The sequence below is a fragment of the Castor canadensis genome, chromosome 2 (genome assembly GCF_047511655.1).
Source record: "Castor canadensis chromosome 2, mCasCan1.hap1v2, whole genome shotgun sequence".
In the NCBI taxonomy this organism is placed as follows: domain Eukaryota; kingdom Metazoa; phylum Chordata; class Mammalia; order Rodentia; family Castoridae; genus Castor; species Castor canadensis.
The window spans coordinates 16,051,633-16,157,854 of NC_133387.1; the positions used below are offsets into that span (position 1 = coordinate 16,051,633).

Here is a 106,222-nt window from a genome sequence, read left to right on the forward strand (position 1 = left end):
ATAGCCACTTTAATGAAGATCACTTCTGCTTTTTATAAACTCCTTTTTCACAGAGAGCATTTGGTCAGAAAAAGCATGCCAAGTGTTACATGTCAAGGTTGCATTAGTACAAGGAAGCACAGTTAAAACTAACTCTGTTATGTCTCTTTAAAACGGGAACAGAGAAACAGGAGAAGCACATGTTCAGCATAACCTTCTTATTTACATCTGAAAGACACGAAGCCATCTGGGGAAACTTGAGCACTGTTATTTTTCGGGACGTCTGGTTCTGAGACTTTTGCCTCAGTTCCTTGGAGTTTTCTCACAAGGCCAGATACCAAATCACACAGGCACGGTCCCACTGCTGGCTCCGACATACACCCACTGACCTAAGGGCTTCCCACTAGCCGTCCCCCTGCTCTAAAGGTCCACACCATCCTCTGGGGACCCCAACACACACATCTTTGAGTGACAAAGATCTGATTTGCTCATAGTCAAATCAGACCATGAGCAATAATGGAATGACTATAATTCTACTTCCTCCTCCTCTTTACCTAAGTTTAATTGACTGTATTACTTTCTTAGGTCCAATCTTTTTACTTCTACAGTTGATACTTAGAGTTTATCTCTTTTGAGGCCTGGCTGTAAAAGATGAAGCAAGCATACTTATAGCACCTGACACCTTTCCCCCTTCCCATCACAGTAGTCATATCATTTCCCACATCCCCAAAGATGAAGACTTTCCATATTGTTCTGTAACCATAATCTTCACACTTGAAGAAAGCCTTCAATTATATAGACACAATGCAGACCTTGGGATGTCACTCAGTGGCAGAAGCCCTTGCTTAATATATGCAAGGTCCTGGGTTTGATCCCCACACTGCAAAAAAAAAAAAGGAGTAATTAAAAAGTAAAATAAGTCTGGTCACCAATGGCTCACACCTGTAGTCCTGGCTACTCAGGAGGCAGAGATCAGGAGGATCACTGTTTGGGCAAATAGTTCATGAGACCCTATCTTGAAAAATTCTATCACAAAAAAAGAGGCTGGTGGAGTGGCTCAAGGTGTAGGCCCTGAGTTGAAGACCCAGTACTGTATAAATTAATAAATTAATAAATAAATAAATAATAGATGTGATGCTTGATTACAGTTTTTTTCTATATTTTCTCTATTTTTGGCTAGCTGAAGCTCCTTCTCAGGTAATTTATTCAAGAAGAGCAGATAAAAAATTACACTCTGAGTTTGCATGTAATTTGTGTATCTATGTATTTTTTTTTTCTCTCTCTCTCTCCTTTCCTCTCCTTCTCCTGCTTCCTTCTCTCACTCTTTCGTGCTGGGGATGGGACCCTGGGCCTTGCACATGCCAGGGAAGCATGACCCTGAGCTAAATCCCTAGTACCAAAAATTCATGGGTTACACGTTTTTCCTTCAGGAATTTGAAGTCATCATATGACTACCTTCAAGCATTTAAGATTCCTGTGTTAAAGACCGAGGCCAGTCCAGTTATCTTTTCACTTAAAGTGGGTATTCTGTCTGGATGCCTTCTCCATGAAGTGTGCTAAACTTATTGGAATATATTTTGGTGTTCATTTTTTCCTTGGGACTTGATATATACCTATGATATTAATCTTACTTTAATTTTAGTTAATTAATCTTAGATGGGGAGAGGTCTCACTATACTGCTCAGCTGATCTCAAACTCCTAGGCTCAAGGGATCCTCCTGCCTTAGCCTCCTGCATAGCTGGGGTTTGAACTCTGGGCCTCACACTTGCTAGGCAGGCACTCTACCACTTGAGCCACTCCATCAATCTTATATTTTAGTTTTCATCAACAGTTTCTGGCTCCTTTTTCTTCTCAAGATGAGATACAGAGACTAGAATTTCTCTTCCTCAAAGTGAGTCACAGAAACTAATCTCCACCTGTCTTTGTAGCTTACCATAAAGAAAGTCTCTGGCCTACACAAGCTTGTCTGAGTAGACCACAAGACCTCATTTCAGATGGGAGCCTGCTCCATACACAGGAGGAAGAAATGCAGCAGAGAGGTCAAGAAGAATCTGTTAGCATTAGATCATACCCTTTTCATCCAATCACATTTTGTTCTGATCATACCTATGTAATGCACTCTTCATTAAAACCCCAAGTGATGGGGATTGGAGAGCTTCTTCAGATCTAAACAAATGAAGACTCCTGGAGGGTGGCATGCCTGGGGAGGGCACAGAAGCCTGCATTCCTTCTCCCCCTTCTCTTTTGTAATATCTGTTATAATAAGCTGGAAATGTATGTTTCTCTGAGTTCTCTGAGCCACACTCACCATTTAATGAAAGTAACCCAAGGAAGGGGTTGTGGGAACCCCATTTTGTCAGCATAGGTAAAATAACCTAAGAATTGTGCCTGGGATCTGAAGTTGGGGGCAGTCATGGGGACAGAGCCTCAACTTGTGGGGTGTGGTGTTACCTCCAGGTAGATGGTTTCAGAGCTGAGTTGGATTAGCAGTCAGCAAGCTGGCATCCACTGTGGAACTGCTTGCTTACCTGCTGGTGGGGAGAAGACCCAACATGTGCCTTTGAGGTCAGACTTCTGTGTTCATTGTGATGTGAGAGTTCTCACTCACTGCTCTCCCTGAGGATAACTGGTAGTCAGAATTCTAGCACCATTGATTACCCTTGGCCATTATTGTTTTTTGTTTTTGTTTTGTTTTGGGTGGGACTTGGGTTTGAACTTCAGCCTTTGAGTTTGCAAATCAGGCGTTCAACCACTTGGACCACTCTTCCAGTCCATTTTTTTTTTTTTTTGGCGGTACTCGGGTTTGAACCCAGGGTTTCACACTTTCTAGGCAGGAGCTCTACCACTTGAGCCACTCTGCCAGTTCTTTGTGTGTGTGTGTGTGTGTGTGTGTGTGTGTGTGTGTGTGTGTGTTATTTTCAAGAAAGAGTCTCTCAAACTATTTGTCCCGACTGGCTTCAAACCTTGATCCTCTTGATCTCTACCTCCTGAGTAGGATTGTAGGCATGTTGCTCTGGTGATTTTTGAGATGAGGTCTCGAACTATTTGTGTAGGATGGCTTTGAATTGCGATCCTTCCTATCTCAGCCTCCCAAGTAGCTAGGATTACAGGCAAGAGTCACTGGCACCCAGCTGCCTTGCCGACTCTATTTTTTGGTGGTATTGGGGTCTCATCCTTAAAGACAATATAAATGGAATCAGAATTCTTTTGTGCTTGGCTTTGTTCAACACATTTTTAGGATTCTTCCTTCATGTTGCATGTATCTAGTTCCTTCTTTTTTCTGAATTATATTTCATTATATGAATGCCACCATTTATTAATCCATTTTACTGTTGGCAGACATTTAGGTTCTTTTCAGTTTGGTTATTCTGAATAATGGTGTAATGAACATGTCTTTTTTTTGTTTTTTCACGGTACTGGGGCTTGAATTCAGGGTCTACACCTTGAACCACTCCACCAGCCCTTTTTTCTGATGGGTTTTTTTCAAGATAGGGTCCCACAAACTATTTGCCCATGCTGGCTTTGAACTGCAATCCTCCTGATTTCTGCCTCCTGAGTTGCTAGGATTACAGGTGTGTGAGCCACCAGCGCCTGGCACGAACATGTCTTTTGGTGATCAAATTTATGAATTTTTGGCATGTGTGTATATAGGGTCCATGTGGGTTAGGTTAAATTTCATAAAAGTCCTAAGCCATTTTCCAGCATAGTGCCAGTGTGCACTCCCATGAGCAGTACATGAGCCTATCAGCCCACATCCCTGGTGACTCTTGCTAATTCTCTTTTTCGTTTTTGCTATTCTGGTGCATGTGGTGTGATTGCATTGTGAGGAACATTTCCCTGATGACTAGGGAAGTTGCTTTTTACACCTTTTTTTCACCAGAGTTGAGTGTTTCATTAAGGGCTATGACCTCATTGCTGTGTTTGGTAAGATTTTTCATTGCTTTTCCGGCAGCATTTTCCTATTGGCAGGTACTTTCTTTGCATTTGCTTTTCCCATTCCTTTTCTTTTTTGGTTGGAGTATCTGCACACATCCTGTGCTGACTCTTTTCCAATTATTTATGTATTTACTTATTTTTTCAGTGCTGGGGATTGAACCCAGAGCCTTATATATACTCTACCACTGAACTATACCCTCAGCCTCCCGTTATTATTCATCTTTGGATAAAGCAATTCAAGACCACCTATATGTGAGAAGCTCCTAGAAAGGACCTGGGCCACACTGCAGGTAGCAGATCTTGTTAAGATGGTTTGTGGGAATGAAGTTTGTTGTTTTTCACTTCTCCGTTGTCATGAGTCCATGAGATGCTGGCTCAGTATGTGCCAACCTCACTGACAGATTGCTTCCTGCGCATGACACTTGTCTATGTGACTCCTGTCTCATTCAGTCTCATCACCTCTGCTCATCCCAGCTGCTGACCTGGGACCAAGCAAGCCCCCACCTGAACGTCCAGTAGCGTTTTATTCCCTGGGATGTGATGCTGATTTGGAGACCTGTGCTCCACTGGCTTCCTCTAAAGATCTGCAGCTGCCTTTCCACTGTGCTTTAATGTTCCTGTCATTTGGCATCCTTCCCTCATGCTTCTGTGGTTGACCAGATGTCTGCTTGTTTCATTTGTGCTAAAATTTAAATTTCTGCTTTGTGTTCTCCTTGCTGCTTGTGGGTAGGTTTGGGAGAAGCAGCAGCAAGAGCTACATTATCGTGGCATCTCTGAACTGGAAGTCCTCTACTGTGTGCATCAACTTGTCCAGAATCAGTTCAGATATTAGCCACCAAGCAACACTCCTAAAACAAGAGAAGTCTAGACATGTCACGTATCTTTAGAAACCATCTGCACAGCTGATGGCTTTTCATGTGTTTTCAGTTCACAGACGGCTAGATCAGTCTATTATAAAGATAGCAGCATTACCAACGAACCTGCTCAGAATGTTCCCTCTCAAAATACTGAAGTCCTAACTCTAAGTACCTATAATGTGACCTTATTTGGAAACAAGGTATTTGCATAGGATCAAGTTAAAATGAGGTCATTTGAGTTGGCTCCAAATATAACTGGTGTCCTTACAAAAGGAAGAAATATGGAATATTCGTAGTAAGTCTGCATTTTTTTATTCTAATTTTTTTATTAGGATATATTAGTTGTGTGTGGGGGGACTCGTAGTGACAATTCCGATTAGTCTTATATTGTACATTATTTACATTGCCCCCTCATAGTAAGTCTTAAGGGCAGGTGGATCAGGCAACTCTGCACAATGGCCTCCTCACAGATGTCATTTCTCACTTCACAGGGTCTTGCAGATATCTTTTATTCCCTGTTAAGTTCTGACCAGCAGCGGGTAACTTCGACTTTGCAGAGAGGCAAGCCAGAACTCTGAAGGTGCTTTCTCACTGTGTAAGTGAGGCTGTGCGCTATGATGGTGTGTTTCTGAACACCTTAGGGGGAAAGAGGCACCAAATAGCAATGCTTGGCAATTTGAGCTAGGAAGACCAGCTCAAGCAGAGAAGGGAAATGATTAAAGAAACTCTACTTCTCTTCATGTTTGTTGTTCTCCTGTCTATTGTAGCATGCAAGCTCTCAACTTACATGTGCTCAATTCAAGAGAACAGCCAATCCAAGCTGGAAACTTCCAGTCACAAGGAGGGACTTTGTTCTGAAGTAGGTTCAAATGCACACCTCTGGACCACTGAACTGTGGCCAGGAGTGAGGTCACATTGTAATTAAAATGGGAGAAGGGTGTGTGAAAAGGAAAGTTAGGTAAAGAGTTGACCAGGCAGGCAGTAGGAGTCTTCCATGTTTGCATTCCCCTCCCTATTCTACAGAGGAGACTCAAAGAAGACAAAGAAATTGCAGCAGCTGGAAAAAAAGAAAAGAAAAATAATTTGCAGCAGGTACAGTGCTTAGACCTATAATCTTAGGTACTTGGAAAGCAAGAGATCCGGGAGGTTCACCTCTCAACCAATAAAAAATTGGGGGTGGTGGTGTGTGTCTATCATCCCAGACATGCAGGAAGCATGTAATCAGGAAGATCACAGGTCCAGGCTGGCACATGCATAAATGAAGGACCCTTTTTGAAAAATAACTAAAGCAAAAGGGCTGGGGGTATGGCTCAAATGAGAGAGCACCTGCCTAGAAAGCACAAAGCCCCGAGTTCAAAATCCAATACTGACCCCCTCAAAAACAAAAATTTATGGAGAATAGGGGTTGAGTGTAGAGCCTGCAAAAGATGTGATAGATATGTCACTGAAAAAATGTACACAAATCAAATAAACACTGCAAAAATGGTGAGTGGATACAGTGTGGTACAGCCTTTACAATGGCTTCTACTCTGACACTAAACAAAGAACTGATCCTGTACTGTTACACAATACAGGATCAGTTTCCTAGGTACCATGTTTAAGGAAGGAGGCTGACACAGAAGTTCATACAGACAACTCCATTTAGGTGGTATTTTACAAAAGACAAAATTAGCTCAAGAAAGGAGAGATCTGTGTTGCTGGGGGCCCAGAATCTGAGAGGATTGGGAAGGAAAAACTTGTGGGGAAAAAAGTAGCCAGGGACCAGCCGCTCAACATGTAATCCTAGTACTCACAAGGCAGAGGAGGAAGATCGTAGTTTGAAGCCAGCCCAGGCAAACGATTTGAGGCTTTGTCTTGAAAATACTCAACACAAAAATCAGGGTTGGGGGAGTGGCTCAAGTGGCAGAGTGTCTGACCAGCAAGTGTGAGGCCCTGAGTTCAAACCTCAGTATGACCCAAAAGAAAAAAAAAGTAGTAGCCATTATCATTTTTAGGCATCTTTATCAGAATTTACTTCTGAATAAACTCAGAAGAGCTGCATGGCCTAGACTTAGAACTGGATTCAACCTCATCATGACACCATGTAGTTTTTTGAGTTTAAACCTCAGCAACCTCATCTAAGAAACTGGGGATGGTAACATATCCAGCTCAGATGTTGCTGGGATAAATAGGGATGATGTGGAAAGTTCCTTAGTGCTAGGACAGTTTTATTACTTGGTCTGGTTTCAGTGTTTGACTGCCCACAGTCAAACAGTCAGGTTTAGGGTTCCCACTGGGTCTATCATCCCCCAAATGTTAGCTCCTGACCCCCATGTTAAGCTACCCTAACACACCCCTATAGTACATCTATGCTCCCAAATACATTTTTTTCTTTTTTTGAGATACTGGGGCCTGAACTCAGGGCCTTCACCTTGAGCCACTCCACTAGCCCTATTTTTGTGAAGGGTTCTTTGAGATAAGGTCTCACAGAACTATTGCCCATGCTGACTTTGAACCGCAATTCTCCTGATCTCTTTCTCCTGAATAGCTCCTGGCCCAAATACATTTCTGATGGTGACTTGTGGATTCTCTCGTAGAACAGAATGTTCTACAACAATGGTCAGCAAACGAGAATATCTGGCAGCCAGGTGCTGGTGGCCCACACCTGTTTCTTATCTTTTTTTCCTGCAATACTGGGGCTTGAACTCAGGGCCTCACACTTGCTGGGTAGGCACTCTACAACTTGACCCACACTACCAGTCCTTGCCTGTAATCCTAGCCACTTGTGTGGCTGAGAACAGTTTGTGAGACCGTATCTCCAAATAACCAGAGCAGCAGGTGCTAGTACACCCAGCCAAGGGCAGAAAGGCAGCTGATGCTTAACAGCTATATGAAGGACCACTGGCCCTACTATTTGGGGTGGGGGACAGAGAATCAACTGTGATAAATTGGTTCTGTATTAACGTGGGCAAAGGGTGGGAGATCCTCGGCCACCTCAGAACTCTGAGAAAGGCAAAGCGGGAACCCTGAACACTCAGAGTCCTAAGGAGCCCACATCTTGTAAATACCTTGGAGCTTCTTGTGGCTTTCTTATTTCAACTCAGGAGCTTTTAACTCACTTCAAAGTCCTTCAGTTTCTCCAGACTTTTTGGGTCCAAGTACCACTGCCTTGGGGTTCGTTGGCCTTGGAATCCTTTGCAATCACCTGTGGATGTTAAGATGTACAGGACCAGAATCTTAATGAGATGAGTGATTAAGTGGTATATGTGGAAAAGGCCTGGGAATTTTTAGCTTCATTTAGAGGAAGTGGAGGAACAGAGGGAACTTCTGGCCCACCATTCTAGGAAGCCACTACTCTCTAAAGTTGGCCAACCAAGAAACAACAGTATAAAAATATTTAGAAATATGAAGACAACTGACTACTGGGGGACAGCAAAAAGAACTTAACATGGTTGCCTGGAAACTGAAACAGAAGTCAGAAGGGTTACTTTGGGTAAAAAGGAGTGTTTATTATTGGGAAGGAACACCACCAGGGAACATTTCAGGTCATGGGAAATGGTGTCTCCACCTTGGCCTGGGCAGGAAGTGGGCTACACAAGTACATCTCATCAAGCTGCACCCTCAAAGACTATGTACTTGGTTGCACACAAAACCTTCTTAAAAAATTTTCAGCTGCTGCTTCTGAGAAGTAGGAATGAGGTTACAGGAGACTGATTTGAACACTCTTTAGTCTGACAAACTTAAAATCGTATTATTTTAAAAACTACCCATATTTGTGGACCACTTTGATATAAATAGAAACTAGTTTTTAAGAAATTTGTCCACAAGATTCTGGTGTGCAGCCTGGTTGAGAACTGACTTTAGACATGATTCCTGTGATAAGATCTTTCTCTGAGGTAAATTCTTACAAAGTTTAGCCACTCCTTCCACTCCTTCAGAGTGTTCCTTTTCTAGAACACAGAAGTTGGAAGTGACACAGCAGGTTCATCTGCACAGAATCCCTCTAACTTTTCCAGGCTCTTCCCACCATACCCTGCCAGCTGCTATTGTTTGAAATTCACCAGCCCTGGCTAATGTACCTAGCTGTGAAAACTGGCCTCAGACTCAGTCTAGCCTGAAGCTCTTAACAAGCCCCAGAGGACCAGCTCTGGACATCTGGTTTGAGAGTCACCTGGCTTGTGCAAGTCACCTAGGTTAAGCAATGGAGCTCACTCTACTCCAATTCCTGAATCTGACTGAGTTGGTCAGGGATGAGACAGGGGCTCCCAAATTGGATTCCTATCATCTCTCCTGGTGGCTCTGATGCTGTTGGCTTTTTTCTTTTTTTGGGGGGGGGTGAGGGGGCAATGCTGGGGACAGAACCCAGTCTCTGTCATGCTAGGCAATATCTCTACCACTGAACCACATCACAAACTTCAGAAACACATTTTTGAGAATTCTGCCTAAAAGAGACCATACTGCCACTAGGAAGGGAGGGAAAAAGGCTACCTGTATTTTAAATCAACTTTGAGATACAAGGGTGATTACTTAAAGTAACTTGCTTATCTCAGTGTCTAAATCCTAGAAGTATCCAAGCAACATAACTGTTCTGAAGGGATTTTTAAAATGAGATCATTTGTGTGAAGAACCATGTACTGTGACACTGCTCAGTTTTGAGCGTCCTTTTCTAGCGTACAGAACAATCTGGTACTGCTTAGAGTAGTGGTTTCCTATTCTCTCACATCAAATTTGTTAGTTAGAAACCAAAGAAAGAATACTTTGAGACAGGTCTCACTATGTAGCCCAGGCTGGCCTAGAACTTGTGATCCTATTGCCTCAACCTCCCGAGTGTTGGGATTATTAGCATAAGCCACCACGCCCAGCTAAGAAATAGTTCTTGAAAGGTAAATGTGGTTGATTATACCCTCTAATTTCACTACTTAATAGAGTTTTGCTCATTAGGTTTTGTAAAATTTTAAGTGACACCTGTCAACTACTATATTTATAGTGTATGTAGTCTATATAGCAGCTCTTTAATGCAGAACTGTTGGCTTCACTATATTGGTTACATAGTTTTTATTCATGCTTGTTGAATAAAGAGTACAAAAGAAATCCCCAACTTCTTCAGGTCCAATCCTCTACAGTGGCTGTTAAAGACAGCCCTGAAGTAGTGGAGTATAGTCAGCAAGGGACCCAGGTGGAGCAGCAGTCCACCTGGAATCTGAGAGTATGTATTTACTTCTTTTGGTGCCTTACACTGTAAGGCACTGTTAAGAATGCGACAGAATCGAGGAAATACCCACAACAGATAGTTTAAGTGGCAATTTACTAGACAAGGTACAGTTTAATAATGGTGGTGGTGATTGTTTCTTTCATTTTATTATTATTTTTTTTTACAATAAAGGTGTAGTCTTTATACTCCACACACACAAAATAAAACAAGTGCTTATTATGAAAGAGTCCCTACCCGCTCCCCCCATCAGAACATCCTGAACATAGCAGTTTAATGGAACAGAAAAATCAAGACAGGTCTGATTTTAAAATTTCAATAAAAAAAAAAGCAAAAGTATGTAATACAACAGCTGTTCAACTTCCAAATCTAAATGGGCACCATCAAACAAACAAAACTCCCTGTATTTTGTTTCTCCAGCACACATCCCAGTATAAATGTTCTGAATTATAATCAACTAGTAATTAATAATGGGAATAGAACCTTAGAACAGAAATAATATTGCTTCCCTACCCCTCCCCCCTTTCTCTTACAGTTGAAGGGTGCAGGTATTAGGGGATACAAAAGTCAGAGGAAGAATTAAAAAGAATTCCCAAAGCCACTGCTGTTTGGAGAAGAAAGGAAGACAGCATTTTACAAATGTCCAAAAATCCCAAGGCAAGTAACACAATTCATTCACTATCACTTCTACTTGAAAGAATAAAGAGATCAGCATGTTATTATATAAACTGTACTTTCAGAACTGTATTACAGGCTCACCAGAAACTATGGATGTAGTTTTAGGCTTCACCAAGGAAAACGGGTTCAGTTCAGATCAAGTTAGACACTGCACACCTAGCCTGGCTGGAACGGTGTCTGGAACTGCTCACTGTCACCCTCAACAGCTGTAAACTAAACAAAGCATGTAACTCCATAGGAAGTTTAGGATTGAAGATATATACACAGCTAATTAGATCTCCCCTGCTTCCCGCTCTTCAGAGCTCCTCCTGTCTTCTGATCTGCCATTAGCACTCTCATAGGACCGCTTCTTATCTTTTCGATCTCGGTCACGAGGTGATCTGTCTCTTGAACTCCTGTCTCTGTCACGTGATGCTAAGTCTTGGTCTCTGAATCTTTCTTTTGAGGATCTGAAAAATATTAATTTGAGGAGCAAAATATGTTGGGAAACCCAAAATCCAATGAAAGAATAGGATAAATATTAAGCTATTGATAGCTAAAGAAATATACTAGAATACACCCAAGAGTCAGTTTTCTGACAGAAAAAAAGCACTACCATACTTGATAAGGGCAGTAAAACAAGATGGTGGCAACAAATAGCTAAGGCTCAAAAAGCAGAAGCTAAAATAATGACCTACTAGGTATTTTAAGTATCTCAGAGACAACCATAAAGCTTCTCTAATTCATAAAAAGGTCTTTAATATAAAAATAATATATAGATAATGGCTTTTAAAAGTGAAAGGTATTATCAGATTTTCAAAAAAATGTGTATGAGAATGTAAGATTCCAAATTGGATGGAAATCAATGAACTGGAACAGGGAGGGTTCAGCAAATCCTTTCTAGGTGCTATATGGCCAGACAATAAATATCTGAGGTTTTGCAGGTCACACATTTAGTCTCTGTGGTAGAATTATTCTTCCTTTTCTTTTTATCAACTTTTAAGAATGTAAAACCATCCATAGCTTGCTGGCTGTACAAAAACAGGCTATAGGCCACATTTGGCCTGGAGGCAACAGTTTGCCAACACCTGACTTACATAAAAGAACTACTCAATATTATGGCTTTAAACAACCATTTGTAATGTAAAAATCTGCTTTACTCCTCCTGAGTTAATTCATTCAAACCAGAGTGGAAGACAGAAAAAGATGATCATACTATAATCAATCTGATTCTACCTTCTCCATTCCAATACCAGCTTCACTAAGAAAGGTACATAATAAAACAAGTTCATATCAGAAACTCAATCACAGGAAAAACCAAAGACATGGGATTAGAATATAGAACCTTCTATACCTTCCACATCTGAAATGAGTAACAAATATTACATTTATTTGGTTTTTTACAAGTGATACAGAGCTTTTACATCATTATTTCACTTAACCCACATTCAGAATTAGGATCTGAGGCACTGCCAAAACCTGAATACTTAAAAAAAACCCAAAAACTTTTCGTGCTGGCATTTACAGAGCCTCACATATGCTAAGCATTGCTCTACCACTGAGCTAGAAACTCAGCCCTGAATTAATTAATTAATTAATGCTTTCAGAAAACCATAAGGCAGGAAATAAATACTGTTATACCCAGCTTTAGACATTGTTTAATGAGGGGTTATGGTTTGGATACAAAATGGCACCAAAGGCTCATGTGTTGAAGGCCTGGTCTCCAGCTGGTGGCTCATGATTAATAAACCCAGGAATGAGTTCACAACTGACTGGGCTGCTGTAGGTGGGCCTGGTGGAAGGAAGTAGGTCTTTTAAGGATAAAATTTGTCCCTGGCCCCTATCTGCTCTCTCTCACTGCTGCCTCCTGCCTGCCATGAGGTAGCCCCTTGGCTCCACCACACGTTCCCTGCCATGACACTCTGTCTTACCATGCACAGGTCCAGAGAGCATCAATGACCCTGAACTGAAATCTCTGAAACTTTTAAGAATAAATCCTTCCTCTCATCAACTGTTTGCTCAAGGATTTTGTCACAGTGACAAAAAAGAATGAAAGAGTGAAACAAAAAGTCTGTAAGATTAATGCCATGGGGGGTGGGGGGCTTGAACTCAGAGCCTTGTGCTTGTTAGGCAGGCACTAAACCACCTGAGCTATGTATCCCGTCCCACCACCTTTTGCTTTAATTAATTTTCAGATAGTTCCTGTTGTTTTTGCCCAGGGCCAGCCTTGGACTGTGATCCTTAAACCTATGCCCCACTGGGATTATAAGCATGTACCACCACCCCGGGCTACTTGTTTAGATGGGGTCTTGCTAACTTTTTGCCAGGACTGGTTTGCAATCGGTATGAGTCACCATGCCCAACGATTTATGCCAATTTTGAGCATTCTATTTCAGGTTTTAAGAATATGTTAAGGAAAAAAAAAATCACATAGTACATCATTAGTCTTTGTAGGAATGAGATATGAAAAGAGATGACAGAAATAACTAAAAATAAGGACATAAGATGCTGGCAAGTCCCAGAGGTACCAGTGATAATAACTGAAAATCACAAGAAACAAACATCAGCTCGTCATCTTTTGTGAGATATTACAATGTTCTACACATAGGCATTCTCCTATGGTTTACACTACTGTTGGCCTAATAAAGGAAATACTCTTACCATCTCTATTGAAGCGATGGGGAAAGACAGTGGAGTAATTACATTATTTAGTCAAGGCCACTGGACCCCAGTAGTCTGCTGAAGACTAAACTATATGCATTACAACAGCTGCAAAGGGTCCTCAGTGACAGGGGAACTGCCAAGAAAAGGTCACAAATGCAATCTACTTACAACAGAGACCAGTACTTCACAGCAAGGGCAAGAAAACAGCAAAACATCAAGAACTTTTAATGGAAACTTTCACCTTGAAAAATTTAATCCACATGTAGCAAGCACTTGATGCTATAGGTAACAACAAGCAGGTTTTAAGACCAATTATTTGCTAATTTTTTGGTAAAAACAATGTTTTAACACAGTAATTTGAATTCAAAGATGAGGAGTACTCGAGAAAAGCAAAACATTTTAATAGTTTTACAAAAATATGGCTCTTTAGGAGCATGCTAAGGACCTCAGATGGGAGAGGCGCTATGGAGTGTGGAGAGAAAGTTTCTGTACAACTCCACAGTGCAGGAAGCATCAGGAACGAAGATGATACAATCTCAAAGGACAAGACTTGGAACTCGACACCCATCCCCCCACCTCCACCACCAATAAATACATGTAAGAGTTCACAAACACTGAAACAATGATAGCTGGGTATGTCAACACAAGAATCATCTAGATGTTTTATCACCTAGATGCATGATTCTCAAATTTCGTATGCAAGACTCACAGAGAACTTTTTTGTTTTTTTTAAATTCTGTTTCTGGACCTGCACTGAGGGTGGCCTCCAAAATCCAGTTTAAGAATGAGAGAAGTGGCCTAGGAGTTTCTTTCCTACTTGTTTAAATTACATCTGCTCAATCCATGCTTGATCAATTGCCTGAAGCCATTTCTAAATACTCTGGTATTTACTCACCTAAACTTGACCATCACTTACCCTATGATATCCAGTTCAGTACTTCATAATCTATGGTCAACTGTGCTTTAACTCACACAGCAAAGTTGTTAGAACAACCCGAGTAAGGGTACTCCACAATATTATGTTTCTTTGTGTTTTTGTTTGTTTGTTTTCCTAAGCCTTGTATGGTATAAAGTATACAATTCTTAATACCAGGTGTGGTGGTACATGCCTGTAATCCCAGCATTCAGGAGGATGAGGCAGGAGGATCTCAAGTTCAAGACCAGCCTGAGCTACACAGTAAGATCCTACCCAAAAAAAACACATTAAAGTATATAGTTTCTTATTACATGTCATCTTTTGGACTACTTAATTGAAGCCAGAAATATAATAAATGAAATATTTATTGGGAGCCTCTTGGGTGCTAGTGACTCATTGCCTGTAATCCCAGCTACTCAGGAGCCAGAGAACAGGAGGATTGCGGTTGGAAGCCAGCCCAGGCAAATAGTTCGAGAGACCCTACCTCGAAAAAAACCCATCACAAAAAAGGGATGGTGAAGCGGCTAAAGGTGTGGAACCCTGAGTTCAAGCCCCCGTACCGCCAAAAAAAAAAAAAAAAGAAGAAAAGAAAGTAGCTGAGAGCCTAACTCCTGTGATTTCAGAGAATGGGCAGCTGAGAGTACAAAAAAAAAAAAGGGAAGATTTTACCAGGTTTCTGTGTACTCTATTATGAACTTTATGTGCAATAACCAATAGAAAATTTAAAACTAGTAAGCAGGCACTCAAAAAATGTTTACCAATACATACTTAAAAATAGCTGTCAAGAAAAGAAAGCAATTTAAGTATGGTTTACGGTCCATAGAAATTCCTGATTTGGGGGCTATTCTGTGACCTGAGAAGTTTGGGGAACTTAAAGTCCTCTACTCAGTTCTAATCCCTAGTCTGCTCTTGCTGGATATTCAGGTCCTTAACTATACACCTTACAGTGTCTGCCCTCATTGCACCTTTTGAGTTTTCTCATTATGCCAAGAAATGTTGTAGCTTCCTTAAAATTGAATCTGCCCAACAAGCTAACAGTGTACACACAATGCATTACCTATAGTGTGGATTAAACAAGGATTTACTAGAATGTGTCCACTCCTAAGTAGTTTACCAGCTCAAATAAATTGGAAAACAATCAAAGCTAAACAGCTCTTTTAATGAAAGAACTTCTCAGAGACTCTAATTTTAATACATATAGAAAAAACTCAAGAGTATTAGTGGCTAAAATTATTTGCCTGAAAAATACTGTTTTCCAAGGCATACTAAGTAGAGAAAGCAATAACCTCTGCACATCAGTTCCAATTTCTTACTCTGGCTCCTATGTAATTCTTTACGAACTACCATATAATCAAGGAGAAATGTATACACCCACACAAAACACATACACATCACCAAGTGTAAGTTTCTAGCCAATATTCTAAACTCTAAACATAAGTAAAGTAAGTAAACAAAGGCTAAACATAAAAGTAGCTGCATATCCTCTGATCGGCACATCAGTACCTCCTCTTGGATCGCTCTCTGCTCCTATCTCTAGAACTATGCCGACTTCTCTGGTGGCTGCGGCTGCGGCTGCGGCTGCTGGAGCGGGACCTGTGGCGATGGCGTTTCTCCCGAGACTTGGATCGAGTCCTCCTCTTGCGTTCTCGTGACACGGAGCGAGACCGATGTCTGCGATGCTCTCTAGACCTGGATCTAAACAAGATGACAAGACTTACATTTGTTCTTATCTTTGTCAGTGCTACATCTTTCTTTAAAGATGAACTATTTTAGTTGACTTATTTGATGCCAATTGCATACCAAATCAACTAAACTTGCATTAAAATAGGTTGCTGACTTATGTTACTAACTACATACAACAGGGTTTCCAATTAAAAGTAATTCTCAGGGGTCACTCAGGACTTTATGAATTTGCATCTGTGGGCTGGGGTGTAGCTTAGTGGTAGAGCGTATGGTTGGCACAACCAAGGCCCTGGGTACAATCTCTAGGCCCACCAAGAAAAAAAAATTTTCTTTCATATTAAGAATATAAAAGAGGCAGGCACTGGTGGCTCACACCTGTAATCCTAGCTACTCGGGAGGAAGAGATCAAGAGCATCGTGGTTGAAGCCAGCCTGGGAATAGCTCAAGAGACCTGACCTTGAAAGACAGCCAACACAAAACAGGGCTTGCAGAGTGGCTCAAGTGGTAGGGTACCTGCCTTGCAAGTGTGAGGCCCTAAATTCAAACCCCATCACTGCCAACAAATTAATTAATTAATTTTAAAAAGTGAAGGTAACAGTCTACCAGTTTATGCCAGGAACTGTATTAACAAAATGCTTTATGAATTTAAAATAATTTAAATTTGTTTATAGCATACTTTAGAAATTAAGTATATAACTGACCCACATAGACTGAAGAATGGAGAGGCATTTATCCTAAATTGCTGTTCCTCTGAATTAGAAAGGTTATTACTATAGGTAAGTTATTTCATTAATATTTTTGGGGGTACTGAAGTTTGAACTCAGGACCTTACGCTTGTTAGGTAGTCACTCTACCACTTGAGCCATGCTGCCAGCTCTGAAGTCCTGAATGAAATCAAAACAGAGCATCCAACAATTTGGGAGAAAATAAACATGCAAAAATCATTTCAGAGGGGCCAGGCATGGTGGTGTACGCCTATAATCCCAGCTACATGAGCTATGTGGTAGGCATAGAAGAATAGATTTTAAAGAAATACTTAAGAATATTTTAACTCCCCACTATAATTCGGAGTTCTAATTTTACTGATGAAACTAAGTTGTGGTTCACGAGTGTCCTCTGAGCAATGCTCAAAACTGAACTACCAACGAAATAATAAGTTTATTAATTCTCATTAATTTTTCAAAGATACACGATCTATAAAAACCACCTTTGAAGAACACAACATCACTTATACCTATCTTCCATAATACCTACCTTTTGGGATTCTTGCTATGTGATCGGGACCTAAAAAAAAATACCCACTTTTAGAAAAGTTGACTACAAATAAAAAACGCTATGCTGTTTAATTGCTTTCTTCCTGATTTCTAGGTTTTATATTAATTCTATAAAAATAAAATATGTACTTATGCACCTTATTTTCCAAAATGCACCATAAACTCTACATATCACCACCTTGCTATATGGGCTTCTTTAACCAAAAAGACATGTTGCTCTTAAAAATGTGCTCCTGAAAAAAATTTGGAGGCTTCTTAAAAATCTAAACATTGATCTACCATTTGATCCAGCAATACCACTCTTGGGGATATACCCAAAAGAATGTGACACAGGTTACTCCAGTGGCATCTGCATACCCATGTTTATTGCAGCACTATTCACAACAGACAAGTTATGGAAACAGCCAAGATGCCCCACTACTGATGTTTGGATTAAGAAAATGTGGTATTTATATACAATAGAATTTTATGCAGCCACGAAGAAGAACGAAATGTTATCATTCGCTGGTAAATGGATGAAACTGGAGAACATCATTCTGAGTGAAGTTAGCCTGGCCCAAAAGACCAAAAATCATATGTTCTCCCTCATATGCGGACATTAGATCAAGAGCAAACACAACAAGGGGACTGAACTTTGCTCACGTGATAAAGCGAGAGCACACAAGGAAGGTATGAGGATAGGTAAGACACCCAAAAAACTAGATAGCATTTGTTGCCCTCAACGCAGAGAAACTAAAGCAGATACTTTAAAGCCACTGAGGCCAATAGGAGAAGGGGACCAGGAACTAGAAAAAAGGTTAGTTCGAGAAGAATTGACTTAGAAGGTAACACACATGTACAGGAAAGCAATGCGAGTCAACTCCCTGTATAACTATCCTTATCACAACTAGCAAAAACCCTTGGTCCTTCCTATTATTGCTTATACTCTCTCTTCAACAAAACTAGAGATAAGCGCAAAATAGTTTCTGCCTGGTAGTGAGGGGGTTACGGTGGGGAAGGGAGGGGTGGGGTAAGGAAGGGGGAATGGGGAATGGGGGAGAAATGACCCAACAAACATTGTATGTATATATGAATAAAAAAAATGAATGCAAGTCCAAGTTAGAATTGTATTTTTAATCTATTTCAAAATTTTTAAGAGTAACTTTTACTAATAAAAACCATATTAAGCAAAAAACAAAAAAAGTGCTCCTGAAAGACTAAAACTTGATATTTCTTTAATTTTCCAGAAAACACTTTCTAGCCTAGAAAAAAAATTGTTACCTACAGCTCTTTTATCTTTTTTCCCCTTCTAGGAACAGTGTGGAAAGTCTATGATATGAAATGTATACATTTTGGGCCCATAAATTCATACTGTGATCCCTCAAACACCTAATTCAGTCTTAAAACATCTGTCTCTTCACCTGAAATGAGATACTCATAGATAATTCACTCTTCACATTCCCCAGCACACTACTAATGCACAATAAATTGTAGTAGTCAATGCTACATAGTTGTTTTTTGTTTGGTTTTTTTTGTGGATGATATGTAACATGGCTGAAAGCATGGCTTTGGATTCAGACAGATAAGGAAGGGTTTTAACTCTCTAGCTCTACCACTGACCATCTGTGCAACCTGCATAAATTAGAGATCCTCTCTCAGCTTAGTCTGCCTTTGGCAAAATATACACTTCACTAGGCAGGGGGTTAAGGATTATATTGTGGTGGGGATTAAGATTCATGTTTGAAGACTAGGTCCAGCTGGTGGATCTAATCATTAGCAAGGTGATTAGGTCATGAGGGCCCTGACCTAACCACTCACAGATTCATTATTTGGAAGGGTGCAAAGTAGGAAGTAGGTCACTATGGGCGTGCTTTTGAAGCCCCTTCCTGTTAGTCTTTCTCCTTCCCCTTGGCTGCAATGAAGCAAGCAGCTCTCCTCCTAGAAGTCCTTCCACACACTCCTGCAGCAATGATGTTCTGTCTCACCACACACCCACAGCAACAGAGCCAGCCAACTGTGGACTGAAACCCCTAAAACCATGAGCCAGAAGAAATCATCCTTCCTTTAAGTTGTTTTTCTTAGGTATTTTGTCACAGCAACAAAAATCTGACTACTACAGATTAGATAAATTAATTTAGGCAAATTTCTTAGTACTGAGGCTGGCATATAGTAAACACCAAGGATAGGGACACCCCCCCCATGTCTTTTTCGGCACTATAGCTAGAAATCACATCTTGTATAATTTTATACTATTTACAAAGTTATCTTTCATTCTTAGTTACAGTATTTCAAATTCAGATATTTAAAAGAAAAAACATTTCTAAACATTTCTGAAACAATGTTACATTCTGCAATCACTGCCAAAGGAAACAGGAGTAAGAAAGTGAAAAGAGTTAAGAAGTAATGTACTTTTCTCATCTACAAAGTGTAGTCCTACAAACAAATTTATGCTTATCTGACCATTATCTCGATTGATTCAAATAGAGAATTCCATGGTTGTATAAAATACCATTGATACTATCTTAAATATTATAATACTGGGCAATATATCCATTAAGAAATTGGAACAGACTCACATGCAGTGGTGAAAGCCCATAATCTTAGTACTCGGGAGGTTGAGGAAGGAGGATTTTAAATTCCAGAATAGCCTAAGCAAACAAGACCCTGTTTCAAAACAAAAACCACCACCCCCCACAAAAAAAAGCCCTACAAAATACAAAGTATTCAACAAGAACAGGAGATAAAAGTCCTGAGGCTTTGTTAAATGTGAAAGAGAGACAGATAGGCAGAGACAAGAGAAATGGAGGACAGACGGTACTTCTTAAAAGAGACAATATCCACATAGCATTGTTTCATTTTGTCTTTGCAGTGCAAAAGATTGCCAGTCAAAAGTCATGTAACAGGAAGGAAATTCACTTAAACAACTTGAAGTATAATATGCTCAAAGCTAGTAAGAAGCTGGGCATGGGTGACTCACACCTATAATCCCAGCTACTTAGGAGGTAGAGAAGATCAGGAAGATCGCAGTTCAAAACCAGCCTGGGCACACAGTTTGTGAGACTCTATCTTGAAAAAGCCCATCACAAGAAAGGGCTGGTGGAATGACTCAAGCAGTAAGAGCATCTGCCTAGCAAACGCTGAGGCCTGGAATTCAAACGTCAGTACCCCCCCTCCCCCCAAAAAAACCTGTAAGAAGTTGGCATGCCCTACTCACATTCTATTAATTTAGGCATATCTGCGACCTCCAAGAAAAGGTATTTTAACTTTCAAAGATATGTAATATGATTAAAGGAACACTACAGATAAAACAGTTAACTCCTTTGTGGTCCTTCTAAACTTGTGAACATGAGTTACAAAGAATGTTGCCACATTGATGCTATTCAATTTTAGTTATCAATGGGTAAAAACATGGTTTAGAAAAGTGTTTAAACAATCTAATTATGCAGAATTACAGGATTTATCAATTAATGCTAATATAAGAACTATGTACACTTATTTACTATGAATGAAATTTTTATGATTAATGGCTCTTAGAATTAAGAAAAGAACTAAAGTTTAAAAAAATAATCAATGAAACAAAACCCCTCAAACCTTCTAGCAAATATAAAATACACAGAGTATAGCTCTAGGTCACACAGGTACAAATCTAGCCCAATATGAGAAAAAAAAAATCAAAGGGCTAGAAAGGTGGTGTGTCATAAATTTTACAAGACTTCTAAAGATGTGAAGCAAGCAGAGGATGTAGTACACTTCCACAATCCCAGTACTCAGGAGGCAGAGGCAAGAGGATCCAGATAGTTCAAGGCTAGTCAAGGACATAGTAATACCTTGTCTCAAAAAAACAAAGGGCTAAGGATGTAGCTCAGTGATGGAATGCTAACCCAGCATCGTGTAATCATGTACAAGGTCCTGGATTCAATCCCTAGCTCGCATGAATGCACACACACACAAAAACATACAAAGCATTCTTTTTTTTTTGGCAGTACTGGGGTTTGAACTCAGGGCTTCAATGATTGCTAGGCATGTTTGAGAAAGAAATCACCTTCAGTTAAATGACTAAGAATTAATACAGGTTGAGCCCCCCTAGTATGAACATCTGAAATCAGAAATCCAAAACTTGGGCACTTTTCTTTTTATTGGTGGTACTAGAGTTTGAACTCAGGGCCTCATGCTTGCTAGGACTTGAACCACACCTCTAGCCCCCTTTTGAGCACAGACATGACACTGAAAGAGTTTCAGATTTAGGAGCATTTCAGACTTTGTATTTTTGAATTACGGATGTTCAAATGGTAACATTTATTAAACAAATATTCATAAATTAAAAAAAAAAAAAAACCCTCCAAAATTCAAACACTTTCTTGTCCCAAGCATTTCACATAAGGTATGACACCTGTAAATTTATATAAGTTTTCTTGCTTTTTTTCCATGTCCCACAACAGATTTCATAGTACCTAAAATATTGTCTCAATCACATTCCCTTTTAGATCTGGGGAGATTTAACTTCAAATATATATGGACTAATACTATGACTTCATACCTTCTTAGCTTCTCCCGTTCTTCTCTCTCTCGTTCTTCTCTTCGTTTCAGGCGTTCCTGGTTTCTTTTCTCCTGCTTCTCAGCTACAACTCTCTTAAATAATAAGAAGCGTGTATTTATTGGGTCGTAAAACTAATAATATAATAATGTAGCAACTTATTGGGTCAATCTAAATTATCTTTAACCTCAACTTTATAATATGGCTTTCAACATAGTACAACTAACATCAAAATCTGTTAAACAAGTCCATCACAATGTAATTATTAGGTTTAAAAGATATGTACAAAATTTCATGTTTGTCCATGATTTCTAAATGACATTTCAAAATCACTTCTACAAGATTTTTCTCCACTGAATGTTTCCCAGCATTACTGTGTAGTTTTTGGATTTCAGTTTGAAGAGACCCTATCTTCAAAAAAAAAAAACCTTCACGAAAAAGGGCTGGTGGAGTATCTCTAGGTGTAGGCCCTGAGTTCAAACCCCAGTACTGGAAGAAAAAAAAGTATAGCGCTTTAATTCCAGTGACAAAAGTGCATAGAAAGTGACTACCCATTGTTCCCAATCTTTGAGTCAGCTTGAAATTAGTGACAAAATGTTACAGGGCCACAATTATACCAAATCGATGATAGTTACTGACTCTGTCCCACCTTTACCACTTCGAAACACTCCAAATTTTTTTGTGTTTGCTTATTCCTCAACAGAACTTAGAATGTGAGTAAGAACTGTATTTGCCTTTTCCACAATGGCCTGTATGTTTAACAATAATTGTCCTGTCTAAGGTACCACCCTACAGCCTTTTCTGAAATGGGGCAAGAATATAAAAGACGAGGATGTATGTACAAGCTTGCTATTTAGTGAAGAATTGCAAAACATTTCAAATATTACTGGGCTCACTTTCTCAAGTTCTCTCTAACTAGTATCATATTACTGAGTTTACTGAAAAGAAAGGTAACAAACATTTCAGGGGATTTTGTAAAAGATTAGTTTAGAAAACAGTTTGAGTGATTCCCATCTGTGTCATGGACTACACAAAATGCTGCATCCAGAGTAATGAAGTGGCACTGAAAAGCCTGCTTCTCAGATATATTCCACTATCCACCTTGGATCTCCATCTGCAATCCTACACTCTTCAGTCTGAGTTAACAGATATTAAATAGAACTGAATAAGAGTCAAGAACACTATTCCAAAGGAGAACTAATACAGTTCAAAGGAATACATGGTTAAATAAAGTGTGGGATGTAAATTTACCAATGTACCTTTAATTCTTCAAGCTTCTCTCTTATTTCAATAAATCCCAGGTGCAGTTTCCCCCCAAAATGATCAGCCAATCGTCTGTCATTGTCATGAAGACCTAAATAGGCAGAGCAGACTTCACAGACTCGAAGTTTCTGCTGTTGGAAACTGGAAGCTGGCATAGAATTCCGATAAACTTCCTAAAAAGGGTCAGAAAAACAATGATCAGATAAACCTCAGTAAAAGTCATACAAGAAGACTAGGATGTGGCTCAAGTGGTAGAGTACTTGCCTGCCAAGTGCTAGCTCCTAGGTTAACTCTCAAGCACAGCCAAAAACAAAACAAGCAAAAAGCCATACAAGAAAATACACTACACTTATACTTTTACCTTACTAATATAATTCTGTTTCTTGTTTGAGCTAATCAACATACTCAGTTTAAAATACTACATTTTCCAAGCGTTGGCTAATAAGATGTCAGTGGAAATTGCTGGATAGAATCCATAGAAGGTTCTTTAAAAGATTCAGGCAAAAATCACCAATGGCTACCATAAACTGTGGGTCAAAAAGTGTTAAGAAAGGCTGAGGATGTAGCTCAGTGGTAGAATGCTTGCCTGGCCTGTGCAAGGCCCTTAGTTTAATCCACAGTACCACAAAGGAAAAACAAAAAAAGTAACTGAGAAACAATACTGACCAACATGCTTACTAGTTACAAAAGGGAGGCACTGCAACTTCACAGGCACCATCACCAGAAATGTGATAAATTACTACCAGGTGTCTCTTGACAGGAATAATCTAACCATCAGGGGCTGGACATGTAGCTCAGTGGTAGAGGAATTGCTTAGCATGTGAAAAGCGCTGGACTAAATTCTCAGGCACCATTCCTCATCCTAACTAAGGAAAAAAAATAGACTAACTCAAACCAAAGGACATTTTATAAAATAACTGACCAATGTCTATGGTGATGCATGCCTGTAATCCAGCACTCAGAAGTAAGGACAGAATACAGGAGAATCAAAAGTCTGAGGACAGCATGGGTTACACACTGTGAAACTGTTTTACACACACACACAAAGGAAAAAAAACAAAACAGACTGCCGGTGGCTCACACCTGTAATCCTAGCTACTCAGGAGGCAGAGATCAGGAAGATCCCGTTCAAAGACAGCCCAAGCAAATATTTCGTGAGACCCTATCCTGAAAAAACCCAATACAAAAAAGAACTGGTGGAGTGACTCAAGGTATAGGCCCTGAGATCAAGCCCCAATGCTGTGCAAAAAAAAAAAAAAAAGTTAAGAGCCTGCCTAGCAAGTACTAGGCCAAGTTTAAACCCCAATACTACCTACCCCCACCAAAAGTATTATTGGGACAACTAATGATAGCTGAATAAAATAATAGCCTTGAATCAATGTTAATTCTCAATTTTTGATAATTATGCCATGTTTTCATATATCTACCTATCTATCTATATATATACATATACATATATACACGTATATGATAAAACATCCTTTTAGGAAGCACATAGTATGCAACACAGTTTAAACACACACGGAGGATAGTAATAATGCAAATGTGGTAAAACATTAACATTTGGGGAGTCTGGGTAACTAATACTAGCATAGTCTTTGTATTCTTTTTTACTTTGCTGAAAATATTTCACAGTAAAGAAATTTTAAATTAAAATGTACATGAACTAACACATGAATTCAAGTCAACTCATTATTGTGCTTTGATCTTTTTTCTATTTACCTTAAGAGGTAAGGCCTTTTTTTTTCTAGGTTAAGTGAACAAATTGATTACTAGCACAAATTGGTAAGAATGAAGGCGAGTCTATACAGAAAGGATAGCTGACCATAAAGTCAAGATTAGTCTTGTACTCCAGATGGCACGATGGGACTACACTGTCTACCACCCCAGACTCCCCAACCCTAAATATTTAGTGAGAAAAACAAAAACCTTCTCTAAGTCAGAATGAGGTTTTCTATTATGTGCAAGCAAACAAAATCTATTCAGTGCAAGGACCTTGGTAAAAATCAAAAGGGTGAAGATGTTAAGCTCCTGGGCAACAGTAGGAAAGCTTTGTACACAGTTACAGACTTTCATAAAGACTACAACTATATGGAAGGAAAATAATACTCTGATTTCATTACCAGAGTCTTTTGGGGAAATACATTAACTATAAATTACTCTGCATTTTAACATTCACATTGTTTATTTTTTGGATTGACATTCATTATATTTAAAGAAATCCTAAGTATTAAGACACTGAAACTATGAAGAATGTCTGTCTTTTTCCATCCTATTACTTTTAACCTGTGTCTTTAAAGGGGCTGGTTTCTTGTAGACATCATATAGCTGTCTTGCTTAAAAAAAAAAAAAAAAAATCAGTCTTCTACTGTCTTTTAACTGAAATGTTTAGACCATTTGCACTTACTATAACATTGGGTTTGTATCTACTATCTTATCATATGTTTCCTTTTTTTTTTTTTTTCTTTGATGAGGCTGGGGTTTAAACTCAGGGCTTCACACTTGCAAAGCAGGCGCTCTACCACTAAAGCCACACCTCCAGTCCATGTTGTCTGGTTGTTTTGGAGATGGGGTCTTGAGAACGGGCTGGCCATGAACAGAGATCCTCCCTATCTCAGCCTCTCAAGTAGCTAGGATTATAGACATGAGTCACTGGCACCCAGTAGGATCTCAAATTTTGACCTGTACTGTGAAAGAGGAGAAAAGATGCCCCAAAGTATTAGCAGATTGTGGTGAGATGAGAAGAGAGGCAAGAATGCTACAACTGCCATGGGGGCCAATGGGGGCAGTGTAGCATGCAGAGTGTATTATGTGTGTTGGTATTTGTAACTAGCTAATTTAGTTAAATCTACTAGTTATAAATTTCTATGTCAATGTCCCCAAATTCCCCAAAACCACCAATTTTTGAATAAAATACAATATGACACAGAACAAATATTCCTAAATTGGTTTAAACTCCTTTTAATAACTTTGAATTAAATATATGTTCTACAAGAAGGACTAATAATAAGGCATTAGTGTGACTTTAAGAATTTACCTCTGCTTCTCTTTTCTTTGCCCGTGCTTTCTCTACTTCGTCCATTACTTTCTGAGATTCTTCTACATTCCCTTCAGCTCCTAGTTGTTCCACCTTGGCTAACAATTTTCCAATTTCTTCATTTAACTCATGAACACGTTCTGCCTAGGAAGAAACAGGAAAAGATCACGAATAAGCATCAGAATGAATATTGAACTTCAAAGGATTTACAAAAATGCTCTGAAAAGATTTGTAAATCTTTGCAATGAGTGTAAATAATGCTTTCCGAGCATTTCTTGAATTACTAAGATACAGGATGTTTGGAACTTACCAGCCTTCACCTCACTGAGGTCAGGGATACTAGTGATCTCAATATAACTGCTACTTTCCAGTTATAACTTTTCTTCCTTGATCTTGCTCCTTGCACCTTCCCAAATCCTATCTTGCTGTTCCCCCACCGCTTATCATAATCTATAGTATACTTAGCTTCCCAGATTTACCCTGTTGTTTTCTGCCTGTGACTTTGCATATATTGTTCCCTCTTCCTGAGATGTTATCCTTTACCTTTCTTGCCTATCTAGTGGATGTCCATTCATTCAACAAGATCTAACTCAACAGTCTTTCTTTAACACATTCTTGAAGAAGCACAACATTCCATTCTCAAACACATTAAGCACAGAGGACCATACCCTTCTTGTGCCAGCTTCTGCATGTTTTTTGACAGTTATTTGACATGTATTGTGCTGGGGATGGGGATGTAGCTCAGTCATGAAGTGCTTCAGAGCATGCATGAAGTCCTGAATTTGATTCCCAGCACCACAAAAAAAAAAGGGGGGGGGGGAGATAGCTAACTGAATTTTCCATCTTTGTAAATCTGATGCCCTACAATCACAGGTTCAAATATGAGTCAAAGAAATGAACTGGGGGACACTTTGTAACACAAGGTAGACACAGCTTAAGAGCCTCATATATGTGGATTTTCTGGCCAGTTACTTAACCATGAATCCATTTCTCATCTGAGTAATAGGGAAAACACCTTCCTTACAAAGTTGTAAGAAATTAGAAAAATGTGTTTTCTGTGTACCATACAGCAGTGTTGATTATCAGTACATTAGCATGGTACTTCCTCTCCTTGAGACCATGTCTTTCAACTGAGATTAATTCTTGCTTTAGGATTTGATGTGCCTCCTCCTTCTGATCACCTTCATTAGCTTGAGAAACCAATTCATTCCTCCTGTTTCAATGGAATGTTATATATATATAGCGGTCCTGGATTTATTTCATGTGGTTTTGACCACTCATGGTCAAAATGAATAATACACAAATAGTATAGCAAAGAAATTTCAAAAAAAATGATGAATTTCCATGTGCATATAACCCAGCTCAGTCAGTTCATGTTATGATCAATTGTGTTTGTGTGTGATCTGTTTCTTTGCTTTTAATTCTGTGAAAACATGCCTCCCAAAAAGTAAATGGTGTCCAAAAAGCAAGGTAAAAGTTATAGTAAACCTCTCAAGCCAAAAAAGGGCATATAATGAACTTAATTTAAGTAATAAAGTGAAAATTTGACATTAGTTGAAAAGTGGCATGTCTTCAGTAGAAGTTGCAAAATGTTATGGGAAATCAAGCATACACACCACAGTACTAAACTGTACATATTCTGAACATTATCGGTTTTTCCTCAACAGTGGTCTCCTTGGAACCATACACCCACAAATACCAAGTGATTACTGTACAGAGTCTTTTTTTTGACCACACAGTAAGTATTTAGCCTGATGGGTGGCCAATTACATTAGTACAGATTTTAGTTTAATATGGACATCCAGTGCCAACAAAGCAGTGTGCCAAAAATTTTGCCTTCAATCTGATATTCCTTCCCTCAAACAGAATGTCAACTCTATCATTGTCACTAGCTTCATGCTTTACCCAAATGCTATTTTCCTAAAAATATCTGTCACTGAATGGCTGCATCAATGCCCAAAGATCTTCACCCTTCCCTGTTATCCATGCACTGCTTTGGTTACTGGAATGGTAGCAAACATGATCTAAGGGAAGTCTTGAAAGGCACTGTGTGACTGGGTGTGTGATGCTTCTGCACCTCTGCAAGCACAAGAACACGGCCAGGGAAGCCTTCAGAGCACACCTAGTTGCCTCCTGCTAAATGTATTACATGTGACACATGCAGCTGAGACAGGAATAACTATCAAGTTCACTCTAAATCAACTATAAGGTAAAGGGGTAAATAAATACTGAGTCACTGAGTTTTGAGGTGGTTTGCTATGTAGTAGTGATAGATAACCAACACAATGCTGTACCACCAACACAAGTTGTCAGTGCATGAGCACTTAAGATCTCTTAACCGTGAGATACTAGATTCCTTGTACTTCAGGACCTTGGTCTTAATAGTCTCCATTTTCACCCAGCTTTTCAGAAAAGGTTAGCTAAACAAAAAAAAAAAAGTAACATTTTTCTTTTAAAAAAAAAAAAAAAAAAGAATGTATTTCCCTTTGTACATAAATTCCTTAAGGCTATACTTTAATGCTACCTGCGGAACTCCGTCTCCCCCATTCTGCACTTTTGTAAAATGCTCTAGATTATACTGCATGGTATCTATACTATGTTATAAAGTAGTAAGTTATCAAATCAACCAAAGACAATATAGAGTATCTTCTTTGGAGTATGATTATAACAAGTTGATTCTATATAGGGAAAATGAACATATTTGGAAATTAGCATTAAAAACTATTGCCAACTTTTGCATGTTGTACTGCCTGTTTTACAAGCAAAACAATGTCTAAAATTTGCTTCTGAAAGGAAATAAAAGCAACAGTAAAGGGCTGAGGCATGGCTTGAGTGGTAGAGCACCTGCCTAGCAAGTACAAAGCCTTAAGTTCAAACCCAGGTACCACCCCCAAACAAAGAAAGACAATACAAAACTGATGGTTCTGAAACTTGGTGATAGACCCACTGAGATTCAGTCTACTTTTCTACATGCATTGTGTGTGTGTTAAGTTCACAAAACATTTTTTTAAAAAGCCAAGTAAAACATGTAAGTCAGTCAATATTCAGTGGCTTAAACACCAGCATTCCAATTAGAAAATGAGCAAAGATATACACAAGACATTTCACTAAAAAGAAAACAGCAAGCATACATGTGAAAAAATAATTTAACAGCATTAGACATTAGGAAAATACACAGTGAAACTTTTTCTCCTTGAGACCATGTCTTTCCACTGGAATTTGATATGCTCTTCACCATTGTTATCATCCTCCTCCTGGGAAACCAGTTTATTCCAACTATTTTCATGGCATATAACACATACATCCCAAGCCTGCCTTACTCATTAATTTATTACATGCAGTTTTAAACAAGTACAATAAAAAATAAATTTTAAAAATAGTATTTCCAAACCAACAATTTTAACATTACCCAGATCAATTCATATGACGCAGCTCTTAGTCAGTCCCTCATTATCGTCAGTTGTGTTTAAAATGACTGTGTGACTGTGTGAACCCAACTTACCCAATATTCGTGAAATAACCTACTTTTAGAGACAAACATTAGTGGTTGCCATGGGGCTGGAGATGGGGGAGAGCATATGGGTGTGGCTATGAAGATGGAGCAAGTACTATTGAGGGAGTTTTGTGATGATGCCATGGATATCTTAATTGTGGTGTAGGTGCTACGGGTTAAAATTGCAGAAAACTACACATACATACACATATACCAGTTATGCATGCATCGCTAGTGAACTCTGAATATAATGCTTATTAATTTATATAATAAATTTTGTATAAAAGTTATGATAAAATATCAAACATATTAACTGGTATTAATTCTCTGATACTGTACTACAGTTGTATAAGATGTTGGTATTGGGGTAAACAAGAAGAAAAGTACCCAGAATTTTTATATATGTCTTTGCAATCTCCTGCCAGTCAGTTCCATAATGAAGACAAACAGCGTAGGGAACTGAGCCTGCATTCTGTACTGCTGAAAGGATCAAGACTCTTACTTTTGCTGCCACTTCAGCACTAATTTCTTCTTGGGTTTCTGCCAGTCTTTTCTTAGCCACTTCTGTTCTTCGATCACAATCTGCAATGAATGACTGCAGATGATCCATGGCCTATAAAGTTTAATTTAAAATGAAATTACTGCCAGAAAGTCAACTTTATTCAAAAATTATACTTTGGGGGCTGAGGGTGTAGCCCAGTGGTTGAACACCACTGGCACTGTGTGAAGCTTTGAGTTCAATCCCCAGTACTGGGCTGGGGTCCTGAGTTCAAACTCTAGTACCAAAAAAAAAAAAAAAGAAAAGAAAAAAGAAAAAAAACCCACTAATACTTTTTTAAAATGCTTCCATGGGGGGGTGGGGAAGAGAGAAAAAGGCAGTTTTAATTATAAATCCAAAACACTATGTATCTACTACCAAATTAGCAAACAGTAAACAAATAATTCCAGGAAAGGTAATGGATACAAGGAAACTGTCACTTTCTTACTCTGTTTAAGGAAGCACAAACCAATCTTGCCTTCATAAAAGGGCAAACTTTTATCCAGATCTGGTAGCACATTTCTGTAATCTCAGTACTCAGAAGGCTGAGGCAGGAGGATCACAAGTTTGACATAAGCTAGGCTATACACAGCAAGACCCACTGGTGCACCAAAAAGACTTTAAAATGTCTTGGACTCAGTAACTTTACTTCCAGAAATTTGTCTTAAGAAATAACATCCAGAGATGTTTATTCACAGTGCTGTAACAGTGAAGTTATAAATACTCTAAATATTCAACTAACACTATGAACTCTTTTTGGCAGCACTGTGGTTGAACTCAGGGCCTCGTGCTTGCTAGGCAGGGGCTCTTACCGCTTAAGCCACTGCCAGTCCAACAACATTATGAAATCTTGACCTTCAGTCATTTTAAAAGGTTTTAATAAAATACCTGAAAACAGGAAAATGTTTACGATTCATTTATAAATGAAAAGTTGCAAACATTATATGCAGTAATATCCCAATTTTGTAAGATAAAAGTATAGAAAAAAATGAAGACCATATACAAAGTGCCAATAAATCATTTTTGGATACTGAGATAACTTCTTGCTTTCTGCATTTTTTTAAATTTCCGCAATGAAAATTTTACCATCAGGAAAACTTACTATTTGTTCAAAAAAGAACCACTGAGAATTTTAACAGTGTCTGTACTAGAAAAATCCCTATCAACACCTTTAAATTAACTAAAAAATATAAACTTATTCAGTATATACTACCTTTTGCCTGTCAAAGTTGCCTAAAGAGATCTTAACATACTATGTGGCTATATGGGAAATATGTAATCTCATACATTACTGGTGGGAGAGTAAACTGATAATTCCCATGAAAAGCAAGTTGGCAATACCTAAAAAATTACTCTTTCACTCAGCTATCCTGTATCTCAATAATATTTATCCTATAAATTAACCTAAGTATCTATACCATCACATCCAAATGATGGGAGTTTCTGCTGTAATTTATGCTCAGAATGTACTCATCTATTTACATAAGATTTCCATTTCCTCTGGCAGCAAAAGTTCTTGGACATTCAGAGAAATAAAGCCAGAAGGGTCTTTATTGCTTTATCTCCCAAAGCAAATAAAAATACCTATTTTATCTCACTGACCAAAACAAAACAAAACCAAGGCTTATGCTCATGTATTCTGTGATACTGACTGGCTTGCTTTTTTGGGGGGCACTGTATTGGGGTTTCAACTCAGGGCTGAATACTTGCTAGGCAGGTGCTCTACTCCTTGAGTCATTCTGCCAGCCCTTTTTTTGTGTGAAGTGTTTTTTTTTTGAGATAGGGACTTTCAAGCCATTTAAAATAGCCTGGGTTGGTTTCGAACCTTGATCCTCCTGATCTCTGTCTCCCAAGTAGCTAAGATTACAGTTGTAAGCCACCGGCGCCCACCTTGATTGGCTTGCTTTTTAAAAATACAAAAAAAAGTTTATTTTTATACAAGAAATCGTCATATAAAGTCACATTCAGATACTTAAATGGCATCTTCTATTACTTCTACATTCAAAATATTGTCTTTAATACCCCCCATTATCTATAGATAATACAAAATAAATATGAACGTAAACATTCAGTAGATTTAAAGAACAGGCCTAAAATACACACCATTTTTATTTTATTGGGACAAAGAGACTTAATTTTTCAAAAGAATATATGAATTGTATGACTTTTACAGATTTTCTTAAAATATACCCAGCTTCACCTTATATTTTAAAGTGTTGTGTAAAACAAAAACAAAACATGACCTTAAGTACTAACATTCACATAACCATAGAGGATAATGTGCTAAGAGTCTTTCTATTAAGAAATATTAATACATATTCAAAATGTTTTACTACAAAAGACAATACAACCATTATAGTAAAATCACATACATCAAGTTCAAAGAAAAAATCCTGCTCTTTGGATGCAATTTCATAATCTGCTCTTAAGGCCAGGTCATGGACTTTCAGACATTCTCCAAGATCCATTCTCTAGAGGAGACAAAAAAAAAAGACTTAATATTAAAAACACATTTCAAAACTTCCTCAACAACCATAGCTCTCTTAAGAATATATATTGTTATATAGATACTTCTATCTATTTCTATGTGTATATGGACAACTGACAAGATCTCTCATGAAATTGTTTTGGGGAAAAAAAGAGAAAAAAATGGGCAAGGTACAAAGTTAATTACAAATGTGATTAGTGGGTGATCAAAGCAAAGAAGACTTTTCAATTGGAGGTCTGCAAACTCCAGCCCTTGGTCCATGGAAGGCTAGTAACAAGGAGTACAAAACAGTATAGTAAATATGTCTGTTATTTCGCTCACACAAACAATGCATAACAACAAAACAGTGATGGTAGTAAAGTCATTCCTTCAATTAACTAAGTACCACTAAGAGACACAAACATAGCCAGCCTCTAACTTTATGCAGCTTGCATTCTAGAAAAGGGGAAACAATAAACAAGAGCCGTGTCTTTGAACAAAAAGTTCAAAGAAGAGGTGGTCAAAGAAGACTTTTCTCAAGAAGATCTATTTAAACTATATCTAAAGAGGGAGAACCAGTGCTGCGTGTGATAGTGCACACCTGTAATCCCAGCACTCAGGAGGTTGAGGCAGGAGGACCACAAGTTCTGACTTCAGCCTGGGTAACATATCAAGACCATCTTTTAAAAAAACCTGTGAAAGGAGGGGAGGTTAAGGAAGTAACAGAGGTAATAAATTTGATCAAAGCACACTATAGGTATGGAAATATCACAATGCAAGTCTTTTGCACAATTAATTTATGCTAGTAAGAAAGCAGACAGGGCTAAGGATGTGACCTAGTGGTAAAGCACTTGCCTCGCATGCTGGGGGCTCCGGGTTCTTTCTTTCCCCAGCAAAGAAAGAAAAGAAGGAACCCTAGCAAAGACAGAGTGAGTGAGTGCATGAGTGAGGAGGAAGGAAGGCACAAGCTAGGTGCGACTCAGGTGCAGCAGAGCATATGGTAACAGAAAGTGGGACCTGAGTATCTACTGCACACAGACATGACCCTTAGCTTCATGTGTCTACAAATGACAGTGTACCTAACTCTTTTCTTCTTGCCATCAACCTTAGTATTTATGAAACAAAGAATTTGATCATTAGACTTGCATAATATCCCAAACTTAGAAGGACAGTGCCTTGACTGAATCAAGACTCAAAAAGATTACTAGACCAGATAAAATTTAATCAAACAAATATGAAGAAATGGTTCTCTATGAAAATAAATTTACAAATAAATAACTAGGATGAGCAGAAAATCAGACTAACTTTAAGCCTAATTAGTGAAAAGGGTTATATAGTAAATGCCTGTAATCCCGGCACCCAGGAAACAGGCAGGAAGAGTCTGAGGGTGGCCTAGCCTCATAAGACCACAGAAAGGCCACATAAAAAGCAAGCAAACAACAGCACAAAAAAATAAGAATTATAGTATGGCATGACTGAGATAAATCTGTGACCTAACATTAACTTTAAAAAGCTGTATTATGAGCCAAGTGAGAAATATTTACTGAACACTGGTTTCAAAATCAACTCCTGACCTCCAAAGAGCAAGTTCTGTGTGCTAACACATTTCAAAAGAAGTATGAATGAGACAAAGTGTCTCAAAACCAAGATATGCAGAAAAGTCATGTTACAGGGAAATTGGTGGAGAAGAGAAAAACAAACATGTAAGCTATTCATTAACCAAATGAAGAACTTCGAATTCCGAAGCAAAAATAGACTTGTTCTATAATGAGCCCAAGGGACTCAATTAGGTTTTAATTCTCTCAATATAAAAAGAAAATACTTTCTAATAATTACAGGTTTCTAAAGATGGAAGAAACCTCCTTGAAGTAAGTGAGTTCACAGATAGCTGAGGGGTTCAAATACAGTTTTCATATTCACAGATATTGAAGAAAGAATTCAACCAGGTAGCTTTTATGCTTTCAAATTCTAGATTTTACAACTTTAAAAAAAACAAAAAAACAATGTTCCTCTGTAAAACTATATTACGCTCAGTTCTTATTCTTTTTTTTGTGGCAGCACTGGGATTTTAACTCAGGCTTCATACTTGCTAGACAGGTGCTCTTACCATTTGATCCATTCCACCAGCCCTTTTTTTTATGATGGTTTTTTTTTCAAGATAGGGTCTCACATACCATTTGCCTGGGACTGGCTCTGAACTGCGATCCTCCTGATCTCTGCGTCCTGAATAGCTAGGATTATAGGAGTGAGCCACTGGCCAGCAGACTCAGTTCTTAATTACATAAAGGAATGAACGGGAAAAGAATAAATAGTGTCCCTAAGTTTCCCTGTAAGAAATAATAAGGAAGCTCAGCATGGAGACACATGCCTATCATCACAGCAATAGGGAGGCTGAGATAGAAGGTTCACAAGCCCAAGGCCTAATCTCAAAAAAACAAACAAACAAACAAACAAAAAACCCTGCTGCTAGAGGAGTGGTGTAAGTGGTAAGAGCACCTGCCTAGCAAGCATGAGGCTGAGTTCAAACCCTAGTAACATCAAAAACAAAACAAAGCAAAAAGTAATTCCTTATTAAGAAAAAGAAGTAGAAAAAACTTAAGTACCCTTTAAAATTTTCCAAAAATTAAGGTAAGAATGAAAGAAATTAATGGCAAAAGAATATGTCAGTCTTTGTAAGTCAATAGGCTTCTTGTTTTCTTAACATCCCTGCAACAACTCCCTTTACATCTATCTGTATGCATTTCTGCAGTTGTTCTTGTTCACGGAGTACTATATTTTATCATATTTCATAAAGTGTAAGACATCACAGTTACAAGTAGTTCTCAACCTGGACCCAGGAAGTTCTGACCTAACATCAATGGAAGCTTTTTAAAACCAGGCCCAGGTCCTACCTCCTAAATACTGACTGAACTGTAAAAAACCTCCCTGGTGTTTTTGGTTTGTGGTGTTGAAAACCACTGACTAATCTAGTTTCATTCCCATTCTTGGACAAAAAGAATGACTTGCTCAGAGTACTTAGAAAAATCTGGTTAGACTGATTCTTAGTCTAACACCTTTTCCACTTAACCATGTTAGTGCCATTTATTTCAGTACTAACTTATCTTTTAGCATTTTTCAGTAAGTCATCTCCCGTAACATCTTAAAAAAAATTTTAAAAAGCTCTTCACAGCAGACACTCAAAGCTGCATTTTTACCAGTTTCCCCTTATTCATCCCTCCTCACTACATTTCCAATCTGTTCTCAAGAAAAACTTGAAAATAACATAAATTTTACCTCACACATGTCTCTATGGCAGGAATTCTAGGACACAAACATATCCCAACTAAGTTTATAACACGCAACCAAACCGAAGGAAGAAAAGGAGCTATGTAATTCAAGAATAAAATGAACAAATGAAAGTACAGAATTATGCCACTGTAGTAAGGGCTAAGTTTTTGGTGAGAGTTGGGAGGAAGGTCTGTCTTGAGGTAAAGAGGGGGCAGATGTACGGGCTTATTGGAATGTAAGGTCCACAAGGGCAAGGAATCTTGTTGGTTTTATCCACTATGTACCTATACATGGTATATAAGAATCCTTAATAATGATCTGTTCAATGGCCCAAACTGGGAAGAGGTCAGAGAGGAACATTTGGCACTGGGGGCTCTAGGCTTATTAACAAGCAAGGGTGGTCCAGACACATCCCAGGACAAAACTGCTCTGGAGGGCAGGAGTTCCTAGCCGTTCCTTGGATTATCTCCTTTCCCTGGACTCCGTTCCTGAAGTTTTTCAAGCTAGTCTTTTTTGTGTGTGTTCTTCTCTTCCAAAAGACAGACTACACGGGCTATCACTATCCTGAACTCTTGGAACTTTATAGTCAAGTCTGGCTTATATTAACTTCAAGGCCAAAATCTCAGGAGCAAGGCCTAGCTATAAATAAAGGCTTTTTATCTTCTTCTCTCTCTTTTTTTTTTTTTGTCTAGCATGTCTTCAGTGCCCATCTCATCTCTAAAGGACCTAGCAGGATAGGTGTAGCAAGGCAGATGCTCTGAGTTAAGTACCAGTCATCTATTTCCTCTGTCCAGACCATCACAACCAAGCACCACAACTGGCACTATGCCAAGCATATAAGTAAATTAAAAAAGCAAGCAAGCCAAAGAACCTCCCAACAACTATCTGCCACTGTAAAAGTGAGTGAAAGGGAAAGCATGCCTTGGTTAACATTCTCCATGATGCTATTTATGTAATTAAAGAGCCACTACAGAGGGAAGGAACCATGACAGAACCACACTATGACCAACTATGAACCAATCTCTAGCCCCTGTATCTCTGCCAGATCCATCCTGACTTCATCACTAATGGTGTCAGTGTTTCCAACACCAAGTGCTTGGATATTTGTTGCTGCTGTTTCTCTTTGTAAGTTAGTGAAACTGAACAAAATTAAATGTTTAAAAATTTATCCTAACTTAAAATAACTATGTGATGAAACCCAAAAGAAGTGTTTCCATTTATTAACGTTTAGTAAATAATTTACTTCACAGCCAAATTCTTTCCAGAGTTTATTCTTGGTATTTTAATTAACAGACATTCTTAGATTAAAAATGGAAAAGCTGATGCTTACTTTTCAATGGAATAAATTCAGTTCTGTTTTTTTCCTCCATTTTAAATCCATTTCTCTACAGGTCTTGACCAGATAACTGATCCTGATCCTACATGATCCTGACAATGTATCTTAAAACTCAAAAGCATTCTAGACTGTTTTTCTGTTTAACAAAGTTGCTTTTTAGTTCTTCATTTCTGAAAATGAATGTTATCTTCCCAAATGGACTCTAAAAAAGTTCTATTTCCCATTTCTCATTCCTACATAGAGTAGGTTTTGCACAATTCCTGCTGCATAAACCATGATTGTGAAATAAACTTGATTTGACTATAAAGAGTTCTGAAAACTTAAGGAAACAGTAAGTACAAAAAATGGGCAAGAAAGATTAACAATGTTTTTGCTGTACAAAAGAAACATTTTAAGAGCCTCTCAACAGCTTTATTTAACTATGTAACAGCCATACAACAACACATATAGCTGTTAAAAAATGGTGCTCCCATAGGGCCCAGTGATGTTAGTTTATAATCCTACCGCTCAGGAGGCTGACACAGGAAAATGTGAGTTCAAGGCCAGTCTAGGATATACAGTGAGACCATCTGAAAAGCAAAGAAAAACAGCCGGGCACTGATGGCTCACATTTGTAATCCAAGCTACTTGGGAAATCAGGAGGCTCCCAGTTGAAGGCTAGCCTGGCAAACAGTCAACTATCTCCAAAATAACCAAAACAAAATAGACTGGAGGTGTGGCTCAAGTGGGAGAGTATCTGTTTTGTAAGCATGAAGCCCTGAGTTCTAACCCCAGAACCACCACCACCACCCCCACACAAAAAAAACAGAAGTTGTTTCTTTTGTGCCTCAGTGAGGGGTACACACACACACATTCTTCTGGCATTTGGTAAAACAGAAGATGGCAAAAATATGATAAAATGCCACTTTTGTGATTCAGAAACACACAAAACTCATTACTGTGAGGTTTGTTTTAATTTTTTGGTGCTAGATAAATTCTATTTAGTGAGCCTGTATTATTCTTACGTCAGAAAACTCAATGAAACGACTATAATTTTAGAGAAATTTTTCGTGGAGTTGAAGTTTGAACTCAGGGCTTCACGCTTGCAAAGCAGGCATTCTACCACTTGAGCCATATCTCCACCACATTTTGCTCTGGTTATTAGGTCTCTGGAACTATTTGCCTGGGGTGGCCCGAAACAAGATCCTTCTGATCTCAGCCTCCGAAGTAGGTAAGATTATAGGTGTGAGCCACTGGGATCTGACAAAAAATTTAATAGAAACAGACATGTGGAAACTGTACATACCAACAAACAGAAATAATACTATAGCATATTAAAAGACCAATTTTAAAAAGACTTGTTTAGCTGGGTGCAGGTGGCTCATGCCTCTAATCCTAGCTACTCAGGAGGCAGAGATCAGGAGGACTGAGGTTCAAAGCCAACCCTGGGCAAACAGTTTGTGAGACCCCATCTTGAAAAACCTATCACACACAAAAAAAAGGACTGGTGAAGTGGATCAAGTGATGAAGCACCTGCCTAGTAAGCATGAGGCTCTGAGTTCAAACCACAGTGCTGACCAAAAAAAAAAAGAGAGAAATTGCTTTATACATGAGTGTATTACCCAGTGTGAATTATAAATATACTTGATTTTTTATGTTAGTACAGGCTCCATAAGCTAAATTCTGAAGGGGATTACAAACAGTATGAAAATATAAATCCTACTGTCAAGGAATTTATACTCTCAACGAATAATGAGACATAAAAGCAAAAACTAGAAACTATAAATAAATGTACACAAAGATGGTTACAAGAGTTTTTACTGACATGTTGCATACAAAAATAACAAAAACAAAGGCTATTACTCTGTTAGGTTACTGGACACATAAAGAAAACAGCCATAAACATCATGCAGGCATTTTTCAAAGGCAGACAACTGATATGGACACCACTCCATGACAAGTGAAAACCATTCACAAATAAAATGCTATTTGTTCAAGCATGAACACACACTTGTAAGTTCATAGAGAAGTGTGAAAAGATGTGCACTAAATTGTTGATGGGGTTTGTGTGTAAAAAGGGGATGATGTACATTACCACATATTTTTTTGCACAGCGATGAACAAAATGGAGACTAGGCACAAAAGAACTCCTTACCTCTTATTATCTACCTGATCCTGAAAAAATAACACTTAATCTCTCTGAACTTTTCTCAAGTACTTTTGAGATCTGCTGGATAGGGGTTAAGGAAATGGCTCAAGTGGTAGAGCATCTGCAAAGCGAAATGTTTCTGAAGGCACTATGAAGATAGATTGTCAACTTACTTATTTTTCCAGACCGACTACACTAGGATAAGCTCCATGAAGACAGTCTTTTATTCATTTATTTTTGGGGGCAGTACTAGAGCTTGAATTCAGGGACTCACACTTGCTGGGCAAGTGCTCTACCACTTGAGCCACTCTGCCAGGCCTGTTTTTGTGTTGTGTATTTTTGAAACAGGGTTCCTCAAACTATTTGTCTGGACTGGCTTTGAACTACAATCCTCCCGATCTCAGTCTCCCAAGTAGCCAGGCTCACACGCGTGAGCCACAGGCACCAACCAAGATGGTCTTTCTTGATTACTGTTAAATCTCCAAGACCTGTAACAGTGCCCACCATTTATGGTGCTCAATATTTTGTTATACAACATTATAGTTTGACAGATGTTGTGGAATTAAGGATGTAATTTCTGATGTTCCCATTTTTTAAAGGAATTCATAAAAGAAAGCTATCTCTTTGTATATGGGGAGGCTTCCCAAAAAAATGACGATTTCCACAGGAAAAAAATAGCAGGAAATAGTTTGAGGAAATGTTCAAGAGAATAAATTATTTGCTATCTACAGATTAAAGAAGAGCAACTTGTGGTGAAGATGTAGTTTAAGGGGTAGAGCACTTGCCTAGCAAGCACCAGTCCCTGAGTTCAAACCCAGTCCAACAACAACAAAAGAGCAACTTAAATAGAACCACATGTCTAGTATATGACAGGGGAAAATAGTATTAAAAAACAGTTTGCAATCTCTGACCAGATGGTTGAAAGATTCATAAAATGACTAAAGGCAGAACTTACTGTTTAGGCAAAGAAGTATGAATGACTACTTGAGACAGAAATGTAACATAATAAAACAAAATGTATGCTTTTGAAGCAGTAATAATGTAGGATGGATTGAGATAAAGAAAGAGACCAAAGAGAGAGACTACTGCAACAATCAAAGAATAACACCAGTATGGTCAAATTACAAGAGGAAAGTGAGAGAAGGCACCAGAATACTAAAGAAAAGTAAAAGTGTTTTGAAGATGAGAAGGAGCTCTGAAATCATCATTTCCAACACTACCTACCTACAAATATGGAAATCAAGACTCAGAGAGGTTAAACATTTGCCTAAATTTGTGACAGCAAAGTACAGATATGAAAAGCTCTTTTTTTTTTTTTTAACCACTCTCCCCCTCTTTGGCAGTACTGGGATTTGAACTTAAGATCTTGTACTTGCCAAGCACTTGAGCCACACCCCAGCCCATGAACAGCTCTTTAATACAACTCCACATTATTTCTCAATCAAAAATTTTTAACTAAGTAGAAATGAAGCATGGAAAGGAAAAAGTCTGGGAGTCTCTCCAAAGTTTCAAGTATCTCAAGCATAAGAACCATGACACCACTAAGAGAACTGACTAAAGCAAATGGGAGGGCTGGTATGTGAAGGAGGGAAAGTATTATGTTTTATACATGTTCAATTTGATGTAACAGCAGGAAATCTGAATATGAAAGTCTAGCATGCTACAGATCTATCTTTATTCTCTATAGTCTTTATCTTTTTCTTCCCCCCTTTGGCAGTACTAGGGTTCAACCTCAAGGCCTCGCACTTGCTAATAAGCAGGTACTCTGCCACTCAAGCCACCATAATTTATTAACAATGACATACTGAAAAATATTTCTAAGGAGCAATGTCATGCAAAATCAAAGCAAATTATAATGAAGTATTTGTCTAGCATGCATAAGACCCTGAATTTGACCCCCAGCACTGCACAATATAGTAATGATAAATAAACCACCTTCCTTTGTAATTTTATGCAACCAAAGCACTTTTTATTTAAAACAACTTACATTAGACCAATAGCTCTTCCATTCATTTATTTACTTATACAAATTTATTTCTTTAAAATAATACTACTAGCCAGGTGCCAGTGGCTCACTCCTATAATCCTAGCTACTTAGGAGGCAGAGATCAGGAGGATCACAGTTTGAAGCCATCCTGGCCAAATAGTTCGAGAGATCATGTCTTGAAAAAAAACCCATCACAAAAAAATGGCTGGTGGAGTGGCTCAAGTTGTAGGCCCTGAGTTCAAACCCCAGTACTGCAAAACTAATAGTAATAATACTTCTTAGAAGAAGGTGAGGGGAGTAGAGGGGTGATTATAGAAGTACATTATACATATGATAACATGTAACGTAAATAACATAATGCAACCCACCAAAAAGTGTTAAAAAGTAGGGGCAAAGAGAAAAAAGTTAAAGCATATCATATACACATTGTAAATATCAGAATGAAACTCCTCTGTATGAGTAACATGTCGATTTAAAAAAATACTTTTCCCATTTTTCTTTTTATGTTTTCTCACACTAGTCTAAGAGTTTCAAATAAAAGGGCTGGAAAACACTCAAATGTGAGAAATGATAATTAGATGTATCAAGAAATATAGCAAGGAATGTAAGAGTAAACAGCAACATTGGTAGGAGAAAAAGTGAAACAAAACCATAACAGCAGGACAGCAAACAACAGAAACACAGTCCAGCCTTAAAACAGCTAGTTCTTCCTTCTATCACACCTATATTAATATTTTCTAAAACACACATCACCTGCACCTTGATCCTCACTTCTTGCACCTACACACTCTTTCTTCCTTGTATTTGTAAAATCTCTTCTCCATCCAAACAACGCTTGCTGTGAGACCCAGCTTAAGCTGAACACTGGTGGTTCATGCCTATAATTCTAGCTGCTTAGGAGCACAGAGCAGCAGGATCTCAGTTGTAAGCCTGCTCAGGCAAATAGATCTCCAAACCCCATCTCCAAAATACCCAACATATAGCAGAGTTGGTGGAGTAGCTCAAGCAGAAGAGGGCCTGCTTAGCAACAAGTATGAGGCCCTGAATTGAAATCCTGATAGAGCAAAAAATGAGCTTAAAAACAAAACAAAGCCTAATGTGGAAAAAGCCTTGAAATAACAAGAACTGGGTGTAAGTTTGTTATTCCACTATTGTTTAAAGTAAAAATCAAGGTTTTTCTTCACTGATTTAAATCCAAACATTCAAAACTAAGTTTGTTTTTTCTTTTCTTTTTTTTTTTTTTGGCAGTACAGGAGTTTGAACTTAGGGCATTGCACTTGTTAGGCAGGTGTTCTACTACTGAGCCACTTTACCAACCCAAAACTAACAAGTCTTAAACATGAGTGCTGAATAAAGAGTAAGGAAAAGAGTTGTTCCTATTTAGCTTCTCTTTCTTTTTTTCTTAAGTAATACAGGGTCTCACTGCTGTAGCCCAGGTTGGTTTGGAACTCAACAATTCTCCTGCTTCTGTCTCTTGAGTGCTAGGATTACAGGTATGTCCCACCATGCCTGCCTCTTAGTAATTTTTTTAAGAGCATAGCTGGGTATACTTTTATATACATTTCTAATCCTAAATATGCAAAAAATAAACTTCAAAAAACTAAAGAGGCCTTGCTTCACAAAGAATATGCTATCTAACTGGGAGAGAGGGAGAGAGTATATATATATATAAAACAAGATGAATAACAAGCGCCTATTCAGTAGTACAGAAAACAAATGTTACACTGGTACACCACGGCAGAACTGCTATGCTAAGGCAATCATGTGTAGCCTGCCAGGCAGAATTTAAATATGCAGACAGAGAAGACAGTCCAGCAGAGAGAAAGAGGTAAGCAAAATGAGAAGCATGCTGGGGAAGGAAAGTAATTAAACAACAAAAGAGAAGGCCAAGCCTGTAATCCTAGCTACTCAGGAGGCAGAGATCAGGAGGATAGCAGTTTGAAGTCAACGCAGGCTAACAGTTCGAGAGACCCTATCTCCAAAAATCCTTCACTAAATAAATAAATAAATAGGCTGGTGGAGTGGCTCAAGGCCCTGAGTTCAACCCCAAGTACCACCAAAAAAAAAAAAAGAAGAGACAGAGAGAGGTCCAAACTCCATTCACGGGAGAGGTAGACAGAGCTAAGGATTTTAGTTTTCTGACTATATACTTTAGGAAATTGTTTCTGTGCAGGAACAACACAGGGTCAGTTGATTCCCTTCAGAAATGGCTAACTTCTTCTCAACATATGCATCTCTTCAAAACGTCACTTCATTAAAAGGTCTTCTTCAACTGCCCTGCCAGAGTAGCCCCTCATGTCAACTTCCTCCCCTGCCAGATCCCAAACACTGAAAAACCTAACCATGACAGGGTTTCTTGTCTGTTTGTTTGTGGCAGCTGATATTGTTAGCATATTATACTTGTACCAGGGGTACACGCTGACATTTACATGTTTACAATACACCTTAAGATTTACCCCCTCCTTCATCCCCTTTCCCCCTTCTTAGAGCAATTTCAACAGCTTTAATTATTCTATTTTTATACATGAATACAGAATACTTCCACCTTATTTGCTCTCCTTCACCCTTTCCATATGCCCTTCCTTCCTCCTGAGAGGACCGGTTTTATCTTCCTGTCCTTTTATTAAACAAGAACATTGTTAGTTTATGATAGTTATATAGGGGATTTGGTTTGGCTGTGCCATTTCCATATATACATGTACTATACCCCAAACTGGTTCATCCCTGCCCTTATTCTCTTACCCCATTTCCCCTTCTGGTGGTGACTTCAACAGGTTTCAGTATTCCATATTCCTACTTGTACAGAAAGTTCATCAACCATATTCATCTTCTTTACTTTCTTCATTTACCCCCCCTCCCACTATTTCTCTCCCCTTAACATGACCTGTTTTACATTTCTGTCCTTCATTGTTTAGGTGACTGTTGTTCAGTGGGGATTTTGCCTTGGTGTTTTACCTGTAAATATTTTGTGCTTTAATCAGTTTAGCCCTTCTCCACTACTCTTCTTCACCATTTCCCCATCTTGAGGTGTTCAATAATTTTCAGTATCTTCCCTTGTGTCTTTTTTCTACACAGATGTGATGTATTTCATTATCATCACCGTCTACTATTCTGTCTTTCTTTTGTTCCTCCCTTTGTCTCCTGTAACAGTCCCACTTTTGGAAACATATTCTGTGTATGTTTATATGTACATACAATAATATTTATACTTGTATTGGATCTATCTTCCACATATGAGAGTAAACATGTGACCTTTGTCTTTCTGAACCTGGATAACTTCACATAAGATGATGTTCTCCAGCTCTATCCATTTAACCATGATCTTTTGTATAACACTTACCACTAAATGAAATCATATTCTTTTCATACTGGGTGGTATGACTCCTGCTTTAGAATGTAAGTTCCCACTAAAGTATTCCTACCACTCAGCATGGCACATGCCACATAATAGGTACTCAGGAATTATCTGTTAGATAAATGAATGAATGCTTCTGTCAGCAATCAGACTACTCTCAGGTGAAAAATAAGCAAAATCACTTATTGAAACAGAATTTTAACTTGTACATGTAAAAGCTTTTAGCCAGGCATAGCAGTAGCACATGCCTATAAAACCAGTTACATGGGAGGTATAGTTTGGTCTTGCTTCCTGCATATTTAAAAATTACTCCCAGTGATGAAGAGTAAGGAAATGTGCTTGGTATTTGTGGTTAATCACAAATATATATACATGTATATATGTATATATAAACTTTGTTTGCTCTTTCTGTATTGAACAGAACAAATATTTGTCCAAATAGTTCATTTGTAACACCATCCTTCCTTTTCAAAGAAGGGCCTCAAAGAACATACTAGTTTCTTCAGACTTGCAGAGCAGTTTATCTAACTGAACCAACCTATGAAAATATCTACAGGGTTCAGAGGAAACTAAGAAGGTAATTCCTAGTTCTTGATAATAAGGATCTACTGAGAATCATTATTCAGGCAAAAAAAATTACAATGAAATATACTAACCAAGTAGCAGACTAATAGATTAAGAAATTCAATCGGCTTCAAGACTGGTAGACCAATGCTTTGTCTGAAGTAATAGGTCTTTGCTATTTTCTATTGCTACTGAATCAACAGGCAACTGAAAATGATAGTGCTGATATTTAAGATTTGCTTTAAAAAAAAATGGGGAAAGCATAAATGAAATCATGAATAAAGTATTTACTGAAACTAGTTGCCGATGGATACATGGAAGTCCACTATAACTGTCTACTTTTGTCTATGTTTGAAAATTCTGATTAAATACTAAGAAAGACTGATTCTGCATTACATAGTAAAAGTGAAAAGTATAAATTAGTATTTCACCTCAAACACTGGACATCAACACTACAATCCATCATAGCTAATGCACCTAACTCATACTTAACCATTAATCCACGTAATAGGTCAACCTCAACTAGAGACAAAGACTAAAACAGAACAAGAGTCTGAAATACCTATCTCCTTATCTCCTGGTGGTCACCATTAAAAAAATATCACCTACAGAAGCCTGAAGTAAAAAAAGAGGAAAAAAAAAGGAAAAAGAAAAAAGACTGAAGTAAATTATTTTAAGCATATTAAATGAATGACTATAGGATTATTTAGAATGACAGAAAGGGTTCTTTTCAAGGGCACAGGTCAACCTAAAGTTGAATAGTTTAGACTATCTATGCTCCTATTTGCTAACAATGCTTCAAACAGTTCTGGACTTGCTTTTTAAAGTTTAGTAAGTCAAGTCTGAATTATTCACTGGGAAGCTTTTAATTTCCTAGCCACCAAATGCAACCCTTTGGGTTTAGCTTTTTTTTTTTTTTTTCCAGGACTGGGGCCTGAACTCAGGGCCTTCACCTTGAACCACTCCATCTGCCCCTTTGTTTTGTGTGTTAAGTATTTTTGAGATAGGGTCTTGAGAACTATTTGCCCAGGATGGCTTTAAATCATGACCCTCCTGATCTCTGCCTCCTGAGTAGCTAGCATTAGTCATGAGCAACCGGCGCCTGGCAGCTTTAGTTACTTTTAAAACAGTGTTTTTACTAGGGCTGGCTTGGACCAAGATTCTTCTATGTATGTTACCCAAGTAGCTGGGATGACAGGCACACCCCATCACACCCAGCTTATTGAAAGAGATGGGGGTCTTAACTTTCTGTGTGATCACCTCGAGCCACAAATCTCCCAATCTCTGCCTCCTGAGTAGCTGACATAACACGCATGAGTCACTGTGCCTGGTTTTATATATATATATATATATATATATATATATATTTTTTTTTTTTTTTTTTTTAAACAGACTGCGAAAAACAAAATACAATAAATCTGCTTAAAAAAAGGACATGATACACTTCAAAATCAAACCTGGTAAAACTTGGGTTTTGTCAACTATGGGAATTGGTTGCCATACAAACTTTTAAAAGAGAGGGCATGAAGGTGTGGCTAAAACTACACTGTAATGGGGTTCACAGAAAAATTAGTAGTCATTTCTGAATTTTGAAGAAAATACATAATGACAGTATACATTTCCATGTCTTAAAATTTTAATTTCAAGCTTCTGCCACCTTCTTTGTTTTGGGTTTAGGCATTCTATAAATTATTAGTATTGTATCTTTTACCCAGGTCATTAGAACCTAGATGGAAAGATTTCTACCAAAAGTAAAGTGTGGGTCGGGGATGGGTGGGGGAGAAGGGAAATGACAACACCTTAGTTTTTTTATTTTGCCCTAAATCCAAAAGGGGTGTTGTCTACTGTCTGCAGAGTAAACAGAAAAGGGAGAAATCAAGTATAGCAAAAGGAAAAAAGTAGTGGGACTAGAAGAAGAAATCATTCTAGACGAACAGTCAGGTGGCAGTGGTTCAAACCTGTACTCCTAGCTACTTGAGATGTAATCAAGGCTTAAGGTCAGCCTGGGCAAATAGTTTTCAAAACCCCATCTCCAAAATAACCAGAGCGAAATGGACTGAAGGAGTGGCTCAAATGATAAGAGTGCCTGCTTTGCAAGCACAAAGTACTGAGTTCAATCCCAGTCCCAACCAAAACAAGCCAAAATATTCACAGTGAGGCATGGTGGTACAGAACTATAATCCCACCACTAGGGAGGCTGAGGCAAGAGAGTCAAGTTCGAGGCAGTTTACACAGAGAATTCAAGCCCAGCCTGAGCTACGTATGATTATCTGTTCTACTTTTTACTCCTGATTAATGTATTATCTTATGAATTAATTATGCCAGATTAATGAAAGGTAAAATGCTACAGGCCATATCCACAAAACTGAGTATTTAAAAATACTATACTAATTATCACTTATGAGCACAACATTTACAACTCATACACTCTCTGGGCATAACAATACATACCTGTAATCCCAGCACTCAGGAGGCAGAGGCCAAAGGATCAAGAATTCCAGCCACCGGCTGGTAGAGTGGCTCAAGTGGTAGAACACTTGCCTAGCAAGCATGAAGCCCAGAGTTCAAACCCCAGTACTGCAAAAGGAATGCCAGGCTAGAACCAGGGTCAAGGTCAAATTGTAAGAGTGCCTGCCTCAAGCTTAAGATGCTCAGTCCAGGGGCTGGTGGAGGAGTGCCTCAAGTGGTAAAGCATCTGCCTAACAAGCATGAGGCCCTGAGTTCAAACCGTGTGACACACACACACACACACACACACACACACACACACACACACACGTAAGCTCTTCAGTTCAAAAACCCCAGTACCACCATCAAAAAAAAAAAAAAAGCAACAGAAAACATGTTGGACAAGACTAGAGGTCAAAAAATTTGAGATTGAAAATGGCAAAATGTTACTGATTGCTAAAGCTGAGCGGTAACTATTAGGTCCTTGATTAGCCACTATACAATTCTAGCTCTGCTTAGAAAGGTTTGAAATGTCGTGATAAAATACATGCACACATAGCAAATATTTAAAAAAAAAACTTGAGAAGCTAGATGTGTTTGTGCTCAACTATCATACCAGCACCAGGGAGGCAGACGCAGGAGGATCACCAGCCTGGGCTACCTAGCAAGATCCTGTCTGGGGGATGAGGGTAGTTACAATTTTTATTTATTAGGATGTTGGGTTTTGAACCTAGAGTCTCACACATGTTACCACTGAGCTGGTGTATACCAACCTTAAGTTTATTTTGAGAAAGGTTCTCACTAAGCTACCCAGGCTAGCCTGGAACTTGTGTTAGCCTGCTCCTGCTTCAACCTCCCAAACTGCTGCCATTACAGGTGTACACCACTACACCTGGCATAGGCTGTTTTTTAACATAGTATGGTTTCAACTGTGTTCCTACAAGAAAATGACAAGAGGTGTTTCCTACTGCTGTACCTTGATACTTTTCTGTTTGGAGTATGTCCTTAATTTAACTTTTCTTATCAAAGAAAAAAAATCACTCATTTTGACATCATTAGCTAAGGGAATTTCACTGCTTTTAAAAAGGCAAACTGGCAATTTTTTCTTCATTTCAGTCATTTGTGAGAAATGACAAAGTCAGCTCAAGGTACAGTCCCTACTATGTCTCCACAACAAGAAATCCATCTGTGAAGGGAAGCTACTGGTAAAATCATTTCAACCAAACCCAAACTCAGGAATCAAATCCCCCTTTCCATTTAAATAGTTCCATCATTAAATAGTTTTAGTTTTTTTGAGTCTTTTTTAGCAGTACTGGGGTTTGAACTGGGCCTAGTGGTTGCTAAGAAGGTGTGATACTGTTAAGACATGCCTCCAGCTCCCATCATCACGTATTTTACCTTTTAAATTAAAACAATGATACCATAGGATCAAACAGCATCTCTGCAGACAGATTATAAGTGAGCTTTGTATCATTAAGAGCCAACAATACAGATGAATTTTAAGTAACAACTCTACTCTCACACTAAGCCATATAGCTTAGTATTAGATTTAGGTATTTAGTGATACATTTTCCTCACTGATTCCACAAATATTAACAAAAATGTGTACTATTCTGAGTCAAAACCTATTCTGTTTAGCAACAAAGGAAACTATCAGTTATACTGGGTTGGAGGCTTAGCTCAAGAGGTAGAGTATCTATCTAGCAAGTGCAAGGCCCTGACTTTAAACCCCAGGATCATCCCTTCCCCCAAAATCAGTTACATTATTTCTAAACTCAAAGTGCTAATGCTATACATAGTATTGTTAACTACTTTTATTCCAAGTAAGTACTTTAAAAAACCTACTCTAGGGCTGGAGGCGTAGCTCAAGTTAGAGCACCTATGGAGCAAACACGAGGCCCTTAGTTGAAACCCCAGTTTACCGCACCCCCTCAAGAAAAAACAACCTGCTCTGAACAGAGGGAAAAAAATTATGAAACAAAACATCAACAGCTTCTATGAGGACACCCATTATTGTACATCTAAATCATTAGTTGGAATAACTGTAAAGGATTTAACTCTCTCTTCAGTGTTTAAAAGCATCATTGCCTAATAATTTGACAGAAACTTAAGACTTTATTGAGTAGATCATTTTTGTAATGTACCACTAATCAAGTAAGAAATTTAAAAAATACGTACAGTTCCAGAAAGGACATCATGGGGGCAACAGTTGAGAAGGTGACTCTTGCATACTCTGTCATCACTGAATTTGATTCGTTGACGAGTAGTATCTCCTGTAATATAGAAAAGTTAATAACATTCAAGGTTAGACAACAGTAAAGTATTTATTTATTTTCTGAAACCCCTAATGTCACTAGTTTTTTATGTGTGGCTGTACACACACACATTTATAAATCAGCCCAAGAGGGATTAGTTTTTTTATAACATCCTATAGAAAACTATTTTAGATAACATGCAGCTGCAGTATGTGTACTGCACATGTAACTCAAATAGTCAAAGTGGGAAAGCAATGCATTTTGTTAAATAGGAGTACTTCAGAAAAGCACAGGATTTTAGAGCAGGAATGGACTCTAAAGATTATCAAGTCCAACTCCTTCACATTGCAGATGAGGAAACTGAGGCCCCCAGAGGTTAAGCGACTTGCAGCAGACCCACTAAGAGAGTTTCTATGGGTATACAATGTTCCCTTCTTGACAGTAAACACTGATTTATTTTGCAATTATATACATTAATTGAGAAATATAAAAAGTAATCTTGCAAACATTGCATACACACTGCGAATCCCCACTGAACCCCAGACGCCATTTCTTCCACTATTTTGTTCCAGCTGAAGTGTCTCCCTTTTGCTGCTGGGAGGGGTTAGAGAGGGTAGAGTAATGCATTGAAAAGCGTACAAACCTGGAAGAAGGACTCACACACCAGTCAAACAAAGGCACACTGCCTAAATGAAATGTTAACTTTAATGCCTCCAACGCTTCCACACCTCCAAGTCTTATGTGATCTATGCTATATTGCCAAACTGGATACATTTAAATTTACTCTGTCCTTATATATAAAACAATACAGCTCCTAAGCAACATCCTAAGAAGCATCCAATCTGCTTATCAAATATGGCTATTTACTCAAAACTTTAAAGAATCTAAGAAAAAGAAAGGTAACTAGCTCTAGTTACAAATGTTAGTTACAATTTTTTTTTTTTGCTTAGAATCTCTTTGGAGAAACAAAAAGAAAAGACTCTTAAGAATGTCTCCTCTTTCTATATAGAATGACAAGCCCTAAGGAATGTAGGTGTTTTAACTTTCAGCCTTAAATGGATATCATCACTGATGAATGAAAACCTACTGGTGAATTACTGAAGCAAAAACTGTTGAAGCAAGCCAAAAGAGATTTTGGAGTGCCTGGAGCACTCCAAAAACTTATGTAGGAAGTGGTTCAATCACTTAATTTCTTTACTTTCACTTGTTAATAACCAAAAAGGCTAAAAACTTTACCCCTTCAAACTTAAATTCAACTAAACACTGTACGGTGAGATTTTGTTCAAATTGTTTTAACACTGTAACCAGGGCACATACATTTTTAAGAACAACGATTTATAGCTAAAATGATAGCTTCAGAGCAATTCAACAATAGGTTTTCTAGAGGCTAGTCTCTATTAGGTTGTTTTTTTGACACAATTTGGAATAATCCATTTAGTGTTCACGCCTGCTACTACAATAAAGGTTACTTTGATGGTCCTTTTTCTCCTTTTAAACACAGCTGCTTTTGTTCCACATTCATTAACACATCTGAAAAGTTAGTGATAACTCACGGCTCGGCGAATGCGGGGCCTTTCTGACACTCCCTTGCAGATTGAAGTAGGCAGGCATAGATACATTGAACCTTTACAAATAAAACAAGGGGCCAGATTGTTCAGTTTGTATAGAATAGACTCTGCCAGCAATTCAATACAGCATCTAGAAGTACATGTTGACTGTAAAGATTCTTGTATATGAAAACAAAAGTGAACAAAATCAGGGTGTTTTATATATTTATATAAATATACTTTTTTTTTTCTTTTTACAATACTGACTTAAGTGTAACCCCAAAGTATATGACTGGCTGTAAGTAAATGTCCAAGGCTAGAGCTCTGCAAGTGGCACTTGGGCTAAATGGGGTTTTTGTTTGGAAAAAAAAAAAAAAATCTTTTAAAAGTCTTTTTCATGAAGACTGGTGAGTGCCTCAAGCTCATGTCAGAATGGCACTACGATAAGCTCACACCAGAATGTCAAAACTATAGAAGAGGTTTTTGGTTCCCAGCATTAAAAAAAAAAAAAAATTGTTTTAAATCTGCGCCCCAATTATGTTAAGGACTTTAAAGGTGAAAAATTTTTTTAAAGTAGGGGAAAAAAACCTTACATATCTAGGAGTCTCTCTGCTATAACTGAGCTTTTCAGCAATTTAACAGCAGTATCATTTCACTGTTTTGTTAAACTTACGGCTCCAGGGAATAAGCAAGGCTTAGAATAAAATTAAGATTTGTGGAAGTTTTACTATTTCATCTAATAAGGTGTCTGTTTTGTTTAAATAATTACATTAAATCTAGTATTAAGGTATAGGTGCCCTGAAGACACTCTACCAGGTAAAATATGAATATAGCAAACAGCAACCCTGGTGAGCTTTAAAAAAAAAAAAAACAAAGCAAAACAAAACAAAAAGTCTCTATAAATGCTAAAAATCAATGCCTCACTGAAAACGAACAGGTATTCTATAAATATTTAAGATCTGTAACAAACACAACAAATATAGCTATCAAATATTAGTCACAGAATAAAATAAAACTAATAATTTGAGATACAAATACCCTCAGAGGGACTGGTAAGTGAGAACCTGTTTATTTTTATTTTCAACCTTCTGTTTAAGGGACTTTAAGATTAACATTTTTTAGATATTGCATGAATATGTAGTCAGTTTGGGGCTTATGCCATAGAAATATAACTTGGCTAACACCAACAAAGAATTTTTAAATAAAAATGCTGATAATTTTGGTTCCTCTCACAATATCTGGCCCAAACCATGTTTTTCAAAAGAAACTAGGTAAAGCAGCATCCGTTTTAAGAAAAATAAGAAAGACTACAAATAAGGAACAAATATGAATCAAATCTCCTTATAATACCAGGAGTTATTTTATGGGTTCAATACACTTCATCTTTGGATTTCCTAGGCATACAGTCATACAAAAATAACATAAACTGTGTGAGTAAATTCCCCCAGTAAATTCCCTCTCGTATTTAAAAATAATAATCAATAAATAAATGAGGGAAAAATACCCTGTCACATTGACATTGGATTAAAACCTATTAGCGACCCTATCCTCTGTGTTAAGCAATGGAACTACAAAGAGCTTAATACTAGCACTCTACTCCCAAGGAACCCATGATTTGTGCTAGAGAGATAGGATATATAACACCAAGTAGCATCATCCAAGTGCCACATGGTGTTTTGAACAGGTAGTGTCTTTAGGAATTTTAAGACCAGAATGACCATGAAGTTTTGGGAAGGTTGGGAAAGGCTTCGTGTAATAAGTGGAAGCCAAAATTTGAAATACAGATAGAACTCAGAGCAAAGGAAAGGAGAACAACATTCCAGACTGGAGTAATATATTTGACAAACCTTACAAAGGTATGATGGTTTGGGCAAATAAACCACAGTTGGCTTTGGCAAATGGCTTCAGGTATGGCAATAGCAAAGCTGGGGCCAGAATTCCATTTTAGGGGTAAAATTTTATGCCTGAAGTGTTTTTTATAAATTCAGATTTTTAGAGTGTAACGTTTCAAGATTTTTTTAAATGAAGCAGAGAATAGGTTGAGTCAACAACAACAAATTGCCCTACTTTTAAAAGCAAAGGGCTCTCTGTCCTATAACCTCCATAATAATTAGACTTTGTACATAACTAGAATGCCAAGAGTTTAGGATTGAGAATTTGATTTAGAACTTTGGCAGGTAAAGAAAATTTTCATCTGAATAGAAACACCAAAAGTTCTATTAACATTTCCTACCAAGAACTATCTTCAAAGTTACAACATTTTATCACTCTCTTCTGTTCAATTCCTTCATGGGTGTCATAGATTAAAACCTTTATTTGAGAATACTTGAGTCACAGGTATACAATTAAAAACTGGAATACATACTATTCCTCTTTCACCAGTGTAACAGAGCATAAGGTTGTTACTGAGGCAGTCAGTTTTACTCAGGGAATATGGACAAGCCACTCCGAAAGAGGGCTCCTCTGTTCAAACTGTACTCAATACTACTGTTCGCAAAATCCCCTTCGATCTACTGAGAGGGGAAAAATAACCCTATTGTACTTCCCAGCACTACCTTTTATTGTCTTCCTGCCTTTTCTGAAATGATGCATACTTAAATTTTAGTAGTACATAAAACCTTGGCCTAGGTGGTATCTGACATTGTACATAGTGCATGCTATTTTCCCAATACCCACCCCTCCCCCTCAATACCACCCACACTTTCCCTCCCATACAAACAATAAACCAAATCAACTTTCATAGGTGCTATTTTAAAAACATCAAAATTTTACTTTACCCATTCTCTCCGATGCTCCCTGTATTTTTTTAAGCTGTGAGTGGATGACCATGCTATGTGATCAACAACTGTGAAGGCTAAGCAAAATGAACTGAGTTTAGTATTGTAATTTCAAAAGAACCTTTAAGTTTGTAATATTTGACATATTTAATGGTATGCAGAATCCTATCTTACTGCATATTATCAGGCATTAATGGCAAGCAACTTATAAAAGCAGTCAATATTTCTTTTGTACAGAATTCTTAGCTTAGGAAAAACAAAGAGGAAGGAGAAAACGCAACAGCACACAAAGCAATGGAAGCATTCCCACTGCAGGGACAGGGAAGGGAAAAATCACTCCCACATTTTCTAATATGACAACTAAAAAAACCCTCCCCATAGGAAGACTTGTCAAGGGCCATGTCACGGTTGGCTAAGACAGGGCAGGCTCCTTTACCCCGAAGTAATATCCAAACCCCTTTAGAAACAGGAAAGCTAGAGCTAAAAAGAGAATTGTAGAGTGGAAAACTTAAAGCTTGTTTCCTTGAGCCCTTGAGTACCTAACTACAGAAACATGCTTTTCTCTCTTATGACCATTTCTTCCAATAAAAGCTGCGGAGCCCACTCAATAATGTGAGACTACATAAAGACTCATGAGTTTCTAATCTACCCCAGGCCAGAGACACCTTAAGCAGTACACAAGTAAACCCTTGGATCTTCATGTAGAGCCAAGGTAATAACAGGAGTCTACTGAGGAGCTAATCTGATCACTTTTTACACTCTCCTCACACTTTCTCATCAACTCTACTAACTGCTCCCATCTACCTTGTTGTTCCTTTAGAATTAATCGATATAAACCCTCTTGTAATTTTTTTTTTTTTTCGCAGTACTGGGGTCTAAACTCAGGACCTACACCTTGAGCCACTCCACCACCTCTTTTTCATGATGGGTTTTTCAAGACAGGATCTCGAGAACTATTTGCCCAGGCCCAGCCAGCTTGGAACCACCATCCTCCTGACCTCTGCCTCCTGAGTAGCTGGGATTACAGATGTGAGCCACCAGCACCCAGCCATTATTAATTTTTGAGACAGAGCTTCCCTTTGTAGACCACACTTGAACTCACTCTCTAGCCAAGGCTGGAACTCATGATCGTCCTGACTCTGCCCCCCAAGTGCTAGGATTATAGGTGTACACCACCAAACCAGGCTTATAATTACTTTTTAAGAAAACTTATTATTACCCTACTCCATGTCACCCTGTTAATAAATACACTAGGTTTAACCTACTCCTTATTTAAGTAGTTCAGCATAGTGTTTATTTTATAAGAGACTTCACCATGTCTTAATAATATGACCATAGATGATTTGAAAACATTTAATATGGTTATACTTTTTACATAGGTATTATTACACAGCAAAGAATTATGACAGTCTGCCTTTCAACTGTAATGTAAAGTTATTTCTGAACTCACAAAGTCACACTGAGTAGTAACAGCAGCTTTTCTTTTCTCCAGAAAATACAAACATAAGGATACTACACAGTTCAGAAAAGGCTATTCATCTTAATCCTGTGGTTCATACAGTCCTATAGTTTTATAATTACCAATAAGTATTAGTACTACTCCCACCATAATCCCCATGACAAGCGTAAAAATTTTTACATGCAATACAGAAAAAATTTCAAAAACAAGTTACTCTTGGTGGATGTTTTTAAATTTTTTAAAAACCTAGCTCACTTGTATATAAAAATCCCTAACGGAATTATAAAAACCGAGGCCAGGACAGTGCAGGCAGCAGGAAAAGCTGACAGTCTCAGAGTTAAGAGAACAGTGCTAATGGACATGTAGAACAGAGATACCAGCGCAGGTTAGTATCCAGGTTCCAAAGCTCTGTCTCATCCTTTACCCCAGACCTATCTTTTTGAGTCCTGGTAGTTGGCAGGGATCAATGTCATAATATTTCTGGGAAAAACTGCTTCAGGAAATGTCACACACTTCTTAGATTTAAGAGAGGCATTAGAAAAGCTACTTAAAAATCAAGGTATAAAAGATTACACAGAATTTAAGATACATGTAATAAAAAGTTGCAACCTGCTACATTTCGTATTTTAACATTTGCAAAACCGCAAATTCTGACACAGTAACACTTGCACTCTGGTTTATCTGGTATCTTCAACCATCCAGAATTTTTTTCTATGCACAAAATCAGAAGTAATAAAAGTTTTCTATTTCTTTACTTACTTTAGAGACAGGGTCTCACTATGTAGCTCAGGACGGACTGCAACTCTCCAACCTCCAGCCTCCACCTCCCACCACACCTGGCTTAAAAGCTATCTCTGACTATGAAAAAAAATGGCTGAAAATAACCAGATACCTAACTACCATTAAAAAAAAAAAAAAAAAAAAAGGAGAAAGTGGTTGACTGACTTATCAATTAAAAAAGACAAGTTCTCATCAGTTGGTGGTAGCTATGAAAGTCAAGGAAAGTCTCCCCAAATCTAAAACCAAAAAAGAACAAGGAAAAAAGAAATGTGAATTCCAAAAAGACACAGGTGACAGACAATCTAATGATAAAGGAAGTTAAAAATGAAAAAGCAATTACATGAAGGAGACGTAAGCTTTAAAACTACCAAAAACAATGTAGCAGAAATACCGTGTCACATTCACAAGGGCTGCCTCTGGGGAAGGATTTAGACTATGAAGGAGAACATAGGGACTTGATTTGTAATGCTTTAGTCGCTTTTTGAAATTTAGCAGAAATATTCAAGATTTGTTTACTCATATAGATGTTGGATGTTTGACTGTCCCTTGTACTTTTTAAATATTTTTTCCAAAATCAGATGTCTATAACCAGTCTCACAGAGTGTTATCATTTTAAAATAAACATAACTGTTTATGTGTAAGTCCCCACTCCCCTTTAGATTTTTGTTCTCTCTTAGGATTATTTTATTACAAAGTCAAAACAGGACAGAAGCAAATACATTCATATTGTCTAAGAAAAAGAAAGGAATGACTAAAAGAACTCAACGATCTAAGTATACTAAGGAAAGGAGTTAAGACTCTATTGTTATCAATAATTACTATACCCTAAAGCATATCAACCAATAAACGTACAGAACACCATTGTGGGGGTATATTCTCTCCCATACCCTGAGGTAAATTAATATACAGGAATTTCTCATAATACTGACCCATGGTTTCTAGACTGAGGTGAACGAGTCAACTCTCTCCAAGCAAGCATGCCCTGCTGTTCCCCAATGCAGAATCGCACACTCCAGTTTCCATTCCAAGGTTCTTTTCACATTCCCATTGTGGAACCAGTTGATCAAATCCTAAAGCACCCCGATGGAGCAACACACTCAGAGGAAGTGAGAAATCAAGCTACGTGAGGAAATATCAGCCTCCTGGTCTAAAAAGCCCTCTGTAAGGATCTCCTAGTTCTCTTCATCTCACAGGTTTGTATTTTTGGCCATCATTTCCACTTATAGGCTTGGGTATATACAGTTCAAGCAGCTTTCCTCTTACATGGAAGACCTGGGACAGTATTTTCCAAAGTAGGGGATTTGTACAAAAAAATGATTTGGGGCGTCATATGATTTAATCAAGACATTTTAAATACCACTCACTTAGTAACAAATTTATTTATCAACATTAAATCAAGAAAGAAGTCTCCATGTGGCAGTAATATCTAACTTTTGGCATATGGAATGCTAAGTGACAATAGGGTCTGGCTATCTCTTTATAACACACTATTTTTTTTCACTGTATTTATTTATATGGAGATATTAACTATATTTTAAAATTAACTTAAAATTTTAGTTAGCTGACAAAAATATTAAATAGAAAATGATAAAAAAAAATAGTAAGGGTAGGAAACATGTCTAGAACAAGTTTCTTTAACTTTTAATGTACATCAGAATCTCTTGGAAGGCTTTTTTTTGGGAAGTAGTGGTACTAGGGTTGAACTCAAGGCCTCATGCTTTTGGAACGTTTCTTAAAAAAAACTGGTGGTCTCCACCCCCAGAACTTCTGATTCAGTCTGTGAGTCTAAGAATTCGCATTTCTAATGACATTTTAGATAATGCTGAGATTACTAGTATGGAGACACCATTGGCCTAGAATAGTAATCAACAAGCTTTTTTAAAAGGACCAGATACTCTTAAGTATTTCAGGTTTTCCTGCATCCATATGAGTCTACTGCAACTATTCAACTCTGATGCTATCTACAAGGCAAAGCAGTAGTGGGTAACATGTATATGAATGGACATGACTGTGTTCCAGTAAAATTTATTTACAAAAAGCAAGCAGCCATAGAACTAGCCTTTTATCTACAACTACCTCTCAAGCAAATTAAAAGAGTTTAACATGTAAACTAATAGGACAGAGTAAAGCACAGAACTAGGTATAGTGTACATGTTATACAATAAACATCCAGCCTCTTCTAACAAAAAGCAAACTTTTGAAGTTTAACACTAAAAGAAAACTGAGGCCTGCAGAAATCTGAGGTCTCAAGAAAATAAAAACAAAATAATTTACCATATTCAGAAGACATAACAAAAGATTGTTAAGGCAAGTACAACTGTTTGTTTTTGCAAAAGCTATACTAACAGCACCTAGCTATAAGAATTCAGGCACCTTCTGGAATACCATTCTTTTTTTGTTGGTTTTGGAGTTTGGTTTTTGTTTTTGAGATGGTCTCACTTTGTAGCTCAGGCTGGCTAAGTAACCCAAGTTGAGTGGATTACAAGTAGGCACCACCATGCCCAGCTTTGGAATCATTAAGGAGCATCTATCTCACTCATCTAGTCTTGTCCACACTTACTGGCATTCAGTGTTAAGCTATCTGATTATCTTCAGTCCCACTGCTTATCTGAACCTCCAACAATTTCAAGCTTCATTGCACACATGAAACACTGTGTTACTAAACACTGACTCACTAAACGTGAACGTGCCCTATGACACCTCTTTTCTTTGAATTCCCCATCTTGAACATGCAACTCACTACCCTTTATCCTTAATGTTCTACAATAACACATTCTACCTCAACTAAATATTTACTTGCCACTTACAGAGCTTATACAGTCACACAACATAAATATTCTTTGTCTTCAATGTATTTTTTTACCTGAAATGTCTCAGAAACATAGGCTTACTTGAGGAGTGCTAAACAACTATAGAGAATCCAAAGACAACAGGGGTTCTATGAAGTGAGGTTATCATTATTGTTTTCTTGCTGCTGTGTAGACAGAAATACTCAAGAGTCTAAAATGCAAAATGTGGGGAAAAAATTTAACTGATAAATTATGCAAGTGCTAATAAAGCTTTTGATGCTTTGGATATGCCTGGAATGATGACAAAGTTAAATAGCTACTGAAACTCAGAGAAACTCTTCAGCCTTAGATTTGCTAAAGTTTCTTATGTTAAAGAGTTTACAAGCTCCAGACTAAAATATATCCCCCATTACCATATGTAAAATGTGTGCTTATACATTAAAGGCTACGCCTCCTTCACTTAAAATGAATGATCCAAATAGAATAAAACAATGGCTTACAACTGACCAAGAAATAAATGTGGTCCATTATGTTAATGAAAATTAAGAGAAAATGTATTAAGAGAAAAGTCAAGGAACACAGATTACAATAAAAATGATTTTATAAAGAAGAAAATCCTCTAAAAAAATACTACTTCAATCTTTAATTCAATTATTCTGCAGAAAGGCAGCAATGCTATATTGACCTACAGATTTTAAAGTTAGGTATCATTAAACTTACATTAAGAACAGGCAAACTGCTTTCTGAATTGCATTTTCCTAGGTATCTACTAAGATGAGTATTCTTTCAATTTTTTATTGCATAATCATGTAAGTAATCAGGACTATTAAGACTGACATTCTTTATTAGCCAAAAAAGTATATCATACGGTTTTATAAGATTGCTACCAAAATGGTCAAAATTATCTAACAGCTTTAACTTGTCCACAACAATTCCTAACCTCTATATTCTTAATCTACAGGTTAATTGTGAGTGCACAGTCATTCCTGGCATGATTTAATCCTCAGAGATGATCTCCACTCCTACTTGAAACAATTAAGAAGTATGGATCCCTCAGAACAACTTCCTGTTACTTTCCTGTTTTCTAAATTCAGGAAGTAATCTAAATACATACCCTACAGCTAGGGGTGTAGTTTAGTGGTACAGAGCTTGTGTAGCATGTGCAAGGCCCTGAGTTTGATCCTTAGCATGGCAATAAAAAAAAATACCCTCAGTTTTAATTCTTATCCCTCGCACCCTTCTATAATCAGGAACAAATTTATCCTAGCAACCATAATGCTGTTAGCAAAAGGACTTTTGTTAATGGACATTCTTGCCATTAATCCAACCTAGTCAAAACGACCACCGTCTGTATGGGTTTCTCCAACTGTCACACAGGCAATTCTCAAAATGTTTCTTGAATTTTCCTGTGTGGCTCCTTCCTGTTATCAAATGGAAGACGTTCAGGGAAAACAAACAGAGAGGTACTTACAAAACATAATGAGTCTTAAACTTGAGATGAAATACTAATAATTAATATCTACTTATGGTTCCTCCCTCCTAAAAAAAACAAAAAACAAAAACTCCATATTTACTTTTCAACAGTTTATGAGTATAACATAGGAAAATTATGTGGATTCCCGTATTAACAAATTATAGATTTAACTTGAGGCAAAAAAGGTTATGTGACTTACCCAAGGTAATAATTAGAGACCAGGTCTCCTGAATCTCAGCCCAGTGCTCTTTTCCTTAGCCCATGATGCCTTATCAGAAAAATCCAAATCCAGTCAGACCCCCAGTTACATGGGTATGAGTGACACTGATTCACGTGTACAAACTTTATATAGTGTGACCAATGTTTCAACTCACGCGGTACCCTGCTTCCATTTATGCAGTATGCCAGGCATCGGCACGATTTTCAGTGGCACACAGGCGGTTGCCACCACCAGGGCCCTAGGCAAAATTGCAAAGAAGGCAAAGTTTGTCTTTGGCCCTCCCATCTCCCTTATGCATTCCTCTCCCACCTCCTGGTAAACCCCCTGCCCAGCCTCCCAGCACCAACATGCTGCCTTGATTGTCCAAAGCCCCCCCCCCCCACTTTTATCATTCACCCAGAACTGTCCTTTCTTGAAGTGTCCCATGATCCAAAAACTACCTCTCCATTTCCCTGCCACAGCAATTCCTATTCCTGAGGTTTCCACTAAAGTTTAGGTAATCTTTTGTTTTACCAGACTTCAATTTCAACTGAGTGTCCTGTGCTTGCTAGGCAAGCACTCTACAGTTTGAGCCACACCTCCAGCTAGCTAATCTAAATGATTAGCTGACTTAATTAGTTCAAGATAAGTACATTTAACTAATGGACTTAAATTTTCAAAGAATTTAAAAAAGGAATTAGCAATTGTTGGAAAGGGGAAGAAATCTTTCAGAAGGGGGAGCAACACGTTCTCAGAGCCCCAAGACTCCTGTACCACTTCAGAGGGATTCTTTTAGAAATAGGACACTAAAGAATGAGGGGACCATGACCACCTTGAGCCCCCCACTGAAAAGAGTGGTTGCTTTAGTCTCTGGGATTTCAAAAAACCAAAAACAAGAAACAGAGCTTCCTTAAATACCCTCCCCTACCTACCTTTTCCATCTCTTCCCACCTCCCATCCACCTCTTAGTGCCAAAGACACCCAACAGCACTCCCCGTAAGCTGTTCATGTGTTCCAACACAAGGCTTCCCATTGTATGGTTTCAAATTACATGGCGTTATTCAATGGTGTAGCCATGTTCCCCTATCTCTGGATAACTTGAAGTTGACTGAATTCTACAAAAGAATAATCCTAATTATTTCAAGGTTCGGAATTATAAAACCAAATGTGTAAATTCATTAACTATCTGGTAAGAAGGAAAAGAATTTTCTGATTCTATCATATATATAAAAGAACTAATTTGGGTATCTTAAAAAAAATTCAATTCTTTTCCTCAAAAGTGGTATGCTTCTTATGAACCAATACGACAGTGAGAATCCAACCATTTCAGCTAAATGCTACGATGGACTCATAAATTCATTCATAAATCTTCTAAGTCTAGAGGCAAAAAAAAAAAAAAAATCCAATGATAATGATGGAGACATAAAAAATATCAACTTCTATACAAAGCAGAATGGATTTTAAGAAATCCAGCTTTCTGCTGGGACTACACACATAGATTATATATACATAATATATATATATGTTTAGTTTTGGTTATTAAAGGGGCTGCCTAGTTCAGGTATCTAGTGACAGTAGCCACACTGATCGACTACCCTCCTAGTAATACAAGGAAATCCAATCTATGCAGAAGATACCAAAAATGTTATTCATCAAGGATTAAAAGTATATAAAATCAACCTTACATGATTTCTGTAAGTATTGCAAAGATTGACCATTGTTAGTTAAGATCCTGGATGAAGGTCCTTCCCAATACCCTCTTTCTTGATGGAAAGGGAGCAATATTAAGACATGCAGCAGTTATTAAGTAACCATCCTTATCTAAATGTGAAAATGAAAACAGTAAAGTGTTTCTGTAGTAACATTTGTGTGTGTGTGTGTGTGGTGCTGGGTCTCAAATCCAGGGCCTTGGGCATGGTAGGCAAGCACTCTACCACTGATCTACATCCCCAGCCATCCAGTAGCATTTTTAATTAATGTTAACTTTCAAGGGCTTACTACAAAAATAAAACTCATTGTCTTCCAAGTCTTTCCCTCCTCTCTACACAATGACAAATAGGTTTGCCATCTACACATATTTGTCTACATGATCTATGAAAAGTTCGCAAAGAGGATTTTTGTTAAAAATGAACCATTGATACTGAAATACCATTATAAATATGTTACTAAAAGGTGATTGAAACAGGTTTTTATCTACTGACTTATTTTGCTGAAAAACACTTCAAGTGCAGCTGCAATAACGTAAATTTAAAATTGTTTTTTCTCATGTCAAGCAATTTTAAATAACTTGTCGAGGAAAAAACTATTTGCCTTTACAAGCAACACAGAAAATCAAGAATTTTGCTTTGTTTTTAAAAGAAGGTACTGAACTAGACCTTCCCTCCACGCTGGCATTGATTTAAATTTGAGAGTACATTACTAATCATCACCACCAGAAAAGCAACACCATTTTATCACTTTTAGAAACTCTTTATGACCAAGGATAATCCAGCACGTAGAGGCTTCCCATACAGATTCTAACCTAAGTGCCTAAAAAGTCCTTTGTTTCCCTCAATTCTACTTCACTGGGCACCAAATTCCCAAAATGGTTCTGTTTGGGGCACATGCAAGGTTTGTCATTATTTACCGAACAAAGCCTCTATTAAATTGTCTAACAAAATGGAGGTCTCTCGGAAAAACAGGCCGTTAACATTTTTTTTTTTCACAAAATGGGGCCAAACACACCCATTTTAAGAAACCATGGTTTGGGTCAGATTTTCCACAAAAATGGTTGACTGTGAGGCTCGATGGAGCATCTCTGGGACCGGGATGGCAGTAAGGGTTTCCTCCAGACCCGGGGAGTGGGGGGGTGCTTCTCTCTGGATATTCTGGAGGACGGCCGCAAAAGATGATCCCAAAAGTCTGAGTTAAGGAACTAGAACAGGGGGCGGAGGCTTTAGCAGTCTGCAGGTAACTAATCTGCTGCAAAACGGACCGCCCGACTACGCAAGAGACGTGGGCTCTCCCATCCCCGCCAAGTCAACATTAAAAGCACAAACTCCTTTCTGCTCCCAGGCCCCGCCTCAATCCACTGGCAGCAATTCCCGCCAATCCGCACGGTCACCGCCCCCACACCCTCCTGCCACGCTCTGATTGGATGGGACGGGAGGGGGGAACCTTGTGTTACCAATCTGGGAGCCCCTTACTCAGCCAAACGCGCGCGCCCCGGTGCGCCCTCAGACCCCTTCCGTCGCTGGCCCCATCCCCTCCCCCACCCCCAGGGCTCTGGCAGAGACTTACCGTCCCGGGAGGTGCCCATCAACTGGTCCAGCATCGCGCGCATCTGGGCCTGCGCCGACATGGCGGCGGCGTAGCGGGCGGACGGGCGGGGGTGGGGCGCAGACCGGGCCCTTTCGGGCGGGGGAGTGAGGGGAAGGGGTGTGGGGGAGGTGCGATGCGGTCTCGGTGGCCGCCGCCGCCTCGAGGCGTGCTGAAGGGGAGCCGGAGGGCTCGCGGGAGAGTCCGGGCTGCGCTCCTCACGACGACGTGTACGTGGAAGATAGCAGCCCCGTGAAAGCGACCCTCGTGCCCTCACTCTCCGTCTGGTTCCTGGGACAGAAGCGACACGAGCAAAGCAAGCTCTTTCCTCCAACACTGCCACCCGCCAGAAGCCGTCAGCCCCCCCCTCCAAGCTCTGACGCCGCTCGCCGCCACCGTCGCCGCGACGGGGGCGCGCACGCTGGTCGCGCTGAGTCGTTTCCCGCGGGACTCCACCAACGGGCGTCCAACTGTCTTCGCTCCGCCCGCCCCGCCCAGGAGGGGGTTCCACCCTAACGGCTCTCGGGCGCGTGCACGCGCGCTGCTCCCTCCCAGATCTCGCGAGAACCTAAGTCTTTCACCAACTCTCGAGCCGGAACTGCCCCGAAGCACTAAACCCCACGCTCACGGCTGCTGGGTGGCCGAGGCCACGCGGCGTTGCTGTGACGGCAGGCCAGACCCTAATTAGCAGAATGCCTGAGGTTAGCCCGAGTCGAAGTAAGTAGAGCCCAGTGCCGATGGAGCTGGCGTGCGCGTATTATCCGCGCTGACCAGCAAACTTGTTTCTGGGCGCAGCCGGATCCGAGGACTCGCAGCCTTTTCCATCCTGCTGCCTGGCTCTGCACGGGACCCAGGGCTGCGGACGCCGGGCCACTCCCGCATCTGTGCCCGACCTGGGATGTGTCAAGTGCAGGCAGTGACACCTGAGATGAGCACAGTAGAAAGCAGGCCTAACCCATGGTGGTTCTTGGTTACCTACTGGGACGGCGGGAAGCTGTTAGTCCCCATCTGCATTCGTTCCCAGAGCAGCGCGTGGGCGGCAGGTCGCGGGAAATGCCCCGGCTACCGCCACTCCCCTCACTGGGGCTAAACCCCAAGGCTGGCGGAGGTAACCCTAAAACCTTCATCTCTGGGAAGGGCAGGGGGAGCTAACGGGCGACACCCAGGCCAGAGCCCTTGCCTGCTGCCTTACAGAAGAGACGTGGGCACTTTCATGACGCTTTGAAGACAAATAACGGAAGAATTTTTTGTTTAGTTATAATTGTATATGCATCGCCTTGGGATTTACAATCCATAAAGAATAAACAATATAAAATAGCAATCATAGTTCCAAGATGTCTTTAAATGCATAGTGAGGCAGTAAAAATTGTACTCATGTTATCTTTACCAAGTGACAAAAGTTTCCCTTCAGTTACTGAGAGAACTCAAAAATCTGTATAACGAGGGGATATTATAATTTGAGAACTGACAGTAGTAGAAAAATGTCAGATGCACGACTATATATACCATATATTATCCTCAGGTTTTATCTTTTTATTTTTTGCGGCGCTAGGGATACAACGCAAGGTCTTCATGCTAGGCAATCACTGCCACTGAGCTACATCCACCGTCTTCTGTTCTTCCCCCTCTCCCCTGGATATTTTGTTTTGTTTTGCTTTATTCTTGAGATAGGATCTCCCCATATAGTCCAGGCTGGCATCAATCTCATGATCCTCCTGCCTCAGCCTCCCCTGTGCTGGGATTACAGGCATGCACCATGCTTAGCTACCACGGTCTTAATTGAAGCATTTAATCATTCATATTCACGTAATTACTGACATGTTCGGGTTTAAACCTTATTTTTCTCTTAGTTTCACCTGCTTTATGTTTAATTTTTTTCTGTTTTTTTCTACTTTTTAATTCCACTTTCTTCCTTTCTGATTTGGAGATTTTCTTAATGGTTATCCTAGAAGTTGTATCACGTACTTAATGTCTTTACACATCAGAGAGATGGAAGCTGAACACTTAACTGTATCCCCTTCACAAGTTACATGCTCTTGTTACCCATCTTTTTTTTTTATGGTGGGGGGGACAAATTTAATTGAAGGTCTTGGGCATGCTGAGTACCCCCTCTACAATGGAGCTTTAGTCACAGCTCAATACCAGGTGTTCTATTTCATATAATCAGTGTTCATCTATTCACCACCTACTCTTTCTTCTGAAAGCACTGCCTTTCCATCTGGGATCATTTTCTTTTGTTTGAAGTTTTTCTTTAGGCCTACTGCCAGGCTCATTCATTTACATATTATCTATAGTTGCTTTTGCACTTCAACAGCAGAGTTGTGTGGTTGTGAGATATGATACTATATGGCCTGTAAGACTAAAATATGTCCTATCTGGGTTGCTGAGGCTGGAAAATCATGAGTTCAAGGCCAGTCTGGGCTACATAGTTAGACCCTGTCTAGAGGGGAAAATAAAGGCCTCAAGTTTTTCTTGGCCACCAAAGTAAAAACTTTGGGCTGAAGGCTGGGGCAGGGCTCAAGTGGTAGAGTGCTTGCCTAGTGAGCTTGAGGCCCTGAGTTCAAACTCCTGTACTGCAAAACAAAACAAAACTTTTGGCTAAAACCTGGCAGAAAGTTATTTCCAATTAACATTGAGAGTGAACTTAAGGGTTCTGGTTTAAAATAGATGTCACTTATTAATAAGTACATAATAAAATTTAGTATTGTAACTATTCTTGGGGCACAGTACATACCTATAATCAAATTTTATAAACATAGTCCCTGTTAAGTATAGATTCAAAAATTAAAATGCTATAAAAATTCAACTTGTAGGTGAATTAAAAACTCACTTTAGAAGCAGATCAGCAGCCTTCCTTAGATTAGCATGTGAGTCTGAGCACAAGTCTTTTCCCTTTGCATAGCTGTAGAATGTGAACACCTGGTTCATACATTGTTGATATTTGTCTCCCTAACACCAATACAAAAGACAGAAAAAAAGTAATGACTCAATACTTTAGAGCCAGAAATATCCTCAGTTCTAGTGAAAATAAATGCCTTAATATCTGAAGCTTATGGAGATGATAAACAGAAAAAGCTAAACTGCCACTGGAGGAAGAAAAAGTGAAATTTAACCTGACATCTTAAAGAATGAAGAGGAATTAGTGAGGAAAGTAGGGTGGATTTAGGAAATACTTTTCTTGTATAAAGAATTGTAAAATGTTGAAATAAAGACTGTGGCTAGTGATGGGTATGGTGGTACACACCTGTAATCCTCCCAGTACTTGGGAGGCTGAAGCAGAAGATCATGAGTTCAGCTCCAGCCTGAGCTATATAATGACACCTTGTCTCAAAAACAAAACAAAAGACAAAGTTATACAGGCTCAGAAGACCAAAAATCATATGTTCTCCCTCATATGCGGACTTTAGATCTAGGATAAATGCAGCAATGTTGTTGGACTTGGGTCACACGCTAAGGGGAGAGTACATACGGGAGGAATGGGAATAGGTAGGAAACCCAAAACTTGGAAGTGTTTGATGTCCCCACTGCAGAGGAGCTAATACAGTAACCTTAAAACAACAGAGGTCAATATGGGGAGGTGACCAGGAACTAGTGAAGAGGTCAAGCAGAGATGAGTCAATTTAGGTTATAATACACTGTGCATGGAAGCAATGGTAGGAATCTCTCTGTATAGCTGTCCTTATCTCAACTAGCAAAAACGCTAGTCTTTCTTATTATTGCTTTTGTCTTCTCTTCAACAAAACTGGAAAAAAGGGCAGAACAGGTTCTGCCTGGAAGCAAGGGGGTGGGGGGAAGAGGGAAGGGGTGGGGTCGGGGGAGAAATGGCCCAAACAATGTATGGCACATATGAATAAATGAATAAAGAAAAAAAATTTTTTAAAAAGACCACAGCTCCTAAGAACTGAGTTTCTGTATGGCTGGCCTGTCAAATACAAGAAGAAAGTAGAGGTAAGATCAGAGAGGTTTGCCAGAACCAAATCCTGGATGACATTGTTAAAAAGCTTTACTTTGAAGGCATGTCAGTAGAAGAGTGACATTATTGAATAAGTGCATAGTAGAAAATTGATTGAAGAGAACAAAGTTAATCTTTAAGGATTAAAGAGGATCCTGAGTTCAAGGCAAGACTGGGCCACATAGACCTGGTCTAGAAGCGGGTAAAAAAAGCACACGATTGGAGTTAAAAGAGACTAATTATGGACAGCAGTGGTTCAGGGAAGTAATGTAAGAGATAAGAGGTCTTGACTAGGATAGTAGCAATAGAGTTTCAAGAGGTTTTTTAGGAGATGGGTGTAATTTAGTGATTGGTTAACTGAAGCAGTCAAGAATAACTCAGATTTCTGGCTCAAGTGTGTAAAAGTGTCATGGAACTGATAACAACAGAAAGATTTGTAGGGGAAGATGATGGGGTTCCATTTTAGATGCACTGAATTTGAGATGCCTTTGTGTTATCTAAGTGGTGTCCTCTACTAGGCAGAGGGAAATACAGGTATATACTTTGACAGGGGCCTGAGATGAAATTCTCAGCATGTTGATGAAAATTGAAACCTTGGAAATGAGCATCTTCACCCAGGGGAAAGCATGTACACTGTGAGGGAAGGACCTCAGCCTGAACTCTGAGATACACTGCCAGATGAAGGACACACAAAGCTGAAAACAAATGGCTAGTGAGAAGAATACAAAACAATTCAGTAGCATCAAAGTCAAGGAAAGAGGGAATGGTCGATAGTGTCGAATGCTCCTGAGAACAAGATGGGGAATGAACAGGATCCACTGGGGCTAAAAGTCGTTTGTATCCCTGTGAGGCAGTTTTGGTGGAATGGAAGGGCAGAAGCCATACTGCAACAGCTTGAATACCCACAACTTAGACTGTTAAACTCACAATCAGTATGTGAAGCAAAAGAGGCAGACTAAAGAGTGTGTGCCATACTGTACTATACGACCAAACTTGGATTAAAAAAAATCAAATACCTAGGTGTAAGCTTTTAACAAAGGATGTGAACGACTTCTACAAGGAAAACTATAAACTTCTGAAGGAAGAGATTGAGGAAGACTATAGAAAGTGGAGAGATCTCCCATGTTCATGGATTGGTAGAATCAACATAGTAAAAATGTCAATACTCCCAAAAGTAATCTACATGTTTAATGCAATTCCCATCAAAATCCCAATGACATTCATCAAAGAGATTGAAAAATCTACTGTTAAATTTATATGGAAACACAAGAGGCCACAAATAGCCAAGGCAATACTCAGTCAAAAGAACAATGCTGGAGGTATCACAATACCTGACTTCAAACTATATTACAAAGCAATAACAATAAAAACAGCGTGGTACTGGCACAAAAACAGACATGAAGACCAGTGGAACAGAATAGAGGACCCAGATATGAAGCCACACAACTATAACCAACTTATCTTTGACAAAGGCGCTAAAAATATACGATGGAGAAAAGACAGCTTCTTCAACAAAAACTGCTGGGAAAACTGGTTAGCAGTCTGCAAAAAACTGAAACTAGATCCATGTATATCACCCTATACCAAGATTAACTCAAAATGGATCAGACCCCAAACTCTAAAGTTGGTACAGGAAAGAGTAGGAAATACCTTGGAATTAATAGGTATAGGCAAGAACTTTCTCAATGGAACCCTAGCAGCTCAGCAACTGAGAGATAGCATAGATAAATGGGACTTCATAAAACTAAAAAGCTTCCCCTCAACAAAAGAAATGGTCTCTAAACTGAAGAGAACACCCACAGAGTGGGAGAAAACATTTGCCAGCTACACATCAGACAAAGGACTGATAACCAGAATATATAGCGAACTCAAAAAACTAAATTCTCCCAAAATTAATGAACCAATAAAGAAATGGGCAAGTGAACTAAACAGAACTTTCTCAAAAAAAGAAATTCAAATGGCCAAAAAACACATGAAAAAATGCTCACCATCTCTAGCAATAAAGGAAATGCAAATTAAAACCACACTAAGATTCCACCTCACCCCTGTTAGAATAGCCATCATTAGCAACACCACTAACATCAGGTGCTGGCAAGGATGGGGGGAAAACAACCCTCTTACACTGCTGGTGGGAATGTAAACTAGTACAACCACTCTGGAAAAAAATTTGGAGGCTACTTAAAAAGCTAAACATTGATCTACCTTTTGATCCAGCAATACCACTCTTGGGGATATACCCAAAAGAATGTGACACAAGTTACTCCAGAGGCACCTGCACACCCATGTTTATTGCAGCGCTATTCACAATAGCCAAGTTATGGAAACAGCCAAGATGCCCCACTACTGATGAATGGATTAAGAAAATGTGGTATCTAAACACAATGGAATTTTATGCAGCCATGAAGAAGAATGAAATGTTACCATTCGCAGGTAAATGGATGGAACTGGAGAACATCATTCTGAGTGAAGTTAGCCTGACCCAAAAGACCAAAAATCGTATGTTCCCCCTCATATGCGGACATTAGATCAAGGGTAAACACAACAAGGGGATTGGACTTTGGTCACATGATGAAGAGAGAACACAAAAGGAAGGTATGAGGATAGGTAAGACACCCAAAAAACTAGATAGCATTTGTTGCCCTCAACGCAGAGAAACTAAAGCAGATAGTTTAAAGCAACTGAGGCCAATAGGAGAAGGGGAACAGGGAACAGGAACTAGAGAAAAGGTTAGTTCGAGAAGAATTAACTTAGACGGTAACACACATTTACAAGAAAGCAATGCGAGTCAACTCCCTGTATAGCTATCCTTATCTCAACTAGCAAAAACCCTTGGTCCTTCTATTATTGCTTATAGTCTCTCTTCAACAAAACTAGAGAAGAGGGCAAAATAGTTTCTGCCTGGTAGCGAGGGGTTGGGGGGGTAAAGGGGAGGGGGGGGAAGGGGGGAGAAATGACCCAAACATTGTATGCAAATACGAATATAATAAGAGAAAAAAAAAAATCAAGCCAAACTCATCTGGGAACAGGTATGGGGAAAGGGTTTTGTTTCTTTTTAGTACTGGAGGTTCCCTAGTTCTGGGATGTTTTCAGTGTAGAAAGTTTATTGCTAATATAGACTGTTCCAAAATCCTTTTTTTTTAATATTAATTGTACAAAGGGGTTTCATTGTGCTATTTCCTTACATGCATATAATGTACTTTCATCAAATTCACCTCCTGTTACTCTTTCTTACTCCCCTCCTCAACCCCCAGTTCTTTCTAACATTTGAGTTTAGCATCTTTTTTGTTTTGTTTTTGTTTCTTGGCAGTAGCGAGGTTTGAACCTAGGGCCTCACACTTGCTAGGCAAGCTTTCTACCACTTGAGGCACACCCCTAGCTCCAATATCAGCTGATTTTTTTTTTTAAGTTTTCTTTTTCCTTTTTATTAGAAAAATATGGGCCACTTCATGAATTTACATGTCATCCTTGCACAGGGGCCATGTTAATCTTCTCTGTATCATTCCAATTTTAGTATATGTGCTGCTGAAACGAGCACTCAGCTGATTCTTAACGGTGAGGCTATTAATGGGAAGTATAGGTTGATTATACTGTTTGGGGCATAAATGCCCTGAGCAAATTACTTAAGCCATAACACATAATTTGTGCCCCTGAAAATTGATGGCAGTACAGCTCATGATGAGAATAAAGCAGAAAGCTGAAAGTAAGGTTCTCTTTTTGTCAGGTACTCATGCACTATACAGATATTTTCTATAAACCTTATGCTCATTTATTACAACCACCTTGAAGAAGATCCTGTCAACTAACCTACCCAAGACTATATAGCTGATAAATTATAAAGGTGACAGTAAAACTTATATCTACGATTTCAAATCCACAGTAAATATTCCTTAACATTAGAAAATTCTGCCTCAGATCTTTCTTTAAACATAAAACTTACTGTATATACATTATAACAATAAGGGAAAACAAAACATCAACCTTAGTCCTTTTTTGTTTTGGGGTTTTTGGCAATATTGGGGTTTGAACTCAGGGCCTCACACTTTCTAGGCAGGCATTCTAGCACTTGAGCCATTCTGCCAGCCTTATCCTAGTCCTTTGCTGTCTTTATTTTTTGGTTGGTTTGTTTGTTTTGCAGGACTGGAGCCACTTCACCAGCCCTTTTTTGTGATGTTTTTTTGAGATAGGGTCTCAAGAACTACTTGAAGCCAGACTGGCTTCAAACTGCAATCTTCCTAATCTCTGCCTCCTGAGTAGCTAGGATTACTGGTGTGAGCCACCAGCACCCTGATTATTTGTTTTCTGAGGCAGGGGTCTTTGTGTGTGTGTGTGTGTTACTGGGATTTGAACTCACACCCTCATGCTTGCTAGGCAGGCACTGCACCACTTGAGCCATTAGACAGTCTTGCTATGTGGCCCATACTGTCCTGGAACTGATAATAGTCCAAGCCTCCCAAGTGCTTGGATTATAGGTATGTACCACCTTGCCCAGCTTCTCTTCACTCAGTCAAAGTGAAATATTTTCAGATAATGACAAACCTATGCTGGTGGAATAAAGCAGGGTCAAAAAAAAAAGTGTGAAATATTTCTTTGATCCATTCAATTGAATAAATGCTTATCCTCTTAAAACCATTACTTTAATATTAATTTCTTAGAAGAGTGCTTCAAGATGCTTTATGCAGTTCTATTGTTCAGCTAGCACTCCAAGTGAGTGGCACTGAGCCAGACATTCAAAAACACTGATTCAACATGTGCTATGTGATAGAAAGTGCTTTGGAGAGACAAAGGTGAATGAAACATAGTTTTTAGTCTTTTTTTTTTTTTTTTTTTTGGTGAGACTAGGGTTTGAACTTAGAGCTTCATGCTTGCAAAGGAGGTCTTCTACCACTTGAGCAACACTTCCAGTCCATTTTTCTCTGGTTATTATGGAGATAGGGTCTCCTGAACTATTTGCCCAAGTTGGCCTGGAATGGAGATTCTCCTGACCTCAGCCTCCTAAGTAGCTAGATAGTAGATGTGAGCCATTGGCATCCCCATCTGGTCCTTAAGTCTTAAGGAGATTGCAGCCAGCTTCTTCTGCCAGAAAAAAACACTGCCCAATAAACCAGTATGAATAAAGAATTGGTATTTCACAGAAAAGAATAATTTTGAGGAATTAAGAACATTTGAAGTGAAGTGACCACTTCAACAGTTAAGACAAAAGATTATCAGTGCTTGAATTAGGGCAAAGGCAGTGAAGATAGAAAGGTAGAAGAAGTGATTCCAACTATTGCAGAAGCAAAAATCGGTGGCTGATTAAATGTGGTAAGGAAAGGAATAGGAATGAAGAACACGTTCTTGATTTGGTTAGCCAAGTGTGCGGCAGAACCATTTGCCCAGAGTTTAAGAGGAGAGTACTGGACAAGGAGATGAGGAAGTAGAAGATGGTATCCCTCTCTCTGGATTTTCCCCAGGTGGGCTGTGGTTGAGTTGTGGATGTGCACCTTGACCTAGGGTCTAGGCATGTCAGCTGTACAGAGGCAACAGCTCCCCACTAATGCTAGCCCCTAACGGATTTCCGGCTTGACCTTCATCTTTATGTGCCCCTTTAACTCTCAACAACCTTGAGTGTGCCACCTGCTTCATGCTGGATCCTAACACATCACATTTGTGGGTTTTTGGGTTTTTTTAATAAAACATACATGTGTGACCATAAGTATTTGTAATTTTGTGTTTGCAGATGCATAGGAAGTATGTGGAAAGACACATGTCAACCTGTTAGTAATGGTTACCATCTGGGAATGGGAGAGGCAAAGGAAAAACAGAGGCTTTTAAGCTGGGTGCTGGTGGCTCACACCTGCAATTCTACCTACTTAGGAGCTGAGAATGGGAAGGTCAAGGCTTGAGGGCAGCTAGGACAAATAGCTCACAAGATCCCATCTCCAGAATAACCAGGCTCAAGTCATAAGTGGCCACCTAGCAAGCATGAGACCCTGAGTTCAAACTCCAATACTGCAAAAAAAAAAAAAAAAAAAAAAAAGGGGAAAATACGGGTTTTTAACACTTTAACACTTATACCATTTGAATTCTTAAAATGATAGGTCTCCATTACTTTCAAAATTAAGAAAATTATGTGTTTTGGGTTTTTTTTGGTGATACTGGGGTTTGAACTTAGGCAAGTGCTCTATCACTTGAGCCATGCCTCCAGCCCAAGAAAAATAAGTTTTAAAGGGAAATGAAGAACATCAATGAGCCTAATGTAAGAAATGCGGTAAGTTCACTGACAGCAGAAATGAAATCTCCAGTTTATTCCTCTAACCAGTCAACAAAATTACAAGAGAAAAACCCTAAACTTTAAAAACAAAATTTTAATGATAAATACATATTGGCAGAATGATTAAATTCTCAATGAAGGTAACATCTGAGGAACTGCTCCATATTCATGGCTCCCAGCCCTTTCCACCAGGCTGGCGGGGCAAGTGGAGACCTACCAAGCCAGCAGACTCCTCCACTGAGCGCTCACCCTTGCCATGAAATTCCTGATGAAGGGCCACATGTTCCCGAACGCTGCGCAAGAGGCAGAGATAGGTGGCAGCTTGGAAATGAAGCTCATGTTGGGCTCTGCACAACTTCTCACTGGTGACCTAGAAAAGTAAAAAGGTCAGTTAGGTTCTGTTACATACATATGTCCAAAGACAGATTTAATACGGTTTCTCTAGAAAGTAAATTGCAGGAGAAAATACAAACCTACAATGAAATTTAAATTCTCTGACTACCACCTACCACCACAGGCTTGGCCAATATTCAACCATCAGTTCTTGCCTCTGGGCTTTCAATGATGAGTTTCTTTACCTGGATCCTCACCTTCCCGAAGGTCCCTGCTTAATATCCTCCTGAAAGCCTTCCTTAACCTACTTCTCTATACCCTTAGTAATTACTTCTAAGTGTTTCATTGTATGGCTGATGGCTCAGAAGTTCAACAGTTAAGACGATGTTTCTCCCTTTTCCCACATTGCTTCCCTGAAGCCCAGGGGAATCTCCAATTACTATTCTGACATCGGTTGTGACTTTTTTCCCAGCCAGATCCTTCATTCCGAAGGCAGCAGTTGAGGGTGGGACTTAATCGGGAGCCAGGTGACCTAAGTTCCACTTGTGCTACTTGTTCATGGAAAGTAAAACTCTCTTCCACTCTCTGGTCTGAGAGGTTCGGGGCGTGGACTTGGCGGAGGCATTTCCCCAGATGGCTCCCACGTGTACAGGTGTCTGCTGCTCCTGCAGCAGCTACCGTCAAACTGACGGCACGACCGCGTCACCGCGCCGCATGCACGCGCGGGCCTCCTCCTGCCGGCTCCCACTTAACTGTTTCCTTCCGTGTCCAACCCGCTTCTCAGCGCAGCAGAGGCGGAGACCGCGGCTTCACCGCGCCGCTCTCCGTTCCTCGCGGTCGGTCGGGTCACCCGCACGGACCCGCAACAGCCAATGACACGCTCAGGAGCGGCCCCGCCCCCTGGAGGGGCGCAGCGCCCCGCGGGTTCCGGGAGAGCGTGGTGGGGGCCTGGCTGGTGGGAGGGTCGGCCTCAGACACGGGGGTCTTGAAGACCCCGCGCCCCTGATCCCCGCCCACACCCGCCTCTTCTTCCATCCCGGGACGCGGCTTCCATACCCGATGTGCGCGGAAAGCCTTCACCAGGTATCGATAGGCAGCGGTGTCGCGATAGGGTCGCCCGGCGGCCGCGTTCAGGTAGCGCAACTCCCGCAAAAGACCTCGCAGTGTGCGCGCAGGGGACCCTAGGGTCGCCATTTTCCCCGCCGTGCTGCCCGCGGCGCCCTTGGCTTCTCAGCACGCCCCTCCCGCGTTTGATGGTACGGCCCGACCTCACTGCCGCTCCCCCCCCGCGGTGCACAGTGGGCCGTCCCAGTACGCGCTCCGCGGAAACCCGCCGCCGCGCCTTCGACGCCCTTGCGCGGCCGCCGGCGACGATAGGGCCCGGAACATGGGGTCGATACGGAGCACGCTGGGGAGAGTTTTTAAAAGCAGTTTCTTGAAGGGATGTTAAAATTCACTACTGACAGACTTCCCAGCTAAAAGCCTTGCTCAGGAAGCAAATGGAGCATCTTGACTCTCGCAAAGCTCAACCCAACAGCTAGTAAAGCCACGTAGACACTCTTCCAATTTGAAGAGTAAAACGGAGTAGTCAGCATTAACTGTAATCGTTTTAGATACGGGGAAAATATTACGAGGGCAAAAATGCTGCCACCCCAGATGGGACTCGAACCCACAATCCCTGGCTTAGGAGGCCAATGCCTTATCCATTAGGCCACTGGGGCTTCTACAAGTAAGGCGCTCAAACAGCTTATTCAATTTTTTCCCCATTGATACGTCATCGTCGCTTAAATTTCTCTTTGCCCTATCCTAGTAAGCCATCCTTGTGCCAATATGAGGAGCGTGGCATGCTGGGAGTTGTAGTTTAGAGAACAAGATCCTGCGTTACAACTCAAAAGGCTTTACCCTCGAAACAGCGCCGACGCGACGAAGGGCGGGCGCGGGCGCGTTGTTTGCGTGCGCGTTCACGTGCGCAGTGCTCCGCGCCTGCGCCGAAGCGGGCATGCGACGTCGCGTCGCCGGCTGGTAAATAGGTCTGATCTCCAGGACTCGCCCTCTGAGTCTCTGCTCTGTGGAGTAGTCACCGGAAACAGCTGGGCCGCTTCCGGCATGGCGGCCCTCCCAGTTGAGCTTTGCTCTAGCCAGCCGTTAGGAGGCGTCCGCCGAGGTCAATTTCTGTTTCCGGTTGAAACTCTGAGGTCATTTCCGCCGAGTGAGTGGCGTGTTAGAAACCTGTACTCCTCTTGTGCTTTGAGTTGTAGGATTCGCGATAAATATGTAATTGGTAGTTACTTCATTAAGAATTAGAAATAACTTAGTTCCTTTTCTGGTTCTGTTTCTAGTTGTATAGCTTGGACGAGTCACATCTCTTTCTGCGGCTCAAGGACATTATCCCTTGCTTAAAGTCTCCCAGTGTTCTCCATTATCTCTAAGATGAAGTTAAGCCTACGTTAAGTTGACCTTGTATCTTAACCATTTGTCATCTTCTTCTCCAGATATTTGAACTCCGTCCCTTTCCTGCCACACCTTGAATGTGATTCGCTGTGCCTGAAGCATAACATTTGCCTTAATATTCCTGCTTCTCCTTGGGGCGTAGAAGTCAAGGCTATACTGCTCTGGGCCCTAGTGAACAATATGGCAAGGTTAAAGGCATTCACTCCATCTCTTCTGGTCTCCTGTTCCCTTTATCACTTACACCATATTGTTGCAGAAGGCTCAGACAGAGATGGGGCACCAGAGCTTTCCAGAAGCAAGTTTATTAAGCAGGCCAACAATGACTCAGCGGATTCACATCCCAAGGCTGAGCCCTGAGAACAAAAGGGGCTTTCCTTATATACCATTTAGAGCAGGTTACAGAAATGGGGGTGGGGGTTGGGTACAGCTTATCCCATACATGGTTAGGTACTATTTAATTGGCCATTTAACCTCTGGGGCAAGGTGACCCTTCTCTGTTCTCACCCCAAGTGCTATGTGACATTCCTCAAATCCGTTTTTATTTGTTTTACTGTTGCACTCATTATCTCTCATCTCTCTTCCCCCTCCCTGCCTTCCTGCCACATTCCCCAGTTTGATGCCCAGACCAACTTCTGGTCAGAGAGCATCATTTTGATCTAGGTTTATATTTTCACAGCATTATTACATGAGCAGCTGTCTTTTTTTCTATAGTGGTTTCCATAATGGTCCTGAAGGACTTTAGTTCCAGCGGGATTAAGCAGGGTAATATCAGGCATGCTCCTAAGACAAGGAATGTTGCCGCTATTAAGGTCTTGAACCTACCTAAGGTTGAGAACCAGCCCCCCAACAGGTCATTGGGACTCCCTCCCTTCTGGGTCTGCACAGGGACACGGGAAAGCTTCTTCATCTTGTTGGTAATCTCTTCAGTTACCTTTCCCGCATCATCAATCTGTAAACAGCAGTTACTCAGATTGAACTTTTCACATACCCTGCCCTCTGAGGCTAGCCAATAGTCCAAAGCCAAACAGTTTGGTAGATGGCATTGCATAGTTTAGTTGGTTGTTTGGCTAACATGTTAAAGGCATTTGCTGTTTCATTAGTTACAATCTCAACCACTGCCTGAAGCCAAATGATGCGGTTGAGCATGTAGATTGGTGTGTGATAGCCCCAGGAGCCATCCTCTGCCTATGTAGCGGGACCATAATATCGAATGATCCACTCTGGAAGCCATTCATCATCCATCCAGTCCCGTTTGTAGGGCATCTGGCTTTTTCCTGTTTACCCTTTCCTCATATATGGAGACTCCTAATTTTTCACCTTGTCTGATGAGGAGCAAGAAGAAGAAGGTCAGATTGTGCTCGGCAGACAGGATCCGAACCAGTCATTGGGAAGGATTGTGTAAACTCATTCCCCACAGATCCAATGTAATCCCTAAGGTGCCCGCCATTCTATGCCCCAGGTCAGATTATTCCAGGCTGTTGCAAGCTTGGGGACGTTAGTGAGTGAGGCTAGGGCTCCGAGTGATTGGGACCCCCCCCACCACCACTGAGTCTCCTGAGCAGATTCATTGTAAAAGCTTTGTCCCAAGCAGATCAAGTCCCCTACCCAGGTGGAGAATTGGCCTTTGGACAGGAGATACAGTAATTCCCAATAATAGAGGTTTTTAGGACCCAGATGTTCCCCACGTGGCTAGGGAGAGTGGTTTCCTTAAAGAGCTCCTGTGGGTTTAGTTCTCTTCTTTCCCATGGCCAATGGTCTCCCATATTCATTCCTCCACAAACATAACACAAAGATACATTTAGAGTTTGGGTTATGGACTCAGCTAGTGAGAGGAACAGGTTTTTGGTTTTAACTGAGATGGGAAACTCACTTTGCATCTCCTTGTAGAAGGAGTGAAAGACCTGGTATGAGGAGCTCTCATGGGTAATAGTAATTTGAGGTGCAGTAGAGTCCCGGGATCAAGCCCCTTTTCATTTATCGTTATACCAGTCTTATGTCCTGTTCCCAAATTGAGGGTTTAAGTATAGTAAAATTTATGGGGTTACAGTTGCCAAGGGATTAGAGGTTGCTACTCCTTTTTGAAGGAGGGCAGAGGGTTCTGCCTTTTGCCAGGTAGCCCATGAAACACAACTCAGAATGGGCAGTAGTTTTAGCTTGCATCATTACATGGCCAAGAGTTGTCTTCCTGGCAAATATGCTTTTCATTTGACATGTATGTTTTCTCCCTGGCCAGGCCTCCACAGGTGTTTTCAATACCCTGAGGTTGATAGATGGAGTTTTTAGCTATTATGGCACACACATCAAAGTATATAGATCCTGGCCTTTTGGGGTTGTAAACCTGTGTCTGGCTAATAAACTCCCCAGTGCTGGTGAAGCTTCAGACTTAAGCCATTGCTCACAAGAGCGACAGATGGGGTTAAAACAAATATGTTGACCACCATGAGGGCATACTGAGTAGGTGGTATGCTTGTGGGTGCGTGACCCAACAACTGTGCGTGCACAAGAATAGTAAGTATGGAAAACGAGAATTTTAGTAACAACACTTCCCACTCTGGTAGTGTGCATACATGAGTCACAGTCCAAGTCCTGGAAGTCCCCAGGTAGAGAGCTGACCAAGAGTAGCAAGAAGAAAGCACAGAAGGGACTCAGCCTCAAAGTAAGATGGATGACTCCTCAAGCTTCCCCTGTGTGTAGACTAGTCAGCTTCTGGAGTGACTAGAGCAGAGCCTCATTGTCTGTGGTCTCCTGTTTTCTCCTGGGAATCAGGGTCCTGCTGGGGAAGAGCATGGGCATTCCAGAGGGTGATCTTGCACAGTGAGGTTGGGTCAGGGATGCACTCCCACTTGAGGGAAGCTGGCTTCACTTGGCTGTGCTAGATCCAGGGAATGATCTCTGCTACCTTAACTGTGGGGGGGGTGGATAAAACAACAACAAAAGGGCCCCTCCAGGGGGGCTTTACTGGTTGAACATTTGATTACCCAGACAGCATCCCCTGGCTTATAAGGATGTGTGGGAGTTGTCAGGCTAACAAGGAGTCTCTCTCTCTTACCTAGTCATTGATTTTTTTTCTTTTTGGCAGTACTGGGACTTGAACTTAGGGCCTTCACCTTGAGCCACTCCACCAGCCCTGTTTTTGTGAAGGGTTTTTGGAGACAGGGTCTCATGGAACTATTTGCCTGGGCTGGCTTTGAACCGCAATCCTCCTGATCAGTGCCTCCTGAGTAACTATGATTACAGGTGTGAGCCACTGGTGCCCAGCTCCCAAGCATTGATTTTTGAGAGAGTTAACCCAAGGGTCTGCATCCGCTGTCTCAGGGTGAGGTCACCTATTTCCTTAAGGTCCCCTTGCAGGCCCTTGACTAAAGGGGGTGAGCACCCAAAGAGAATTTCAAAAGGGGGGGCACCCATCTGCCTGGTGGGGCTTGACCTAATCCTGAGCAAGGCTGTGGGCAATAACTGATCCCATGATAAATGAGTTTCCTGGCATAGTTTTCCCAATTGCAATTTTAGAGTTTTTTTCATGAACTCTGGGGGCAGTAAGCCGTGTGTAGCTTCCAAGTTATTCCTAAGCCCTTAGCCACCAACTGTACCACCTCAGCCACAAAAGCCAGCCCACTGTCCGATCCAATAGACACAGGTTTTCCAAACCGAGGGATGAGTTCCTTTAACAGGCACTTGGCCACTTCCTGGGCTTTCCCAGTCTGAGTGGGGAAGACTTCCACCCATCCTGAGAAGGTGCAGACAAACACCAGCAAATATTTACATCCTCTGGCCTGCAGCATCTCAATAAAGCCCAAATCAGGTTTTCAAAAGGAGTTCCTCCAGCACTTTGCACCTGGGGTGGTGCTCTTGTCCCTTGTTGGGGATTGTTTTTGGCACACAAACTGCACCTCTCACATACTGTCTTACTTATACCGGAAGTTTGGGGATATAAAATGCTGGGCCAAGGTGGTCTCAAGAGCTGTCTGCCCTGAGTGAGTTCCTTCATGGAACTGCTTGACAAATGTGGGAGCCAGAGACTCTGGAATTGCAATATGGCTGTTAGCAAATTTCTACCACCTGCCTGGCAGGAAACTTCTTCCTTCCATCTCAGACCAAGCCTGTTCTTGTGAAGTATACCATGGGTCTCATTCAGATAAGAGGCATGGGAACAAGGCAGCTGTCAGTGAGGCTAAGGTTTGTCCTTCTGTGAAGGCTGCTTACTTGACTTCCCTGTCAGCTTTTTGGTTTTCCTGAACAGCTGTCATCTCCCCCTTTTGCTGCCCTTAGCAGTGCATCACCACTACTCGCTTAGGGGCCCATACAGCTTCTAGCAATTCCAGGGTGGCTGGGTTTAGCATCTTAACAATCTCTAGTTGGATATGGGGGTTTTCACATTACATGCTTTGATGTATGACTATTCAGCAGTTGTTAGCCAATAATTTCTTTTATAGTCCATAAGAGTCAAAACAGAGTAGGGAACTCAGACTATGAGTTCTTGTCCCAAAGTAAGTTTGTCTGCTTCAGCCCCCAAGACAGCAGTAGCCGCGAGGATGGACAGGCAGGGCAGCCAGCCTCGGGAAACCACATCAAGTTGCTTTGATAAATAGAGCACTGGGCAGTGCCAGGAACCTAGCAGCTGGATCAAGACTCCTACAGCTGTCCCCAGTCTCTCCTGTACGTATAGGATGAAGGGCTTCATCACATCTGGCAAGCCTAGAGTAGGGGTGTTTGTGAGTGCCCTCTTAATTTCGTTAAAGGCCTTTTCTTGCTTCTCTCCCCACCGTGGGTTCCTGTTTTCCCCCCTTTGAGACTTCATAAAGGCGTCTTGCCAAGAAAAAGTAATTGGAGATCCAGATCCAGTAGAAACCTGCAGCCCCTAGTGATTCTCTAATCTGTCAATGGGTCTTGGGGGCCAGAATGAAACTGACAGCCTGTTTCCTCTCAGGGCCCAGTCTATGTTGTCCTTCTGACAGGTGAAACCCAAGGTATTTGATGGTATCCTGGCAAATCTGAGCTTTGTCAGGAAACCTTATATACTGCCTTCCACAAAAGGGTGAGAAGTAGGTAAGTTCCTTCCATACATCCTCCTGAGTTGGTCCAGCTGATAGAAGGTCATCTACACACCAGAGGAGCATGCAGCCATGCTGGTCAGCCAAGAAAGATTTTAGGTTGGACCCCTAAGTCCCAAAGATAGGGGGAGAGTTTTTGAAGCCTTTTGACAACTAAGTCCAAGCCATTTGTCCCTTCTCTCCAGTACTAGAAAATTCCCATTGGAAGGCAAAGATGGGTTGGCTCTGTGGGACCAGGCAGATGCAGAAAAATGTGTCCTTAAGGTCCAGGCAAGTAAAGAACTTTGCCTCAGCTGGTATAAGGCCCAAAAGCATGTACAGGTTTGGAACCACGGGGTGTAAAGTAACAGTTGCTGAGTTGACTGCATGGAGGTCCTGAACTGGCCTAAAGTCTTCAGTACCTGGTTTTTGGACAGGCAGTAAAGGAGTGTTCCAGGAAGACTGACAAGGCCAACGGATCCCATACTTTAGGAGTCTGTCAAGATGCTTTTGAATCCCAATTTGGGTCTTGTGAGGAATGTAGTATTGCCTCTGGCTAACAGGCATGGCTCTGGCTTTAATTTTACACCACCAGAGGTATGTTCCAAGCCAGTCCCAGAGAGTTGTCAGCCTGAACTCCTGGAATCTTAAAGGGAAGCTCAGGCAACTCAGGAATCTCTTTCTTTGGGGCATAGAGTCACCATTCCTCCACCTGTGCAACTGTGAGAGTTAGAATCTTGGCTTCAGACCCTCTCAGCTTTAAGACTGCTGTGTCATCAGAGTCAAAAGTTATCTGTGCCCTTAGTTTGCACAAGTCTGCCCTTAAGGCCACAGGGCAATCAGGAAGGTAAAGGGCTAGTAGACAAATGTCCGCCTTCCTCCTTGTATCTAACCATACTGGCCATAATATATTGGGCCCTGGACCTCTCTTAGGGGCATCTGCAGGGCAGTAGGTCCCAGGGGGAAAGGCTAGGCCTGTACTGGGACTGTTCAAATGTTCCTAGTTGGACCTAGCAGCTGGTCTCGCAGGGAGCTGTGAAGTGAGGACTGGTGGGCTCAGAGTGAGCATGAGGTTCATGGGGCCTGAGGAAGGTGGGGTTGTTGCAACCTCAAGGACTTCTGGGCTCAGACTTGTAGGCATATTTGCTACTGGGGCTTCCCCAGCTGATGCTGCTTCCCCTTCCAAAGGTGAAGGTGCAGAAAGTGGTGGCAAAGGTGGGTATAGCAGCATGTAAGGGGGCTGGTCCTCTGCTAACATGGGTTTCTCTGGATTTTTGCATTTTTCCCTGCACTTGGAAGCTGCTGCCACCCTACATGCTTCTTTTAGGTGGGGTTTTAGCCATGTGGGCTAACTGAGGACTGTGTCCTGCCAGCAATCAATATAAAGAAACTGATCTGGGTGTCCAAGATCCCCTACAACCACTTCAGAAACCCCATTTGACTATGACCTTATCTAATGACCCCTCTGAGGGCCATCCTATGCCAAAAGTAGGCCAGTCTATTTTCCAGAAGGTCCTAAGCTTGCCAGGAGTCAGCTTGACTCTGTAATCTCCATTATATCTCTTTTTAAAGTTCTTAAGCATGCACCCTAGGGGGTGTATTCTTACTCTGACCTTCTCCCATTCCTCTCATTACCAGATATCAAGACAGAGACAGAAACAGAAGGGATAAGGGTTGTGGAGAATAGGTAAGGGGTCTTCCTTTTCAGCACACAGGGGAAAACAAGTAACACCACTCACTTTTTCCTTCTCCAGCTGCTCCCCTCGCAAGGATGTAGGCACCTCTTAGGCATAAAGAGACCAGACTAGCACCCCAAATGGGCCATATACTATAGACTCTATGAGGATCACTATGAAACAGCAGATCAGGACTCTGCACTCGCTTTGCAGCTGGGCCTGTCTCAGACTCACACTTTCACATACTTTTACACAACACAGTACTTTCACCCTGCTCCCTGAACCTGAGAGACATGGTTTCACCCCCAGAGGGGATTACTCGGGTGTCTCTAGGAGTTGATCAGTCTTCCTTGCTGCCTAAGTCAGGCCTAAATTTGAACCTGGGTTCTTACCAGTCTGTTGAGTGGGGCTCCCAAGTTGGTTCCTGAGTCTTTCCGGGTTCCTTTGTGTGACCGAAACTCACCTTCTCAGTTCTCCAGGAGATAGGCTCCCACCCCTCAGATCAACACTGTCCAGTGGTGCCTGGCAGGGGTGGCCCTCCCAGCAGGCTGGGGACACTGAGATGGCAACAAGGAGGTGAAAACACCATCTCTGAGTCCCGGACACAAGCCTCCAGAAACGTTGCAGGAAGGCTCAGATGGAGGGATAGGGGCACCAAAACTTTTGGGAGGCATGCTTATTAAGCAGGTCGACAGCAACTCGGCAGATTTACATCCCAAGGCTGAGCCCTGAGATCAAAGGGGAATTACCTTATATACCATTTACAGCAGGTTACAGAAATGGGGGGTACAGCTTGTCCCATACATGGTCACATACTATTTCATTAGCCATTTTAACCTCTGGGGTGAGGTGATCCTTCTCTGGTCTCACCCCAAGTGCTATGTGATGTTCCTCAAATCCACTTTTTTTGTTTATTTCACTATTGCACTCTCTCTCATCATCTCTCTTCCCTGCCCTGCCTTCCTGCCACAATATGTCTGTTTCCTTCATCCAAATGGAAGACTTGTTCAGCTCCAGAAACTCTCTGCCTTAGCTGGAGGCTCCCAAGGGGACTGGAACCTTTTGGCCCTAGTGGCTGGCTATTGAGTAGGAACAACAACCTCAAATGGAGCCAAATGGTGCACTGATGAGTAAAGCAAGCTTGATGAGAAACCTGATGAACTGCAGAGTGCCTAGCCCATCTATCTCACCACTGCTCACCTTCATCAGTTGTGTCCATTTAGGAGAATAAACCCATCTTTGTCAGTACTGAAGCATAACTCAAGAGGTAGAGCATCTGCCTAGCAAACTCAAGGCCCTGAGTTCAAACTCCTGTACCACCAAAAAAAAGGCAAACAAAAACCCACAAAAAGCATTGATGGATGTGATGCAGTTGGAATCCTCATATGGTAGGTGGGTATGGGATAATAAAATAGATGATTTTTGTCCATGTTTATTGACCCAGCACTCCTAAAGGTCTTTAGAATTTTCTGAGTAATAAAGGTGGCAAGAGTGTCTTTTGTTCTAATAAGGTGACTCTTGGGAGGCCTTTTTTGGGGTGTTAGGGGTGACATTGGGGTTTGAAGGCAGGCTCGCAGTTGCTAGGCAGGCACTCTACTACTTGAGCTACTCCACCAGCCCTTGGTAGGTCTCAGGTTGGAGGCTGGTCATCAGAAAGACCAAACCTTGGTTAGAAGCTTGGAACTCTCAGCTCCATTCTACCACCTTTAAAGAGTGGAGAGGGATTGGGGATTGACTCAGTCACCAATGGCCAATGAACTAATCATGTCTGTGTATGTTTAAGTATACAGCTGGCACAAAAATCCTTAAGTGATGATATTTGGAGAGATTCTGGGCTGGTGAACACATTGAGGTTCGCAGGATTGCCTGTTCTATGTATTTCTTCCATTCAGCTGTTCTTGAGTTATAGTCTTTATAATAAACTAGTAATGTAAATTAATAACTTACCTGAGTTCTGTGAGTTCTTCTAGCAAATTATCCAATCTGGGGTAGCAAGAACCCCCAAAATTATAGTTGTATTGGGAGAAGAGTGAGTAACCTTGGGATCCAATACTTGTGGTTAACCTAGGTCTTGCAAAGCCAGTCCTATGGGACTAAGCCTTTAAATCTGTGTAATCTGATGCTAACTCTGGCTAGATAGTATCAGAATGAACTGAGTCGTAGGATGTCCAGTTGGTGTTAGGAAATTTGGAGAAAGGGTTGTTGTCAGGAAGGAAAAAAAAATAGTGCCCCTTCCCAATTTAGTGTAAGAAGCAATGGGAGTTTTCTTACACTAAATGTTCATTGTACAACCACTGTGGAAAACAGTATGGTGAGTCTTCAAAAAATTTAAAAATAGAACTGTGATATGATCCAGTAATCTCACTTCTGGGTATACAGATGAAATAATTGAAAGAAGAGTCTTAAACAGGTATTTGCACACCTGTATTCATACCAGTGTTGTTCACAATATCCAAGAAGTGAGAGAAACCTACACATCCATCAACAGATAGATGGATGATGTGGTGTACACATACTGTGGGATATTATTCAGCACTAAAAAAGGAATCCTATCACATGCTACGACATGGATGAACCTTGAAAACATTATGCTAATTGAGACAGACCAGTCACAAAAGGACAGGTACTGTATGTTTCCTTTTATATGAAGTAACAAGCATAGTCAAATTCATAGACACCAAAAGTAGAATGGTGGTTACCAGAGGCTGGGGAGAAGGCAGCAAAGAGGAGTTGTTTAATGCATGTAGAGTTTTAGTTCTTCAAGATGAAAAGGTTCTGGAGATATTTCGAACATGTAAATAAAATCAATATTTAAAAATGGTTAGTAAATTTTATATTTATATATCTTATGTTTGTAGGTTTTTTTTAAACCACAATAAATAAGTTTAAAAGTTCTCTGACACTTTTTTCTTTTTGGTGTTATTGAGGTTTAAACTCAGGGCCTTCTGGACTTGCAGAATGGTTCAAGTGGTAGAGTGCCTACCTAGCAAGCATGAAGCCCTGAGCTCAAACCCCAGTACCACCAAAAACAAAAACAAACTCAGGCCCTTGTGCTTGCTAGGCAGACACTCTACCACTTGAGCCATGCCCCCAGACCTTTTTGCTTTAGCTAGTTTTCCAAATAGGGTCTTGCTTCTTTTTTTTTCTTTTTGGTGGTACTGGGGTTTGAACTCAGGGTGTCATGCTTTCTAGGCAGGTTGTCTACCACCCTTTTTTATGTTGGATATTATTTATAAGCTAGGGTCTCCTGAATTATTTGGCTGGGCTGGCTTTGAACTCCAATCTTCCTGATCTCTGCCTCCTGAGTAGCTAGGATTACAGGTGTGAGCCACTGATGTCCTGCAGGTCTTGCTTTTATATCTGGGCCTGCCTGGACCAATATCCTATTCACACTTCCACATAGCTGAAATGATAGTCATACCCCAGTATGCCCAGCTTATTGGTTGAGATTATCTCTGGGACTTCCTCACCCCCACCGCCACCAAGGCCTGGCCTTGAATCTCCCAATTACCACCTTCCAAGTAGCTAGGATTACAGGTGTAAGCTACCAATCCTGGCTTAAAATTTTTTTTTTAAGAATAAAAGCGATCTTATTTAAAGGATGCTAGATTCGCGTCTACATTTTCTGCTGAGACTGGAGACCATGCTTGGAAGTTACATAGCCAGGAACTTCACATAAAATCCTGCCATGAATCTGGTCTAGTTAAACTTTATCTCTAGGCACAGTTAATGCACTTGAAATGCTGACACAGTGCCCCTGGCAGGCACCCTGCTATAGAAATGCTGCTGGAGCTGCCTTCTCTGCTTCTACTTATGTCAGAATAAATTTAAGTCATCACCCAAGAGTTACTCTGATGGGTGCTTTGAATTAGCCTATCCTGGGTCATGTGCCCAGGTCTTGGCTTCAGGGGAAACTGGGAAAGTGTTTTATCATTCAGTAGATTTTATTGAGCACTGCTATGCTATGAGTCAGGCCCTCATCTAGGTGCTAGGATAACAAAAGCAAGCAGAGTAGGTAAAACTGCCTGTACTCAGGAAGCTTTCATTTTAGAGCAGGGGATATAGTTACCAATCAGATAAGCAAGTGGAACCTAAAGCTTTTCAATGGTGAGTTGTGTTATGGAGAAAAGTGAAGCAGGTGTTGGCGATTTGGACCCGCGGCTTGCAAGCTGTTCAGGAAGGCCTTTACTGGTACGGTCACTTTTGAGCAGCCAGCCAAAGGGTGCACAGGGATTGGGCATTTTCAGCTGTGTGTGGGCATATGTTGGGGGAGGGAAATGGCCATATTTTCAACTAGAGAGACGCTGTCTGTGTCCCCAGCCAGTGTGAGACCGTGTTGCTGTCCTTCAGTTCTGGGTGAGGGCAAAGGAGGGCTTCTGAGACAAAAGCCTTTTTGGTTTTGTTTGTTTGTTTGTTTGTTTTTCAGTAAAACTGAGGGGGAATGGACCCCTAGGACTCCATCTTTTTTCTGTGCAGCAGTAGGAACTGGCTTTCTGAGCATGCATACAGGAATCTAGGGAGAAGGGATGAGAAAGTGTCAGGTCTAATGAAAGCCAGTGTAGACGAGAGTACACATGTGTGTACGCACCTGCTTCCATGAACTGTGAGGCTGTCTGAACATGTATACCCTAAGGCAGAGATTTCTAGACAGTGCTGACTATGTACCCACTAACAGTAAAAACCTTGAGCCCCCCCTGTAGGTCTTGCATTTATTTTTAATTACATGCATGTACCATGGAACCCATGTGGCATGTACATTATAAAGCATGCACAGAACTGATGTTTTTTTTTAAACAAAACAATATTTTGAAAATATTTTTATTTACTAATAGTAAAAAGTCCTAATGTTTGTCAGTGAAGAAAAATTGTATATTTTATTGAAAACAATGTAATTCAATATGTTTCATTATTTTGAAAAAAATCTTTGTTTAGCACATTTCAGGAAACAAAAATCACATAGTGATAAACATTTCTAAACATCCATGTTCAAATTTCTCTCCATAGTGTAAGTTTCTTTTAAAATGGCAGTTTATGTCTCATGAATAGCTTTAAAAATCACTTTTAACTTAAAGAGACCCATTAAGTATGTTCATTTCCCACCCCCCTCCGCACCCCAAAATATCAGCTAATGCAAAACTGTGTTAGGCCTCTAAGGCAGGAAGCTGAGCGCGGGGTGTTAGGCGCCATGGTGCTGTCAGCAGGGCTGGGGGAACGAAGGGAGGTTTGCAGCCACATAAGAGGTTGGTTGTTGCTGACACCCAGTGCAGAAAAATTCAGGAACCCTCTGTATTTGTTCTCAATGACCCCAGTGTTCTGAGGTGGGGCGGATAGATGGCGTGGAGGCTACTGAAAAACTTAGTCTCCCACAGCCTCCACACTCTCTAGGTGATGACAGAGAACAACTTTTTCCTCCTACTTAGGAGATCTTGCATGAGGACACTGGCAGAAAGAAACCACATTCAGAACCTTGAAGGCAAGGGAGTTTGGGAAATGTAGTTTCTATGGCTCAAGTCCCTGTAATGCAGAGTACCTATAAGGAAGTGGGAATTAAGGCTGGTTGCCAAAAATCACACAGCAGCACACTCCTGAAAGTTTTCTGATATCAAAGGAAAGGCTGACAAATGAGCAATGCTTGTCTGTTTTGTGAAAGAAAGCTAGGTAATTAATCATAACCTTTGACAACTCGTACATGAGAATTTCATTGCTACCTCCTGTTACATAGTAGTTCCTGCCATTTAAAGGTCTTACTTTTAATCAAATCACCTCCACTGATAACATCCTGTAGCATTTAAACTGCAGAACGTTATGATACTCAGAAGAAAATGCGACTATTAACAAGCAGGTAGACACAAGCAATTCCTTGTCACCACTTGGCCACCTCTTCCCATGGCTCCTTGCCAACTTCTTGCGGGACTTCTTGTCTCCTGCTGGAAACAGGTTGGTTCGCACAGCTTTTCCAGGAAATGCCAGACAATCTTTGGTTTAAAAAAAAAAAAAGTTCAGTCCTTGTAACAGTAAAATGCCAACTTCATCCGATGAGACATCCCCCCATGGCTAGCTGGGAAGGTTGGAGCGCACAGCCAGCTTGCCCTGCCCCTCTCCCCAAATGCAGCCTTTACTGAACAAGCTAAGTACAAACACGAAGCTAAGGTACACATAGAAAGCACCTTTGATTTCTCACCAGTGCTCCTAATGATGGATACTTCTAGGCCTGGATGAAAGTTGTGGTCTTTCCACTCTTTTGGTAACATGCAGGTTAAGAGTCTTACGATTTTTATTCTTATCATTACTTTACCCTCATTTAGGTATCCTCTAGTCTCATCCAGTGTCATATCACAACTTCAAATGTCATTTAATTTAAAACTTCTCCCCTCTTCTGGTCGGGAGTTCTGTGGCAGAAGGGTCACAGTTAGCATCATTTCATTTCTTATACTTCCTCCTCTCTACTTGCTGTAGTCCTGGGCCAAGGACACAGAGGCCAGGTCTCCCTGAGTTGGGTCCTGGGTGAGGGTCAGTGGGAGTGGCAGACCCTAAAGCTTGCTTCTTTTCTCCTATTGCTCTTTCATGGCTTCTGAAGCTTCTCCTTCATCGGGGATCTCTGCTCTGCTGTTCCCTGGAGGCCAGGCCCTCTGCAGTATACACTAGGATTTCTGCCCCAGTTCTTTAGTATTTTCTAGCAGTCCTCCTCCCCTCCACTGGGGGGCCATCCCATCTCTCTGATTGTTTCCTGTGGCTGGATTTTTTTTCTTTTTTTGCAATGCTGAGAATTGAATGCAGGGCCTGTGTATTCCTTCTTAAAATGGCCTCCCTTCCTTGAGAACCAACCAGGCCCATGGGGACTCTGGGAGAGCAGGTCATCCTGCAGCCATGTCCTCTGTCTTCTCAAGGAGTGAACCACCTATAGTGATCTGTAGACTGTTCAGGGGTGAGTCAGATACCAGTCTCCAAGTCCCTCAGACTCTGCAAGATGTGCTATTCTGTTGAGAGGAAATGGTGGGAGGTGATGAGGAGATACCCTCTCCCCTTTTCTCCTTGGAGAGAAGGGAAACAGCCAGCATACAGACAGCGCTTCCAAAGAAATCCTCTCCCATCCTCTGGTGCAGCCTGGAGGTAGACACCGCTGATCCTTCCCAACATGGAGCTAAAGTGCACAGGTGAGCTAGCTCCTCCTCCCTTAGAATGCGGAAGAATTTGGCACCTACTGTTTTGTTCTCAGCCTTTGGGGTCTCTGGTGAAACTGACACAGAAAGAGTCCTATTTTAGTAAGCGAAGTCACCATGGTTAATCTCTCTTCCTCACGGAATGAATACCTGCTCTCGCACCACAGATGACACACGACAGTTTGCCTTATGGACCGGGCTGCGTGAAGATAGTTAGACATGTAACTATTAAATATTTACATATTACTCTTATAGAAACATGCTTATTTTAATGTAAACTATAGGACGCTTGTTTTTTTGACATTATGGACAATTAGATGTTCAACCTAGAACACGTTAAGTGTTGGTTAAAATGTTAACAAACACACAAAAACACAAAGAAAGCATGACTGAGCTGAGGAAGGAGGCCAGAACACCACAGGTCAGAGATCAGGTGGAGAAGAAGGGGTAAAAGACTACTCCTGCAGCTTTGTGGCATTTGCACTGAGGGGATATGCTGATTCCTGGGGGCCTGGAGTCTGTTTTTAATTTGCCTCAGGCAGTCAAAAGGACAGAAAGCCTCAGCCTACCATAGTAGGAGGTCAAATCATAGATTCTCTTTTTTTTTTTTTTGGCGGTACTAGGGTTTGAACTCAGGGTTTCAGGTTTGGTAGGCAGGCATTCTACCACTTGAGCCACTCAGCAGCCCTTTTTTGTGTTGGGTATTTTCAAGATAGGGTCTCTTGAACTGTCTACCCAGCCTGGCTTAGAACTGTGATCCTCCTGATCTCTGCCTCCAGAGTAGCTAGGATTACAGGTGTGAGCCACTGGCACCCTGCAGATCATAAATCTTGCCTAATACTGGAGATGAGGGGAGGCAGTTGTGACCTCGTTGCTGGACATTAAACAAAACTATCCCTGACCTTGCAAAGAAGAGATTTTTTTCTGTCTGGATTGCAGCTTTGGGTAGGTGGCAGGGTAGGTATTCTCCTACAGGAGTTTTGGTTTTTGGTTTTGTTTTTTTTTTTTTTTTGCCCAAGGCTGGCTTTGAACCATGATCCTCCTGACTTCTGCTCCTGAGGAGCTAGGATTATAGGCATGGGCCACCAGCACCCCAGCCCTAAAAGAATTCTTAATCTACAAAGTAAACCACTCATGTACATTTATGGTCAAAATTCTTTCCTGTGGTTCCAAAACCCAAAGTTGAAATTTTGGTTTGAAGTGGTTTTGGGTTGGAACTGTCCCTTCTAGAGCCTGGAAGAAGCAAACTCAGATGCTCTTTAAAAGAACATGCTTTAAATCCACACCTCAAAGGATGCCCATAGCTAAAATTCCAAGATATAAGGATATGTAATAAAAATCAACCACTCACAGAAACACAGCACTGTGAACCAGTGAGTATGAAACAACACACTGCAGAGTCACACACACAGTATAATTCGAGATCTGATTGTAATGCCTGGGACTTTGCCCCGAGAAAAGTCACTGGTGTTCCCAACCCACTTACCAAGTAAGCTGGGGCCTGGACCCTGGCATCACCCCTTAGTAGATACCACCTAAGAAAGCTGATAAACCCAGGGAAAAACAGGTGCATAGATTAAAAGAACCAGGTATATGATGAGCACAATCACAGTAAGAGACAACAAACTGAACAAACTGTACTAACACACCCAGATGGAACAAGACAGATGAAGAATCTAAAATAAGCACAGAAAATCCACAGGGAGATAAGAGGATAATAACAAGAAACGGAGTTACACACGACCAAATGAAAATACCAGGTATGAAACTGGTAAGAGCTCCAAACCCAACAGACTGAGTAAGAACAAGAGCCGAAAAAATGAATCGTGTCCTGGGTCAGCTGAGAGGGTTCTGGGATGAACGCAATGGAAAACATGGGAGAACATTTAAGATATGTGGAACAGAAGTATTAATATTTGTACAACACAAGTCTCAGAGGGAAGATAGATACAGGAAAGAGAACATTTAAGTCATTAGTGAAAATATTTAAAATTAAAGATAAAAAAGACTCCAAAGGTCTCATGGAGCATCAAAAGATTCCATAAGGAAAAAGCTAAAGTTGGACACATTACAGTGAAACTTAAGAACATCAAAGACAAAAGAATAAGAACTAGAACTAGAATGATGCTATTCTTCCTTACAGAAAGACAGGAGACCAAAAAAAAAAAAAAAAACCCCAAAACAATGAAATTACACTTTTGTTGTTGTTGCTGGTGGTATTAGGATTTGAACTCAGGGCCTCGAACTTGCTAGGTAGGCACTCCATCACTTGAACCACTCCTCCAGCTCTGAAATCATACTTATAAGTCATAAAGGAAAAGAGTAATTATATCCAGCTAAACTATTACTTAAATGTGAGAAAGTAAAGATAAAACTTTCCAACATATCAAGCCTTAAAAAGTTTATGGCACAAAAAAACCTATCTGGAAACTCTCCTGGAATAAGTAATTTTATACTAATAAATTAAGAACATACTAAATACTTAATAGCACATAAAACCATTAACACTGTTAGTTAATAGGGAAATATAAATCAAAAGGATAATCACATAAGACTTTATATCTACAAAGATAGGACAGATATAATTTAAGAAATGGAAAATAAGTGCTGGTGAGGATGTAGAGAAATTGAAACACCTAAGCATCATAGTGGGATGTAAAATGTTCAGTTACTGTGGAAACAAAAAGTTGTGGTTCCTTAAAAAAATTGAACATTGTTGGTTGGGCACCAGTGACTCACGCCTGTAATCCTAGCTACTCAGGAGGCAGAGATCAGGAGGATCATAGTTCGAAGCCAGCCTGGGCAAATAGTTTGCAAGACTGTATCTCAAAAAAAACCACCACAAAATAGGGCTGGTGGAGTGGCTCAAGGTGTAGGCCCCGAGTTCAAGCCCCGGTACTGCAAAAAATTAAAAAATAAATAAATAAAATAAGTAAATAGGTAGACTGGTGATATGGCTTAGTGGTATGAGTGCTTAAGTTGCATTCCTGAGGCCATGGGTTCCACCCCTAGTACTGCATAAAACAAAACAAACCCAAAACAAAACACAACTGGCAAGCAGTGTGGTTACACCTACCTGTATATACTTCCAGCACTGAGGAGGCTGAGGCAGAATCCCTTAAATCCAGGAGTTTGAGACCAGCCTGGGCAATATAGGGGGACTCTATTTTGTTTTAAAAAGGCCAGGCCTGGTGGTGTAAAGCCATAATTCCAGTATGAAGATCTAGAGTTCCAAGACTAGCTTAGGGTATATGGCAAGACCCTATCCCAAAAAACCAAAAGGTTGGCCAGGTGCCAGTAGCTCACATCTGTAATCCTAGCTACTCAGGAGGCATAGATCAGGAGGATTGTGGTTCAAGGCCAGCCAAGGCAAAATAGTTTGGGAGACCCTATCTCAAAAATACTCAACACAAAAAAGGGCTGGTGGAAAAGTGGCTCAAGTGATAGAGCACCTGCCTAGCAAGCATGAGACTGTGGGTTCAAACCCCAGTACTGCCCAAAAAGAAAAAACAAGAAAGGAAAAAAACATTGAAAGCAAGGTGGGCAGGGCGGTATGCATCTGCGGTTCCGACGTGCTTTGACCCTAGGAATTTGAGTCTTGTCTGGGCAACATAGCAAGACCACATGACAAACAAACAAAACCAAAAAAAAAAAAGACAGAAAGAAAATCAATAGCACTGAGTTTCAATAGCATAAGAGTTTAGCCAGGTGCCACTGGCTGAGGCCTCTAGATACTTGGGAGGCTGAGATCAGGAGGATCTTGGTTCGAGGCCATCCCAGGCAAATAGTTTGAGAGACCTCGTCTCCAAAATGACTAGAGCAAAAATGGACTGGAGGTGTGACTCAAGCATAGAATGCCTGCTTTGTAAGCATGAAGCCCTGAGTTCAAACTCCAGTTCCATCAGAAAATAAAAAAAAATTCTATTTTCTCTGTATCCTCACCAACACTTATATTTCCATTTTTAAAACATATTTATCCTATCTTCAAATGCTATCCTTTTTTTCTCTTTTTTTCAAGAAAAGGTTGGCCTTGAACTTTCAATCTTCCTACCTCAGCCTTCTAAATGCTGGGATTATAGGCATGCACGACCATGCCTGGCTAATAGCATCCTTTTGTTAGCTGTACTGGGGACTGAACTCAGGGCTGTGCCCTTGGTAGATAAGTGCTGTGCCACTTGAGCCACTTCTCCAGTCCCTTTTGCTTTTAGTTTGTTTTTCAAATAGGGTATCGTGCTTTTCCCTCAGGCAAACCTTGGACCTTGATCCTCCTCCATCTGCCTCCTGAGTAGATGGAATTACAGATGTGCACCACCATGCCCAGCCCCTTAACAGCATTCTTTAGTATCAGCAATAACAAAGTAGAAAACGGAGACTAAGATATCTTCATGGAAGCAATAATGCAGAGTACCAAGAAACTGATATATTTTTAAGAGCTTTACAAAGAAAAATTTAAGACATTACTGGAGGACACAAAAAAAATCTAAAAAATGAAGAAATATACTATAGTACAGTAAGTTAATAAAGATGCTATTATTCTTCCTAAGCCACTCTACAAATTAAATTTTTTTTCTTTTTTTTTTGGCAGTACTGGGGTTTGAACTCGGGGCCTCACACTTACTAGACAGGAGCTGTACCACTTGAGCCACTCTGCCAGCCCTATTTGGTATTTGGTTTTTGCAAGACCTGGGCTAGTTTCCAACTTCAATCCTCCTGATCTCTGCTGCCTGAGTAGCCAGGGTTACAGGTGTGACCCACCGGTGCCCAGTTTAAATTCAATCTTAATCAAAATTTCAGCTAGTTTTTCTTTTTTTTTTATGAACTTGAATGTTTTTATTCCAACATTTATGTGAGAATAAAAATTACAATTAACTGAGTCAACACAGGGGTGCAAAGGTAAGTCTACTAGATATAAGGCAAACCGTATGCCAAGAGTAATGACAGAACAGTATGACACTGTTGCAGAAATACACAGGACAGTGAAACACAGTAGATCACAGAAACAGACCCTTCCATGTGAAGAACACAGCATCTGACAAGACTGACCAGATGGGGCTGGAGAAACTGCCCAGTAGATTAAGTCAAGCTGCACCTCTACCTGGTGTGATACACCAAGATGGAGACAAGATGGATTCCAGTGAGAAGCTGAAAGGTAGACTGTGAGACTAATAGATCAGAGGAGGAAATCTGTGGTCTAGGGGTCATGAAATACCTCACAAACACTCCTCCTCAAACACAAACATGAGACAAAAGTAGATAAATTTGACTATTAACAAAAGCAAGGATTTTTTTCATGCTTTTTTGCTTTTTTAAAAAAATTTATTTTATTCATATGTGGATACAATGTTTGGGTCATTGCTCCCCCCTCCCCCGCACCCTCCTTTTCCCCCATTCCCTCCTTTCCCCCGCCATCTCCTCGCTACTAGGCAGAAACTATTTTGCCCTTATTTCTAATTTTGTTGAAGAGAGAGTATAAGCAATAATAGGAAGGAACAAGGGTTTTTGCTAGTTGAGGTAAGGATAGCTATACAGGGAGTTGACTCGAATTGCTTCCCTGAACATAAGTGTTACATTCTAAATTAATTCTTCTCGAACTAGCCTTTTCTCTAGTTCCTGGTCCCCTTCTCCTATTGGCCTCAGTTGCTTTAAAGTTTCTGCAAAAAGCAAGGATTTCTGTTCTAAAACTGGTAAGAGATTAATATCTGTATCAAAAGGACTGACACGCAGTTCAATAGTGGGAGGAGGAGATGAACCACAGGCTTGTTCGTGGTGAGGAGGAATTGAAGACAAGCTGGGCTGCTGAGCAGGTGCTGTACATCTTGAGCTAGTCCAACAGCCCTCCCTTTACTTTTTATGCCAGGGTTTCCGACATCTGTGATGAAAGGATTTCAATGAGTCTTTTTTTTTTTTTATTCATACTGTGTTAAAGCAGTGCTTACATCAGATGTGACTTCACTTCTGTATTTTGGAAAAATAGGAAAGCAAGAGGAAGTGTGAATTAAAAAAAAAAAAAGACGGGAAAGAAAGGACAGCAGCCTTCACTAATAGCTATGGATGTGCTAGACACTTTGCCTCTAATTCTACCATAACTGGATGGGTGAGGACCAGGCTTGAAGGAGCTAAGCCCATGGCCTGAAGTGACAGGCTTTCTAGTGAGCATGTGAACTCAAGTCTGTCTAATGTCAACTTGCTCTCCTCACTGTGCTACCCACTAGAAAAAGCGGGGAAATGGTGACAGGAAACACACAGCGACACAGAAGAGGTAAATATACAGACAAAAAACAGTAAGCCATGTCAAGGCACACTCAGGACAAATCAATATACATCTGCACAAGGAGAGGTGGTCATTGTCCTTTGAAAAGCAAGACAGCTCACTCAAAATGTAACCCTACCCTAATTGCATCCACAATCTGCTCCTCTGCTTCTATTTTTAAAATTCTTTTTTTTGCCTCACTGGAATTTGAACTGAGAGCCTCACACTTGTTAGGCAGGTGCTCTAACTGCTTGAGCCACTCCACCAGCCCTACAATTTTTAAAGTTCTTTTATAAATTTTTTCTTTTTTGGTACTGGGAATTGAACTCAGGGCCTTGAGTTTCCTAGGCCACACCCCCAGTTCAAAAACTTGTTTTCTCAAAGCTTTATATGCATAGGAAGCAAAATCACAGATTTGAGACATTACATCATTTATGTTCCACGACAAAATGACTTGTCTTTTCCTGGCAGTTCCGGGGTTGAACTGAGGACCTCGCATTTGCTAGGCAAACGCTCTACCACTTGAGCTACACCCCCAGTTCTCAAATAAACTTTTGACTGTCCATCTGCTAAACAAGCAGATTCCCACATGTGATAGCACTCTAAGTGCATCAATAAGACAGATCACAGCTGTGTGGGCTGGGGATCTAGCTCAGTGGTAGGGCACCTGGGTTCAATCCACAGCACTGTAGAGAGACAGAGGGAGGGAGAGGGAACAAAAGAACAAGCAGATTCTCTGTACTGTCTATGAACTGATATGGAGTAATTTCCAAGATAATAGAAAATGCTGGTTACATACAGTGGGTGTGTATGTGATTTTCAGGCTGAGCAGTTAGATCCATAGTTCTGCTTTTGCAGGGAGATACTGGTAGCAGTGCTGTTCTGGGGAAGGAAAATGGGGATTCAGGGCACGGGGGAGGTTTGCTTAGCTTTGCACTCACTGTATACCCATGTAGATGCTTGGGACTGTTTTTTTTTTTTCACCAAGTGCAAAAATAATCTCTTCAAAAATTTTAAATCAGTAAGTCCACTGTATTTTTCCCTCCAAGCCAAATCTAATTTTGAGATCTAGCAGGGTCTGAGTAGAATAATTTTTTTTCCCTTTCTCCCTCTCTTCAACCAAGCCCAACCTCCTTCCTTTCTTCCTTCCTCCCCCTTTTCTTTCTTTTTGACTGGAGTTTGAACTCATGGCTTCCTGTTTGCAAAGCAGCTGGCTCCATCACTCGAGCCACTCCACCAGCCCAGTTTCATCTGGAGTCATTCCGTGCACCCTTTTCTTTTATGCTACTTTCATTACAGGTAATTTTATTCTCTAATAAATCAAAACAAAATGTTGTCCTCTTCCTTTCTGCCTCCACTCAGACTTTAGTTTCCTTCCTGCTGTCTCTGCCTTTTCTTTTTTCTCTTAGCACAAACAGATATGCAAGGGGATACTTTGTGGTATTTACACATGTGATTACAATATATCTTAGTTGGATTTACCCCCTCCATTGCTCTCCCCCCACCCCCTTCTTAAACCAATTTCAACAGATTTCATTCTTTTATTTTCATATATGAATACAAAACTCACACACCACATTCACCCTTTCCTTATGCCCTCCCCTACCCCACTGGTACCCACCCTCGGAAAAGACCTGTTTTATCCTCCTGTCCGTTTTTTTTCAAGTGTATAGTGTATAGTCCAAGGGGATTTCACTTTGGCATTTCAGACTTGTATATGTCATGCTTTAATCAGATAAACCCCATTTCTTGCTCCCCTATTATTCAATACCTTTCAGTGCATTGCATGATATTCATATACAGATGGGTCTCAATATTTTTCATTCTCTAACATTTTCTTTCCTTCTCCCACCCCCACAGACCCCTCAGACAAGATGCGACTTTGTCTCCTCTATTTATATGTATGTTAACTTTTGGGCCCAGCTTCCACACGAGGAAACACTTGCAGCCTTTCCTTAACCAGCCACACTTTCCTGTGGCAAGGCTGAGCTGTGATCTCCTGCCTGGGAAGGGAAAGGCATGCTTCCTGCTTTCCACGTCTTTCTGTTCTCCACCAAATGACACTGCCTTCTGGATTCCTAGCCTCATTCTTGGTTTCCTGAACTGTTAGCCCATTTATGAAACCCCCTAACTCCTTGGGCCTTTTTTTTTTTTTCTTTTGTCGATAAAGGGGTTTGAACTCAGAGCTTCACATTTTGTAGGCAGGCACTCTGCCACATGAGCCATACTGCCAGCCTTCATTTTTTACTTTTAAAGAGTATAATTAGTATATATGTGATAATCAAGCCAACATTTTAGTGCCATGTGTAAGATACTGTGCTAAGTCAATAGTGGGCTTTAAAAAAATGCTGTTTAATGTTGGCGAGTTTGTGGGGGAAGAGGGGAAGGAACCCTCATACACTGTTGGTGGGACTGTAAATTAGTCCAGTCACTATGGAAATCAGGATGGAGATTCCTCAAAAAAGTAAAAATAGAACTACTATAAATGAAATCGTGTCATTTGCAGGAAAACAGATGAAACAAGAGATCATGTTAAGTGAATAAGTCAGACTCAGAAAGACAAATATTGCATGTTTTCTCATGCAGAATCCAGACCTAGTAACAAAAAAAAGTCATAAACATATAAGGAGACAACTGGAGGGGACCAGTGGGGGGAAGGGATGAGAGGATGATGGGGTAAATATGTTGGAAGTACATTATATAACTGTATGAAAATGTCATAATGAAACCCATTATTTCGTAAAATAAAAAGCACCTTGTTTAGCAATGGCATCTTTAAAATATTAATATTATACATTTATGAGATGATGAAAGTGCAGTCAAATAATGTATCTAAGGATTTTTTTGGGGGGTGTCAGGAAACATCTTTAGGAGCAATAACTTAAAAGAATACACTTGCAAACTATCCTAAAATGTTAGCTCAAAGTACATGGCAGACCTCTTTTCCCCCAACTCTATACTTTCAAAAAAATTCTTATCCCTTTTTATTTTCATAGCAAGACAATGAAAATACCCTTAAAATAGAAGTAAAAAAGAAAAAGCACTCAAACCACCATTTTGCATATTTTGGGGTGTACATCCTTTTTCACGTTTTTTACGCATATATACATCCACGCTTACAAATGGCAAACTACTCAACTTCTCAGAAAAGCAAGTTGCTATCTCTTGTCTTTTCCTCTCTAAATTTCTAAGGATGAATTTTCTGTTCTGTTCGCTTAACACTTTTCCTAGAAATCCTTTACAAACAAGACATACTAGAATAGGTGGTTAGTTTTCTGGTAACTGTTTCAGGTCCTGACCCTGGCGGCAGCACCCAACACACATAACCCGTTACCCAAAGGAAGGAGCTACAGAACCTGCATTCAAGGATTCCTAGGATCTGCCTCCCTCTCCCACTCCAAATGTACATCTCACAGCAGAGGATCTACCTCCTGTTGCTTCCTCACGGCCTGTCCTTGGAGGCCCACCTCATTCTCATCTGCTTCACCAAGCAAGCCTTCCCCAATCACTCCTGTTTCATTTCTCCCCTGCTCTGAACTCAAATGTCAGGTGATAACAGACCACACCTTTTTGTTTTTTGAGATGGGGATTTATTATGTAGCTCAGGTTGGCCTCCAACTGCCTCAGCCTCCCAAGTGCTAAGACTGCAGGTGTGTGCCCACCATGTGTAACTTGAGTTATCTTTTAACTTGTCAAATAATTGCAAGCAATTTGTGAATACAATAAGTGAAGACTGTGTCCTTTACATCTGTACCCCAAAGTGTGCAGCACAGTGCAATACAGACAACAGATACAACCATTGTTGAAAGAATGGTGTGAACCCAATAACACAACAGACACAAGAATAATATGTACATTCCTCTTTATTTAATACACCAAACACATAGCACATACAAAAAAAAAAAACACTCATGTAAAGATCCTGTCACAAAGGATCGACAGGAAACATCTACACTGAATCCAATAAGGCTCTTGCTTTAAAACAGGGGTTTGCCAGCTACACCTGGAATATGAGCAAGGCTGTTGCAAAATAAAACAAAATCAAAATCCCTGCACTGAAAGAGTATGTCCATGGGATTAATTTACTAAATTCACAGATCCATTACTCAGGAATGTTTATGCTCTCTCATATATCCAAAATTAATCAAGGTTTTATGAAATGTGTGAACTTTTTGGCTAAAAAATTTACCTGTCCTTTTTTCTTAGGAAAGAGTGATAAGAACTCTAAAAACTAGAGACCTACAAAGTCTGCAACAGTTTACCATTAAAGTTCAAAGGGCATGTGAACTGAGGATGCAAAGGCCAGGTGGCAGTGGGAAGATGCAGGAAACTGGTAAGTCATTTCCTGGGAGCCATCATTAATCTACCACTGGGAAAGACAGAATGGAAATACCACAGCTCAGTGCAGGGTCAGTAGCAGCAGCTTGTCCACATTCCTGCTCCGAGCTGAGCCAGAAATTAAACAAGCACCAGTTCATCTCAGAAGAGCCTTATACAAACACACACACATACATACCCACACCCATTCTCATGTCATCACCACCCCCTTTTATTTAAATTTATTATTATTTTTTTTTCTTACTAAAATAATACAAAAAAGGGAGACAGGTGTATTTACAAAAATCCATGGCTGGTACAGTACATAATTTTTAAGACACACTAAATGCTACAATCTTTCAGGTCCTGAGATTATTACAAATATCAACTCAAAGCTTGTGTTCAGGTCCAGTTTTTAAAGAAGAAAAAAAAATCCCCAAATATTAAGTCACACACTTATTTGAAATACAGTAACCCTTCAAGTTAGCAGAAACACACTTCCCTGCAAGCAGATGCAATACAGTAATCCATGCCTTTCACCTAGAAGGCCATTAACTCCTTAGGTTCCTTCCTTCAGGACTGGTTTGGAAACATGGTAGCATCTGTTTAAAGTGTGGAAGGGGCTAAGGGATGAGAGTGTTTACCTGGAGGGAAGCGCCTCTGCAGAATGGATGACTACTGTATAGATAAATTCTGTTTTCCCTTCTGCTACCAAACGAAACTCTTTCCCTCATTCAAACTCATACTGTAAGGGTTGGAGATACATGCTTATCCAGACTACAAATCAGAGTTATGATCTGCAATCAGTCATAGCAACTAGGTCTGCAGTTCCATAATGACTTTCACAACCACAAGTAAGCCTCGCTCATGACTAAAGAGAGCAAATGCTCATTGCCTGGTCACCTTGGTAGATTTAATTCATTACTTGGGCACAAAATTTTCACCAGCCAGAGATTTCCTCTTAAGTTTGACAGTGTTTAACAAGCAAAACACATGGAAAACCTCAGATATACATGTTCTCTTCAAAGTACAATCTGGTATTTTTGATGCTTTCTAAAGGAAGATAATTTTTCAATGACAGTCAACAAAAGGACAGTGCGAAGTTGAATCTTTTCTCTGGAGGTTAGCCACAGTCAGAGGAAATTATGTGTAGACTGGCAACCTACCTACACTGGCAGAAGGCCCCTGGTTATCAGAAGGTGTCCGAAGGTATATATAATTCATTATGTACGCATAGCTAAGACTTAAAAACAGCTGGACAAAGCTGGCCAACTTTCCAACTAACTATGTAACAGTGACATTTTTCTCAACTGAGAATTTGTTTGTCAATGTTGTTAGCCAAAATTGGGGGGAAATCCTTGGTAATTTTGCAGGTATGGGACAGAAAACACAATTTTCTAATAGCAAGCAGCAGAGATAAGCAAAAAAAGGAAGAAAGTTTATGGCTATAAGGACAGAAAATATGAGATAGCTAAGATGTGGTAATTAAAGCACACATTTTCACAAAGACAGATATGTTACCTTGCTGGTCTTGGTTACCACTGACTCCTAAACATGCTTTGAGGATAGATGGAGCTGTTAACTTCAAAAAACAGGGTATTTCCAAGTTATCTTGGGCAATAGTCATCTTATTTGTATTTCAATTGGATTTCTGTTAGTGCTCTATTATCAAATATCTAAAAGCCATACTGGGTGAAATAGAATTATATTGCTAATAGCAAAACTGGAGCAAATAATGGATAGATTTCTCTGGGAACATAAACTTTACACTAAGGACTCAATGGCCCTGCTTGACTCAAACCTTTGCAAAGTAGGTTTGTTCTAGGGGAAGTCCGAAAACAAGCAAGGCAGACTATTATGAGAAATAAGAGCTCCTAACAAAGGTCTGCATCTCTTCTGAATAACCTTGAAAACATTAGGAGTAAGCCATGAAATGTGGTACCACATCATGTGGAAATGATTTTGTTTTGTTTTGTTTTTGTTTTTGCAGTGCTGGGTATGAAACTCAGGGCTTTCCACATGCTAGGCAATGCTATATCACTGTGCTACAACCCAGCCTATAAAAACTATTTTTTTTTTTTTTTTTTTTTAGTGTAGCCCAGGCTGGCCTCCTCCCTCATCCTCTTCGCCTCGTTGATTACCGGCGTGTGCCACCACAACCGGCTAAAAACTATTTTTCAATACAAAAGAAAAAGAGAAAAAAATCCCAGTCATCATCAACTCCAATTCTGGGTGCACAGACAATTACACCATCAGCATTTCAAAAAGCAATCATGACCTATCTGGGATACAGTCTGAAAAAGTGTCCAGAGTTCAGATACTAACTCACTATGAAATGGAAATACACAGGACAGACGCAAGTAGAAATATTACAATACGAGGAAATTAAATAAAGATCACAAATAGCTACTTTCAAGCAAATGGTGCTTTGAGAGTATATGAGGAAAATATAATTTAATATCATTCTTACTAAACTGAGAGTTTCAGCCTGCACCCTCAGCTGGGAAATAAACAGTCTCTTGCACTGTAAGCTTTTCATCTGAGTGTGACTGGAACACAGGACAGATTGCCAAAGCGAGTTAAGAAGACAGTTTAACCTTCCCTCCCTGGGTTCCTAACATGCAACTTACACTGTAGTGGAGCAAACAGTTGATGACATGGTTAACTTTGAGCTCCAGCCAAAGGAAAGAATAAAAACTAAGGGAAATGAAGAAAGAATTCAACATTAATATTCAAAGCTATTTTAAATTAGAGTCTGACCACTTGTTCAGTTCTATATACCTGAACACTGTGTCACAGAACCTAAAACTTCTTAGAATTCAACAGTGGGATGATTTTTTATCACAACACTCCATGACACTAACTATAGCTATGCAAAGACATCTAGTTAGTTTTTGAATATAAAGTTCACATTTTAGGATAGATGAACACACAAAATATTTTATGCTTCTGTTAAATCCCCCCCCGAGGAACACACACACATTCAACAAAACCCTTATGTCTTATTTCTTTGGGTAGATGTCTTAACATTTGTCATTTGAAGAATGGAAAAAGAGGGAAACATGGAAAATAAAGACTACGTTTATCTGCATAGTTGATACTTACAGTCTATTAACTAAGGCCCTTCCTGGAAAAAGCAACAAAAATCCAAAAAGTGATTTTTCAACCTCCCCCCACCCTCAATGATATTACTAGACATTAACTGGGTCTTAGCCAATTCTGGAATTAACCCAGATGTTTTGATGAACTCTGGGATTAACCAGATGTTTTGACTGCTTAGGCCTGGTGCTTTCTCCCAAGTCAGTGAGCGGGAAATCACTGCTGATCCCTGCAGGTTTTTTTTTTATCCTGAATAGGTGGTACAATTTAAATACACACCCCTACACGCATCCATACCCCAACTTTTAGCCTAACTAAAAATGCAGCATCCATTTTTCCTGTTGCTGTTGTTTTAAGTGCTAAAAGGGAAATTCTATGTATTACTGCTTAGTATGCAGGGATGGACAAGGAGAAAATGATCTTCATTTCCTCCAGGGAGTTGGGAAAACCATGCTTCCTTCTACCCTGACCATCCCCACCCCTGCCTCAGCTAGGAAGTGAATCCTGCCTCTCTCTCCTATTTTCCTACATCCTGAGCAGCTGAGGGCTTCACCTCCTACATGAGCTGAAGAAGCACGAAATACAAAGGAAGACAGGCTCATAGTGCACAGCTGCCGTATGTGCTGCCTGCCCCTTTAGCCAAGAGCTGGACACACCTAAGTTACAGGAATAGCCTGCAGCGTTTGACTTCCAAGAATCAGAAGACTCTCACTCATTCTCAGCAAGTTAAAACTTAGTCATTCATCACCAATCAAGTAATATAAGCAAGTTAGATGGAGAAGATGGAAAAAGGAGGCAGATAAAACTTTAAGGATAATTTATCAGCTCCAATGACTAATCACCCAAACTTCATCTAAACTCAGTTCCACAACCTTTGCAAACTTCACACACAAGTAGTAACACCATAAAAGCTTTTAAAAATCTATTTATAGTTGAGAAACTTAGTGTCATTCTCCCCCCCCCGCCCCCTGCTTTGTTAATCTGAAACTAACCATTTTATCCCACTGCAAATATAGTATGTTTAAATAACAAATATGTATCTAAATTAGAATTCCAGTGATATTTTCTTAAAACTTAAAAACTGTAGGGTGCTCTTTATATCCATCACAAGGAAAACATTTTTCAGCCTCTGCAAGAAGATGATAATATTTTTAATTATATAGGATATTTTAGAAAAACTCAAAATATTTTTGAAATAGTATAGTCTCTGATATCCCTGGGAGGTAGGTGAATATTATTATACCCAATTGACTAATGGGTAATGTGAGGCACAAAGGTTAAATGATATTCCCCCTAGACATAGTAATTCAGGAATTAATACTTACTACTGAACACCAGTTGCCTGACACAGTTTTGCTACCAGGAGCCTCTGCTATCTCCTTTTAGCCACTAGTCTTCTCAATTAAATTTTTACTTAAAAGGGGGCACTTAGTAGATACATTTGTACTGTTTTTGTATTAGGTCAACTTAGTCTCCCTTAACATGTCACATTTCTATTTGTTTCAACAAAAAACAGATGAATCTTTAGATAATTAAAATTGTGTTATCTTGCTCAACCATAAAATTCGATCAAGTC

The 106,222-nt window shown here is 40.2% G+C and overlaps 2 protein-coding genes, 2 long non-coding RNA genes and 2 other non-coding genes across 11 annotated transcripts; 1 reads left to right on the forward strand and 5 right to left on the reverse strand.

The window, feature by feature from the left end:
- Positions 1-10,043: 10,043 nt before the first annotated feature.
- Luc7l2 (LUC7 like 2, pre-mRNA splicing factor) lies at positions 10,044-64,293 on the reverse strand. Of its 6 annotated transcripts, none has more exons than XM_020160493.2 (11): positions 64,111-64,161; positions 60,832-61,090; positions 49,730-49,824; positions 32,372-32,470; positions 29,964-30,074; positions 25,969-26,112; positions 22,928-23,104; positions 21,672-21,763; positions 17,136-17,165; positions 15,702-15,893; positions 10,044-11,088 (listed from the first exon to the last, which is right to left on the reverse strand). In XM_020160493.2, the coding sequence occupies exons 4-11, from the start codon at positions 32,465-32,467 to the stop codon at positions 10,911-10,913; spliced, it is 1,020 nt and encodes a 339-aa protein (XP_020016082.1). In that variant the 5' UTR covers positions 32,468-32,470; positions 49,730-49,824; positions 60,832-61,090; positions 64,111-64,161; the 3' UTR covers positions 10,044-10,910. The 6 variants fall into 6 exon arrangements, with proteins under 6 accessions (XP_020016082.1, XP_020016103.1, XP_020016053.1 ...); XM_020160514.2 differs by lacking the exons at positions 60,832-61,090; positions 64,111-64,161 and adding exons at positions 51,360-51,430; positions 54,131-60,814; XM_020160464.2 differs by lacking the exon at positions 60,832-61,090 and having other exon boundaries at positions 64,111-64,293.
- A 317-nt stretch (positions 64,294-64,610) lies between these two features.
- LOC141419403 (uncharacterized) lies at positions 64,611-65,449 on the forward strand. The gene is made up of 2 exons (XR_012444167.1): positions 64,611-64,845; positions 64,924-65,449. It is a non-coding gene; the product is annotated as an uncharacterized lncRNA (long non-coding RNA).
- A 6,059-nt stretch (positions 65,450-71,508) lies between these two features.
- LOC141420976 (U6 spliceosomal RNA) lies at positions 71,509-71,615 on the reverse strand. Its single transcript, XR_012445685.1, has one exon. It is a non-coding gene; the product is annotated as a U6 spliceosomal RNA (small nuclear RNA).
- A 2,789-nt stretch (positions 71,616-74,404) lies between these two features.
- On the reverse strand, positions 74,405-75,927 carry Fmc1 (formation of mitochondrial complex V assembly factor 1 homolog). The gene is made up of 2 exons (XM_020160549.2): positions 75,720-75,927; positions 74,405-74,700 (listed from the first exon to the last, which is right to left on the reverse strand). The coding sequence occupies exons 1-2, from the start codon at positions 75,855-75,857 to the stop codon at positions 74,497-74,499; spliced, it is 342 nt and encodes a 113-aa protein (XP_020016138.1). The 5' UTR covers positions 75,858-75,927; the 3' UTR covers positions 74,405-74,496.
- Positions 75,928-76,311: 384 nt separating this feature from the next.
- Trnar-ccu (transfer RNA arginine (anticodon CCU)) lies at positions 76,312-76,384 on the reverse strand. Its single transcript has one exon. It is a non-coding gene; the product is annotated as a tRNA-Arg (tRNA).
- A 12,283-nt stretch (positions 76,385-88,667) lies between these two features.
- Positions 88,668-93,403, reverse strand: LOC141419404 (uncharacterized). Its single transcript, XR_012444168.1, has 2 exons — positions 90,002-93,403; positions 88,668-89,795 (listed from the first exon to the last, which is right to left on the reverse strand). It is a non-coding gene; the product is annotated as an uncharacterized lncRNA (long non-coding RNA).
- Between the last annotated feature and the right edge of the window lie 12,819 nt (positions 93,404-106,222).

Coding starts and splice junctions, on each gene's coding strand:
- Fmc1 (XM_020160549.2), bottom strand. CDS start 75,857: ATGGCGACCCTAGGGTCCCCTGCGCGCACACTGCGAGGTCTTTTGCGG. Junction 74,701..75,719: donor AGGCTTTCCGCGCACATCGG/GTATGGAAGCCG, acceptor TTACTTTTCTAG/GTCACCAGTGAGAAGTTGTG.
- Luc7l2 (XM_020160464.2), bottom strand. CDS start 64,171: ATGTCGGCGCAGGCCCAGATGCGCGCGATGCTGGACCAGTTGATGGGC. Junction 15,894..17,135: donor CATAGCAAGAATCCCAAAAG/GTAGGTATTATG, acceptor CATCTTGTTTAG/ATCCAGGTCTAGAGAGCATC. Junction 11,089..15,701: donor AGAGAGCGATCCAAGAGGAG/GTACTGATGTGC, acceptor AATATTTTTCAG/ATCCTCAAAAGAAAGATTCA.